The sequence below is a fragment of the Amblyomma maculatum genome, chromosome 4 (assembly GCF_055883805.1).
Source record: "Amblyomma maculatum isolate TAMU_Amacu chromosome 4, ASM5588380v1, whole genome shotgun sequence".
Classification (NCBI taxonomy): domain Eukaryota; kingdom Metazoa; phylum Arthropoda; class Arachnida; order Ixodida; family Ixodidae; genus Amblyomma; species Amblyomma maculatum.
The window spans coordinates 121,330,100-121,445,769 of NC_139347.1; the positions used below are offsets into that span (position 1 = coordinate 121,330,100).

At 46.1% G+C, this 115,670-nt stretch overlaps 1 protein-coding gene across 1 annotated transcript; it reads left to right on the forward strand.

Moving 5' to 3' along the window:
- The first annotated feature begins 31,002 nt into the window (after positions 1-31,002).
- LOC146192260 (sialin-like) lies at positions 31,003-101,100 on the forward strand. Its single transcript, XM_084602416.1, has 10 exons — positions 31,003-32,519; positions 44,085-44,374; positions 85,387-85,644; positions 86,504-86,678; positions 88,000-88,136; positions 88,962-89,156; positions 90,872-91,004; positions 93,074-93,229; positions 99,544-99,629; positions 100,069-101,100. Exons 1-10 carry the CDS (start codon positions 32,477-32,479, stop codon positions 100,282-100,284), a joined length of 1,689 nt encoding a protein of 562 aa, XP_084458542.1. The 5' UTR covers positions 31,003-32,476; the 3' UTR covers positions 100,285-101,100.
- Positions 101,101-115,670: the final 14,570 nt, after the last annotated feature.

Consider the following 115,670-nt stretch of genomic DNA (forward strand, 5'->3'; position numbering starts at 1 on the left):
TTTGTGCCCGCTAGGTGGCGTCGCCTAGGAAAGACGGCGGAACATCGAGCTCCGGAATTTACCGTCTTTTTTCCAGACCATCAACCCTGGGACCTCCATCGCCCAACTCACGTCATTAGCAAGTACCTGGGATCATTCTGACTCCTCATGTGCTGAATTTGATAGCTTTTTGGCTAAGAACTGACCATATATAGGTTCCGATGATGCCCGAGGCTCGCTAAACCTTGCCACGGATATCGATTGTGTTACCATGGCAACGGCACCGCCGCCGTCACGTGCCGTCGATGAATTTCCTGGAGAAACACGTGCCCACGCTGCCGAAGCACGCGCCAATGCCTCAGACGCCAGAGAAGAACGCGCTCATACCTCTGAAGATTTCGATGCGTCTGACTGGATTACCCCAAAGAGGAAAGGCAAACAAAAGATTCCGGCGACACATTTCTCAACGTTGAAAACTGTCGTAATCAGGGCACCAAGTACGCTCAATATCTCCCAGGTTAAACCCTACGAAATTCTTCAAGAAATTTCCTCAGCAGCACGCTTGGCGCCACATGAGCGACAGGCTCTGACTCTACAAATCAAATACCACCAGAATGTCATCCTTCTGAAGACCTCCAACGAATTGACCGCCCGAAAGGTAGCAGCACTTTCCTCGTTATCCATCCGAGCCAAAACTCATAACATCCAATCTTACATGACGGCCCCGGCGGCATCGTGCCGGGCCGTAATTCATGGAATCGAGAAAGGTCTTTCAGAAGCCGAACTTTTAGAAAGCATTGAATCGTGGCATGCGACGATCCTGTCCGCTCGTATGATGGGACAGACCGAGTCCGTATTAATAACTTTTGAAGGCACCCATGTACCTCGACAAATTCTGTTCCGCCGCGTCTTGTACAGATGCAAGCCTGAAAGACCAAATGCTTTGAAGTGCAGCAGGTGCCGTGAATATGGTCATCGGCTGCTAAACTGCCCTCACCCTCCGATATATCAACGCTGCCCCACCTGCTCAGCCCAGCTCAGCCAACAAGATGAACCACATCTTTGCTCCGCCTATTGCTTCCACTGCGGTGGAACCTACCCAACTTTTGACCTCACCTGCCCTGTACAGAAACAACAAGACCAAAAGAGCCACAAGGCTGCATATGACCGAAGGAAGAGTCTCAGGGAACAGCTGGAACCTTCTGTCCAAGAACAGAAAAAGCCATCTAATTCCCAGCGTCCCACTACAAAGCGACTATTGACTACGCGACAAACAATGTCTGGTCACCCTGGCAAGAAGAATAAGCCACCCCATCATCCTCCGACTCGCGAGGACTTCCCCCTCTGTCACAGGCAAATCAAGAGACGGCACCACCCCCTCGGACCAATGTCTGGCATCAAGAAGTTCAAGAACTGCCAGCTGTCCCACGTCCGCTTCTCAAGCCAGCTACGCTCCCACCACCGGGTAAGCCGAGCCCGCCACTTCCCATTTCCCCTCCCAAACCTTTCTCTTATACATCTTCCGATTCCACACCGGTTATCACATCTGAGAATTATATGCGCCACATAAAAGATCGAAATGACCCTATTATCTGGTACCTTGCAGAAGAAATTTCCGCCATTCGCCAAGCATTCGAACTCATGCATACCCTCCTTAACAATCTCTTGCAGGATGACGAACGCATGGATTTCCTAAATCATTCTCTTAAACGGCCCCGTCCATCTACATCCCCTGAAGCAACTGCTGCATCCTCTTCTGTCCCTCCCGAGAAGCGCGCTAACGTAGCTTAAGAATGGCAGGGAACAATCACATACACTTTGTACAGTGGAATAGCAGAAACCTGCGTACCAATCGAACACTCTTTATCCAATGGCTCCTGACTTTACCCTCGCAGCCCCACGTCAGTCTCATTCAAGAATCGCGTGCTCGTAAAAGTATTCCGGGCTACCGTGCCCTGCATGCAGCGCATGACAGCGACTGTGCCCCATTAGTGAGCACTTATATTCGTCGGGACATCCGATTTGAGGCCATTGAAGTCCCCAGTGGTCTTGAACGTCACCTTATTGCATTTACACTGTATTCTGATCACTTATCTCGCCCTTTATCCATTCTAAATTTTTATAATCCTCCTACAGAGTACACGCTTTTCAAACCGCTAATGCACTTTACTTCAAGATTGTTTCGAGACTCCTACTTCTTGATAGGTGGGGATTTTAATGCCCCGCACGTTATCTGGGGTTACCCACACACCTTCCGACCTGGCCGTATACTCAACGACGCATTAAACGGAGCTCAATTAACTGTTTATAACACCCCAAACTCCATTACCGCGAAGGTTACAGGAACCAACAATCCACCATGCCAGACCTCACAGTGGGCCGCGGACTGCGAGAGGTCACCTGGCAAGTTACAGATGAAAAATTGCTCAGCGACCATTACATTATTAACATCACTGTCCTTAGCCGTACCCGTCCGCGTAAACGTAAAATTCCTTTCGCACTATACGCGACACCTCTCATACTACTGGCAGTCTTCAGAGCTGGACAAAAGCACTCAAACATGCTCAGAAACAAGCTACGCAGGAGAGTTCCACTTCAGCCCCGTCAGATAATCCGGACCCTTACCTTGTACGCATCTGGAAGAGGCGGAAACGACTCTTGCGCACTCTTCGCACTCAGCCCAACAATGCTCGCCTCTCCGACCGAGTCACCGAATTTACGCGACAGGTTAAAGAACACTGCGTTACACTTGACACCAATCAATGGAACAAAATTTGTAACACCATTAACGGCACACTAAATCAAAAAAGAACCTGGCATTTACTCAGAGAACTACTCGGGCCTCAACCGGCGCCTGTTCCCACTCTCGAGAAGCACTATTCTCAACTAGGCGCGGATGCCTTAACAGCCCACCACCGCGATCTCTACATTCCTCCTCCCCTACCCAGCCTTTATACTCCGTACACTGGTGCTTCCAATGTAGAACTCGATCAGCCGTTTACCCTCTGGGATCTCGACTGGGCGCTAGAACAGCTAAAGCGGAAGTCAGTCCCAGGTGAAGACCAGATTACATACTCACTCATTCGAAATCTCTCTGACAAGGACAAATAACATTTTCTGAGCATTATAAACTTACATTGGGAAGAAAGCACACTCCCAGCATCTTGGAAACAATCACTTATAATTCTACTTCCAAAGCCAGGCAAAAAAACTGCGCTTCGAAACCTCCGCCCAGTTTCTTTAACATCATGCCTGGGAAAAACCATGGAGCGGATGGTGCTCAATCGGCTCGAGACTCATCTTGAATCCGTAGAATTCTTTCCCCCTCAACAAATTGGCTTCCGAAAAGGTGTGTCTACTCAGGACCTATTTTTTCTCCTCATGCACGAATTTGATCCTCCGCCCACTTCCCAGATCCAAGCCATAGTGGCCCTTGATGTGCGAAAAGCCTTTGATAACCTTGCCCACGATCCTCTATTAAACATCCTTGCCTCTACTGGCTGTGGTCCAAAGATGTATGGCTACCTCACAGCATTTCTCCGCGACCGTACGGCCAAGTTCCGTCTCCCCGATTCGATATCTGATCCTTTCCCCCTCACACGTGGTACTCCTCAGAGCGCTATTCTGTCACCCACCCTTTTTAACCTTGGAATGGCTCCTCTATCTCGTATTTTAGCGTCTATCCCAAACCTAAAACACACATTCTATGCAGACGACCTTACTCTTTGGTGCACTTCTGGGTCTCCTGGAGCAGTAGAGGAGACCCTACAGCAAGGTATCGATGCAGTCGTTAGTTACCTTGATAAAGTAGGGCTATCTCCCGCAACTGAAAAATCGAATTGCTGCTGATTGCAAAAACTCGCTATCAACGCCAACATAACCAGCTGATCAATCTCACAATGGCAGGTCACCCCATCCCTCGTGTATCATCCTGCCGGATCCTCGGACTTCATATCCATGAGTCAACCAATCAGGCCAATGTATCTACAATCGTTAAAGTTTGAAATCAGCTTACGCATCTAGCTCACCGCATAGTCAATAAGCATGCCGGGCTACGCGAGGGTCAAGTCAGGCAGCTTGTCCACGCATTAGCACTTAGCAAAATGTTATATACGATTCCTTACCTTACACTAACTTGTCGCCAAAGACATCAGATTGAGGATGTGCTTCACATATTGTACAAGGCCGCCCTTAACGTCCCTGTACATACGTCCACGGAGCGCCTATACTCTACGGGGCTGTTCTTGCCCCTGGGAGACCTCATACAACAACATCGCGACCGGCAAATGGCACGTCTTTCTAGCACCAAACAAGGACATTTGATACTACAGCAGGTTGCACTCAAACCTATAGCGTCCCTATAATTACCCTTCCTTCTTCGCTCCCGGATAACCTCAGAATAATCCCCATTCCAGAAAACGTTGCACCCGACACTAACACAGGCAGACGTTCCGCTCGCGTTTCCAACCATGTTCACCCAACAGATTCCACGATCATCTACACAGATGCATCACGAACTAACGTCGGAGCGGCTGCTTACTTAATTCAGAGCTGTAGCGATGTAGTGACGCATACCCTCGGTCCTTACATAGATCTTCCTCCTACAGCGACTCTCGAGACCCTACCAATAGTTACCAGTATTCAAGACCTCGCACAAGCACCCCCTAACCCTTCAGGATATACCATATACACTGATTCAATACAAGCTATACGCGCCATTCACACGGGTCGCATTCCTGAAGAACTACACGATGATCTACACAGAGCTCTTACCAAACTACGTCCCCACACTGTAACACTGAGGTGGATTCCTGGTCACGCTGGAATCCCAGACAATGAGGTAGTGCATCGCCTTGCCCGCGAACTTCAACACCGGGCGCCTGGGATTCCCTGGCCTTATCCACCAACGTGGGACACTACTCTTCACTACAAAAAAGAAATCAACGTTCACTACGACAACATTAGAGAAACTCTCCGTACACTTCCTCTTCCTGATAAATCTCTCACTACCACGCAAATCCGCATTCTTAGGCGCATACAACTAAATACACTGCTTACTCCTGCCCGATCTTTTCTACAGAATCATATATTCCCCTGCATGCCCGAATTGCCCAGAACACTATGCAAACTTGGAGCACTGCATCTTTTCATGCCCTGTCGCCCTCCAACTCATCACTTTCCACACCCTCCTCCCCCAACGTGGCGGGCTTGGTTAGCCTCTGACCAGCTGCAAGATCAGTTGGCCTTGGTGACCCTGGCCCAGGACATTCTTAACGCTTAATGTAATGCGTTAAATAAAGTTTATTTCCTCCTCCTCCCTATGGTATTTGTTGAGATGGGATGGTAAACTATGTTTTAATGACTGAAGTTTGTATTCAGTGCGGAAATTGGGAACTAACCAGTGAGGAAGGTTTCTAATGCATACATCCGTTATCCGGGGTTGTAATGATGCAACAAGCTTAATAAAATTGACAGATTCTGCATAAGAGAAGTAGAGTTGGTTTAACAATTTAAATTCATAACTGTGTGATTCGGATAATGTCATACTTCGGAAATATGTCTTTTGTAGTTATGTATACGCCAACGTTCGCAACATAGCGCAAGACTTTTTTTTTTTTTGAAGCACGTTGATTTTATTAATATTGCGTTTTGTTGTTGTGCTCCAAACAAGAGTACAGTAGTTTACGTGAGTTGCAAATAGAGCATGATATAACTGCAGTTTAACTTGTTCTGGAAGTATATTTCTGCAGCAGGACAGGGTGCCTGCTACCACTGAGAGCTTTTTGCACATATTGTTAATGTGGTGATCCCAGCTTAGATGACAGTTTAGTGTAATGCCCAAAACCTTGTGCTCATCTATTATTGTGATGCGATCATTAATAAAGCTGATTGAATTTTGAAGTGTGAATGTTTTATTGCGGGGCCTAAACAGTAAACATTTCGTCTTTGTAGGATTAATTACAATGCGGTTTGACTGGGACCACCATGCAAGTTTATTAAGAGTTTCGTTGCACTGAATAACCAAGTCATTTGGATCTTTACCGGCAAAGAGGAGGCTACTATCATCAGCATATATAAACCAGTTAGCTGACTTGGTAATGTGTACTATATCATTTATGTATAAGTTGAATAATAGTGGGCCGAGGATACTACCCTGCGGTACTCCACAATGTAGAGGCAATAAAGATGACTTAATATTATTTATACGGACGCATTGGGCTCTGTCTTTCAGATATGACGCAATTAAATTGAGGGGCTGTCCCCTTATTCCGTATTGTGATAGCTTACCTGTCAAAATACTATGATTAACGGAGTCAAATGCTTTGCTGAAATCGATGAACAGACCTAGAGTAAAAAGAGCAGCATCTATATTTTGAACTATCTGTTCTGTTAGCGAAAGCAGGGCTATTTCCGTCGATCGTCCCTTCCTAAACCCATACTGGCAGTCAGTTATTATATCATTTTTCTCTAAGAATGTATTAAGTCTATGAAAAATAGCCTTTTCCAGTCCTTTAAAAAAAATCGAGATGATAGATATTGGCAGATAATTATTCACGACATATACATCACCCCCTTTTGTGCACCGCAGTAATTCTAGCCTTTTTCATCGCATTTGGAAAAATTCCCAGTTCAAGATCCAAGTTAAAAATGTGGGCTAAAACAGGAGCAATGCATTCTATTACAAATTTGACTGGTCTTAGTTGTATATTATTAAGATCTAGCGCTTTAGAATTTTTCATGTTAAAGAAAGTGTGGTAGACCTGCTCGGTGTCAGTCGGTTCAAGAAACAAACTTTGTGAGATACTGTAGTTCAGGGTGTTCATTCTTGGAGGGCCTAAATTACTTGCTGAGACAATGTTAGCAAAGTGCCGGTTGAAGTGATCCGCAAGTTGAACACCAGGCAGCTCTACGCCATCATTAATTACTGTTTGTGGTGATGCGGTCTTCCTTCTTCGGCCAAGAATTTCATTGACAATATTCCATACGGCAGGTGGGTTATTAGCGATAGTTTCAGCGAAGAGATTTTGTAGTACAAACGTTTTGCCTGTTTTAGTGTTGCATGTAGTTTATTCCGCACAGTCTTAAATTCCTTGAGCTTTTCCTCGCATCGCGAACGAAGAAAAGCGTGACAAAGGCTGTTCTTTTCTTTGATACGCTTGGCATGTTCTGAGGTCACCCAAGGTTTCCTAGTTTTCCGCGATCGTCTTGCTTTCTTAAAATGGAAATGTTTATTGTAGATAAGAAGAAAGGCTTCAAGAAATGCCGAGTAGGCTGAGTTAGCATCACTGAGTTCCAATATAGATTTCCAGTCATGCGCAGTAATTTCATGTTTGAAAGATTCTAACGCACTTTCGGAAATATGTTGGTAAGTAAATTCCTGGGACAAGTGCTTTTTGCTAGGGCCTGGAAAAGTCATGAAGACAGGGCAGTGATCGCTTATGTCGGATGAAATAGTACCCGCACTGAGGATATCTGTATTTAGATTAGTGATAAGAAGATCAAGCGTTGATGAGGTGAAAGGAGTAATACGTGTTGAAGTGGCAATAACATTTTTGTAACCGGCTGAAAGCAGCCTAGCATCAAAATCATAACTGTTATTTTCGTCCATGATGTCAATATTAAAATCACCACCACAAGTGAAAACAAAACTATCTACACGGCTGCGAACATTCACTGAGAAGGCCCTACACCCCAACACCCTCTATTAAACATCCTTGCCTCTACTGGCTGTGGTCCAAAGGTGTATGGCTACCTCACAGCATTTCTCCGCGACCGTATGGCCAAGTTCCGTCTTCCCGATTCGATATCTGATCCTTTCCCCCTCACACGTGGTACTCCTCAGAGCGCTATTCTGTCACCCACCCTTTTTAACCTTAGAATGGCTCCTCTATCTCGTATTTTAGCGTCTATCCCAAACCTAAAACACACATTCTATGCAGACGACCTTACTCTTTGGTGCACTTCTGGGTATCCTGGAGCAGTAGAGGAGACCCTACAGCAAGGTATCGATGCAGTCGTTAGTTACCTTGATAAAGTAGGGCTATCTCCCGCAACTGAAAAATCCGAATTGCTGCTGATTGCAAAAACTCGGCATCAACGCCAACATAACCAGCTGATCAATCTCACAATGGCAGGTCACCCCATCCCTCGTGTATCATCCTGCCGGATCCTCGGACTTCGTATCCATGAGTCAACCAATCAGGCCAATGTATCTACAACCGTTAAAGTTTGCAATCAGCTTACGCATCTAGTTCGCCGCATAGTCAATAAGCACGCCGGGCTAAGCGAGGGTCAAGTCAGGCAGCTTGTCCACGCATTAGCACTTAGCAAAATTTTATATACGATTCCTTACCTTACACTAACTTGTCGCCAAAGACATCAGATTGAGGATGTGCTTCACATATTGTACAAGGGCGCCCTGAACGTTCCTGTACATACGTCCACGGAGCGCCTATACTCTACGGGGCTGTTCTTGCCCCTGGGAGACCTCATACAACAACATCGCGACCGGCAAATGGCACGTCTTTCTAGCCCCAAACAAGGACATTGGATACTACAGCAGGTTGCACTCAAACCTATAGACCTCCCTATAATTACCCTTCCTTCTTCGCTCCCGGATAACCTCAGAATAATCCCCATTCCAAAAAACGTTGCACCCGACACTATCACAGGCAGACGTTCCGTTCGCGTTTCCAACCATGTTCACCCAACAGATTCCACGATCATCTACACAGATGCATCACGAACTAACGTCGGAGCGGCTGCTTACTCAATTCAGAGCTGTAGCGATGTAGTGACGCATACCCTCGGTCCTTACATAGATCCTCCTCCTACAGCGGCTCTCGAGACCCTACCAATAGTTACCAGTATTCAAGACCTCGCACATGCACCCCCTAACCCTTCAGGATATACCATATACACTGATTCAATACAAGCTATACGCGCCATTCACACGGGTCGCATTCCTGAAGAACTACACGATGATCTACACAGAGCTCTTACCAAACTACGTCCCCACACTGTAACACTGAGGTGGATTCCTGGTCACGCTGGAATCCCAGGCAATGAGGTAGTGCATCGCCTCGCCCGCGAACTTCAACACCGGGCGCCTGGGATTCCCTGGCCTTATCCACCAACGTGGGACACTACTCTTCACTGCAAAAAAGAAATCAACGTTCACTACGACAACATTAGAGAAACTCTCCGTACACTTCCTCTTCCTGATAAATCTCTCACTACCATGCAAATCCGCATTCTTAGACGCATACAACTAATACACTGCTTACTCCTGCCCGATCTTTTCTACAGAATCATATATTCCCCTGCATGCCCGAATTGCCCAGAACACTATGCAAACTTTGGGCATTGCATCTTTTCATGCCCTGTCGCCCTCCAATCTCCTCACTTTCCACACCCTCTTCCCCAACGTGGCGGGCTTAGTTAGCCTCTGACCAGCTGCAAGATCAGTTGGCCTTGGTGACCCTGGCCCAGGACATTCTTAACGCTTAATGTAATGCGTTAAATAAAGTTGTTTCCTCCTCCTCCTCCGCATGCAGGGTCACATCTATCATTTTGCCGAACCGCAGCCACGGACGTAGAGTACCTGGCGGAAAACTCGTCTGACGGCGACCCACGAACCATGCCCCTGAAGGATATTATCAATGTGATCACCCCTCCGCTCCCTGCCCACCTATCAAGCTACATGCTACGCGCAGAAAGACCCAGTTGGCAGTGCATAACCGCCCACTTCCTCGATGCACGTCTAGTCTCCCTGATGGAGAGGTTCGCAAGAGGCATCTTACCAATCAGACGGCGCGCCTTTGTCCCTGCGACGTCGGGAAATTATTGACCTGTGTCCCTTCTGCTTGGCCCGAGAGACAGCGGAGCACATCTTTCTTGACTGCCTAATTCCCGCAGCACTCCTAGAGCGTCTGAGAGATATGTTCGGCCTCCCCGGGATCCCATACCCCACCGTGCGCTACTTGAACCCGCTTCCAAAGGAAGGGCGCAAGCAGTTTGTCTTGAAACTGGTAGAGGTCAACTATCAGGTGTGGTTGGCCCGCTGCAAAGCGGCCTACTCGAACTAGACTCCGAGCCTCCATGAAGTGAAGGCCAAAATTAGAAAAGAACTATGGTTCCACTTAGAGAGAGAGAGAGACGCCACTTGGGGGAAAGAAGTGTTTTGAAGAATGAGGACACCCCCAAGGTGGTCTTCATAAAGAAAACGAAAAATTAGAAGTGAGATATTAGAAGACTTGCTCGAGTCAGGCTTCGACCCACCGGGGTGGTGTAGACGTGGTGTATGTGCACTGCGACGCCGCCCCGGTGGGAACAGGCCGGATTGCATGAGCCCCTTGGCTGGGAAAAGCCCGCTCCCCGAAACAAAAAAAAAAAAAACCATTCCTTATGGTGCGGGAGGCCTTGCCTGGGGTAGCCGTAGGATGATGATGGTCGCAGGTTGAGGTTTGTACCCTCACAGGAGGATCGCACCTAGTGCATCCTTCCTTCCATCTGACAAGGCAAGGTGGTGTCGTCTTCCATTCGAGACACTTCACCTTTCTTGCTTTCGCAATCTCCTAGGCTTAACTACAGCTAAGCCACTGTGAATTTCTTTTCGGCTACTAATGACATCCGCACGGGACCTCGAGTCAAGACGACGCGCAAAAAGCAGCAAATAGCCAGGGAATCAGCTGTTTCCTTGCAAGTCACCATGTGCACGCTTTGACATTGTCAGCGTGCCCTCGTGACAACGTAAGGCAGGTTTAATAGCAAAACTAAGAACTCTTCTAGTTTTGCCTGATGTTATTGTGTTTTAAGAATAGTTCCTTGCAAAGGTAAAACTTTGTTCATTTTATTTATTGCGTATTCATTGCGCCGTTTCACAAAACGTTAGCAGACGTTTTTTTGTCGAGCTCGGTCACGGTCGTGGCAACGATGTAGCAACAGCCTTGACCACGAAACGGGCGCTTCAGGGGCGCAGCCATGCTACTAGTCACTGGTAATTGGACAATTTCGTAGTCCGCCATGGTTGACGTCTCAAGGCCACGTCAATTTGACGTCACGCTCTAAAACCTGAGGGCGAAATTGAGAGTGTTATATAAATCACCGCCCCCCCCCTCCACACACACACACACATACACCGCCCCTAACTCTTTTACTGGTCTCACTTGCGCCCCCCTCCCCCCTCTCCTTAACTTTATTGGGCTTACTTGCGCTCGCAAAAGGACTGAGCAACAACTCGGCGGAGGCGATATCAGCGAATGTGCTCGTCGCTCGTCGAACAAAGAATGCTCATCGCACCAATCAACGCTCAATTAAAAGGCGGCGAAGAAACATCTAGATAAAGCCGCCAACAGTGACTAGCGCAACCTAGAACATTGCAGAAACATACGCGAGTAGCTGGAATCTTCGAGGTACAGGTGCAGTCAAAAGTAAATGGAAGGTCGGACAGCGTGGCAAACTGTGTCGCAGCGCTTTCTAACGCCGGCTCCCGTAAATGATTAGCTCGGTCGCCAGGAAGCAGCGCGCACTATCAGCAGATCTTTATCTGCAGCGTAACGGTAGTCACTTTCGGCGGCTCGAAGGGAGGATTGTTGCTTTTCGCATGCGACGCCACGGATTTTTCTGGTGCTACCTGCGACGTGTTTGAGGACAGATTCGCGCTGTTTGAAAACAGTTGGCAGCTCGCGCGTGCGGCCTCGGGCATACAAGGCAGCGACCACTGCCAAGAACTGTTTAGATATGTTTTTGCAGTGTGCGGCGTGTCGCAGGGCGTTTTTCCTTCTTGGTTTTAGGTTTCATGGCTTCTCCAGTGTCCCTTCATGAAATGAGAACCAGCAATAAACAGCGCTCGCTTTTGTTGCTGCGTTCATTTAGTTGCGCATATAACTTAGCATATGTGAGAACGAATACGCACAAAATAATCGAAAGGACACGATGTTGGTTTAGTCTGTGTGTTCTATGTTACAGATGACGAGGTAAAATACGCGAAATGCATGTATTGCTACCTGGCCAGGTAGTAACGTACGCTCAGCACGTCGAACGTAACAAGGGGATTCTTTATTTTTCTTCATAGTAAGAATTTCGTTGACTTACTTTCACAAGAACAAAAAATGCAAGGTGCAAAAGTAAACGCGGTTTAGAAACAAACAGTCGTGGCAGGACTCGCTGCCAGGCTGGTCCATGGCCTCACGTGCAAGCTGCCAACTTTTTCAAACGGCGCGAATTGCACTTCGAACACGCCGCAGGTAGCGCCAGAAATATCCGTGGTGTCGCATGTGAAAAGCAACAAGCATCCGTTCCAGCCGCCGAAAGTAACCACCGTTACGCTGCAGATAAAGGTCTGCTGATACCGCGCGCTTCTTCCTGGCGACTGAGCTAATCAGTTACGAGAGCCGGCGTTAGAAAGCGCTGCGACACGGTTTGGCACGCTGTCCGACCTTCCATTTACTTTTCACTGCACCTGTTACATCTTGGCACATCTTGCTTGACAAAGAAAATAATAAACAAGAGCTAATCCATGATACGACTGACATATACACCGACGCATCGATTACAAGCGAATTCACATCTATGGCCTGGGTATGCGATGACAACCCTTCCCTTTCAGGCGCTTATGCCTGCCATCTACCTCAAGGTACCCCTCTTCACGCTGAACTCCTCGCGATTTGGGGAGCCTTGTCTGGAGTGCCTTGCACCGGAACTGTGTCAATACGTATTCTTACTGATTCCTTTGAAGCTTACAAGGAAATCGCTACTCCTGGTTCACAAGATGCAACAGCTACGGCTATACAGCGCCTCCTTAAACGCCACCAACTCGCGACCAGAACTGTCGCTATTCACTGGACCCCAGGTCACTCGGACGAATCAGGGGGCAATGCGGCGGCACACGCCGCGGCTGCCTTGGCAGGTGGGATGTCCACATTTACTTCCCCACCCCCCTTGCTTCATCCTTATTCGACCTTGGGCGGGCAACTCACCCCTTCTCTTGCCCTTATGCACTATACTCGGACCAGTCTTCGTAGCCTGAGTCAGCATCGCATGCAGGTGGCCACACCAGACCCACCTTTTACGAGAAGAACCCACCTCACCAGAAGTCAAGAAGTATTTTTGAATAAGCTCATCGCCCATGCGGCTTACACGCCACGTATTATGGCCCGCTGGCGTCAGTATACGGAGAAAATGATTACGTGCCAACACTGTACGACTCTAACCTGCGGCGGCATATCTCATTTACTTTGGGATTGCCCTGCTTTTTCTACTGGACCCCCCGAGATCGAACCCTACCGCCTGAACTACCGTTCCATTCTAGAAACTGATGCTAACACACAGATAATATCTGCCAAGTATGGCTCGCTTACTGGCCTGGTTAGAGCAATGTGATTCGAGTGACGACCTAAACAATGAAGATTATGTCTACTCCCCTTTATCCCCATCCATGGCCATGAGCCTTCCCATTCAATAAAGGACATTCAATCAATCAAACTAGCGTCTCGCGACAACGAGCATGAATTAACAAATACAGGATTGATCTGTGCGCTAGTTGTTGTTGTTGTGGCTGTAGGAAGAAAGAAAAGAAAATGCACGGGCCTGCTACTGGCTCTGTAGCTGAGCCACCTCCGCTGCCTCGTGCGGACAGAAGAGAAAATAGACAAGGAAGAAAAAAAGAATAAGAGGGAGAGAAAGACGCGCGCCGCAACAACAGCCGTCGTCCGCCACCATCTAAGCTGTGGCGGGTGCAATGACGGCCTACAACAGATAAATATCAGTGGCTGGCTAGCCCCCGCCGCAAGCGGCGTTGACCAACCGTCCCAGCCCCGTAGGGCCAGGAACTGCCACCCTTCACCATGTGCGCTAGGTCCCGCCGGGGTGGTGCAGTGGTAAGACGCCCGACTACTGTGCTGGAGTTCCCGGGTTCGAGGCTTCGTTTCGATGGAGGCGAAACGAAGTGGCGTCCGTGCTGTGCGATGTCAGCGCACGTTAAAGATCCCCAGGTGGTCGAAATTACTCCGCAGCCCTCCACTACGGCTCCGCTTTCTCTCTTTCCAGTTTCACTCCCACTTTCCTCCCTTCCCTTACGGCGCGGTTTAGGTGTCCACAGAGCAAGTGTAACAGATACTGCGCCTTTCCCTTCCTTTGAACCAATTATTATTATTAATTATTACCTTGGTTGGTTGGTTGGTTGGTTGGTTTGTGGAGTTTAACATCCCAAACTTACTCAGGCTATGAGAGATGCCGTAGTGGAGGACTCCGGAAATTTCGACCACCTGGGGTTCTGTGACGTGCACTGACATCGCACAGCACACGGGCGCCTTGCTTTTCGCCTCCACCGAAAAGCGGCCGCCGAAGCCGGGATTCGATCCCGCGTCCTTGGGAACTGAAGTCGAGCGCCATCACCGGTGCGCCACCCCGGCGGGTGTTTTTTTTTTTTTTTTATTATCTGTGCGCTAGAATCACTGATAAGGCCGCTTGCCGGGAGCTCTCAAAAAAGAAAAATAAAGATTAGAATGGTTCGCGGCATTACTCACCTCTTAAAAGGCACTGCCTCGATTCTTACAAAATACACGTAAAGGTAAAGAAAATACCAGGAATATAATAACTAGGGCTTAGCGCGCGTAATAAGGTTTCAAGTGCACAGCATCGCACCCGGCGCCATTGGGATGTTGTCGTGCCGTCGGGGATGACATCGTAGTCAAGCTGTGTGATGTGTCGAAGGACTCTATGTTTGGAAGTACCGCCGCAAGGGCTTTTCACTCACTCCGCGGAATCGTATCGGTGTCCAAACCCACGCTTGGCCTCCCGGGCTGTACTGTGTGCCGTGTCGTCGCAAGTTGTATCGTCGGGCCTCGGTGCATTGCTGGTCTTTAATGCGCAGCCAGGCGAGTCGTCGGAGTTCTTTTGCACGCTACAGGTCTGCACGAATGATGTCTCAAGGTCACATCTTAGCAACGTCAATTTGACGTCACGCGCACAATTTTGTAACTTAAATTGTGAGCGGTACGTCATTCGGCCCCTAGTGCCGAACTCTGAGCCTCAGGCGGCACAGCGGAGGTGGGCCTAGCTGTGACCTCATACCCCGCGACTCGCGCGCCTTCCCACGCTCGCTCTACTAGCAATTGCACTCTGTCACGTTACTAGGTGTAGGCGTGCACTAAAATGTGAATCATACAGCATCTTTCTTCCCCAAAAACCAACTTAAGAAAATAAAAAAACGCGCAGTGAAAATGCGTTCGAAAAGGCGCTATTGCGAAGCTTGAGCGTCCCCCTATTTCAAACCGTCAAACCGTGCACCGTTGATAAACCATGCAAACTCATTCTGAACAGAGTTTGCGCTCGTAAGACCAGGTTCATGCTATGCTTCAATGCTCGCTGATGGAGTTCATTTCAAGCAGGGTTTCATTCCGAACGCATTAAGCCTGTTCGAAGTAATTTCTAGCAGTGGTAGGAAGGGTGGCTGGTCCTGGCCCTGATGGGGCTGGGACAGGTAGGTCACCACCGCTTGCGGCGGGGGCTAGCCTGCCCCTGAATTTTTATCTTTTGTAGGCCGTCATTGCACCCGCCGGCTGTTGTTGCGGAGCGCGTCTTTCTCTCCTTCTTCTTTTTTTTTCTGGTCTATTTTCTCTTCTGTCCTCACGAGGCAGCGGAGGTGGCTCAGCTACAGAGCCCGTAGCAGGCCCGTGCATTTTCGTTCCCTTCAGCAACAACAACAACAATAAACGCTGATAATTTTTTCTGGTATGGTTAAATTTATTATGCGCCCATCAAGTAACGCATGGAGTCGCAATGCGATCATGGCAGAGTGGCTGCAGTGGCTCAAGGGCTCATACCAGACATTCGGCGGCACACAATCTTTTGTACAGTGCATGTCCGAAAATGAGAACATTTCTGCGAATGAACTAGAGCCCAATAATACCCACTGTTTTCATTGCTCAGCTTTGAGTTTTATGCAGCGATTGCTTCGAGTTCCGACTGCAGACTAGCCTGCCGGAAGTTGATGGACGATAGCGTACCGCATGTCCACAAAACAAGACTGTGCGCCTGCGAATGCACTGTATTGTCGCGCATGCGCAGAAGACAAGATTGTGCGCCGGCGAATGTTGCGTATGGCTACATTGGCCCAGTGCCTTACTGGTATTCCAAGGAGAACCCCTTCTAGAGATGCAGCTGCCGCTGCAAAGAATAGGTATCATATGCGTCAAATATAGTCCACATTTCAATAGAAACACGTGACTGACTAAATGGAACAGGCTTAGTACATTAGCCAAAAGAGACCCTCGTCACGTTTGCAAGTGATAGCTTATTCAGCTCGTTCGGTCAAAAAGCCGTCAGTGCCGTAGTCGGCACTGCGTGTCGGAAAACAATGCTCGAGAACATTGCAGAATCTGCACTGTTCTCGAGAAATGCTTAAACCTGAGCGTTGCTATGTTGTGCACGTGATGTGTGAGCGGGATTCCGCGAGTGACAGATACTGCGCCTTTTATTTCCTGTATACAAATTATAGAACACCAGTAAATTTTTATTCGTTCAACGCAACGCTGGTTGTGATGACAAGAGGCACGCGATGTAGAGTGTGCAGCAGCAACGCTCAGGTTTTCGCATTTCTTCACTGCTAGAGAAAGAGCGCTGTAGCAGATGATAGACCAGGAAGAGGACACACACACATGCGCTCACTAACAACTTTATTTTGGAGAACCGCCGATCCGCGCCTTATATACATACACAAAGACAAAGTGCGCATGTGCATGGTTATCAGAGCTCGAGGAGCTCCCACGTGTACCTCCACTGGTTTGTGTAGGTGCGGTAGGTGGGATTCTCTGGTTAGTTGTGCTTTGCTGCACATTGAGAACAGTTCAGATTTGTGAGGAGAGCCAGATAGTCCTATATCTAGGGCGTAGTTTTCAACTATATACGCCGCTTCCTGCAGCGTATGCGATATATATTGGCGCTGGAGCCTCCATCGGTCCAGATTGTGATATCGTCTGCATAGATGCTATTTCATTGCAAAACAGAAAAGCACCGGGGAGAAGACAGATCCCTGGGCCGTTCCTCTGCCCCCGGTACTGATGGGCTAGGACCAAAGTCCCACGCAGCTAACTTCAGTTTTCCTGCAGGTGAGGAAACCTTTGACATAGTTGAAGCACTTCCTTTCCACTACAGCCGAGTTGAGGCCTTCTAGAACGGCTCTGTGCTCAACATTATCAAACGCCTTAGTGAGATCAAGTCCCAGGATGGCTCCATATGATGCATCGTCCTTGGGAGCGTCCATGATGTCGTGCTTTAATCTGAGCAGGACATCCTGTGCGCTTAATCCCGGCCTGTACCCTACAATCTCCACTGGCCAGAGTTCCTTGGTTTCCATATGCCTTGAGATTCTGAGTTGCACCACTTTTTCCATGAGCTTCACCAGACAATAGGTGAGAGATATGGGCCTCAAGTTGGATAGTTCAAGTTTCTAACTCGGTTTAGGAATAAGGACCAATCTGGAGATACTCCACTTCTCTGGGATTTCGGCCCCCTCCCAAATTTTATTCATTACTTCGCAAATATAGTGTAAAAAGTCTTCGTCCAGATTTTTAAGCATAGTATTTGTGATATTGTGAGGGCCTTGAGCATATCTCTTTTTGAGATCCTGCAGGACCACCCTAATTTCTGCCAATTCAATTGAAATCCTTTCTAGCCATTCCCAAATTTCAAATTTCCCACCACTGGAAGTTAGGCATATATCTTCAGAATTCGAGTACTTCGTGACCTCATTTGGACGTCGCTATTACTCCTCCCGGCTATTTCGAGGTCTGGTTCGCCTGATTGACGCTAATTACTTGCGTAATTAACCCAAATGCACCACATGTTTTCCCAGCGAGATTTTTTGATCCTCTATCTAATGCAACCATTCTTTTTCTTATAACTCGTTTCGTTCTAACGTAATCATAATGACAAGCTCTGATGACTCGAAACTGTCGACATAGTCACACGATCCTTACGCATTAATAGCCCCGCTATTAAGGTGCAACGGTTAGGGCACTCGACTACTCTGCCGAAGGATGTGGGATCGCATCCAGGCCGCAGCGGCCGCTTTTCGATGAAGGCGAAACGCAAGGCGTCCGAGGTACTGTGCGATGTCAGCGCATGTTAAAGAACCCCTGGTGGTCAAAATTCCAGAGCCCTATATTATGGCGTTTCTAAGCATGAGTCGTTTTGGACCCCGTAAACGAACCTGAAACGAAAACGAAACCTTGCGCATTAATAATATATGGCTGTATAAAAATTACCGTATCATGGCAATTTGTGGTTGTAGTAGCTGACGACCGATTGCTCTGGGATAGACGATGACAAGTGAATAAAATAACTGTAGTTTTTCAATTAAAAAAATAAAAATGAGGAATTTGAAAAGTTGGTTACACGCTGTCAAAATGCTGAGAATGAAAAGATAATGCTTAATGATGGTAATTGAGACATTTTAGTGTGTAGTAATGCTCGGAATATAGCCAGCCCTTATACATAGCATTCATTGATTACGAAAAAGCATTTGACTCAGTTAAAACCTCGGCGGTGATGCAGGCATTGCGAAATCAAGGGGTAGACGAGCCGTTCGTGAAAGTGCTGGACAATATATATATATATATATAGTGGCTGCACAGCAATCATAGTTCTGCGTAAAGAAAACAACAAAATTCCCATAAAGAAAGGTGTTAGGCAAGGAGACACGATCTCCCCAGTACTATTCACAGCTTGCTTAGAGGAAGTATTCAGAGACTTGGAATGGGAGCAGTTAGGGATAAGGGTAGATGGAGAATACCTCAGTGATCTGCGATTTGCTGATGACATTGCCTTGCTAGGTAACTCGGGGGATGAACTGCAAATAATGATTGATGACCTAGACAAGAAAAGTAGAATGGTAGGCTTGAAAATCAATATGCAGAAGACTCAGGTAATGTTCAACAGCCTCGGGAAGGAACGGCAGTTTACATTAGGTAGCGAAGTACTGGAAGTAGTAGGCGAATATGTCTACTTAAAACAGGAAGTAACCGCAGATCCGGACCATGAAAAGAAAATAACAAGAAGAATAAGATTGGGATGGAGCGCATTTGGCAAGCACTCGCAGATTATGACTAGCAGCGCACCGGTATCGCTCAAGAGGAAAGTATACAACAGTTGCATCTATTACCTGTACTCACCTATGGGGCTGAAATGTGGAGGCTAACCAAGAGGGTTCTACTTAAGTTGAGGACAACGATGTAAGGTAAGCGTTGTGGCCGCATGAAAGTAAAACCTAAGGTATGTACCTCAACTGTTTCCGGGTGCGAAAGAACGAGGAAGAAAACCCCCGTCTGCTCTCTTGAACAAACGCGTCGGGCGTCTGTCGAAAGTTATCATATCGGTATCGACGTGAAACTGCCCCCTAATATTTGGCGAGCAAAATAAAAATGATAAAGGAATAACCTCCAGTATAAAGGGTTAATAAGCAAGATATATTTGGGTGTTATGGCGAATAAACAACTACGATTATCATAATAAGAGCACAGTATCGTCATATTAATTTAAGAATAATAACATAATATCATAATACGAATAAAATTGGGATGGAGTGCATTTGGCAAGCACTCGCAGATTATGACTAGCAGCATACCGGTATCGCTCAAGAGGAAAGTATACATCAGTTGCATCTTGCCTGTACTCACCTATGGGGCTGAAACGTGGAGGCTAACCAAGAGAGTTCTACTTAAGTTGAGGACAACCCAGAGGGCTATGGAACGAAAAATGATAGGGGTAACATTAAGAGATAGGAAGCGTGCAGAGTGGGTCAGAGAAATAACTCAAGTTACTGACATTCTAGTGGAAATTAAGAAGAAATGGGCATGGGCAGGACATATGTAGTGCGAAGAAAAGATGGCCGATGGTCGCTTAGGGTAACAAACTGGATTCCAAGGGAAGGAAAGCGTAGCAGGGGGCGGCAGAAAGTTAAGTGGGCGGATGAGGTTAAGAAGTTCGCAGGGGTCAAGTGGATGCAGCTAGCACAGAACCGGGTTAAGTGGAGAAATATGGGAGAGGCCTTGGCCGTGCAGTGGGTATATAGTCAGGCTGATGATGATGATGATGAAGTCAAATAATATCTTGGAATCATTGAAAAAGTAAACAAATTAAAGAAGACGGTTCGGGGTGTCAGAATGAAACAAATTCTTGAAGACGTTGCTTAAAAAAATTAGGAAGTGTAATTATTCAAATATATATTCGAAATAATTAAAAATGATAAATTGAGAAATAGGATAAAAGGTGTCTGGAATCTCAGAATGAAAGTCCAATGCTTGATTGTGCTAATTACGAAAATCTAGAGTTTGTAATTGATAAATTATTTGAATATTGAAAAAGAAAAGAAAAATGTGTTCAAAGGTGTTTGCCACTCTTTTGCCAATGTTTGCAGAGGCTGAGTGTCGGCGTTTAAAAAGTAAAAAAGTGATAATTGGAAAAATAAAGCATCATCCGGGCGTGCGAAACGCTATTGTGTCACGCCCCAAACAGCAGAGGTTATGTGTCCCCCTAATATTTGTACTTCGGGGCGTGTTTACGTCGCCTTTTCGTTTATTATTGCCGACTGGGCTAGTGCAGCCACGGTTGTTCGCTTTATGAGACAGAGTACCAATAGCGCTAACGCATATATTGACGGTAGCTGTACCGCTGCTCGTAATAAGGGGGTGTTCGTTTTAACTGGCGCCGTCATAATTAGGCTCGATGTATACGAAGATTTATAATAGTACGCGCATTTCTCAATCACCCCTTATGACATTAGTGCGGTGTATGACGCGTAGTCTTTAAGAAAGCTCGTATGGTCATTTGGTTCACTGAAGCCGAAGGGCGCTCTGATTCTTTAGGCAGTTACATTAGTAAGCGTTGTAGTGTATGGATAGTAAGCCAGGATAGTCTGCAATTTCGAAGACAATAATGTCTTTCTTTCTGGCTAAGATAATGTTGGCCTTCTTCCAAGCCTGTGGTGCTCTCGTGGTATTGAAGGATTCCGTGTGCACAGAGGACAGTGTTTCAAGCATCCCCTCGCCCGTCCGTCCAACGGATCTGCCATTATCCGGTCCTCCTCACCTACTTCTCCCCTTTGCATTCCTTCTGCGGTGTTGTGTTTTTTTCTTCTTTTGTTACCTGCGCAGTGTTCCATTTCTCTGCACTACCACCTCTCCCACTATTGCCCTAATATGTTCGCTTTCTGTATATACCTGGTAGAACTTTCCGGAGAGATTAACTAATGCGTTTTCATAGTGACATTGCTCTATTTGTTTCCTAGGGCGTGCATATCTGATTTTTACCTATGCCTGGATTTTTCCTGGCCGCTTTCGGAAACCTTTAGCGCTTTAAAGCGTGCTCATTTTGACCACAATCTTTATCTTGTTTACCTTTGAGATATTGGTCAACTTTGATAACTGCCAATTTTATTCGGTCTGTTGGGTTGCAGGGTTTCATGTTTTAATTAACATTTCCTACTCGGCTACTCCTTCTCCGAAATTACCTTATCGTCATCCTGTATATCTATCCTACTTCTTGCATGTACTGCACATTCCGCAATAATATCTGTGAGATTATCATACATTGTTTGAACGCTAAGGTCGTCAGCTTCGTTTAAGGACGAATATCTGGGCTGCAGCAAGATTCTGAATTCTTCTGCTCTTCCTGTTACCGCTCCAACTTTTTAGTTGGCTTCTTCCCACCTATTTTTTTCTATCCATCAACACGTCTCAGGTAATTGGGTACCTAACCTATGTATGGCCACTGTATTTTAACAGATGAGTGTACAAAACCAGCGCAATACTAGGTTGAGTGAATAATCAGTTGTCTAGTTTTTCTTTAGTCTCTCCATTCGGGCTTTCCGCTGCCATGTTCATCCATCATAGCCGTATACTGAATATTGCTAGGTGTTCATTCATAAGCTTTCTAAGCTTGCTCAAAGTGGCTGGATGTAGGTGCGTAGTCGTGCGCCGCCTTCATTATAAAAACAATAACTACCAGCCTACTTGTTATATACCCTAAACGTACAGACGCTGACAGAAGTAAACAGAGCGCGCTTATCTGTTCAAATTACAATCCCGTCTTTTACATTTGAAATCAGAAAACATGGTTTATTTAAGGTGCATTGGTGTCTAGTACAGGTTTGCACATATAACGACTGCCAGTTTAAGTTATGCAACGCGTGAAAACTTTTAGAAAGAAATGGCGTGCTCCATTTACTTTTCTCTGTACCGGCACCCATGCAACATTTCAGCCATCATTTTTTTTAAAGACTATTCGCGACTGAAATGGCCTCCCGACTGAAGTGGCTGCCAGCCATCACCAGCCCTTAACTATTCAAGTCCGCCATTCACAAAGCTAATTCACAAATGTAAACTATTTGGCGACGATTTTAAATAATTTTTGTTATTCTTGCCGCCATGCTAGTCTCACCCCTCATGTAATCTCTCGCAATGGATATTTAGGAATAATAAATAAGTAAACACTTCTTATTCCTCGGGAGATGAACTGCAAATAATGATTGATGACCTAGACAGGAAAAGTAGAAAGGTAGGCTTGAAAATCAATATGCAGAAGACTAAGGTAATGTTCAACAGCCTCGGGAAGGAACAGGAGTTTACATTAGGTAGCGAAATACTGGAAGTAGTAGGCGAATATATCTACTTAGGACAGGTAGTAACCGCAGATCCGGACCATGAAAAGGAAATAACAAGAAGAATAAGATTGGGATGGAGCGCATTTGGCAAGCACTCGCAGATTATGACTAGCAGCTTACCGGTATCGCTCAAGAGGAAAGTATACAACAGTTGCATCTTGCCTGTACTCACCTATGGGGCTGAAACGTGGAGGCTAACCAAGAGAGTTCTACTTAAGTTGAGGACAACCCAGAGGGCTATGGAACGAAAAATGGTAGGGGTAACATTAAGAGATAGAAAGCGTGCAGAGTGGGTCAGAGAAATAACTCAAGTTAACGACATTCTAGTGGAAATTAAGAAGAAGAAATGGACATGGGCAGGACATGTAGTGCGAAGAGAGGATAACCGATGGTCGCTGAGGGTAACAAACTGGATTCCAAGGGAAGGAAAGCGTAGCAGGGGGCGGCAGAAAGTTAGGTGGGCGGATGAGATTAAGAAGTTCGCAGGGGTCAAGTGGATGCAGCTAGCACAGAACCGGGTTAAGTGGAGAGATATGGGAGAGGCCTTCGCCCTGCAGTGGGTATAATCAGGCTGATGATGATGATGATGATGAAACACTTCATTGCAGTTCCTCTATATTTCCTGTCATATGATTATTGACCAGGTGCCTTGAACCTAGCTCTGGTGTGTCTTCTAAACCATGGTAGCATAGTACATGCCGTCTCTTTAAAGCTGTATGCGCCTCCTGTGTCTTCCTAACCTCACTGAGCCATGTGACGCTAAATTTAACGTCCCGAAAGTTCCTCGAACGGCATTGGTAGACTGGGTTCAGGTTTTGTTTCAGTGCCGGACCGGCCGGCACCAAAGAGGTCCTCTTGCTCACAGGGCAGATAAAGCAGATATTCTACCTCTGCACCATTGCTCTACCTCTTGAAATGCGGTGTGTCGAGTTTAACGCACTTAAGGAGGCACGCGGAATATGATCTTGATTTTTACAGCGCTGAAGAAACACCACAGGTGTTTCTTCAGCGCTATAAAAATAAATATGATGTACCAACTAACCCGTCGAAAAGTCCTTCCTCGGGATATGAGGGTCACAGTATAGTAAAAGGCTCTGGAATAATTGTGCCCATCTCGAACCCTTTCACGCCGCAGTCCTAACACACACACCATGGCCAGGACTGAACTTACTCCGACAGGCTTCACAGATCGTTGACTAAACTGCGATACCCGATCAACGGATGAGAAGCAGAAGGAACCAATATGACGGTCACCTCAGATCAGTATTTTGCGGGTGACTTTCTCTTGAAAAAGAAAAGTATACGTCCTGGTCCTGCTTGTCGAGCTTTAACAACGCATGTATGCAAATTTAGTAATGCGGCGCGATGGCTCTATCCGGTTTCGCATCAAGAAATTCAGCAAAGTGGGTGGAATTGCGTAGAATTATGAAAAGTGCAGGGTTAAGTTGCGTTTTTTATCCAGTTAGTCCTACCACTGTGCGACATACGTACGCGCCAATGAAAACCGTTCGAAGAGATTGTTTTACAAATATCGCAGTACGCCTGAGGTTGGCATGACGTCTACAGCAGCTCATATAGCCGCTGCATGCATGGCGTACGGAAGACAGAGTTAGCACGCTTAGTATTCTTCACTTTACCAAAACAAAAGGAGGGCAAAAATGATCAGATAACTTTCGGCTTTATCCCAACAAATGCCAAGGCCACTCAGTCATTTTTTAGCCTGTAATCAGGGGCCTTGCGATGCGATCAGTGACAATGTAGTGATCAAACTGAAGAATGGCTTGTATCGGAATACTGGATAACTGAAGAAATTCACAAGCTACACCTGATCTGGCCTATGTCTTCGGATATTAATATAATGAGGGGCAAGCTGTCAACTTAAACATCCACCTCGCCAGCGGTGACACACTGGTTGGGGCGCTTCGACTACCAAGTCCAGTTCTTTTTCCTGTTTTTTTTTTTTTTTTTTTTTTTTTTTTTTGCCATGGCGATGGTTTTTAATCGCAACATGCCCAACACTCTGTGGCGTAAACTACGAAAGCAGACACACCCTCAACTCGTCCGCCCCGAAAAAAAAAAACTGCGAAAAGAGAACCGCAGGCCTGAGATAGCTATCACGCAACTCTGTATCGGATACTACCGCTGTAACGCGTCGCTAGGTGGCAAACGAATATCTCACTGTCCTTATCGCGGAACATTGTTCGTGATAATGGCGCCCGCTCTTTCTTTCTTTTTTTTTTTTTTTTTGCCTGCCTATACTGCAGAGAGTGGTCGGCGGGACAGAATGTTTTCACCGGTTCCTGTTTTCATCCACTTTGTCACAGTCGCGGTATTGTCTGCAATTGCTCAGGTGTAAGGGAATGTAACGCAGACGACCTTGCCCCGACTGCTCCCTCGCAGGAAACATTCACGTGCGACAGAGCCAAGGACGCGGCGGCAGCGCAGGAAACCCAGAGTCCACGGACAATGCGTTCTCGTTTCACTCGCCCAACAGCAACACACGAGTAGCTTTTCGCTCTGTGGCAAATCTTATAAGGAGTCTTTGAGTGCACTTTTGTTTATCGTTAAACGTACGCTTGATGAATGGCGCTGGCACGTGATGCCATGCAAGCTATCCTCAATTATGATCGACTTAAATTGGGTGCATCGTCACACGGTGATAATGTAGAATAAGAATCTGTGTCGCAACCGTGCCTCCTGAATCAGGTAACTGTGCATTGATCCTTGTTCAAGGAGTGACGAGATTTGTTTTTTTAAACACTTAGCCTTCTCTACAGCAACCAACTCGGATTACACGGTTCTACCGAATGTTGTTCGCCTACCAAATGTTGCGCGTTAAATACTTGATGCCCGTAAGCAAAGAAACCCGTTGGAAGCATAGTGCTAATAAAATTCTAAAACAATTAAAAAAAAACAACCTCGGATTAACAAAAGTTTTTGGGAGATCGCTGCATCCGAATGAAACGAAGATAAATGAAAACAAAATTCTGTTATTTTGGGTTTAGGTAGGATTCAAACACTTTAAGTTCAGATCGCGCGACTGACAGTCTGACAGGCGACGCAAGCTCCTTGGTTCTAGCTGTCCAAAGGTGCATGTAGTTAAGGTTCTTTGTTCCTTCACATGGTGCACTGTAATATAGACAAATGCTCCGCTGAGCTTGCTCAGTGGTTAGGGCGCTCGACTGCTGTGCCCAGTGATGCGGGATCGAATCCCGGCCTCGGCGGCCGCATTTCATTAGAGACGAAAAGTTACGCTACACATAACAGGAAGCTAACAGTCACGACACGAAGGAAACATGCGGGAATGTTTTGTTAGTGATGATTGATTTGGCTTAGTTTAGAGTGTTTAACGTTCCGAAGTGATTCAGGCTACAAAGGATGCCGCAGTGAAGGCTCCGAAAATTTCGGCCGCCTGGTGACTTTTTTTGTTTTTGAAGACGCAGGTACATCGCACAGTACACGGGCGTCTTGGTTTCCCCCTCCATGAAAAACCAACTGGCGGGATTCAATACCGCGTACTCATGTTCAGCAGTCCAGCACGGTAATCACTCAGCTCCCGCGGCGCGCTAAAATGAAACTCTAATAATGAAGATAATTGATTAGAAAGTAAAAGAAACAATCACACGCCGGCGGTAGGATCCGAACACACGACCTCCGAATTTTTCTTTCCAATTAAAAATGGTTATAATTGAATTATTATTTCACATTGATCAACGCAAAAAAAAAATACAATCTCTTATGTTTGCCATGGTGTCTGGCTGTGGGCTCCCGTCTTATATATTTAACTATTGTCACTCAGTAGGTGTGCAGTATTTCCAAACTGCAACATTTTCGTCTTAAGCAGTTGCTTCCTGCAAATGGTGATCACCGTGCAGTTTCAATAGCTTGAATATTCGGTTTTATCTTCTGATAATTGCACCGGTTTGTATGAATGAACGTGTTTAGTACCGTACTAGCACATCCTATCTTTCCTTTCTCTTTTCGCTGTCTCTGTTATCATATCACCAGCCACTTGTTTTTGCTTCCTCAACCGCGTCTGGCCATTCAGAAACGCTCGAAAGTGCTCCGACTCGGACAGTGAACTCAATCTGAAACAATACACACTGAACACCGTTAAGTCGATACGGCTGCCACGCGTCTACCTTGCCTGTACAGCTGCGATGGTTCGTTTCGCTGAGTATTATAAGTTAGTATTTATGCAGTCTAAGACTCCTCCGAAAAATATTTTCCTTTTGTTGAACTGATATTCATATTGCTTAAACAAGGCTTTTTGGTTAACTGCGTGATAGTGCATCGCTGTGTAACTGAATAAACATCAGCAGGACTCAAGTTTAACGAAACCTTCAACTGAAACTTTGCTGCCCTAAACATAATCTCATCCGGAAGAAAACAGAAAAAAAAAAACATTCAAAAAGTTAACCTCCTGAATACCTGCCTTATCAGTTAGACAATACTTATTTCGAGCAACGTTTTGTTTTCCCCACGAAATGCATATGTGAGGCAAAAATCTTATGTGCATTCTTTACCGCATTAGTGCCGTGTAATTGTAGTGCCCTTAGTCGCGCCGATACTCTCGGAATAGCCAGTAAGTTCAAGACAATTCACTCGATAATTTTTAAACTGAGGTTCACATTCCGAATTCAGTATAAGAAAACAAAAGCGCGATATAAAATAACGAGAGGGATTATTCTACAACTGCTGGCTGTAAATTAATTTCGTATAGCAGACTATCTGAACTGAGGAATGGCATAACGTTGGCTCATAAAATTTAGGTGTGAAACCGAAAAAGCCTGTACCACGTCAAATGGCAACAACTCCGAAGAGTGTGGTGTCATTTGCTGTTGATGACGAATGGTCAATGGCGCTAAATGATCGCTGAAAGACATGTTCATGGTCCATTTCATCGCAATCAGATGATGGCAATGCATGCTTATAGACGTAGTATCGTGGAAAAAAGTTTCCAGGACGCAATAACAGGAATCGAAGTCGATAGCTGTGTTGTTAGGCGGTGTCTGGAGACCAGACGTAGTTGTCTGAAAGGCGGACTCTTATATTGTGACATCAGCCAGTGCAATCAATAGATCGTCAAAGAATGTGGCGCTCATGCGCCAAATTTGCTTTCCCCACATCCTGGAAACGTTTGTCACCAAGAGTATACGTGCATGCTGCATGCCTCGAGGAGACAAGCGGTTGCTCCAGCCGCCTTTCAGGATTCCTCCTTCTCCAAAAACATTGCAAGCAGCAGGCGCCCGTGCTTGACGTCACGTAGGCAGGGCCAAGGGCTACAGTTGTGACGTCAATCAGTGACTCATTATCTGAAGCTGCAGGCTGCAGATTTGAAGGTTTGCAAAGTGAAACCGACTAGCCACTTTTTCTTATACCGCTGAACACTTATCAGAGTCGCCGAAGACGCCTCGGTATCACTTGCACAACCCTGGTGAAAGGCCCACAAAGTGACCCGATGAGCTAGACCCCCGCATCTCTGCTCGAAATAGTTGGGGAATATTAAATTTTTCAAGAGGGTTCAGTGCCTCGCAACACAGCCCAAGTCAACGAAACAAAAATCCTGGTCCTTTAATTTCCTGCGGACAATTGTTGTATGCCACACGTCGGTAAAGATTACGAATATTACCAAATTGCGGAATTCAGCTTCCAGAAGCGACACTTTGGCAATAATGCACTGCTCGCCATTAATTTATAGTATCTCGCATTCTTTTAACGTCCGCTGGTTTTTCAAAACAGATGCGTGTCTTCACATTTCTCCAAGAACGAAACGCAACGCCGGACTGCAAAGCCGTTAAGTCACATCACCCGGTTAGAACGTTGCGTAAAAGCATCGTACAACTGGAGGATGTTGATATATTGAAACCAGCACTGCTGGCCCCATATCAAGCCGGCATGGAGGGCTGTAGGTAATTTCGACCGCCGAGGTTTGTTTGAGTCAAAATATGCAGCCGCTTGCGCATTTCACCACCATCTTAATGCAGCCACCTGAGTCGGAATCATGCCCACAATTTGAGCACTACATGACGAACGCCAAGGCGGAGGCAAGAAAAATTTACCGTTGAAAAGCGCCGGAAAGAGCATTGACATAAGACATCGAACTCACAAGCCGTTCTGGTTCACTTCCTTTCTCATTATCCGAATCAATTTTCGCGGTACGAGCCACGGTACGAGCCACGGTACGAGCCACGGTACGAATTCAACAAGCATTCATGTTTATGGTTAATATTTCGAGTGGAATGAACCATTGAAACGTTTTCCTCTGAGAAAAAACAACTCTTCCTACCTTTAATTCGCACAAGCACGAAGATGGTAGCGCCCATTTGAAGGTGCCGCGTATACTGTGCCGCAGCCGAAAGATACAAATAGGCAAATTTTCTGCTCGCACGCACGTAAATAGTACGCCTACCTTTTTCCTTCTTTTTTTTCTTTTTTGCCACCCCAGTGTCATGAGTCCCGCGGCCTCCGATATTGCTTTTAAAAAGAACGAAACGTGACAGTTTCTCGGTAAAGGGTGCTGGGGAACATTATGAAATTCAGGATAGCTAATGTTAGATATTTTAATACCGTAACTTGAACGCTGAACGCATATTACAGTGAATTCATGTGGAGATATTATCGGCCGAAGAGGAGTTAACTTTACTGTTTGTTGTGCCGATCGATATTTTCGTTTTATTTATATCGAACCGCAATGAAATTTGCAGCTGCCATCGGCTATAAACGTCCAAAGCGTATAGCAATCATGATTCAAACAATTCCTTAAGCAAATTAACGTTTCGCAGATTATCAAAAAACGAAAAAACTTACAGCTGTCACTGGGATCAGTGAAATCAATGAGATAACAGTTAAAAAGTTCGCAATGTCTCTATGCTGTTATTGTATCTGTGGAAACAGCCTTGTATTAGCTCAAATCCACTTCATTTCAGAAGGAGGCATATTTCATCTACATTCTTCCTACCAAAATAAGTACAATTCACTTTTCTGGCTGAGGCTGTGCCACAATCTGATATAAAAATGGGAACACCCATTGCCCACTTTATTGCTCGACAATCGCACTTCAAGTGACCTTCGGTGCTTTCATGCCATCATCTCGGATGAAATTTCAACCACATTATATCAGCATAAAATAAAACTGACCAGTCTGCCGCTGAAATATTAGCTGCTGAAAAGATATTGATTTTTTAAATATACTTGTACCGAGAAATTATTCAAAGGATGTTTACTGAAGATGTGATTGGAGAGTTGAGATTGAAAGAAATAAACTTTAACTCCAACTCCAACTCCAAACTGATATTCGCGATGCGTTGTGTGCAGTGCGTAACTATACAAGCCATCGCGACGGCGCGGGGACGCGCTACATGCTCTTGGCCTCCTCCTGAGCTGCGTGCGCCTGCAGGAATGTAGCACAAAATGCGACATCATCGGCGCTGTCGCCACAGTCATCAATGGCCTTATACTAAACCCATCTGCAGTATATGACCTGATCCCTGTGACCGCAATCGGGAACGCAATCTCTCACCAGAACATGTTCGACCCCTCTACTGTAACGATACAGCAACTTTTCTTATACGAATACAGCAATTAAAGTTTGTCGCTGTAGAAACCTATATGCTGTATTGTACGGTGTATGATTATTGGTGCATGACGCGTCGCCTAGTCGGTGTCGTGTACTTACATTTCCTTTTTTTTTTTTTACACAGCGCGGTTGTTCAAACTTAACAGAAAATAAATAGGTCACATCGTGAAGTTGTTTACAGACTGCAATACTAAACATGGCTCCCATTTTGTTTTCTTTATTTTCTCTCGACAGCGATAAGCGCGTTCTGAAAGCGCGTGAGGCAATGCTTGTTCGGCGAAAGTTCACATGCAAATTGACAACGCCGCTCAGACAGTAGCAAACGCGTGCATGCCGCAGCTCGAGTGACCAGAGACTAGACAAAAGCAATCGAGAGAAGATTAGGACGTGAGGGGAGTAGGGTTGAGATAGCGGCGCACACACGAAGAGTGCGATATCGCGCATTGCCGGCGCTCACTTAGCGCGGCACAAACAACAGCTTTCGCATCTTCCGGTGCTTCGGTTTCACCACTGCCAATCCCGATCAGCGCTGGCCTCACTGCCAGCCAGCTTCGGCCGGCTGACCGGACGTCGGCAGACCACTGACGCACGTGACGAAAAACAAGGTTATCCTTATCGAATGAAAACAAGAAATCACTGCGCGCCTCGTCTCAATAGGCGCAGCTCTGCATGCTGCCCAGCGAACCGCCGCTATCTATATCATCGTGGGCGCCCTGACAGACGGCCAGAAGAAGCCAGGAGCTCGGAGACTGCGGCTCGTTCCATATGCTGAGGAGTGCGATTGCGTGTAACTGTACCGAATATTATGCATTCATTAGCGCGAGAAAGTTTCGCTTAGCCCTGCAAATAGGCGTGTGTCTGCAGAATAGTTTTGGGTGATTCTGTGGGAGTTTAATGCATGGTAGCGGCCAGTGTCCATTGCAAATTTCTTGCTGAGGTGAGTGCACCGTAGTTTTCCGGCCAACTTGCCGAAAATATTCATAGTGAACTTAGCGACGAGGGGATAGTTCCCAGTCCCATTTCGGGATTATTTTTGCCGTATTCCTACCACCCTTGCTCGAGAGACCTTTGAGAGCCAGCGGCTAGTGGTTTACCAGTGAGCGTGAGCTCTCCACTTTTCCTGTCGCATTCTTGCGTAGTCAAGCTAACACCGACGCAGCATGTCACGGGGTTAGAGAGAAACCGTAGCATGTAAATATTGCGAAGGGCTTCCTTTCAGAGAAACTGGCAACATTGCATTGCGGAAGTGGATGCAAAAGCACTAGACCTGCATCCAGCGGAGCGAGTGCTATCTGTTGGACAAGGCCTGCATCGTAAAGGGGAGCTGCTTCTGAGGAAGCAGAATCTAGCTGCGCAAGACGGTTCGCTCGCTCTCCAAGCCGGCGCCATTGGTAGCCGCCATTACGGGGGACTCGAGTGAAGACGAGTGCAACGGCGCGGGTACCGGACAGGATCCTCGTAGGGCACCTCATGACACTGGCGAAAATCGTGAGAGGACTCGCAAGCGAGAAACTGCGGGATAGTCTCGGTCAGAAAGGCTCACTAACTGAGTCTATTTGAATCTCATCCAGAACGGCGCTTCGTAGACTAAGCTGCGTCGAAGACCATTCCCATCGGGCGCCCCTGGTCTCTTTGAAGACGTGCTCCACTAGCGAGAATCTCGCTTAGGATTCGGGCACCGGGACCATCTAGAGATACGGCCCACACAAGACGTCACTCTAGGTGACTGCCTTGGCTCTACGAGCTCACTGAACGTGCTCAGTACCGGGTATCTCAACGGTCAGCTCCGGACTTGACTGGGAGAGCCTATTTTCATTCTAGAACACCATCAACACCCACGGCCTACGTCCAAAAGATCAAAACATCCGTTTTCTATCCTTCTAGCCATATTCGTCCCACTTCGGAGGTCGTTTCGCTTATTTCTGCGTTTACTACACGTGCTTTTCTGTGCCATCTCTGAAGGACGTTTTTAGGATAGTCAGTTCAAAGATTGGTTAAATCGCATGTATTGAACTGTGGTCACTGTTCGTGCTGCGTATGGCTCTGTCGTTCATTGACTCAACTTAACTTAAAAGACAGGTGTGAGCGTAGGACTCTTCGTAAGAGCCAGTCTCTGAACTGTCGGGCACAGCCGACGTTCCCAACGTGCTGACGGACTTGTGTTCTGCGAAAGGCGGTCGTCATTCCCAGTGGGTCTAAGAGACACTCGTGCAGAAGGAATTTAGTGCCAGTCAAGACAACCGACCACAGCCAACATGGAAAAGAGGCCCATCCTGCCCCGGAGTGGCAATTCACTGAGTAAGTGCTGCACATTTTTCTAAGTTGCTAGTTTATTCTTCGTTTGTAGCATCTTGACTAGCGCAATCATGGGAATACAGATTATACAGACGCTGTCAGGTCCATCTTCCCTCATCCTTGCCGGTTTTCGCTGCAATCAGGATGCTTCAAATGAACATGACAGATACATATTTTGGTCCGATTGTTTCCGGAATTGATAATTTACCCCGCAATCCGTGACGGCTACTGGCTTGCACCTATAAATGCAATTCGCTTTGCAGGAATCATTTGGTCAATGATAACTAATTACTCACGAGAAAAATAGCAATGAAAATGTACTTGCGCCCTATTTAAATTACGAACAAGCATGAAATGCATCGCCAAACAGGCGGAGTGCATTGTAAAAATGTTCTAGATATTGATCGCCGCGGACTGAGTTTTGGATCGAGCTCGAGACAAGATGATGGTTACTTTTTGTTTGTGTTCTTTTTTTTTTTTTTGTTCGGACAAACGATTCGAAATTGTAGGCTTTTAGTTTCGGCGTAGGTTTCCTAGCGAATTGAAAATAAAAAGGTATTTCACCTGGGTTTGTTGCGAACGGGATCCTCGGGGGGAGGGGGGGGGGGGGGAACAGAGGCAAAAGTCATGGTGTGTCTTTCTTCCCATTTGTAGCTAAAAGGAAAATTGTAAGTTCTCACGTCAGTCCCTTTCGCCAAGAGAGGCTTAAATACTTCGCACTGACACTCGAGGTATGCCCGTTAAAGATTAATTCAATTCATTCAGGCTGCCAGAGTGACACTTGTGGAACCGTTCCGTTTCCTACAAAATACCTATACATTCGGAGTAGTTTGTTGTATCAGTATTTAATTTACAGTGGATGGTCTACGCTTGAACTAGAACCGAAACCATCAAAGATTGATTTTTTCCGTGTTACTCCGAAAAAACTAATGCAACGAAGAAATGGGCACATCCAGGTACTAGATAGCGATCATATTCGTGTTCTTTTTTCACGTCTCTTTTTTCGCGCTATTTTTTTTTTTTTTTTTCAAATATAATGAGTTGCAGATCACTGATACGCCTATAGCCGCGATTAAAATAAGATAAACTGTGCTTCGGTTTTTAAACTCTTCCCTAGCATTGCGCAATGTAAGTTTAAAGGTTAGCAGTCTTTATGTACAATTGTAAAATTAAATTTGGCCTCCATTTGCACCTATATTCTATTATTTTTGCTAGGTAAGACCATGAGAAGATTTTTACGGCCGAAGCGTGGACCGCGATCTTCTCTCTGCTATTGTGCATTGATGCAGTAGATGTTGGTTAGGTACCACTGCCGTCCATAGCGCTGCACTAGAGGGAGAAAGGTCTCTGAGTGAGAAGTTTACCTGGATTTGGAGGAGGGGCCCAGTCGAAAAAAACTACAGAACTGTGTCAAAAATACGACAAAATACCCTGTAGTTCTGTCGTAATCATCAGACTTTTCTGTAGTTCTGTAGTATAGTTTTGTTGTCTGTAGTTCTGTAGCACTTTTCTGTTGTAACTACAGAAATTTCTGATGTTACGACAATGTTTTGTTGTCACAACAGGTTTCCCGTCAAAAACCGCACAGAAATTCTGTCGCAACATTAGAAAATTTTCTCTACTTTTTTCCGACTGGGCGGTTGATGTCGACTGCGGTTCAAGCCATTACAGTTGTCAATGGGCAGTAGGCGTCCATATTTATGACGAATACTTCGAATTTCAGTTACGAACTAGCGATGTATATGCATGCCTGAAGATAATAGACAGGATTACCTATTTAAGGAAACGTCTGGCACTCTCATTGCTCTTGTGCTTCAGATACACAGTCACTTATTTTTGTATTTATTTATTTCTTGCTCAAGGACACACATGGGGCATTAAATGAAGGGCGGACTTTAAAACGGGCAGGGTCATGATGTAGCACATCTTTAGTTGGCGTATTGGTCACCTCCCTGGCGGTCTGGGTGAATGAAGTAGGCAGAGACTGATGCGCGAATTTTATGCGCTTGATACGGCATGAATGAGGTCAGAATAAGAGGTCACATTCCGCTTGGATACAAAACACAAAAAATGGTTTGCACGACAAGCACGACTTAGCCTCAGGTATTGTTGCGGTTTGAAAGAAGATGCTGACGAGGTAGCCCTTAATCGCACTGCTGCGCATGAATCTAAGGTACGAAAGTCACATTTTTCGCTTGCGCTTCTTTTTGGTTATGCGGTTGGAGTTTAGCTTCTTGCATGCAAACGGCATCTTAAAACAGATCACGCGCAAATATGCTTCCCTTCCTAGAAGTAAAGATTTTGTCCGCAGAGTTTCTCAGAGAACCGCAGTATCTGGCTGAAGGTATATTGTTGCACGTTAACGCAGCCGGTAATGAAGCACTGCCTTCGTTTATAGTCAATTGTCAACAAGGTGAGCCCTCTGGTTTAATTAAAGCTTTTCTCTGAGCTCTTGTTTTGTGTGTCCTTCAGCCAGGGTAGGTGTTTCTTGCAGGATGTAAATGAAAGAGCACTGGAAATGCGTTAAAGGGGAGCTTCAGCTCGAAATCCGAGCCAATAGAGATTTAGTTTAGAGGGATTTGCGGTGATTGAGTAATTAGCAAAAAAGCGGATCAAAAATGCGCATGCGCTGAACGCTAACAGCAAAATAGCGCTGGCGCATGCACGCAATTTTGGGAAGTTAGCGCGCGTCTTTTGCGCATTTAGCATGAAAACATGGTGGCCTCCTTGGATCGGGCAGCTGTCTGCTTCAGACGAACAAAGAGTCGTTGCAGTTTCGGTTCGTACATTTACGGTCAACTACTGGTACTGTCGTCTTTCGCTTTCACTAATCTTGCTTCGACGACGATGTGCAGTGTGTAAAGAAGCTTTGCTGTAGAGATTCGGTCTGTATTATGATGCTCCTAGGCCTAATGAGGTAACCTAAGACGATGCAACCGCTCTGAACGCAGGGAATTGGTTTCCAACCTGGTTTCGGCGCTTACTGTATACTACTACTAATTTTGGCTGCTATATAATTATAATTTACGAGAAACTATTGAGCTGGCTATGAAGTTTGCATTGCATTTTTTAAATGTTAAAAGTCTAACTTCAAAGGGGCATGCAAGCGGGGTTCTTGTAGCATACGTCCATCACTCCTCAGAGCAGAAGAGAGCAGACGAGAAGCGTCATAATCAAAATGTCCAGAGCCAGAGTTGGAGCATGGTGTAACAGAAATATGCATGTACGTTTTAACTGCTCCGACGACGTCGCACTGCTGCGAGAAGTGCGGAACCTGAATTTGTTTGGAGCATCCGAACAGCCGGTAATTAACAACGGGGGTTAGCACATGGTCGGTTTTCGCATGGTATGATCTTTGATTCGAAGCGTACACAACAGTAAAACAAAAAAAAAAAGGCTTTTTTTTTTTTCAGGAATTGTGGTAATTCTCTGCTGCGAATTCCTCCTTCAGCCAAATGGGATTGTTGGAATCACTAAAAAGGGGCAGAAAACTACCAACAATGTAGCTGATACGTTTGAGACGTGCCGTTGGACATCACTGAAGAATGCAGACTTAAGATAGGTTCCAAAATCGCACCAGCGGTTGGGATACGCATGCCGTCTTAGGGCAATACAAAGCGCCTGTCGGCCAGGGACCTTAACGCCTTTGGCGCGGGTGATAGCATCTGGCATGGCAAGCCAGTTCTAAAGTCGCTCAAACTTCTCTTTTCGAACCGGAACTGCAATCTGAATAGCGCAGAGTCCACAGCAGATATATCCAGTTTACAATTATTCGAGCGGCCGCGGCGTATAGTCGGCTCACTTCTGCTTTCCAAGGAAATTTCCAAATTTTTCGGCGGCTTCAAACAAGTCAGCACTAGCGAGCACGAGAGCAAGGGCTCCTAGATACAGTTCTTCGTACTCCAACGTCAACAGATGTCATAAATCATTCTAGACGCTTGACGGTATAGTTGAAAGGCGCCTGAAGAATGTGTAGTTCAGAAGCCTGGAAGGGCACGCCGTCTGTGCATTGGAAGCAGAAATGCGAAAAGTTTAGAAGCAGATGAACGCTGAAGAATGTCAGTGGCGCCTGTAGAAGCAGACGAATGTATGCTTCTAAAGCAGACGGCGTGCACTTCTAGGTTCGTCTGCTCCCACAGGCGCCACAGACGTTCGTCTGCTTCTAAACGTTTCGCTTTGCTCGCGACTTCGAAGTCAGATTGTACCGGCTCCCTGCGACTCAATCTACGCCTTGTTTCATTTCACACTTTGCTTACCAAGCGACGCTGGCAAGCACCTTGAATATATCCGCAATCGCTGATATACCTCATGCAAAATAGTTTGTGTACCGTTTGCTAAACGCTATACTGAAACTCGCTTTGAAAGTGAGTCTTTTGCGACACGCTAACTTTACTTACGCTAGCACCGCTATTTACGCTAACGCTAAACTAAAGCTTTCTAATAATGTTTTGTCAAGGGTGTTTCTCTACGCCTGGCAAGTGCGACCATCACTAGCGGGGGTTTGAATACGCTTTTGTTCCTGAAGAAGAAAAGCCAGGGATCGGGAGGGAGCAGGGTGGGGGAGAAATACGCAGGGCAAGGAGGGAAAGACAGTTTCATTCGGCATGAATTTCTGATTCCGGAACCGGTGATCCCGCGGCTTGAAAAATATATAAATAAATGAATTATTGAAAATAAAGAAAAACGTCATGGGATCACCGGTTCCATGAATCAGAAATTCGTGCCGAAGAAAAGTCTCACTCATTGCCCTGCTTCTTTTTCCTCTACCCACCTCCTTCCCCTTCCCGGGCTTTTCTTCTTCGGGAGCAAAACCGTATTTAAACATCCGCCAGTCACGATCGTGCTTGCCAGGCGAAAACAAGTCCCCCAGAGAGCACAAAACATCGGCCCAATATAGGTACTGTGCTGACAATGGCCGGCCCAGCATATGACCAGTAGATTGCCAACACAGCCCGATATTGGGCCGATGGCTTGTGCTTCTTGGGCGAAAAGTTGGCTCGAATTGCGAACTGAGGCTTCCCTCAACTCTTGTTCACTGCTCTTTCATATTGAGCAACCATCTTACTTCTCCCGTTCTACTCTGCATGCCATTAAAAAAAAAATCCAATTTTGTTTCTCACTCTATCCTCTTCACGGTAGTGCACGGTATGCATTGGGGACGATAAACAAGTTATCATGAGTGCATATCACTGCTTCCGCGTGCGCTTCGCACAGCCCAATCTTGCTTTCAAACTCAGTGAAAAACGACTAATTGGTAAAGTTAAAAACAGATTTGGAAGTTATTGGGAAGTGCTTGAAGGCGGTTGAATTTCATTTGATTTCAGGTTGTTTTAAAGGTGTCGAACCGGCCACCTCTGATAGGAGAGCATGATTGTACGGTCTCTAACGCAACAAAAACAACAACATGAACAGAATGTTATCTGGAGTTTAACCTGGTTAGACGGATGCTATCCTTCGCGAAAACTGTCTGAATTGTCCGCGCCAGGACGCGGGGACTAAGACTTCACGATCTGGCGGGCCAATCAGGAGCAAGGCACAGAAGACAAAAACAAATAAAACATGAAACTTTATTTTTCTTTGTAAAAACTACAAGTGTGGATTAGCCGCCAAAAGCTACTGCTACCACTCGCTCGACAGGGTGATTGTCCCGACTCGTATAACGGCAGTAGGGGTAAAATTTGGAAAATGTAATTGCCAAAATAACAAAATATCATAAATATAGCGTCACAAGAAGGAGAAATGACTTTGGCACGATTATATCAATACACAGAAAATCATCACTCGAAGCGCCACATCTCGGCTCACATTTCTCAGTGTCACAATATATAGATTGGTAATCGACAGAATCGTGGGCGTAATTATTGTGGAGAACTGGCAGAATATAGTTTAATGATGAACGGCTTATTTGTTTCCCACATCCAAGTTGCTTGGCTCTGGGTCCTACGGGAGCTTTCTCGAAAAGAGCAATACATTGTGAGCGAAAGCGATTAAAGCGTTTCGTTGTTAGCTCCTCAACTTGCTCCAGGTAATCCGAGTGTGCTTCAGGACGGAAGCGGGAAAGAAGCGCGTTATCAGTGTTCCGTGTGAAATGTAGCTCGCCATGGAAGGTTAAGCGTGCGCGATTCACCAGCACGGCGACCGCGCGGCGGCGAAAAGTGGCCTCTTCGGGCGCAAATTCGGGGCCGGGCAGGCACCTCCCAGCGGCGTCGTGTCCGAGGACGAACAGTCGCAATTAGAAAAATGGCCCTCCTTCTGGCGCGATTCCTCGTTCCTGGTGCGTCGTGCTTCGAGAACGACCGGACCAGGGCCGGCCGGGAATGTGGGTCGTCTAGCCTCCTCCCCAAGAGAAGGGCCCCAGGAGCGTTCAGCGACGGTCGCCGGGGCCCCGTTGACCCCGGCCATTACGACGCACCCATTCACTGCTGCGCCTTCTAGGGGGACCGGAGAGACAAAGGCTTCGAAAGAGGAAGCGGCGTCGAGAGGCAGCTCTCTCCTTTATGGTGTCGTTTTTGGACGCCCTCTATACTACTTCGACGCTCGCCATGTATAATGTAATGTCCATTGCCTTTCAGCGAGTTCGGGAAGTCAGCCGGTCGGGTATTCAGAACAATCCCCTTAACGTCTGTCTGCACCGTCGAAGGCGGGCATTGAGATGGCTGTTCGGAACTTCCCTCGAAACGGTGACACGTTCCGTTGTCTCGGCAGTGCTATCTCCGACAGTTGGAATGTTGGGCTTAGAATGGTGCCTCTTGGCGCCCCTCGCAATGTGGACGATACCTATTCACCGTATGAACCCTTTTGCTATAGTGGACGATAAATAAATTAATCCTCAGCACACTCCGCACGTCGCATGTTCCTGGACATACAAAGCTTGCCGCAGTCCATGCAAGTAATGTGTTTCTTGTCTGATAAGCAAGAAAATTGGTTGCTAGGCAGGGCTCATCGATCCGAGGCTTTGACGGTCGACGGCTTTACGTTGGAATTCCAATAGTGCCGACGCTGCTAGTGGAAGGCGTTGCCTGGCTATCAGTGTATAGCGGTGTCCCAATTGTAAGTGCACCCTCATTCGTTTTGATGCGAGAAATCTGGTTTAGAAGTATGAACCTTACGTTTTGGTTTTACATTTTCCCTCTCATTCGCCGCCTTTCTATGGCGTTTTTGAACGTGGTTTGGTTTCGCTGCTGCGAGTAATTGCCATGTATGTAAATTTGTATAGGGTGTAAGTTGGTTGTTGTGCAATTTTCTCGGAACTGACAAGGATTTAGACAAACAAAAGTTAATGCCGGTGGGCATTTATATATTATCCCTAAAATACAGAGGAGGGTGGGTGGAGGAGGGGTTATTATGTAGAAAAAGGCAGGCGAGGCTTTATAAGCAAGCAGCGTTCCGCCGACAGGGTGCGAAATCCCTTCAACGTCCTTTTCTCTCGGGCGCCACATAAAAACACCAGGCTGCGTTACTCCCCTTTCAAAAAAATTAGCTGAGGCTGAGCATGAGAAATAGCCGGTACAAGCGCATATTGCACATTATCGCGTGAAATACGGCTTCACGCGGACAACGTGCATGATCGATCTCGGAGCGTGGTTGCCGATGCGAGGGCTGCACAACATTAAACCAAGAAGGTAAAACATTACAAGTCATTTCTTTTTTGCTTATAGCGAATGCCTGTAGTCGTGGTTAATAAACATAAATGTTTCTACTCTAACACAGACTTTAATAGCGCGGTGTATCCAGATTATTTCGAGAAAGAGGTACACAAGGGTCCAACAATTTAATAATGTAAGCATAACTTGGCAAAATTGTATTGAAATTTTAAGCTTGATCGCAAACTGAATTGAACTGCGTTCACTGAGATGACTACGTTTCAAAGCAATACCTTTGATTACGACTATTCTGAAACGAATTCACCCAAACGATTTTCTGAAGCTTCACTCCACCCTAATCCCCAAATGTAATGAAAAATTGTGATATTGCGCAAATATCAATAATAATTTCCGCGTACCATTAAACACTGATCTGAGCCCCGCCGCGGTGGCGCCGTGGAGTTGAGAGCAGCTGTTTTCCGCTGAGGTGGTCCACCGTAGCGCATGCACACCCCGTCATGCTGACTGCGACAACCAAGCGGTGTAGTGACGATGGTTACTAGTCGCGGAAAGCGAAAACAAGGCCGCAGCGAAGCATACCGTATAAGGCTCATGGCCCACTCTAAAGAGCGAGCTGGTTTGGTCGATACAGGAAAATTGCAGCACTAAGGCAAAACCGCGTTCAGATCGACCTCAGTTCATGTCCAGTGCATTTGCATTCTATTTTCAAGTTTTACAACATCTGCAGGTGTAGTGTGCGGCGCGCCTTTTTAGTGTCCACCGCAACCTGTCTAAAGTGCGTCTCGGTTTTAAGCGTTCGTCCAAGCCGTTTGCCGAAAGGATTTCGTTTTGTTAGGCACAAGGATACTACGACTGCCACCTTGAGTGCTGTGTTCCTTCCGACTGATCTTGGTCGGATCTTTTAAACTATGCTTCATCCTTTCGTTGGGCTTTTGATACTTTACCTACAACTGGAGTGAACAGTAACGACAAATTTTGCCCTAGTAACATTTTTATTATTCGCTCTATTTTCGGTCAGACAGCCATCTGTTGACGTCATATGTCGAATTGTATATTCGCCAGTCCTTAGTCGCGGAGGTTCCAGCCCCCGTTCCTCAGGCCTGCGTGCCAGGAGCGGGGAGTAGGGGGCCTCCTAAATCGGTGGAAAATAAAGTTTTAATCAATCAATCAATCAATCAATCAATCAATCAATCAATCAATCAATCAATCAATCAATCAATCAATCAATCAATCAATCATGTAGAGCAGAGTGCGTTGCTCGCGATCCCTGCTCGGCCCGTTGACAAAAAGCGTGGACTATGGCAACGAAGTTTTTCAATGCTCAAGTTCCTTACGTGCTTCTTTTTCTGTTAAACAACGGTAATTTTCTGCCATACAGTCCGAACCGGGTGTGTAGTTTGAATGATTGAGTTTTCGGTGAAACAAAACATTTTTCTTTTTCATTTTTGCTACGGAATTGGATAGCCGTAGTCTCGCTCTGAAAGGTACACGAAAAATGCCACTAAAGTGCGCCCTCTAAACGCGTCCATCCTTCAGGCAGCCCGTCGATACCCGTATCCACAGTTCTGTTTCAGTGGCCTTCCAACAGAGGCGTGCCGTTTCAATCGGCTTCCATAATGAAAGTTAGTACTCAAGTGTATTTTCGAAGCACGTTTTAGAACAGTGCAAAACCTGTAAAGGCAAAACGCGGTGAATCGCAAACTGGCAACTCCGCTCAGTGCCTACTTAAATGATTATGAGGCACATGGAGAATTTTACGAGCAGATTGACAGCAATGGCCGAAGTTCTGGATTCGTAACAATTTCTTTCTGATATTTGTTCTGCATCTACAATGAGCGAATAAGGTTGCGACAAAAAAAAAAAAAAAACCAAAGACAAGCACTTGTGAAAATTAATCGCTAAGCTATAAGAATGCTGAGCGGGGATCTCCTGATTTATTTATTGTTATTGCAAAGTTATCAATACATAAAAGGGCCATTTTTTTTAATATACACCAGCTTCACCAGTGAAGCAAACATTCATGGTAGGTATAGCAGATTTCCTACACTATAGTGTAGCTGGTGTAGGTTAAACAAATGGCCCTAATATATTACCCTCTAAATTGCTTCCTCAGAAAATATCCGAAATTTCTCGGTACGAAAAAGAGATCACAGTAGCCTTCCTCGCATGCCGGACTACGGTTTACACTGTCTCCCTGTCCTTTTACAACCGTTTAGAATGCTGTGCTCTATTGTTTACTTAAAGGTGAGGGGGAAAATTCAGGGTGCACTTCAGTCTGTTTAGGTGCAGTAATGCGAAAGCATTGCGACTCCTCTCACTCCGCCTGGTGGATTCCTACGACACTATAACAAACCGCGGCCGCACTCGGCCAGAGGGCCTATGTGTAATAGCGTATTTACATAGTGTGGTGAACGAATAGCGGATGTCACGAAACACGAGGAAGAGAACAAAGAAGTGCCGCTGCGCTGCTCGAGCTTGCTGGTTTGTGCCTAGACGGACTGTTCCTCTGCTGTTCGCCATGCAGCTTACTGAGGGCTATATTCCCTGTTGAACCCTCAGTAAAACCTATTTCACTTGGTGGAGGTGCGGGGTAGGATAAATGAAGGATCAGCGCAGATGGAAATCATGGAGACGACGATGCTCGGTGCGCAACACAGCAGTTAACTGGGGAAGTTGTTGGAAGGGAAAATGTTTACCTCATTTACTGCAGAGCAAGATAGAGTGTGTTGCAGGCGATAATATAGTGCTCTCAAACCTCTGTCCAGAAATATTGCCCGCGCCTCTCATGAGCCAAGAAATGCTTTCGGATAAAAACTTGATCCACGATGGAACCGAGCCGGCTTCCAAATGTCGGGACTTTTCAAAATCAGAAGTTTTGGTTGGAGATGTGTGACTGTTTACTCTAGTTATCAAATACTAGCAGGCAGGAAGTTTCGTCGAAATGTTTAGCGCAATAAATGTGCGTGCTTTTTTACGAACTGTGGCTGCCGACGCGAAGTTCTTTCCGCGTTTATTCCCTCTGAAAACGCACGTCGTGAGGGACACGCCCCCGCTACGCGCGTGAAGACTGCATGCGCTGATTCCGGCAGAACCAGCGATGACTCTGCGCACGGTCACGGGCCCGCTCTAATTGACGCGCCACGCGTGCAGATTGCGGCAAAACGGGTGTGCGGATCTCAGGAGCGTCCCTCTTCTTTCAAACAGAATGGTGGCAGGTGCCACCATGCAACACATTTAGTTTTATTGCGAAAGCAATACTGCTCGCAGTTTGAGCCTTCAGCGTGGAACGGCGGTGACCACCATTGACCTTTCACCTTTATACGACCCCCGTAGACGACCCCAAGCTGGCAGGAGCTGCCAACTTGGGTCTCTCGTTTCACATGGGACGCTTATGTTAGAATCAGCCTGCCAGGACCTTGGCATTTCGTTACCCCTCTAGGCCACTAAAGCACATTCATACGGCTTGGTTCAAGCGGGGTTTTATGTGCGGGCTAGGAAAGAAGAAGAATTAGGAGAATGCTCGGTCACCCGCAGATATTGCTTTCACTCAATATTCTGTTCAGAAGCGTTGAAACCTTCTAATTTTTTCTTTTAATTGCTCGAAATTATCTATAAAACTTATTAAGGCAGATGTTTGGGCTGGCTCATTCACTTACATCAGCAAGATCTGGCAGCAGTAAGGTTCTTCCCAAAAGCAAAAGGCATCGTTTTTGGCCCAGTATATCTTTATCAATAAGTCTCCACCAATGCTAAGCGACGAGGGCAACTTTACCTGCAAGCTTATGCCCACCTTCATTTTACAACACACCTTGCATTTGCCTTGTGAGTCCCAGAAGTGAGCATGGTGTCCCTGCGGCTATTTGGCGTTTGCAATCGAGAACGCTGTAAACTTGCAGTGCTTTCTTCTTTCTTGCGTTTCTTGGGGATCGCAGAAATCTGAATGACTCCTTCTCTTTCGTCGCAGTGCCCTGCCGCTTCGTGTTGACGGCGTTCCTCTTTAGCGGCTTGCTGCTGGCGTACGCACTGCGCTTCTCGCTTAGCGTCGCCTTGGTCGCTATGGTAAACCAGACGGCGTCGGTGCCTGAACAAGGGCCGCTTTTCATCGCCCCGTCAGACCTTAGCCGCAGCCTCGGAAACGACACCGCGCACTCCCCGGAAGCAACTAACTCCAGCCATCCGGCACCGCCGCAACTCGGAGGTTTTGGCGGCCACGGCCAGTGTCCTCTGCCCATACAGCACCGAGACGCTCCCAAGGTGAGTGCATGGACGACTTCTGCCGCAATAGCTGAATGGATGAAGCTTTGCAAATAATCTGATTCTGTTCTTTGTTCGGAACGCCCCAAGTTGTTGCATCTCAGAAAAAAAAAAAAAAAGAACGCACACCAGCGGAAGCCAAAAGTTTTCTTACTTGCCTCATGAATAGCATTAGCAGGAAGTGTGGGCAGAAAATGCAAATGGGAAGTGATAGTACCCACCACGGTGCCTCATTCGTTAAGACGCTCTGCTCCTCAACTGGAGTACCGGGTTCGAACCCGACTGCTGGCTGCTGCATTTCGATGGAGGCGAAATTGAGAGGCGTTCAATGCTGGCGACGTCCGTTAAAGTTAAATTGGTTCACAGGAAGGGAAAGGCGCGGTAACTGTCACACTTGCTCTGTGGACACCCGAACCGCGCCGTAAGGGAAGGGAGGAAGGTGGGAGTGAAAGTGGAAAGAGAGAAAGGGGAGCTGTAGTGGAGGGCTACGGAGTAATTTCGACCACCTGGGGATCTTTAACGTGCGCTGACATCGCACAGCACACGGACGCCACTTCGTTTCGCCTCCATCGAAACGCAGCCGCCGAGGTCGGGTTCGAACCCGGGAACTCCGGCACAGTGGTCGGGCGTCTTACCACTGCGCCACCCTGGCGGGGCAAGACGTCCGTGCACCTTAAAGGCTTTCAGGTGGCCTAAATTACTCCGTAGCCCCTACTACGGCTCCTCTTCCTCTCACTTTCACACTCGCCTTCCTCTGAAAGTTAAGTTAAATAAATTGGTTCACAGGAAGGGAAAGGCGCAGTAACTGTCACACTTGATCTGTGGACACCCGAACCGCGCCGTAAGGGAAGGGAGGAAGGTGGGAATGAAAGTGGAAAATGAGAAAGAGGAGCCGTAGTGGAGGGCTACGGAGTAATTTCGACCACCTGGGGATCTTTAACGTGCGCTGACATCGCACAGCACACGGACGCCACTTCGTTTCGCCTCCATCGAAACGCAGCCGCCGCGGTCGGGTTCGAACCCGGGAGCTCCGGCACAGTAGTCGGGCGTCTTACCACTGCACCACCCCGGCGGGGCTCCTCTGAACGCAGATTTCGTTTTTAGTGCGTAAGCATTGTATAGCTATATAGACGGGTTTCGCGCGGGCATGACATTGTCGGCACTGTAATAGACGAACCAGTTGGTATATCGCACAAAATGTTACCATAGGATAGGGCGTCGCGGAAAGGTGTGCACGTCACCAATTGGTTGATGTGGTTTAATTAGGACATTATTAGAGCCAACAACAATATTAATTTGTTCAAAGAAAGTGAAAGGCCACAAGGTCTCACACTTACTCAGTGGACACCTTAACCGCGCCGTAAAGCAAGGGAGTGAAAGGGACAGGAGTGAAAGCGGCAAGAGTGAGAGCGCTGCCGTAGTGGAGGGTTCCGGAGTCAGTTGGATCAACTGGGGATCTTTCACGTGCATTGACACGACTCACATCAGATGCTTTTCACATGCACTAATTAGGGGGAAAATGTGTCAGCCAATCGTCGGTGGTACAAGAGCTTACCTATCCGAATCAAGGACGGTTTTGATAGCTCCCGTGTGCATGGCACGACCATGGTTGTGCCGCAATTGTTTTTAACCTGTGCTTTGACTCGCTGCTTTATATTGCTCCTGTTTTTAGCAATAAACAATTTGGTTGTTAGTCAGCGCAGTTGTCCGTCTCGTCTTCCTACTCGTCCCGTCCGTTAGCGCTGTTTCTTCGTTCCGTTCAACATGAACCAACCAGCCTGACAAAGCCCTCTTCTTGGGCAGAAGTATGCACGCTCTGAAGTGGAATGTCTCATGGTCTGACAGCGCAGAAAATCCGTGCAACACGGAAAGCGCAGCGCTGTTTAGCCTTTCGTGCACGGTAGACTCTGCCGGTGCTTTTTTGCGTGTTTGCCGCGTTGTCCTGTCTTTTCGCACTGCTTAACTGCGGATCAGTACCACCTTAGCTCTGTTGCATCACCCTAAATTATCGGAATGCTTGCAACACCATAATTGCGAATTTCTTTCCTCGCATTTAGCGAATACTTCTAAAGAGTTGATTTGCCTGAACATACGCAAATGAAAGGCGTCACCAGCTGCCAAATGCCATTGAGCACACGAGAATGGCAGGCAAATTTCGAGCACGAAGAGTTTTGTGCATAAATGTCTCAGTGGTGGCAGTCGTTACTGTATATGTATACGGCATGCATGTATGCTTGTGTGGTAGTATATTATCTACGGCGCAGTGGTAGCTGAGTGGTAGGATGGGGGTTAATTATATTTCGAATTCTATTTTACGCTTATTTTCTTACACCGCTATTGCCTTGAGTCATGAACTTGCACTGATAGATGTGAGAACTGAATAAAATGCGTGAAAGGATTGTATCAGAGGGACATTCCTTTAATTGCACGCATCTAATTCTTACGAACAAACAAAAAGTGCTAGGCACGGTTGCTTCAAAAGAAAAAAGGCAAACAGAAGATGGGTTCGTATTACCCTCTCTTTACACTTTATTACACTATTAGGAATTGGTATCTTATAGCACAGGATCGCGAAAAAATTGTGTGGACGAAAAAACGCAGAACGAGGCAACATAGCAGTGAGTGCGAACAGAAAAGTTTTCGTGCAACTGTCCTCGCAAAACTCGTGAGTGTCGCTGAGCATTGCTTAGAATAAGAACATTCCACCTCTCCTTTGCCATTAGTGGAAACTGCCAATACATTTTGCCAATCGTCACGCTATTTGCGATGTGCGACAGAGAATTTACTTTGAATGTTTATTTTTATTTCTAATTTTTTTGTGTTGGCTCCGAATAAAACATTGATGCCCGTGTTGAAGAGTGGGAGGCCATGCGCTCAAGCACTTTTTCCCAGTCAGCTAAAGCCTCACACGCGATTTACGAATTGGCTGGTGGTGCCGCGCTAATAAAGCCCACAGAAGAGCGAGACGCAGGAAAAAAAACAAAACGAGGCGTCGTACCGTGCAGACCAAATAACAAATGCGCCCGTGGGTGACTGCGCAAGGAAAACGAGGAAATAATGTTTGCACGAACGCTACTTTGTGCTTTCCATTGTGGTTTAACCTGTTTTGCGTAGTCGGTTGTTAGGTATGCAAAACCTGCACATGCCAAAACGTGTGCCAAAAGTAGTTAGCACAATCCCCACGAGGACGTGTCACATCTGTTCCTGCACAGCATTATGACGTGGGGACGTTAATTTAAAGTATTTAGATTTAAAAGAAAAATATTTTAAATGTAACAGGAAGGAAGCGGACTCACTTTAATACAGCCATTGTGAATGCGCGCGAATTCTCCAGCGCTCTCAATGCTTGTAGCTCTCACTACACCGCCATAAACTAGCTTCGAAGAAACCTTGGACTACTTGCCTATAATGACGTTATTATGTGCTTGCTGGGGCTGTTATGTATGCTTTTCGCGCTTTAGAGGTGTTTCGCACCAGTGGGTCGTGAAGCTTCACGGGATTCTAATAGCGCTTCAAAATGCTAGCATCTTGGGTCGGCCGAGTGCATTACTCGACACCAACGCAAGGCTGACGAAGCCGCAAATGGGTATAAACATCAGACATTGTCTCTTAGCGGAATATACTTTGTATCGGAAGAGCACCGAAATGAGCCTAAGCTATCTTAGCGAAATGAACGCATCACTATGTTCTACGTTATGCGTTAAATACGCTTCGACTCCGGCCCTTAATGAAAAATATCGGCTCATACTACAGGAGCCGGTACAGCGCTATGAAATGAAAGCTGAATAGTGTGGCGACACATCGTTAGCGCTGCCTTCTGTTGGCTGCTCTTGAGGGTATTCGTTCACGTACGTGCAATTTGATACTTGTTGAATCCCTAACCAGTTGACTACCGTCACAATCTCCTATCGGAAAGTAGTTGCCAGAGTTGTCAGCTCCTTTCAACTCAGCTATAGAATGGTGTGGTCGCGTTACAGAGGCTACAGTAGTCGCGCGACGCGATGCAACCCGTCGGCCTAACAGGGCCAGGCCACGTCAGCTCCCACTGCTGGAGTCGCACTCGTGATTTGTTGCTTACAACGTCTACGCCGAAGTTTAGGAGAACAGGGCTATTAACGACATGCACGCACGCGCACGCACGCACGCACGCACCTTTCGCTTGATTTAGTGTATATTTTTATAATTAGCCTATATTTTTATTTTTTTCATGTCTTGAGAATGTGTGCCTTCACGGCTGTTGAAGCCCAGCACCAGACCAGAAGTTCAACTCTGGAAGAATCACTTAACATACACGGAAAAGGACATGCTTGCCATACGTGCTAAATGTATTCACTGTGCAGGATCACGCAGCGCTAAGCGCAGTCAATTTTGAGCGCTTGGGCGCGCTTGGATGCGCGGAGAACAGAACACTCGCGGAGAAAAGGAAAAGGTGCTCGGTGAGCCAGCATAGAGGATGAAACCACCCAAAGCGTGTCGCAATCGCTCATTCTTACTACTCCAACATAAAAAATTCAGAGAGCACTGTGGAATCTACACTGAAGAACTGCGAAAGACGTTGCTGGTGCACACGGCGCATCACGTTTGCTTTAATTATCATTATCAACTAAATACATCGTCATTATCATAGCTACTGTCATCAATGCCATTATCACTAACTGCAGCATCAGTTTCATTGTCACTATTATCCCAAAGACTGCGTGAGAAAGCTTTAAAATGAGGTGGCAAAAATTTGCCCACGTTTGCTCGTGCAACGGTTTGACACATGTTTCTCGTGGCCAAAGTGTGTACTTACTTCAGGCTAGGCGAGAATGCATGCGCAAAAATGACACAGGGTTTTCGCTGTCTTTGTGGGGGGGGGGGGGGGGGGTCAACCTGGGAGCGAACGAGCCGCACAAACTTGTTTCGGCCGCTAAACACTGGCTGTCGTGGCCTCGTTCATTTGCTTTTGGGGCAGATTGTGTCGCGTTTTTTTTTCTTTTCAAGAGACTAGAATGACGTACTCTTAAGTACAGTGCAATAAGTCAGGCTCTGTGAACACCTACCTGATTTTGTCATCTCATAGAACAGCGTTAAAGGACTTGACTAAGGGGTTACCTCCGTGAAGTGGTTGACGCCTTCAATATACTAAGGGTGCACTTTTGATGGGAGTATCTGTGTACTATTTCCAGAAAGCAGCTCTAAAGGGATCTTCTTGATAGCATGTTGCCAACGCCTATCTATCGCTCGAGATATTTTGTGGACGCCGCTAATAACGTTTCGAAAAGAGTTAAAATGATGTCTGTTCGAACCTCTGTCAAATCATTCTTTTTTCAGCTTCATAGCTCCCCGTCAAACCTTGGCTCCAAGATAAAATAATTTTTGTTCATTGGATAGTAAACTGTCTTCTTTGTCGGAAGCCAGAAACAGCCGATTGTGCTTTTCTCGATGTTTGCAATGCCGTTTTTTGCTGAGAAATCCTAAAGCGTACTTTAAAGAAAGAACTGCCCATAAAGCCATATGAAATCCGTTTACTGCCCGTGGATGACAATAGGAGCATGCCATATGACATGTTTATGGCCTGGAGATTACAAGCCATGTGGAAAACGCGTATGGATGTACACCACGCTGACGTTGATATTCGACCTGTAGGAGTTAACTTTATTGAGATTCTCATATATGTTCGAGAAGTTTTCAAGCCTCAAAAAGAGCCACCATCATAGTGTTCTGTGTTAGACGAGTTGGCTAATCTCAAGCGCTTTTAGTAAAGGAACAAGAGCCAAAGTGTGCTTGTTGTTTTTAGAATGTCTGTTTATGCTGCAATAAAGAAAAAAAGCTCGCGATAGACAAGGAGAAATATGTTGTGCGTTTCATGATCCGGGGCGTGGCGCGAGTGGCGCGGGTAGCGTTTCACGATGCTCTCCGCTACAAAGGTTCAATCGGCCTCAGGCCGAGGTACTGTTCAGGTTAACGCCAGCAGTAATGATTACCGTGTTGTCCTTCCCCGTTTCCCAACTGGTAAGCTTGTCGTCGATTCTGTTTTTCTGCATGCTGACCTCGCCGGTCGCCCCTACCGTGCCCAAGACTTCAGAGACGTCCTTCGGAACGTGGTGGATTTGGAAGAAATAAGCTCCATCGGACAATTTCAAATGTCGCATGTCTAGATGGTTACATGTAAATCGGCGCACTCTAAAGCAAAACTAGTCTCATGTGGAGATTTATTGGTTAAGAACCGTCGCTGTGTTGTTGTGTATCCAGAACCGAAGGAGATAAAGGCGAAACTTATCTGGCTGCCTGAACGCTTGGATGACTCCTTTATTTGTGAAGCTCTACAAGCTTATGGCAAAGTCACCTCGATTTCGAGGGAAAACTGGAAAGTTGCCGATATGGAACAGATGAAGACGCTCAGCCGAGATGTGACTCTGACTCTTGCCGTGGGGGTTAGCCTTGGTGACGTTCCACATCAGCTAACTGTGTGTGGAGTGCAGAGCCTCGTTTTGATACCTGGCCGACCACCTCTCTGTCTCCGCTGCAACCGTGTAGGACACATTCGTCGGCACTGCCGTACGCCGCGTTGCGAAGATTGCCGGCGTTTCGGCCACACAGCGGAGGAGTGTGTGGTTACATACGCGGACAAGCTTCGGCACCGAGTCCGGCCTGCTGACGAAGCATTACGGGAGCACATCATGGACGCGTCTGAGATAATTGATGAGTCTGGCGACCTTCCTGTTGGCGTTGTGGCCGAGTCCTCAAGTGCTACTCCACAGGATACTGAGGAACAAAATACTGCTCATGCGTCCGAGGGTAATGAGAACAACTCAGCATCTCAGGCCTTGGACGAGATGTCGTGTCAAGCTTCGAACAAGAAGCCAACCGCAGAAGATCCACCAATCGTTCCCGAGCACCCAGCGAATGTCACCGCGGATATTGTGACCCCTGTGGCCGTTGCTGTGCAACAACGTCCAGACCAGGGCCAAGTTCCTGTGGCTGACGGGCTCGCGGCTGCCGACGAGCCAGTCTTGAAACGCCGTGCATCATGTGCCTCCGAGTCCAGTGAGGAGGACGATCAAGCTGGCAACAAGCATCGTCGTCGCGGTCGAGCGTCGAGCACAAAGGGAAGTGCCGGCTTTCGCGGTCGAGGAGGCCTGGCGGTGGTTCGGAGGCGGCTTCGCCGTCTTCCGAGAGGCAAATGGAATTGTAGGCAAAACTGTGTGCTGTCACCGTGGCGGTCTCTGAAGAGATAGTGCTTGCAACTCTCAATGTACGGGGTCTTAGGTCTCGCCAGAGACAGATGCAACTTCGCCGACTTTTGCACAGCAGGCGTCTAGATATTGTGCCAGTCCAAGAGACGAAGATAGAGAGAGAGGAGGAAACCGAGAGGGCGCTACAGCCCTTTTTGGCAGATTTTAATGTCATTGTTGCGCATGCTGTGGGCTTGTCGGCAGGTTGTTTTCTGTTTCTGCGAAAGACGCTGCCTTGTGCTGGCCTAACTTATAATATCGACGCCGAGGGTCGGTTGATATGTTGCGATCTTCTACTCTTTAGGAAGCCATGGCGGATAATTAATGTTTATGCTTTTAATACTTTGACACAGCGCATAAGTTTTTTTGAACACATAGCCAGCTTACTTGACTGTGACCGACATCTTGTGCTAATGGGTGACTTCAACTGTGTTTGCAACCCCATAGATCGTTCTAGTCCAGACGCAAGCAGTGACAGGAGTGGGGAACTTTTGTTCCGTGTTACAGAAGATGCAGGACTGGTTGATACAGGGGCGTCCTGCCGTGCTTTTAGATCATTCACCCACGTTCAGGGGCATTCTCACGTTCGTCTAGACCGGATCTATGCATCTTGTACATTAGTTTCCCGCTGGCTTGTTTGCGAAACTATACCGGTTTCGTTTTCTGATCATAGCATGGTAGTAGCCCGGCTCGGTGGCAATGACTATTCAAAGTTTAGGCCGCAGTGAAAACTTTGGAAGTTAAACTCATCGCTGGTAAATGACCAAGAATTTATCATTCGTGTGCGCTCACAGCTCCAATCATGTTTTTCCAGAAATCTACCATTGTTTGCCGCTTGGGAAATGTTCAAGCAGGAAGTACGTGCGATTGCAATTGAACTTGGCTCAATTAAATCTTTCTACAGGAAACATCAGGAGGAGACACTCAACAAAAACTTGTGTAGCCTGTATGAGCTAGAATGTGAATCCCCTAGAGCATATACGGACGAAATTGCTAGTGTCAAAAGTGAGTTACAAAGGCATGATGCGGAACGATACAGGGGTGCCTTAATTCGATCTCGTGTCAAGCGTGCTTTGCACTGCGAACGGCCGACGCGGCAAGCTTTGCTTGACGAACGCCATCATGCGACTGCAAAGCTGATTCCGGGAATTATGCGTAATGGCACATTGGTTACGAGTACGAATGAGGTTACGTCCGCATTCGTGGATTATTACTCGATGTTGTTTAGTGCCACTCCTCCGGTAAGAAATTCTAACATCTCGCGTTTCACATCCCTGGCGACCCCTTTATCAGAAGATGATTTTTCTGTAATCAGTAGCTCGTTCACACAGCAAGAGGTAGAAGTGGCAATTGATCAGTTACCTCTCTCAAATACGCCTGGTCCTGATGGCATTTCCTCTGAATTTTACAAAGCTTTTAAAACTGTTCTTGCTCCTATCCTGCTAGATGTCTTCGCGATAAGTTTTGATCTAGAAGCCCGAATTCCCGAGACTTTTACAAAATGCCACACAGTCCTAATTCCAAAGAGTACTGATGAAGAAAAATTACGCTCAGTGGAAGGCTATAGACCAATCACACTGGCAAATGTAGATTACAAGATTTTCGCCAAAATTTTATCAAATCGCCTACAGTTCGCAATGTCGGTTCTCATTGGCCCTCACCAGACGTGCGGCTTGAGGGGCCGAGCCATACAAAGTAATGTACATATTGCGCGCACAGTCCTCGAATCGTGCTCCTGCTCTCATGATCAGGTTGCTTTACTGCAGGTCGACCTCGCAAAAGCATTTGATCGAGTTCGTCATTCTTTCCTGTTTTCTCTTCTGGAACGAGCGAACGTTGTTTCTGTAGTACTGACGGGGGTGCAACTTTGCTATAGAAATTGTTCGACTCGCCTAATTGTAAATGGCCACCTATCAAGCCCCATACCAATCAACTCTTCTGTGAAGCAAGGCTATCCGATGTCTCCACTGCTTTTTGCTCTTTACTTGGAACCACTTTGTCAGAGTGTTTTACATAACAGTAGTATCCATGGCTTCCCTCTCCTTGGAAATGAGGTTAAAGTGCTTGCATATGCGGATGATCTTGCGTTTTTCTGCACTGACAAACCAAGCATAGAAAAAGTTATATCCAGCATAGAAGAATTTGGTGTTGTTTCTGGTGCTCAGATGAATCACTCCAAGAGTTCCGGCCTTTGGTTTGGTTCGTGGGGCTCAACACCACCCCTATATGCAGGAATTGAATGGTCATGTGTGCCCCCTAAATATCTAGGCGTTCCACTGCATGCATTTAATCAAGTTCAAATTACTGGAAAGAGCGCGTTCCAGTAGTCCAGCGTTATGCTAATACATTTGTCCCCTATCGGCTTTCAATATTCGGTCGGGCTCAGGCCTGCAACATGTTTTTGGCGACAAAACTTTATTATGGGCTTCAGGTCCTCCACTGTGCTAGACATTACATTCAGCGTTTTCACCGAATATTTGCGACGTTTATTTGGTCATCCAATTTTGAACCGATTCGGCGTGATAACCTATTCAGACCTGTTTGTGCAGGGGGGCTCGGCTTAGTAAATCTGTATGTAAGGCAGTTAGTTACCCGTTTCTTCTTTTTCCGTGATTGTTCACATCCGATTATTAGAGCATTCCTACAAGTTAATTTCATGAATCTGCTTCCCGACTTAGTGGTTTCTTCAGATTTTACTGATCGCCCGCAGTTACTAGGATTTATGCAGGACGTTTATGCTTCGGTGCGTTTTTTGACAGTACGATTCTCGAATGAGTACTTATATTCTGTTTCGCGCAAGATACTATACAAGGATTTGGTAGCAATGCTTTTTCCGCCACCACTGTATCGTTCTTTATACTTTGGCTTTAAGGGTCACGATGTGTTAAAAAGGGTGCGCAAAATGCAGATTTCTCCTTGCACGAAAACATTTTTCTTTAAACTACACACCGAAGCTCTACCTGTTAAAACATGGCTCCATAGAAAAAATATTTTTGTATCTTCTGTAAACTGTCGTCTGTGTGATGTGCCCAAAACAATTGAGCACTGTTTCATTAATTGCAAAGACGCAATTCCTTTTTGGGATGTGCTGCAAAGAACTCTAAAGAAAGACTTTGTTCTAAATTCGTACAGTGTGCGGTATCTTGCTGTTACACAATCTGATTACGAACCATATGACAAGTTTTTTTCTTATTGGACTTCATAGCTTGTGGAAGACATGCATGTTCGAGGCTAACGCTGGACCTGTTGTTCCACCTAGACTCCATTTTAGCAGAATGATGCTGCAACTGAAGGACACTTATGATGAAAATGACTCAACCTGATTGGTTTCCGCGGGTGACACGGTGCTTATCTTTGCCTGCCTTTTAAAAAGTTGTGTCTTCTGTTGTGCATCTCAGCAATGGCTGAAGGAATTGTAAATAGTCTGTGTACATAACCCTTTCTGTGTAATAAATACCATGTCAGAAAAAAAAAAATCCGGGGCGTGGCGCAGCGGTTAAGGCGCTCGGCTTGGATCCAAGGAATGGTGGTTCGATTCCCGGTGGAGATATGATTTATTTATTTATTCACTATCTTCCTCACGATAGACAAGGAGAGCTATGATGTTAGTTTTGCGATATGTGTGCTTTGTTGACCGGCAATAAAGCGCTCAATTGGGGATGCAAGGGATAGAGGTTCGATTTCCGGTAGTGCAGGATTTATTTATTTATTTAGAATCCTCGTCATGGAAGAAAAGAATTATGATGTGCATTTCACGATCTCGGCCGTCATGGCCGATGACGTCATAAAATGATTACGTCACAATCTTGCGGTATTCCGCGAAATTTCCCGATGAAGTGTGACACTTCTCGCGGCCGGACAAGCAGGGTCATGGCCGCGAGTATGAGCCATTAGAGGCGTTCGTCTTAAAATGCTGTCTTTAACCCCAATGAAGGAATCCATTCAAGGACGCACAGTACTAGTGCTTAATTGCCTTCTCCCTCTATGCTTTTTTTTTTCGCGTCTTTGGTTTCTTTCTCCTGCTGAAACACTTCTTGCGTCACTTAGTAAAACATCAATTACTGTGAAATTTTAGTTATTCTAGAAAATGTGCCCTCATTTCTCTTCCTCTCCACCGCCTATTGAGTTCTTTTATTTCAGTAACAGACCTCTCGGAGCCTGACCACAATACTAATGCCATACACGCTGCAAAACATTTTCGAAGCCATGTTTTCTTTATCTCTTATGCGTGGAAACACTTTTTATCGGTCCCCGTGCGGAAACTAATGAGGAGCAATAGATCAGACAGAATTGAGGTATTGAAAACACATGCGTTGTCACGAAGAAGTCTCGGGAAGAGCAGATGTATATTCTTTTTTTTTTTTTCGCCGCGGCGTTCGCATTTCTATGGAGTCGAAAAGCTTGGCGACCCTGTGCTGATGTGCGATGTAAGAGCACGTCAAAGAATCCAAGGTGATTGATATTTTCTGAGCCCTCCATTACAGTGTATCTCATCACCGGAGTCGATTTGGGATATTAAACCTCCCAAACCAAAGCAATCCTTATTGTTTTTTAAGCTATTTTAAGCTCGTAAGATTGCAAAGCTGGCGGACTCCACAGTGAGCAGAAACCTACCAATGTTTCGCCATTGCACATGTCGATACGAAGGCAGCGTCGCTCTCTATCATATTTTGTATAAGACATTGTATGGAACGAGTGAGAAACGTATAAAACTACTTTTTAAAATGAGAGCCACTGCGTTTAACAAGAGCGGCCGTTATGTATACTGATATGTGGCCTCGGCACTTTATCACAGAACATAGTTTATCTTGTCGTCGGCGAACTTCGGAATAAGGTATGAAATGTGTTTAAGCTCTTATACCAAGCACATTCCTGCGAACATATGTAAGGTGCCGCTTTCTTTTCTTTAGACATGCTATATGCAATATCAACTAGCCTCAGCTTGGAAATCAACACCTTCCATTTTCTTTGCATTCTTTTGTCTTTTATATCGAAGTGTCCGTTTTTGTACGTTGTCTACTCGGTTTGGTTTGGTTTTATGGGGCTTAACGTCCCAAAGCTACTCAGGATATAAGACACCTTAGTGAAGGGCTCCGGAAATTTTGACCACCAGGGCTCGTATTCCGAGTTTGCGTCGTTATCGAAGTGTCGCTATCTTACGGGACCTCGAGTCATCCGATTGGTGGAAACGCCGGAACCGAGTGTTGGCACTACGGAACCGGAAGAGTTGGCAAAATAGTGTTCCGGCATTGCCCGCAATCAGATGACTCTAGGTCACTTTAGATAGCGACACTTCGATAACGACGCAAACTCGGAATACGGGCCCTGGAGTTTTTTAACGTGTACTGATATTGAACAACACACGGGTGCCTTGATTTTCCCCTCCATTAAAAAGCGGCCACTGTGGTCTAGATTCGATGCCGCATCATCGGGCATCATAGTCAAGCACCTTAACCACTGAGCCACCGCGGCGGGGCAGTTTTCCATTTGGCTTTCTGGCGTCGGTATTGCTTTTCAGTGGCATCTTTGGCTTTTAAACGCGAGTGTGAATCGACCCGACTATTATTGCCGAGCGGACCTCCTTTGGTAATTGTTGCGCATTTCTTCTTTATTTTCAGTTGTTCAACTTTGTTGCATTCTTTGTAATTTTCACTTTTATTTTCCTTTTACGATGGCATTAACTTCTTTTTATTTCGTTTTCATTCATGTTTAAATGCTTCTGATTAACTCCTAGACCGCAAGCTACGTGGTGACAGGTTACATTGTGATTTCTGCGATTTTTATCCTGCTGCCTCCGATCTATGTTGGTGTCTCGCTAACGTCACTCCAAACGAAATGCACACGTTCGAATTGACTCTTTAGAATGTGACCTTCGAATTGTCTTGAGGTAAGTCCCTCCGGGAGAATAGAGAAGTCACGTCTGAACGCGCATTCAGAAAGGGCGCTCCAGCAAAACAAGGCTTATGTAGGAGCCCTTCGCAGGCTCCAGAAACGATGCCACGGTTTACAAGATACTTTCGCGAGCTGCCTTTTCCTTCTTCCCTCGTGAAAAACACGCAGCGCCATCCGAAGCGCACGCCTATTTCGAGGGCATTCCTTTGTTGCCGTTGCTCCGATCACTGTGCGCGTGTAGCTGCAGCAGAACAAAGCGCGCGTCCGAATGGGTTGCGTGCGGATGAGAATAAAATGCAAGAACACGCATGAAGGGGAGGCGAAGCCTAAGGGGCGGCGAGGGGGCGTTTGCAGGCATGGGTTCTTTTGAACGCGTGAGGCGAAATGCGCCCAGCACATCGAAGGCTACTTTCATTTATTCTTTATCTTTACGGAGGAGCACTACGCAGGCGCATCAGAGGCCCACGAAAGGCTTTAGAGCGTGAAGAAAAAGGGAACCTTGAGAAGCGGTGGGCAGTGAGCCAGCGCGCAGATCTGGGGGAATGTTTTAGGTGCTTACAGTGTGTTCTTAAAGAGGAAAAAAGAGGAGGTCAGCTCTGCCTGCGTATATTGGAGGCCACGAGAAGATGAAAAACGAAGAGAACAGCAGCGCGGAGAAACACCAAAGTAGGCTGCTTTCGTCCAGCTTTGCGCTTAGAATCTAGCAGCCCCAGAAACAGCGAGGTATAATCCGGCAAGCCGACGGCTCCAGTTTGCACGATTACGGTAACTGGCGTGACGTACTTGTTTAGCTGTCATTTAGCGATATAGGACGTATCGTCCCGCCCCTCCCGCAAACAACCTCATATATTATATCCTTATCACTCACCCCTATCTAACCTAACCCTTCATCGATCAAAGAAATAGTGCTTGCAACCTCAGCAAACAGTTTCGACAACTTTCGCGAGAATGGCAACACAGCGGGATGGGCTGGCTGGTCGTAGTGGTCCACGCAGAAAACGCGGCCGGTACCTGGCCGATCTACTAACGTCAACTGCAGAAAGCATCCCTAACGCCACAAGCTAGCGGCGATCAAAGTTTCCAGCTTACAATGTCGTCGTCATTAAGTAGTGCCGGTAGCGAGACCAAAATTCGCGACACCATTACACCGACATGATGTTCTGATAAAGTTCTGAAAGTGTTCTGATAAGAGATACATACTTGGTTACGTAGTCTAGACCTCTTGTCGAAGATTCCCCCTTTGGAATAAGGGTAGACGAGGGGAACACTTGAACTATTGCTGTGACATCGTCGGGAGAACGAAAAGTGCGCAGTTTCCTTTTTTCCGGCCTCCACTCGAGGGAAACTGGGCACAGTGTGGCGCTCCAGCCGGTAACATCCACGAATGACTCATCTGCCGCTACGCAGCCGCCCACAGATGGCGCGTATACGTATGCGTATAGACGAAGTAGCAAAATGACGAACGAGCACTGCCTTCCGGCGTGGGATTTCTCGTTCACCTCGGCAGTCAAATAACGTGCTACTCTGCAGGCTAGCGTCGCAGTCGGCAGGGAGTAAAATGTTTTGAAGCTGGCGACAACCTCTAGCAGAGCATTGCTCAGTCTATACCCTTCGAAGGGTAGCTATAACAAGAGGCGAGACAGAGCTCCGGCTATCTGTGCGACTAAAGCAGCGATCACGAACTCTCACGGCAGGCAGCACGTTCAGTGGCAAGTGACAAGAGCCACCGCATATTGTAGTAGCAAGCTTTTCTCGGTCGTCACCCTTGGCGATGTTATCGGGTCAAGGAAAGATCTCTGACTTTATTCTCTAGCTGAGCAGGTTTTGTTTGAGGCGGGTGCACAAACATACGGCGTGCACTGATGTCGTATCTTCCTCCATCACCGCAAAGCAATCGGTCCTGGGTGAAGTACTGCATTTACAGTGCAGGCATATCTTTTGCGCTGATGCCATGTCTTTCAGTCAAGTGTATTGTCTAGACAGTTCTCCATGCTTGCATTTTCTCACCGACTCCTGAGATAATATACATGAAGGAGTGCTGCATATGTCTACATCATATGCACGCTGCGTACAAGTTCCTTCCGTTTGCGCGGTTGCAATTCTGAAAAAAAAAAAACAAAAAACAAAAAACGTATAGTAGCGTTAGGGCCCCATGTCGCCGTGGTTGTGACGCGAAAATCAACACGGTTACACGCGCGCGATTTTTTATCAAAACTGTGAAGAAACCGTTTTTACAGCGTTCATGGTGGTGTCACATCATTTCGCATCACACGCTGGGAGAATTTACTTTTCCTTAATAACGTTTTTCATTCAATCATTCGCTACCTATTTAGTATCCGTCTGCTTGACAAATTCAGGGCTAAGTTATAGTGAGGATTTGAAAATACTACATACGTGCCTCCGCTTGTAAGCCATTAATTGCAAAGATTACGTGTCACTCGAGAAGTGAGACAGATACTGATCCTTCATTTTCTCAAAAACTTCAGCAAAGCAAGTAAAAAGAAAACATGAAATTAAAAGCGGTTTGGAGTCTATGTCGCGTATACTCTAAGATGGGAAGCTTCAGCGTCCAATCTTTGTACTATATCCCTTGCTAATTGATGTAAAGAAATCACAGTTACTTCTCGGGAATGGTTCTCTGCTAGTGCAGCATTGCTTGTGTTTAGGCAAATGACTCAGCTGTTCGTTTGTTCCCATGCGCTATACCGAGTTTACAACAATTTATTGCTGTGTCATTTTCATAACTGCCTCCTCCTATATCTGTTTGCTACGCTGTTCCCGCCCGCTTGTTTGTTTGCTCCCTTGTTGGGCTTTATCTTTCTTCTTCGTTCCTTGTCTCTCTGTTGCCTTGCTTTGTCTCGTTCAAAGGAGTGTTTATTCTTCTGTCTAACAGCGCTTTATGTCGCCGTTATTGTTTTAACAGGAGGGCGTCCATTTCTTGTTTCATTCTGTATCTTTCTTCTTGTCCTGCACATGTATCGATGAATTTCTGTTGATTATTTTTCGTTTCGTTCCTGCTGATAACATCTGCAAAGAGTGGACAGCGCCTCTTGAACATACTTGCTCGAAGTTCTCCTAAACAAGGCTCAGCAGGCGAAGAAAACGGTGAGAACAATAGGGTTGCTCGCAGGTTAAGAATGGGTCAGCCGTGCGGAGGTACTCAAGGAATCCACAAAGTACCAACGAAGTCCATTTTGTTTTTCTTTCTGCAAAGCAGTTCGCGAAAACTCCTCACCGCAGCGTTTGCAAACTTACGGAAGCGCGCAGGCTGTATTATGTTGCTCCATGCGAGGCTCGTCGTGCAACATTGGATAGTCCCCTCCATCGTTTTTGGCGGCTTATAGATCCCTATATATGTACCAAGTATACAGAACGGTTTGCAGTCTGGCGTATTCTATTTTGGTCGGTCCAAATTTAGTTGGGCCTTTCTTATCGGCCGCCCACATCGCGTTACCGATATCCGATGGTCGTACATTGAAGGCGCATAGGAACTCCAGAGTAGGAGATGGCCTAGTGAGATGGTAGGACTTCCCGCGAGGGCAGAGTAAGCCGCATCGTTCGCCATGTTTTGGTGTTCCCGTCAGTATAGACGCGGAAAAGAATGGCCGGAAAAGCGACGATAAAGGCGATGTAAGAGGGCTCTCCGCGAATGCGTTTCCTGTCGTAAAGAGGGTCACCTCAGATCCCGTCGCACGTAAATGAGATTACGTTATTATAATGTAATTCAAAGGACGAAAAATGAATGGTACGAAAATCGCCCTTGAAGAAAGAATTTAAGTGGGACATCTATGCTCCAGGAACACCTGGCTGAAGAATAGGGAATTACTGGGCAAAAATATGCTTAATCGGGAAAAGGAAATGGGCATTTTATTTCTGGGATATTTAAAATTGTACGAAATAAAGTGATAATATAAAGCCGGCCTTGCCGCAGTTTTGTAAACGTGATGTTTTAAACAATTGATGGCGGATCGGTAGCATTGAGCGTTTCCTGTTTTCCTGAAGCTTCTGGTGGTGATAAGGGCTCCACAGTTCTTAACACGAAATTCTGCCTTCATTCTCAGCAAGGCCACATAAACATCGTCAGGGAACTGCGGCAAACCTGAGGTTAAACCCGGAGCATATAACATAAGGCTAAAATTTTCCGCGTCACTGTTTCTGTGTTCCGCGACTTCGTCTTCTTTCGGTGTATGTTTTTTTTTTTTTCCTTACTTTGTAATGTTCCGCAGCATGGCCGACGCCGGGGATGTTCAATAGAGCACGCATTAGTCGAGAAGTGTGTAGATTTTTCCAGCTTATTAACTGGGATTTTTGCCAAAACATCGTTTTAAATTTTGTGGACTGTTTTAATGTTTATTAAAATATTTAATTTAGGGTAGCATTCTCTTCGGCGAATGTTCTTTCGGCGCCGGTGTCAGAAGTAAGCAAACGAGTGCTAACAGGATAATTAACTAATCCCACGTTGTTTATTTATTTATTCAGGTTACCCCTAAAGGCCCTCCAAAGGAGGGTATTGCATGGGGGGGGGGGGGGATACAATTGTAAAAAAAAACACGATGCAATTAGCAACAATAACAATAAGAACCATTAAATATAACATCAAAAGAGCAAACAAAAACAACACTAAATATTCTACACATTTCCGGCACAGCGAAGTAGCTCGTTGAATTTTTTTATGTTAGTTTCTGTTGCGATGTGCGATGGCAAGTTATTCCATTCAATGATAGTGCGAGGTATGAATGAATTGGCATAAGATGATAAATGACACTTTGCGCGTTTAACTTTGAAGGCATGATCAAGTCGTGGAAAAATGTCATCAGGTGACTGAAACAAATCACTGCGCAGTAGTGGATGGTGATAAAGCTTATGGAAACGTGTTAACCGAGCGTGTTTACGACGACATAAGTCTTTCAGTTCAGCACGTTGTTTTAATGCTGTGACGCTACTGAAAGGTGAGTAGTCTGAAAAAATAAAACGCACAGCACAGTTCTGCAAGGATTCGATGTTGGTGATAACATAGACTTGATCAGGGTCCCAAATAGCCGCAGCATATTCAATTTTAGGGCGTATTAGAGCGATATAAGCAAGTTTTTTAACATGAATAGGAGCGTGTTTAAGAGTACGTTTAAGAAGACCAAGTGAGCGGTTAGCAGCAGCTAGGGAGAGGTCGATATGGTGATGCCATGTTAGATCAAACTGAAGGTGCACGCCAAGGTATTTGTAAGTGTTAGTTCAACAGCATTGTCAGTGAGCATGTAAGTGGTTGAAATGCGAGCGGTACGACGGGGTGAAAGATATCTGTTTAGTTTTAGAGACGTTTAAAGTCATTAACCAGAATGAGAACCATGAGCTTACTGCGTTCAGGTCAGATTGTAGGAATTGGCGGTCACTCATTAATATTGTTACGGTAAATTACGCAGTCATCTGCGAAAAGACGAACCCTAGATGTTACACAGGCAGGTAAATCATTAATATAGATTAGATTATATGACTTTTTACCTCCCTAATTTGGTTCGTCGTTTACTGAGAGGTTTTGTAACAGACGCTAAGTAATATCCAGTAAGCCCTCGCGGACATGTGAAACAAGCCTATCGGCGTGACTAGCGTTCTCTCGCTCCGACCGCGTGGTTTTGACTTTATCCGTGTGCGTCGCCGAAATCCCTTGCACTGCACGGAAATGTTATTTGAGCGATCTATAAACGGATATGAATATTACTTATCATTTCCTACAAATCTCTCAACAATATGGCGCTAACTATTCCTCAGTCAGCCTGATAGTTAAGGTTTAAGTTGTATTCTATAACCAAACCCATCGTTGTTTTTGCTGTGCTGAAGAAAGTCGTTTTCCAGCTCATACCTATTTTGGAAATTGCAAACAGTCTTAGGTGAAACACGCTGTGTAGGCTCAAATAAAGATTAGAAAGTGGCCTGCATTCTGGAACATCGCCGAGGCTGGAGCTGGACGAACGGACGAGCGGCCAAATATCACTGGTCCGAGGCATGTTGGGCGGGCTGTTAACCTGAAAGTGAAGCGTCTAATGGTGGAGGCTAAGCTTTGAAAGCAGCTATGGAGGCTATGCATGCTGCCTCGATCTGAAGAACATGTAGAACCGGGCGAAAGCGGCTGTCCCCGCCGCATCCAAAGCATACGACACCTAACCGATTGCGGGCTACCATGTGCACAATCTATGAGGCGCCCGGTAATGTTTGCAAGCCGTTCCTGCTGGAATAGACTATCTGAACTATAGGAAAAAGTACCGCGTAGTGGCTGACTGCACCGTTGCACACATATACCTCTGAACAACACTGAGGGGACACTTGAGCTCTACCTGTGCATGCGCCCCGCCGCGGAGGTGCAGTGTTTAGGGCACTCGACTGCTTTGCCCAAGGATGCTACGGCGGCCGCTCTTCGATTGTGGTGAAGAGCAAGGCGCCCGTGTGCTGTGCGATGCCAGTGTACGTTGAAGAACCTTGTGTCGTAAAAATTTCCGGAGCCATCCACTATGGTGTCTCTCATAGCCTGAGTCGCTTTGGAACGTTAAAGGGCCCTGAAATGCCACTTTCGGCGAAATTCTAATGCAAGAAATCCATAGAGGGGGTCTTCGTGGGTATTCGAGCCAATTTATGAGTATTGGACACTGCCAAGTTACGCCACCGGGTCGGGGCGTGGTGGGGCGCCTTCGTGACATGATTTCTTTTTTTTTTTTTTCTTGCTCGCCGGCGTGGGTTGAGTTGATGGGGGAGAAGAGGCTCATCATTTCCGATCGTCAATATGTTCGGTGCTAATAAAGCTAGCTTAAACATTCTGCACTGCAGATATTATTGCTGGGATACCTAAAAATTGTTCGTGCGCTTTTCGTAATTACAGTAAATAGCTTTTCATGGGACCTTTTAAACACCATAAACCAAAGCAAACCCAAGCTGTACATGTAAGGATATGACGCGACAGCATTAATGATTAAATCCAGTTTGCCGGATGCCCTCGCCAATCCTGGTACTTATACGTGCGTTTTGCTGCTTGTATGCCACTAATATTTTATGTTTGACCTCTTTTATCCCACATACTACTTATCATACAGTAATAAGCTGTCATATTTCATAAAAGACCACTCGATGCACACATAACGCCCCGTTTAGCAAATCCATACGAATGTTCCTGCGCCGGCTACGGGTAGCATATGTATGATTCTGAATTCAACGGTCCAGATAGGATTACATTCTCTTAACCTTCCCGTAATAATCGAAAAAATTTGGCAGGTCTAGCCAAATCAGGCGATTTTTCGCTGACAGCGCTGACACCGACGAAGCTGATGTCGGATTTTCTGGTGAACGTGCCCTTAAACACTATCACATTGACAATGACATTGTCAAGCAACAAATTGGTGCTGTTCACGTAACACATGCTACGTGAGCTGCGCTGTACGCTCTGTCTTTTATATTGTCACGCGCTGCGCAGCGACTGTTGTGAACGAAGTGAAAGTAACTGGTAGTTAAAAGAGGAGGCTGAAAAAGTGCGAATGACATTGGCTTGGCTACCTGTTCTGCCTTGAGTTCATCCCCTACGATCTGTGAACGAACCCATCCAATACGTAAAAGTATTTGGTGGAGATCGGCTGGGTATGTAGCCCTGGATCCGCTCTCCATTCGTCGCGGCCGTCGCTTAGCTGCATTGCTACCTCTTCAGTCCGAAACCATTGTTATTTAAACTCGCGAAGCTCAGGCACTATCTTCCAAACAACCCAGGTCTTGACCACCCCATCGGGAACCCCGCACATTCACAGGGGAATCTGATGACGACGTTGAAGACGGGCTCACCCATTACGAGTCAGCAAGTAAAATCGTTGAGATCTAATTGTTCAGCTCGATAATGTTATGTTCTTTCTCGCCGGGACCGCCCTCCTGTTGTTTGAAAATCACGAGAACACACTGCTTGAACCCGGTTTGTGGACGAAATCACCAAGTAAGTGCTTCGGTAGAACTTCGGCCAAGAAAAAAAGAGCCTAAGAGACCCTTGCCCAAAGAGCTCAGGTTCCCGGTGAGACAGGCCGACATCGCATCGAGTCACCTTGGGTTCTCCCCTACATTGCACACAGGTCACCAGCGCTTTTACTTGCCGAAACTATATAAAACCACTCTAAACAATACGCCTCCAGCTGTGACCGATGTCAGCGCCTCAAGTCTGCGCCACTCGTCCTGCAGGTCATCTTCAACCAGTAAAGCCACCATCGGTGACTTTTGAAAAAGTTGGTATCGTCTGCTTGGCCCATTTCCTAAGTCTTAAAAAGGACGAAACTGGATTGTAGTCTGTGTGGATTATTTGACAGGCTATGTGGAGGCTGCTGCGCTTGCATCCGCCAAGGCAAGTGATGTATCGTCGTCTATGCTGCACTCGATTGTTCTTCGTCATGGGGCTCTCCGCGTTATCATCAGCGACTGCGGATGATTGTTTACTGCTGACATCTAGAAGTACTTCCGGCTGTGCTGCTCCAACTACCGTCCCTCCACGCCCTTTCAACTACAGACCAACGGTCTGACTGAGCACACAAACTGCCTCCTCACCAACCATCCTTATATGTCCATCCATGTATGTCGCATCGGACCACCGGAACTGGGACACCTTGTTGCCACTCGGGACATACGCGTATAACACTGAGAGGCATGAAATCACCCGGTATTCCCTGTTCTGTATATATGAACGTCAGGATGCCCCGCACGTTTTTAGTTACCATGTTCCCCTTCTCTCCTCACGACGACCCTTCTGTCTATCAGATGGTATGTCGTGCAAAGGAAGCTGGGCGCTTGGCCCACTTGCGCACAATGTCTTCACAGCTCCGCTCCAAAGAACGCTATGGCAAGCGCTACGTTGAGGCCATATATGCGCCTTGGAGGTTTCGTGTGGCTTTGGGCACCGTTACGCAAAAGAAGCTTATACCAGTTTTTGTTTAAGTACACTGGCCCCTTCGTCGTGGTCACTAGGTTAAACGACGTGAACGATGTGATCGCCAGTGTTACCGCCCACAATCCCCACTCCAGTACCACCCAAGTAGCCCATGTGACTCGTGTTAAGCGTTGTATTCGTCGTCCAAACTGACTTGCTCGAGGACGAGCCGCAAAGGGGGAAATTGTCAGGCACTGCGCAGCGACTGATGTTAACGAAGTGAAAGTGACTGTAGTTAGATGAGGAGGTTGACAAGGTGTGAAGGACGTTGGCTTGGCTACCTGTTCTGCCTCGAGTTCATCCCCTATAATCTGTGAAGAAACCCATCTTGTCCGTAACAATATATATTTGATTTGCGTTGCAACTAATATGAGACTTTGAGACGTGCATTCGCAACCTGTCCTTCACTTATCATTGTAGCAGCAGTGATGGAAGCACAACACTTGAACAAACCGCTTGGAGCAGCACATGGCCACTACAGCCCAAGGACCCGGAACCTTTGTTCGCGCAACAACATGGTGTTGTTACGAAACTGGGGCCGCGGATAGCCACCATCCGGACCGCGTTTGCCAACAATCATTCATGACAAGAGAGCGAGGCAAAGGGAAGGTATGAAATACAGCTAAAAAAGCTAAAAAAACAATAGTCGTTTCTGTGTTCGCACTTGTCCTACGCCAGGCACACCCGGTGTGTATTTGCTGCGAATCATTTCCTGTGCGATACGGGAGACTGTACCATTATGGACATCGTACGGAAGAGGGAGGGGCGGGATGGTATTGTTTTTCGACGCTGCTATGTTTGCATTACACACAAACGAACGTGTGTGCATGTTACGAGTAAACACTCTTCGCCTGGTAACAAGGCAGACGAGCGGCGGTGGCACTTATCTTGGATAAACACTGCTCGCCCCACACGTGAACTATCCTAACTGGAAGTCTCTAGGTTGAACACGTGTGGGCATATTATTCCGTATTCGTTTTTTTGCCGGTGAGAACACAGCCAGTCATCACAATATCCGCCCTGTGCGAGCGAGCCGCGGCAACCGTGTGGACCCGCCGCGAGCCGGTTCGAGCCGGCCATGCCGCTCACCAGCAGCGTTGTTCGCCGTTTGCTGCGGAACCGGCCGACAGCGCCGATTTCTTTTGTTGAATGCCGGTGTCGTAAACATTACGCACCTCTTCTCTGCAAATACCCGCATGGTCCAACCCTGCACTTAGAACGTAAACAGCTCTTCAAAACTACTTACAAGGAAACGACACAAGTATATTTTTGCTTCTGGTCGGAGCCTTCAATCACGTCAATTACAGTGTCCGTTTCTGAATGTATGAAATTGTTTTTCTTTGTATTACTAGGGCTGGTTTTCCAAAATCATGCGATCTAATTAATGTGCACTCATCCTATCACAAAAAATTGCTTGCTGGTCATGCTATATATGAGAACATATTAAGAGATGGTAAGAGCGCGCGGATGCCGTTTGAGGCGGTGATGTGGTGATCGCCTAGACTTGGTGTGTGTGCGATATACTTTGATTTAATTTTACTTCTGTCATGTTGCAGTGTTCCCAGTTCGAGCAAGATTATGAATAGTTTCAAAAGATGGCTGCATTTGCGTCTTGAAAACGTGAAGCGGAATGCTGCCTTTTCTGGCACGTTGACGGATAGCCGTTAATTAGAACGAAAGTTCACAATAAATAAATCAATCAATTAATCAATCTTTATTTTTAAAGCACGCAGGGCCTTCGTACTGCGTCAAAAATAAGCAAAATGCAGAGAAAAAGTTTACACACATAGACAGAGGACAAGACAAGAACTACATAGAACAAAAGGAGGAATTTACATTTAGAGGAGTCTCGCAGCGAACTAAAGCAATGGGGAGCTTGTTTTGATGGAAAAAAACTCAGAAGAGAAAAAGAGCAAGTTTTTGACTATGATAACAAGAAATATACAAACAATCATCAATCATTTCAAATGTCAACAAAGGAGAAGTCCCCAAGTATACAGGCTAGATATCTGTCAAAAACTATCATTGAAAGCAGCATAAACAATCAGATATGAATAAACTTGTAATAACGAATCTTGTTCGCCACCACCAACGCATTGCACACGAAAACTGCCCGACGGTCTAAGCCAGGGTTGCATTGCGTTACCGTGCCGACGAAGACAAACGATAAAATACAACAATCAAACAAAGAAAAATAAATGTAACCGGAAATGGAGAAGAAAGCAATAACATAGGGTTATCCTACACAAAACAAAATTAATCGAACCACTAAATGTGACATTGACAGAAAGGTATAAGGATTAGTGTAACAACACTCTTTCAGTCATTCTTTCAAAGTTCTTTTTGAGATGGTGTTGATAAAGATCTCATCCGGCAACTTAATAAAAAATATCTGAAACATGCACCTCGCCTGGCCGTGCCGTATCTTGTAGTTGAGCGAGGAACCACATAACGCGAATTTCTTCTAAGTTTTCTCGTGGTGGTATTTTCAAGTTTTTAATGTGAAATTCCAGAATTGCTTCACACCCCGCCGGGGTGGCGCTGTGGTTAGGGGGCTAGACGACTGTGCTCAAGGATGCGGGATCGAAACCTGGCCTCGGCGGTCGCCTTTCAGTGGAGGCGAAAAGCTAAGCGCCCGTGTGCTGTGCGATGCCAGTGCACGTTAAAGAGCCCCAACTGATCTAAATTTCTGGAGCCCTTCACTACGGCGTCTCTCATAGCCTGAGTCGCTTTAGGACGTTAAACCTCATAAACCAAACCAAACTGAAAATGCTTTAAAACGACAGTTCCGATGAAAAAGGATTGTGAATTTGGACGACGAAGTTCACAGACGCTATTTGCAGTTTTACTGTTGAGGTATTTAGGCAACATATTTTAGAATATTTTTCATAGTGCAGTTGACCCTGCTTCTCCAATGATTCGTATAAGAGCCGGAGGCAACTATGCCGTATTCCAACACACTCTAACCCAAAGAGTGGACAATCATTTTCTTTACAGACAGGGGAACAGTACTCTTAAACAACAACCGTGTTAAACAACAACTAGGCTATTGATTTCGGTTTTTGAACAAATAATCGAAACTTGAAAATGACAAGATAGGTCACTATCGAAAAATACGCCAAGATATTTAACACAATCTATATACGAAATAGGCGCACATTTTTGTGTATCACAGTCCGACTTATGCAAGTAGAGAGGCAAGTTAGTTACTGTAGTTTTTAGTGGAGACCGAAAGCAGACAAATTGTAAGTGTTTTCATTTTTCTTTTCATTGACATTTGCTAACAATCCAGGTCTGCATTATTAGCAAACCAAAGTACTGCATTGTTCATGTCATTTTGCAACATTTCAGTGGCCATCTTGTAAGAAACATGTTGTATCACTGCCACAGTATCGTCGCCTCGAACATTCGAAATTTTTCAAATGAAACTAATTAAAGAAGACATTAAATAACTTAGGCGATACGATTGACCCCTGAGGATGATCCGCACTCAGAGACAACTTTGAACTGATAACACCTTAATGATCTGTAGGGACTACTTGAACACAATTGCTCAAATAATTTCCAGAATGTTGTAAAAAGGCCCACGGAATCCCAAATATACAGCTTGCTTAATAAGATGTGATGGTTCAGCGTGTCAGTCACTGTCGATATATCTAAGGAAAGTGCATACGCGAAAAGATCCTGGTCGAAGATCGTGTATCATTCATCTGAAAATTCCTCAAGCAGTGCAACTGTACCACAACCAGAAACAAAGCCAAACTGGCAATCAATCAGGCTCGAACATTTCTTCAGAAAAGAAGATATAGGGCAGAAAATGAACTGTTTAAAAGCCATAAGTACTGGGAAGATATGTATTGGTGCGTAGTTTCAATTTTATGTTTCTTCCATGATTTATGTTAAGGCAGAACAACTGCAGAGAGGTTTAGTCGCCCCCGAGAAACCCATTGACTATATGACGGATAATAATTCCTTCTCACGAAGCGTAATGAAATTACAGCATGTCCGGGGGGCTTGTTATGACGGAAGCTGCGAAGAATTTCTTCCAGTTCAAACCTCGAAAATCTCGGCAGAAAAGCTGACGTGAATATGAATTGAGTTAACTCTAACCTAGTGTTTGTGGAAGGAGGAATGGTTCTCGAAATGCTCTTGCCAAGTGATCGTTTAAGGCATCTGCCACAGCTTTGGGAGGCTGTGGAAGAGAGTCTGAAAACGACCGTTTACTGGAGCATGATTTACTAAACAGCATGCTTTGGTTGCATTATTTGATAACTGTTGGTGGTTATGAGAAAAGTAGTCGCGTCTGGCGCCACGCAGAAGAGCAATAACTTTATTTCGTGCCGTCTTTTATTATTCTAATCTCAGTGCTTGGTTACTCGAATTCCTTTTGCAACGTTTACACAAGGTACCTCTATAAAAATTGCAGTAAGAATATTATTACTCATCCAGAAGTAATTGCTTCTCATCTGTTTAGGTACCAACCGAGTGCGAAGTGCTTAATTTTTTTTTTTCAATTTCATACAAAACCTTTCATACACTTTGGCCGACAATTCTCCACTAGTGAAGGGGGTTGTTAAGCGTGTCGAGCTGTGATTGATCTGCTATAGAAACAAGGCATTTGCGCTTGCTAATTGCAAGTCCAACTTGTGCGTTCGAGACGCATGTGGTAGTAACAGATGGCATGATACAAGTAGTGGTCGACCAACCTCTTGTAACATATAGGACATAACTTAACGAACAGTTTTGAGCTCTGAACAAAAATGCATTATTAACTAATTCCACTTACGTAGGAATTGTACATTCCACCAATTGTACATTCCAAACCATAAGCAGACAGCGTGGATGCTTTTTGAGGGCACAAAATGTTGATATTAAGGTTCCCGATCAAACAAGATTGGTTCAATAAGCTCCAGTGCCGCAAAATTACCTTAAGCTCTACAACAAACCTTGAATGGCCTCACGAGGGCGGCCGACAGAGTGAGAATGGATACACAGAAAAAGGCCGCTTACAACTAACCACAAGACATTCCGCATGCCCAAAGGAAGGAGCATAGAGAAATGAGCAGCGCAATAGCTTGGTATTACTTTTCGCGGGTCAAAGTTTGTCGTAATGGGCGTCTCGCTAAATCGATCTCATTCAGGCTTAGCACAGCATACAAACGAAAGCCTTTGGGAAATTTTGGTTTCGGCTGTACTTTGAGGCTCTTGGGTCCTATCCAAAATGCACTCTTACCAACTAGATTAATATGGTCTATCTTACTCTTTAAGCGGTAGCAGAGAAGGGCAAGGGTGTTAGCAAATGAAATGACTTAAAAATATTGTTGCCTTCGCACATTGCAATCAACTGGTTCATTAGGATGGCGATAAATAAATAGACGCAAATAACAATGACAATTTCGGGCGCAGATGTTGGCGGTGAATAAAGCCACTGATTCCAGATATATGCGGCGCCTGTGCCAGTACTTAATATCTAACGAGGATGGGCTCGGGGGGCGTAAAGAGCTTCCCGTAAAGAGCTGCCCAGTACTATGTTCAAAATACGACAATATAATGTGTACTTTTGTCGTAACAATCAACTTTTCGGTTGCTGTAGAGAGCATTTTAGTAGTTCTGTAGTTTTCGCCGCACTACGTATGGTAGTCTGTAGTTTTGCTGCACTGATCCGTGTTATGTACCAAACATTCTGTTGTTTCTATAGATATCTCGCCAGCCACATTAGGTCACGTTGGGTGGCTCAATCATCTTGTCTAGCGTTCCTGCCATCTGCAATCCCACACTTGAACGCGCGTCAAGGAATGCCACGCGACAGGAGCGATGGTGTACCGTCCAAACGCATACTTGTCGGAGAAAGTGTGACAGATACTGTGCCTTTCCTTTCCTGTAAGCCAATTATAAATACATGTAGCACTGCAACGAACGCCGATAAAAGGCTTGGCAGCGGAATCTCAAGGCGCCAGCACCACTTACCTAGGCTATTCTGGTTGGTTGGTTGGTTTGTGGGGTTTAACGTCCCAAAGCAACTCAGGCTATGAGAGACGCCGTAGTGGAGGACTCCGGAAATTTCGACCACCTGGGGTTCTTTAACGTGCACTGACATCGCACAGCACACGGGCGCCTTGCTTTTCGCCTCCATCGAAAAGTGGCCGCCGAGGCCGGGATTCGATCCCGCATCCTTGGGAACAGTAGTCGAGCGCCGTAACCACTGCGCCACCCCGGCGGGGTCTAGGCTATTCTAGAGCATTGTACCTAGGCTAAAGTGAGCTAGCTGGCTCACTTTAGCGGTGGCGCGTGCCTAGCAGTTCGGCTGCAAGCCGACAGATGGCACCGATGGAAGCGGACCTAGGTACCGCCGCGGCGAACATAATCTGGACGCTCCCGCCGGCGCAGTGTCAACACCTGAGTATATTCTTGCACTGTGTATTAGGTTCACGGTCAAAATTGTGCATAAATTTTGTTGGCAGCAGAAGAATTTCTACAACTCTTTTCGACTGGGTCAGAAGTGCGCCTAATATTTCCTTCCTTTCTCGAAACGCTCTATGCCAAAGCGTGAGCAGGCACAGGGTGAGCATGGGCAGCTCTTTTTGGCGGCCTCCGCCATGAAACCGGTGCCACTGACGGCCAGGACAGCGCAAGCGAAACACAACCACGCGCTCGCAGCTTCCCAGGTCGCCGACGCATGAGGAAAAAACAGCGCGCTCTCGATCGCTCGCCGGAAAGGAAACATTTCCTTCCTCGTATACGAGAGGAACACTGCTACGATGCGAGCCGCACGGACCGGAAGCTGCCCCCACGGCCACGCTCTCTTTTCTCTTTTGTGCCCGACAACGCCGTTAAATATTCAACAGCGCGCTACCAGTGAACACAAACAAACAACAACAAGACAAAGAATAACGTGCGTGCCAATATTAATGCAGCTATTTGAAAAAGAAACAATGCCCCTGCGACCTCCGTCCACCAGCGTCCCAAAAATGGTTGGCCTGCTCTAAATGCGTCCGGTCTTCATGTATGTGCCCGGATGGTGGATCTATGCAGTCGCGCCTCTCCAGACTATACGAAGAAAGACAGGCTGGAGCTCAGTGACCGCCAGTGGAAGGGAGAACTGCTCAGAACTTCTGACTGGCGTTGCAGGAAAACCGCGCTAACCCGGGTCGACTACGTAGAACGTCGTGCTACCGGATGGCGGAGCTTTCAGCGGCCTCGTAGTGCTGCAATGAACGGCGTTGCTTAGTTTACGGGGGCGTTGAGGGGCTATTCCTTGTGCTATTTATATACGCATATCCTGGCTGGTACAGCCTCTCAAAGTGTGCCTATCTTCGACAGGCCTCACTTTTTTTTTGCTAGGACTTCAGGATTCATAGTTTTTCTCTTCGCGGGAATAGTTCTGGTTTTGTCTGCAACAAGTACGGATTTTGAAAGCCGGAATGATGCGCCAAGAATGCATTCGTACAGACTATGGCAGGAGACAGAATACCGCCACTCGTATCTTGTTCACTACTTTATCCGTGATCTCGACAGAGCTGAGCCTATTAAAGGTTCACTAAGCGCTCTGCGAAAACATTGTTTCCGCTTCTATTTTGTTTTGCGCGTTTTCGTGAATGAATATTCTTAATTGCAGACAATGTAGTCGTAAAATAACGCCGCAGCAATAAAACTACGGCCCACACTCTGACTGGTTACACTTGACTGGTTACACTTGACTGGTTACACTTGACTGGTTAAACTTGACTGGTTAAACTTGACCGGTTAAACTTGACTGGTTAAACTTGGCTAAACATGACTGGTTAAACTTGGTTTGCTTAAGTGAAGACGTGCAGTGGTTAGCTAAGAACTTGCAGTCAGCACCTGTCCCGTTCGTCTTTCTGTGTGGTTCGTCAAACATTTAGCGCTGTATTTCGTTTGGTTAAACACAACGCACACTCTGATCTTGCCAGACAAAACTTCGTCACTCTGCGGTGGCCACTGAAAAATCATCTAATCTGTAAAGACACACAAAGTCGTGTTTATTTGTTAGTAGTGGTGTTTTCGGATACGATGCAATTGCTTTTTTATTAAAAGTGCTACATATTTATGGTCCAGAAAGCTAGTGCTCGAAACAACAAACCCGATGACTTCCGAGCTATGTTCACAAGTTCACTTTGCGTATTAATCCCCCGACGGCACGACGGCAAGCCGCAGCTCGATTGCCTCAAACGAACGCCGCGCAATGACTCCTCCTACTACTCTCTGCGGTAATGAAAAAAAAGTAGGGACATTTTATCTGATTATAACCGCAAAATCTGCCGCACTGGACAATAATTCAAAGTTGATAAGAATGCCTAAACCGTGTAAATTGGATTGTCTCAATTAACAGACGCCCAAAAATTATCTTTCCTAAATTTTAAAACTCACTAGCACCACCTCGATCATTTCTTATAAAAATGCACATTGAATTTCAATTTCCCGCTTATTTAATACTTGCGCAATCTATAGAAGTTCAAAAACTACTCATATTATTGTGCTCTTTCGTTAAAAGGACAGAACACCGGAATTGAGGCGTCAAATTCTTTTCCGCACTATAGGAACATTGTTGTCTAAAGTGTTCAGTTTCATAGCAATTTTGGTAGAAGTACTGTAGAAAATCTTTGTCGAGTATTTTTTGATCAGTGCATTCATCCGTTATGTTGTCCGATGCTAAAAACCATGAGCAGTGACCGTGCACGAAGAAACCTGGTGGTCGACAAAGAAAGCGGACCGAAAATATATGTACATTTCACCCACCAGACACTAATTAGACATATTTAGTGTAGAGTACCATTCATTTCGGTTTCCACATTCAGGGTTGTTACGGCACAATAACGTACTCATTGGCGAAGGGTTTAGTGGGGTCTATCGTCAATCCATCCAAAACATTGAAAGCATTGTGGGCCATCTAGTGACAAAAACTGAAAGCATATCATTTACGATGCGAAGAGAGTGGTGGCTTCAATTAAGGGCGCATTGGTCAGAGGGCAAAAAAAGAAAAAAAAAACACAGCGTGCATTTATGAAAATCAGTGATACATTGCCAAGATATGCTCACGTGGGGTACTACGGTTATAGTAACAGCGTTTCTCCGCAAGCTGTCGCCTCAGTGGTTTTAATGCGGTTTTGAATAGCAATTAAACTTCTAAAGCCTCCTTTCTTTGATAGTGAAGTTCTCGATCTGATCTTTATGAGGCATGATCTTGTCATTTCTACCTTGCCGCTTCGTAACAATATCACAACATATTTCGGTCACTTCTCTGTCCCTTTAGGAAACGCTCTTTCTTATATAAGTTATTAGGAATCGGATTGCCTGGACGTCCAATCACTCATCTATATTAGAACAGCGAGAAGCCATCTGTCCACAAATGCTTTTAACTTCTGTTCATTTAGATTTTTTAGCAAATCCTGCACAGCTAATTCTTATGGAACCCTAAATAAAATTCATTTCATTTGTATTGAATTCAAAATGTTGAAAAAGTACTCGCGAATCAGTTATTGAAGGTATGAAACACTGCTGTAAAGTGGGAAAATAATTCCAAGCAGTCAGAAGTCTGCATCGGCATTACACTCAAAAGTATAATGCATCAGCATTATACCCAAAGAGAGGGTCAGAGCAGAGCAGTACTTTACAGTTGAACGTCTCGGTTTGTGAAAGTCACAGTTTTCTTACGTGGCACCTGTATTGATTTAGAAATCTTTAATCATCGACAACTCTCCACTATATCAACGTAGTATCAACATGAGCAGTATATGTATGATTACGGTGTTTAATGCTGGCGAATGTTTGAGCCTGTTTGTATAGTTTGGCGTCTTCACGACATTGTCACATTGCTCTTTGCAATCTTTGACAGAGTATGCTTGTTCTCGCAATTGGCGCTTCCAAAAATGAACCTTTTAACGTTTCATCGAAATTTACGCGTCCGTTTTCGGCTTCGTAAATGCATAATGTCGTATCAGCTCGTTGCGTATAAGTGACATTTCACAAAGCTTAGAAAGGCGTGAAGGAAAATTGTGTATTTTCTAATAAGAATGTGCATAAGGTTTGGCATTAACGATGTTTAAGCAGCAGCATATATTGATGTTGTCTAATTAATTTTCAAATTTAACGCGCTGGTTATTTGTAAAGCGAACGTAATAGAAATCGTCATATAGGAGATCAATTTGTTCCAGTTAAGTTCTGCGGCAACAAATCAATGGCTTCTTAATTTAAACACAATAGCCGTTTTTGTGAAGGACTCCAGTTTTAGTGAGAAGTGATGACATTGAGTGAATAGAATAACAGCACCTAAAAATGGTTGTCACTTGAGTAGGCAATTTATGGGCTGCCGTGAAATTCATTCCAGAACGGCTACACTGGCTGCACCATGAAATCACTGTACGTGACGCTGTGCGCGACGTTTCTTGGAAAAGGGGAAACACAGGTGTTCGGACTCATCTACTTCGAGAAAGTACTTTGAAAGTGACGTCTAGCGGAGCAATAGGGGACCTGTGTATGACCATCTTTGCCCCAATACGCCGCTTTTAATAAATGCGGAGGTCGCGCAACTAATGCGATACTGTTTGCGAATGCAAGGACATACCTTCCATTGGCACTATATTGAGCTAGCCGTGTTTGGAAACATGTGCGAAATATCTCGTTGATACGGCCAATGCACTCCAGTACATTTCTGAACACTACGGCTCAAAAAGCAAAGAAAAAAAAACATTTCGGGGGTTTTTAAGGTACGCCAAACAGAGCATACGCATAGGGCGTTGCTTTATGGTAGGGAAAAAGAAGGAAGATCAGTTTCTCAACAAGGCAAGCAAATATTAAAAGCGTTCTGAAAAACATTCGGCCTCAGCCGCTTGGCGCCAGCGTTCTGGCAAGATGCCTTATCCCCGTACGAGATGAAGATAGCATCGCTCGTTTAACTTCCAGTCCTTAAACTAGCAAAGTACTGTTAAAAAAGGCACGTACTTGCCGCGTTTAAAGCCGTTAAGCAGCCCCTTGGCTAACAGAGGTGCCATTGCACACAACTCCTGCCTAATAACCAGGAACGCTGACTGGGGCGTGAGCGCGGGTGTGTGAGGAAGTACACCGCGCCAATTAGTCGTTCTAAATAAGGCGCTGTGGCTGTAGTACCCCTTCGCCAACGTAGGCTCGCTTCTGAAATACGTGGCTGCACCAGGATCCTGCCGTTTTTGGAGTTGTGTGGGAAATAAAAAGAGAATGGAACTGCCTGTCTGCAAACGCTTACTTAGACACTTGGCACTGTTGCACGATTCCCATGTGCTCGTATGGACTCACTTCTTTCTTGTGGAAGAAATTAGTGCACTGAAACAGCGACGGGCACAAGGCTTTCGGCCTCGTGTTCAGCGTAAAGCATAAACAACTAGACAATCATACGTACTAACCATTATGTTGTAGTCAAATAACAGAGCCACTTATTTTCAGCAGGACCTGGGACGTGCTTGATGCGACCTTGTTTCGCTTCGAGTTTCACGCGCGAAGCATTCATAGGCATTGAAAACAAAATTTACATTAACCCGTACATTTCGTTAAGTTTGACGCTGTAAATATTCATTTCTGTAACGGTAGGCGCGTTAAAATTATCTGTTGCTTCAACATTTTTTAATGGCGAAACTTGTAATTCGAACCAATTTCAGGCTATCTGAAACTAACTGAAATGAAGCCACTATCTACTAGAAGCAACTTTTAGGCGCATATTACTTTTTTAGTAGTAGGAGAGGGGGCAGTTTTAGGTCAGACAGCTTTACTAAGCAGCTTTTCCGGAGCGACATCACCATTGTCTTGGAGCATTGGTACCGGGAACACCGTTGGTCGTCTCCAACGCAATGACGATCGTTCGTTTGGGAAGAGAGTACTAAAAGTCAGGCCCTCCTTATTCTTTACTGTTCTGTAAAATGCCCACACAGCTAACTCCAGGCGTTCCTGTAGAGTTCTCGTTATTTCGCTGTCCAGTATACCGAAAAAAAAAAAAAAACTCTGGGCTCTGTTATTTTATTACGCTCTGCAGTTTATGCTTCGGGACTTTTTCTGTGTATTTATGTATAGTAAGAGACAAGGCTCTTGAAAGCAGCGAAATGTCTGATCACTTGTAGTGCGTCGTCAAGGTAGTCCGAGGATCGAGCGGCTCGGCAGACATGTCTCGTGAACCGAGAGTGATCATGTTTCTCTTCCTCGGCGGAGTCCCAGAAGTGACCTGTGCCTACTATATGCGTGACCAAGCACTGAAATTTATTTATTTTTATTACACTGGCCCAGAACTGCGCGCTTTCTTTCTCTGGAGCGCATTTTACTGTAGCTCGGGTGTCACCTATCACAGAGGGCACGTCGTGTTAATTCGCGTTTACTGATTTATCTATTGACACAGAAAGCGAGCCAAAATTTCCGATCAATAAGGATCGGATTTGAGCTAAATGCGAAGCAGGTAACGAATATTGTGTGACAAACACTTCGGCGAACTTGATAAATACCCGGGATAAGCCACAGTCACATCAAAACATGTTTCTAATCATTCGTAAATATCGAAATAAACGGTGTTGGCCCAGAGTAAACTCCAGAAACTGCCTGCACGTTGAAGCCCTGACACATTTTGGAACTAGCGAATGTTGTTCAGTATGCCATGTTGTTCTAGTGCTATTCAGCTTCACAAAATCTGGAGCAGATGTACTCAGATTTTTTTGTTTCTGAAAGATACTTGAAGCAGCATTAAGCGGCTAATTTTTCATTGTTTCGAGAGTTTGAGAACTGTTTTCTAGCATTAAAGTAGTGAATAAGCCTTCCATTGTATAATTTCGGTAAATGAAGTGCACAGATTTTCTTTGAATACGCTCTAATTGCACGACACATAGCTGTAAAAATATGTGGGTTCTATATCGCTGCTGCATGTTCACGCTTCGACATTATGCATTAAGGCTGCGACCCCCTGACTAATCAGTGCATGCTTCAGTTTTATTTTAATTATCGATAGCTGCTTTAAAGCCGATAAATCGCTTCAAAATATGCGTAGAGCAGGCGAGTTTATTAGAGAGCGTTATTCCTAGATACATGTGCTTTTTGAATTATACAGTAGGGCTTTAAAGCCACTGGGCATGTTTTTTGTGTGTGATTTGCATGAGTATACCGCTTTCCTCTCGTTTAATTCCATCCCCAACATACACGACAGACAGTGTTGTTAAGATGCTTTACTGCACACTAATATGGTAATTTTCAGACGCTGTTTCTAAAACAAAACGCAGTCTACGATGGTTAATAGTTGGCTTTTAATACAACCTGATCAGGGCTAAGGAAAAACGTGATGTTCAGTTTTCTGCTACTGGATTACAAGTAACTGTAGCTCAAGTTCTTCCAGTTAACGGCTGGCACATTGAAGTCATGCAGTGATTGAATTCTTCCCGAGAGATGGTCATAGAATTTAAACAAGAACAAATCATGTGAGTTAGGAGGCCGGCTCAAGGCAAACTGAAAAAAAAGCAAACACAAATCGACAATTTCAATAAGCTTGTTCACCAATGTCGACAGCGACAACAGCATCATTACCACATCTGGTAATGATGGGGACTTGGCTACGGTGAGATCTTTTGTCAAATATATCTATTTTATAACCTGTAATACTCCGACTATGTTTCGGTTAGAACACAGGTGCGACCGTGCAGCAACAATAGGAAAGTTATAATCTTATCCATTTTATTTGCTACACTTAATGCCTTACAGGAAGGATCAAATCGACTTGGTGTGATTTTAATTGGTACCTTCGCGGCTGCGAACTTCCCATCTTTGTCACTTAAAGCCTGTATTGCGCTACCTCAAGCAAAGGAAACAACTGCTGCTGATTTATCTGAAGCTTATCATTGAAAATTTACACTTTTGTACTATCAATGTTATCTGTTCTTGCACTTTCCCAGATCAACTCAGGTCTCCAACCCACACTTGCTATCAATTCACCCATGCTGATCATCGCAGGCAGGGTGGAATGTGTAACCCTGCACGTGTTCGCTGATAATGCTAATCTATGCCAAGGCCAGCCGTTCCGTTCATTCTGCACGCGTCTTGGCTGTTTCCGGCCTGGTTATTTTGTTTATCTTAATCTGACTCCCAAACTCAAGGTTGTGCGACTGGTCGGGCGTTGCGATACCGCAGCTACGCCGGTATCAGTAGCCAGTCAGCCACCTTAAGGGAGCAATGAAGCGATGACTGTTGTTACCAATTTCCTGACGTAATACAATAGTATGCCCGTTTAAAACATCGTTAAAAATAACCTGAATAGCTGGTTGGTTGGTTTGTGGGGTTTAACGTCCCAAAGCGACTCAGTAACCTGAATAGCTAGTCATCACCTTAAAGTTTTATATTCTAGTGCATATATTTAGTTGAATTCTTCAAGAAGGTGGATTAAATACCTGCTAAATGTGCAAGTGTTTACTCCTTAGCATCCAGAGCGAAACCCGTTTAATAACAGTTTAAGGGGAGCTCAGTTTAACAAGACACACGAGGAAGGCGACACACAGACACACACGGGCGATGTGTGTGTCCCGTGTGTGTGTTTCCTTTGTAGTATACTAATATGGAATACCAGCTAGCCCGTGACATCGCTCCTGTTTAATAACATTCGATCATCACAAGTAAGAACGAATCTGCTTCAACTTTGACGTTCCCTGGAAATCTGTTCTGTTTCTATGTGTAGTCGCACGTCTGTGCTCAGGTGAATGACTCTTGTGATTAACTGCACGCTTAGTTGATCTTGTTAGATTCAACCTCTCATTACGGCTTCGCTTATTGCTTTTCCTCGTAGTCCGTCATGTCTCTGTATTTTCCTTCAAAGGGAGTCTTTCCAAATGGCGTTGTAATTCTTGAAACGCTGCATCCTTTGTTAAGAACAGGAAAGGGAAAGGACCAGAACGGCTAATCCATAAAGCTACTAAAGCGCCTGGCGCCATCTGCCGAAGCTGACTGCATCTCCTGTCTACGCAAGCAGCAGCCAGCTACACTCGCGCAGAGAGAGCAGCAGGTGGCAGGAATGAAAGATTAGTTCTAGAGTTGCGCGAATGTTTTCTCTGCGCCACTTGCAAAGCTATTCGTGGAACCACAATCTAATTCTAACTTCAAATGCTCTCTCACGGATACAGCGCCGGTACTTCGCATGTGGGTAATTCTCTGGGGCGACATGTGTAGGTGCTTCATCATGTTGCTGGCGTCCTGGTACTGGTGCTGCCACTAGCGGCAGGTGGTACGCGGCTGCGGTAACAGTGATCAAATGGACTCTAAGATAGCGTACACTGTGTTAACCACAACCAGATCACTGAAAGCATAATTGTGCATTTGCAAGATTAAGCAGTGGCGACGACGTCGGCGAAACGCACCGCAATAGCTGACGCCGCCTCGACTGTAGTAGAAATTGACAAAATATATGCTTTGAATAGAACATTCGACACAGTGTTTGTGTTCCGAAAAATGCTACAGTTTCGCTTTAGTGAGTATGAATTTAAACAAGACAAACCTGTTGCTTCTTATCTATTATCCAAATTGTCGGTTAAGAAAGTTAAAGTAAGCAAAGTATCAACCATTTTCGCCGATGCTCTAATCCTGGCTTCTGCCGTGCAAAGAAGCGGCTTTCCCACAAAGGTATGAACATAATTATGGGCCATCGCGTAGTCCTGCTCCGTACGGGAGCCTATACGTGACCTATATTGACGAACACACGCATTGCCAAGTAGTTAACTCCCCCTTCGAACGCATTCATACACTCTTACACCGCACTGTCAGACGCGATCAACACTATTTGGAGCTCTTATTTATTTAATTAGTTATATATTTAGAAGTGGAAGCAAGTGCCTAGTAAACAAAACTAGGCAAGTACCTATTTCTCCTGAAGAACGACAAACGTGCTACGAGTTCTAAACATAACCTCACGCCCCTTACAACTCGTCGATCAAGACATCATCATGCACAATCTTTAACCCTGTACCTAGCGAGTATTGATGCATTTAAGCATTCGTTTTACCCACGTGCTATTGAGGAATTGAACAAGCTGCCTTCTGATGTGATTTTGCCCATTGATTCTATTGACAAATTTTGGCGTCTTACCCACAGTTATGTTCAGTAGCTGTATATATTTTCTCTCAAAATGCTGAACATGTCTTATTCTAATTATGTTTCGTATTTCTGTTGCGGTTAAACAAGGTTCCACGATACTGTATTTATACGCCCCTCTTGCTACAGCCCACTGAGAGTCTGCAGTATTTGATAAATAAATTAAAAAGTAAACAAATTAATAAATGTTAACGCGGCTGCTCTCGTTTGGGCAGTGTTATCAGGTCTATTTCGAGCATCCCACAACGTCAAGATTGAACTTGACGTAACGAATAGACTTAAGCGAATAAAACGTACCTTGTTTTACGAATTAAAGGCCACCGCATGTCTGGAAAGAAGTGCCCCATAACGTAATCGATTTCGCTAAAGAAACCTTTCAGGATAAGAAGGTTTCAGGCTGGATTCGAACCCAAGACACACTGTGTTTGATCCAGAGACACCACTGACTAGGGCAAGTAGGGCACTCTTGTACCGCTTTGGAATAAACGAGGGTTTAGATGCATGTTTTGTGGTCTCTCACATCAGTGGTATATTCTGACAGTGTGTACTAATGAGCATATGCATAATTAGAGATAACTGCAGGAAGGTATTGCATGATGATCTAAAGGTGAGCTTAAGCATGTTTTTTTTTTTTTGTTACCACCATCCCTCATTCTCCTCAAAAAGTGGCGATAAAGGCTACACAGTACAAAAGGAAAGACTAATTTCATAAATCTCCTGCGACATTGTCTCAAATATAAACTGTGGTAAAGTCTTTGTTTTTCATTTCATTTATTTTAATTTATGTAATGCCCCGTTAGGTGTATTACATGTACCAGGGGGAGGGGGACGAAATACAAAATCTGTTTCATCCATGATGCGCGGCAACGCTTTGATGGGACATCAAGGGACACGTGATGACAATGATAGTAGATTTGTTTTGAAATGGTAATCTTAACACCTTGAAATTTGGGCTGACTTCACTATCCACAAGACTGCGAAGGGACTCGGTGGAGGAGGCGCTTAGCGTCACCTGTTTCCTGACCACATTTATGACGCCGTTAACAAACGATAACTTCCACGTCCCGTCTGTCGCGCTGTTGTTATGGATCACCGTGCACACCAACTCGCCCAATAACTGGTATTGTCAAACGATAACTGTTTGTGGCTCGACTGAGCACCTCCTGCCACATTTCTGGCCCTGATTATTTGCCGACGTGTGACTCTTGACTGGTCACTCACTGATCTCGCATAAGCAGGGACGAAAATGCTTTGAAAATGCAGAGGTCAACGAAGCGTGTTTCTTGGTTCTGCCGCTGGTTAGGAAGAAGACACTCCCGGTCATAACGTTTTTTTACTTTAGCCTCACCCACTGCGTGCGAAGTACCACCTACGAAGACCGGACATACAGATACCGGCTAAATTAGCGAAGGAGATATATAGTGGCCACACTAAAATGCCACAGTAAAAGTGGCCCATTCAAGTGCTTACGTTTCCTGCTGGCAGGACGTGGCCACTTTTCAGTGTGTGCCCTGTGTGCAGCCTCATCAACCTGCAATGAGCGCTGTCATGGGGGCAAGAGCGAAGCGATAGCTGTCACTTGACGCCGCTGGAGAGCGAAAAGCGGTTTTGAATTAATTATCCGCCTGCAAAAAATATCCACAAAACTTATGTGGGTCACTTAAGCTCCGTATTTAAGTGTATGACGTGAATGCGAGGCTACCAGCCCACATGTAAAGCCCCGCTCTAACCAATCCGTATTAATGTGTACCTGCATGGCATAGACGTAAGATGAATGCAAGGGCCTTGGCAGGCTGATTCTGATATCGCCCTCTAATATTCAAAGGAGAGGCCTGTGTTGGTACCTCCTGCCAAGCGTAACGTCAGGCAACCCTACGTCCAATCAGCGCGCTGCCATGTCAGCTACCAACTACCATGGGCCTAGCCAATGCTCGTGACTTCTCGCTCACAAGCCGACACAGGATTTTCTAGCGAAAGGGATCTTTAATGCTATCGTGTTAAAATAGCGGTCATGTACAGACTCTCCGGCGGACCCATGGACAGCTTTGCGACTGTCGGTCATACGCAAAGGCATCATGGGTTCTTTGCTTGGTGTGTAGTTTTTTTTTTATTTTTTTTTTCTTGAACCAACATGTTTGGTTCATGGCCCCTTTTCCCAAGCATTTCACCCCAGAAGAGCCGAGCACCAGGCCGGGGGAAATCTTGTACCCATTGGAAACCGGTGGGTACCCGGCGGTATTGGGGATCGAACCCCGTACCTCCCGAATGCGAGGCGGATGCTCTACCACAAGGCCACAAGGCACCGAAGCGGTGGCCTTGTGGTAGAGCATCCGCCTCGCATTCGGGAGGTGCCGGGTTCGATCCCTGGTGCCGCCGGTTACCCACCGGTTTTTAAATGGGTACAAGCTTTCCCCCGGCCTGGTGCTCGGCTCTTCTGGGGAGAAAGGCTTGGGAAAAGGGGTCACGGCCCAAATAGTTGCGCCGATGTGGCAGTGATTCGTTCCGCCATCGGACAACAATAAGTCCGCCTTGCGCGGCAACAGCCCATTATGTGGCCCTTTTAGCCCTGTGAGAACTTGACCTTTGCAGGTCATTAGTTGTTCGAAACTATAAGCCCCTAAGGAGCACATCAGGGTTAGCAGAGCCTCTTCCAAACGCACACCCCTGAGAGAGCCGGGCGCCAGGCCGGGGGACGCTTGTACCCATTTTACCGGTGGGTGTCCGGCGGTGGGTTTCGAACTGGCCACCTCCCGCAGTCGAGACAGGCGCCCAAACCACTCGGCCACGACTGGCCTTCAGCTTTGAGAGATCTCACGACTGGCTCTAGCATTCCTCTGTGTCACTCTAACGTTTCTTTTTGCGGGGTCTTTACGCAGCGCGCCGGCGAAGGCGAGTTCCTGTGGAGCCCGTGGACGCAGGGCGTGGTTCTGGGCGCCTTCTTCTATGGCTACGCAGCCACCCAGCTACCCGGAGGCTGGCTCGCCGCCCGAGCTGGAGGCAAGTGGCCATTCGGACTGGGCCTTCTGGGCACCACACTAGGGTCCCTCGCAACACCGGCAGCCGCCCGGGCTTTTCCCGAATCCTCCGGTGCCGGGGCCCTGGTCGCCGTCAGAGTGCTCGAGGGGCTCGGAGAGGTACGTCTTTTCATCGTAGCCCATTTTTACTGCTTTCTTCATTCATTCTACTAGCACGTATTCATTTGTGCATGACTTAGTACATGTTTTTAACTGGGTCACTGCGGAAGCTCGGGAAGTAAGTACAGCATTTTAAAAGTAAGGTAAATCAGTGCTGAACACGGCGCGTTGTGTGTTACAGTGTTTTGTGTGTCGTATTCTACTTTTCGTCCCGACTGCTGCTCTGGTTTACCTTTCTTTGAGACGCTGTTTTCTACATTTGGCAGATCAGGTGAACAGCAGCAAAGGATTGCACAGAGCGGTAAAGCTCAAAATGATTGCTGGGCAATGAGCTTTTTCTTCAATGTCTCACTTAGCTTTTTTGCCCTTAAAGTTTCCTCCAGTACTATAAAATGATGGCATATCTATCATCTGTTCACTTGTCAACCAGCGTGGCACATTGCGATTTCCCGAAGTCATGCGTGACGACACTGTATGCTCTCCAATCACTTGACGCTCTGTTACGCCGATGCCATAGCCGATTCTACAGACGCGGGCAACATGCCTTTATAAATAGTTAAATGGCGGTCTAATTAAAGTGTAGTTAGGCTTAAATGGCGGATGTACGAAGGGTAATCTGGAAAACAAGGTCAAGTTGACATACGGTTATGCCAACTTGATTATGCCAAATTATAGCCCGTGTGACAATTCCGTGTGGGGGGATCTCCGCTTCCCTGTTAAACCCTTCTCCCTGCTTATGCCCGTCCGCTTGGCGATCGCATTTTTGGTGGGGCAAATGTAATCGGTTACTTAGTGTGTATAGCTTGTACGAGACCACATGCTTACCATCTACACGGCGCCTGTTGCATGCTTGGTGCAGGGCGTCACGTACCCGGCCATGTTCAGCATGGTGGCCCAGTGGGCTCCGCCGCACGAGCGGGGCTCACTTCTTGCCGTGGCTTACGTAGGCGCCAACGTAGGCGCTATTCTGGCCATGCCGCTGACGGCCGCTTTGTGCGACTCCATGGGATGGGAAGCCGCCTTTTACGTCTTCGGTGAGTGACTCGCATACAGGCATTATGGGCATTGGTGATGTATAGGACCTCCCGGGCTTTTCGCAATAAAATCGAACAAATGCCCGCATATCACTGAATATGAACAGGTCATTATTGGTGCACTGAAAATAGTGGTTGGTACGTGAGGTAAAATAAAGTGGGGCTGTGAAGGACCACCCATTTACTCTAAAAACAAACACGGCCATTATTCAGTAGAAATCAACGCATTCGTAAGTACGCAGCTTGTTTATCAGCGGCCTGTACTGCGGTGGTGGCAGAACCGTGAAAATGCGCCTTCGGTTATAGATTGTTCACAAGCAAAGGCTCGCGTCATGATCGAAAGATACCGCGCAGCAGGGGAACTGGAAAAAGCGCCCTCGTAATAACATTTAGTGCCAGCAACAGCCCCTTCTGACTCACTATATATACACTTGGATCCGCCATGGCCAACAACACCGCGACATGCCAGCGCGGTTTACCGGTCTACTCCGAAAAGAATACTTAATATTACTTAATATTCTATGCTCATATTTCTACCAGAAAACTGCTCATTGTGCTTGTTGCTCCGAGCGGCCGTTAGTGTTAGCAACATTTCCACATAAGCACCTGCAGTTTCATTATCTGAAGTCTGCAGATGTTCAAGCGTGAATATTGAGTTATCTCATTCTTTTTTTTTTTTACTTTGACCTGTTCATGCTCCTTTTCATTCAAATTCCACGCAGTCAGAACTTTTCCGCGCTTCAGCGTGCAATCATGATGAACGTCCGCGTTTTGATATGGAGGGCGGAAAAATTGGCAGCTGACTATGCCACATAAAAACACATTAAGAAAACACCATCCAATTTAGATTCTTGATAATAAAAGTAACATTTGACGCTTTTTGCTATTTTATTGGTGTTTGTCGATTCATAATTGGTGTATGTTGTGTTTTATTTTTTGCTGAACTGTAGTTAATAAATTTCCCGTCACGAGACTAGAACCCGTCTCGTCTGTCCTGGAAATGATTTCTTGTTCACGCTTTTCAAGAGGATGTCGGTGTTGCGTAGGCGATGGGATGCGCGCCCGAAAACTGTCTTGACGCCCCATAAACTGCCTATGAAATGCTGCGGCCATGGTGAAATTGGTACTCGCATTTACTTCGTTGTCAACATTTTCTGGTTTGTGAATAAGCTTCGTTTTCAGCTTGATTGGCCGTTAGAACTCAGCAAGCCATCGGTAGAGGTCGCATTAGGTCATCAGTCCTCGATTAGTGTAAAACAATAGATTGATGCCCAACAAATCAGAGTGGTCTCGTCTCAGCCAGCATTCGCCGTACACGCAGGCATGGTGGGCTGCGTGTACTTCGTGCTCTATTCATGGCGCGTCAAGAGCACCCCCGAGCAAGATCCATGGATCAGCGACGCCGAGTGGGACTACATCTCCCGCGGACGGGCCGCCATGCCTCTGCCACCTCTGCAGGTGCGTCCTCCGGGCCGAATCTTGGGCAGTGTGCACAAGGGTTACCGGTTGGGTGAGCAGGTACTTGTAATACCCGACGCAATGTATGGGGCACGAACAAGAATCACGTTCTGAGATTTGTGTTTAAAGAGAAATTTATCGTAGCGTAGACGTATTTAGCTTAAAGGTAACCAACTGCCTATGCGCAGCAGCCAATCCTTTTCACAACTTTGCCAGTACGTACACGCAAAAGGGGCCCGGCAAATCTGCATACAACTACTCTTGTACGTCTCCGGTATGCTACATCTCTCTGATAACAAGTCTCGCAATGGATGACGAGCTGTTTCTCAGCACTATGGTTCTCTCGCATGTTCTTTCTTTGTACTTGTCGATTCCGCGTGCTGCACTGTACGCTACTCATTTCTGTGCACTAATAATCTATGGCAACACATTTTTAGGCTTTGAACATGCTACGGAGAACCTCCATGCATATTGAGGCGCCCCTGTGGGATGCATTGAGAGTTCTACGCAGTGGTTGCATATCTACTGCAGGCACGATTAAGGCTAACTATTGCCAGTTCTAGTCGTTAAACAAAGAAAATGTGCTAAAACGTAAAGCCTGTAGACAAAGAATTTTTGGAACTTCAAGAATTATTTAATCGGTTTTATGTAGACATCTTAAGATCTGTCCTTGTGAGCCGTGAAAGGTGCTGAATATGCTGATAAATTTACAATTCTCGAGCACCGCTTTCCATATGTTTAACTTATATGCCGATGCCATGACTTGCTCAGGAGAGGTTCCATATCCTGTTGCTTCAAGTGCTTGAACATTTTTGACCACTGCAGGCCAAGGCCGCTGAGGCTGCTGGCTTGGACTTGCTGGACAGCAAGGAGGCCTCCACTCCGTGGCTGCCCCTGCTGACGTCTGTGCCTCTGTGGGCGCTGACAGCATCCCGTTTTGCCTGCCTCTGGGGACAATTCACCGTGCTCACGAGTCTGCCCACGTACCTGGCCGCAGTGCTCCGCATGCCATTAGCTAAGGTGCGTACTCACAAGTACTCTGACAAACAGTGCACAACGATGTAGGAAGGCGGGCCGAAAAGCGATCGCAATGTTTTGCCATGTTTTAGTGCATCGCCACTGTAAATCCTGGAATTGCTCTGTGTACAGCATCTCGGAAAACGCTTTCTTGCTGAGGTGAAGAAGTTATTTTAAATAAACAAGACTACCTATTTAGTACGCCACCACTGACTATCTGGCTCGCCTCCCGGAACTTCGGCCTTCGAAATGTCCTCGACACCTTCGTATCATCTGTGCCACGTTGTGGTGCTTTTGAGCTTCGCAGACAACTATGGAGGCGTCGCGCGCTGGAATCAATGCCTTGGCTACGTTTCCTTGGCGCTCTCAGAGAGCCTTGGAAGAGTTAAACCGCAGCAAACCTTATAGAACCATGCTTAATCGAGCTTCCTCTCAGTGAACCAAGTTATGTATATGAGCTTAACTTAGCTTAGGAACACAACAAAACCAAGCATATCAAAGTCTTCGCTTCTAAAGCTGGGTTTAGCCGAGCCAGAGCAAAGCCATTTCATTCATGTTTGTTTCTTGAAGAGAAAGCCACAGAACTGCTACCTTACCGAGTACCAGGCGTAAATAATGTGATATGCTACTAAGCGGACACGGCATGGGGACAGCATTAAGGCATGGCCTGAGAAGAACAATCTACGACAGAGAGAGAGAGAGAGAGTGTGCTATCAATGTTCTGATTCCACATGGTGTTGCAAGTCATTCAAAGCCCACGGTATATGTGTTCTATTACTTCAGATAAAGAATATCGTTAGCTCAGCAACGGGAAGTGAGCTTAGCTTTTTTATGCGTGATATACACCTAAAAACGTTTCTAAAATTATGCTGACGGCAATTCTTGAAGTAGCCATCATCGCATCATCGAAAATAGCATTTACTTGAGAGTACAATAAATTTGAAGTGTTCAAAAAAGGTTTTCGATTTTTTGCTCTCATGCGTCACTGTCGGACGCCTTATGTATACCTGCCACTGCAAAATGCAAAATCACTTTTCTACTTCAGAGGCATACCTTCTAGAACGGACTGAAGTCATACCTCCTAGAACGGCATACAAATTTTGAGAGGCGCTTTAAATATTTGCTCTGATTTCTGTACTACAAGAAACACAAACTACCCGAACTTCGGGTCTTGTTGTAATCTCTTGTATGTGCGGATGTGTATGTAATAGACAATTCAGCGCCAGAAGTTTTCAGATGCATCTAACAAACTAGCAAGCACGAAAGTTCTACAGAGCGAGTGACGCCCATCCTTATCACAGCGTCAGTAGACGCATTCTAAACGCGCAAGTATGTGCAGGTGCGCCCTTTGAGGTACACAGTTAAACGAATATCTTCACTCACAGATCAGTAATGAGTCGCACTGCTTTCGGGCACCCCTCGGAATATTCTATGAATTGATATCTCGGAATGGGGTTTTCCACAATGCGAGACACCATGAAGGGCAGTGACAAGAGATATCTTCGATTTTACGTGATTGCTCATAAGGGGAAATCTCCAGAAAAATGCCTGGCATATAAAGTGGCATAGTAGTATGTAAGACGTCAGCGTATTGGTTTCCATACAGCCACTGTAACAGAGCAGGAGTGTGCACTCCAGGTTGAGATGCATGTGCAAGATGTCATCATACACGTCACTGCAATTGTGCTATGAAACCCTCTCCCTCGTTTGTGCGACAGAGTGGCCTCGTCAACGCGGCCATGTTCGGCGCCCAGAGCGCAGGCATGCTCGCCGGAGGACTGCTCAGTGACCGACTCCGTCGCAAGGGACACCTCTCCACTACGACCATCAGGAAACTCTTCCAGACCGCCGGTGAGCCTATCTTGGGCGCAGCCAAACTTTCTTTTATGTTGGGAACGCTGCGAAACGATATACGATCACGTGAAATGAAACGCAGCGCTCCTGTACTTCTTTCTTCATGCAGTTCTGCTTTTCTGCAAATATTTTAGATTAAAACTATAGAGCAACACGCAAAAAAAAAAAAAAGACATTCTATTTAAGTGTCAAGAATAGCCAATACTAAAGTCCCTCAATACTCGTAATTGTCACGAAACTCCCACCGAATTCCGGGGACAAAACTTCCGCGAGGGGTGCCACCGCCGATGGAGGGGCCGCGAGCGGCGGGCTGCCCCGGCTGCGTTTGGTACGGCTACGCTTAGTGACCCTGCTTTCACGTTCATGTAATTATTTTGAATTTTTATTAGTGTGTGCAAACGCGAAATTTAAAATGAGGTCTCCGCTCCATATCTGCAATTGTAATCTGCTTACGTAAGAAGCTGGAAAATCAGGAAATAACAAATGGGCCTCGAAAGGCTGGGCGCGTCTGGCGAAAACGCACAAAGCACGAATATTAAAGGCGTCTCCCTCTCTCCAACCAGGCAGGAGTATTGGAAGAGGAGAATGAGGAGCTCAACTTTATGGGTCATGTGGTGGGGGTTATGTGAACTACTAGCGTTTAGGCCAGAATCCTGGCCATGTGTTTAGCAGAGCTACGCGCAGATTTGAAGCTGTTTGAAGCCTTCGCTTTGGAAATATTTTTTTTCTTCCAAATTATTCAGGGGATGATTTAGCTTTGGTTTGATTTGTGGGGTTTAACGTCCCAAAGCGACTCAGACTATGAGAGACGCCGTAGTGGAGGACTCCGGAAATTTCGACCACCTGGGGTTCTTTAACGTGCACTGACATCGCACAGCACACGGGCACCTTGCTTTTCGCCTTCACCGGAAAGCGGCCGTCGAGGCCGGGATTCGATCCCGCGTCCTTGGGAACAGTAGTCGAGTGCCGTAACCACTGCAGGGTGTGGAGCTAGCAAAACTATTATCTTTAACCATGACTGATAGTCGTGATGATAACTTATGACAGTTTGTCATATGCAACATAGCATTACTCAGCACTTCAATAAGTAGCGTACTGTAAGGAGTGGAGTTAAAAGCGTTATGTGTAATCATGACTTTTAACCATGGCTCGTGACTCGCTTTTCTTAACAGATATTTACTAAAATCTGCGACTGGTGTAAGGCAATCGTACTCGCTAAAAGCTATCCGGTGATATATGCAGATGTAGATTAAAGTGCAGTTGTTAATTATAATGAATGTATGAATAAAACTAGCAATCAGCACAAAGCTCAATTTTATTCACAATTAACTTTTAACGTCACCTAATTAGGATCTGCAAATTATCAAATGCAATTATACCAGCGTCAGCTATTTGATGATATACGAACATTTTGTATCATGACTTTCATTCTTATTCTCAATTAACTAATTAAATACTATAAAGTTCGGACTTAAAATAACTTTATTGCAATTATACTCTACATAATCTATCCACTGATATAACACTTGTGTCTATTATACTCAACATAAAACGCAGTTACTATGGATGATTTCTGTGCGCACATTCTGGCATTCTGAACAAGTAATAAAAATAAATGCGCCAGCGAATGATACTTCCCAGTAAGACCTGCCCTCCTACTTTAATTACAACGCTGTGATCTTCTCCAGAAAACACGTAAGGTGTCTAATTAGATAATGCGGCCAATTCTCATTTTACCTCAGGCCGCATATGCGAAGCTAGGCCCATTATGGCGGCCCGCCAAGCTTTACGGCCGTTTTTGGCCAATATAGGCAACACTGGCACGAGATATCACCGCCTTATGTCGGGCGCCGTGGCGCAACGTTTATTGTCCCTAGATTAACCATGCAGAAGTTAATTGAGCACTTTTCCTGAAATGGCATAACATTGGGGCTGTGGTGTTTAAGTCGCTCACCGCACGTGATTCGGCCTCTCTGTGTAAGAGCAAAACCTTGTCTTCGCCGGCACAAGGTCTATCTCGGTGTCACTACACAAGCCTCCGCTAATCGGCGTGCTTTGTCCTTCAGCCCTGACCGGTTCAGGATTCCTGTTGGCGCTGGTGCCATCGGCCGGTTGCAACCAAGCGCTGGTCGCGTGGCTGCTGGTGCTCGCCATGGGAGTCTATGGCCTGGCCGCGGGTGGAGCCACGCCTGCACTCGTCGACATGGCACCCGCACACGCTGGTACGTAGCTCTCTTCATTCCATGTTCTTCCAATCTATTTAACAGTCCTTATGGGACATCAGCCGAATTGATGCGAAAAAAGTGCAATACCCAATTTATTGTAGCCGCAGCTCTACTAGTTACCACACAACAACACCAACGCAAAAAAATTTAACAGGGCAGAGGAACACAAAATGACAGGACGGGCGCTGTCCTGGCATTTCGTTTTGTGTTTCTTTGCCCACGCTTTTCTTTTTTTACGCTGACCTTTTTATGTGCTAAGTATGAACCAACTGGCCCAAGCAGCTATTTTTATCTACTAGTTACTTTTCTCAAGGTCAGGTTTTCTGCAATCCAAGGGCGCCTGAGCCATAGTTTTAAAATGGCAATGCAGCTTGGCCGTCGCAAACAATTACACCACGCTACCAAAATAAGACCATCCGAAGTGACTACACTACAGTTGCATAACAACAACGGAGGCTTCGCGGCGCTGTTCAAGTGCGGCAGTTCAGACCTATACGTTCGTTTCGCTGTTTATATCCGTCTGGCGGGCATTGATGTTCGGTCCCTTGTATCATCATTTGTATAAAATCATGGGCCAGCCGTCTGTCGCAGAAGTACCGGTGTTTTATCAAACGACTCTGCGCGTCACGGAGCACAAAACTGCTACTTGAATGGAAGCCTAGCCACCGTGTGGAATTTACATAGGAAACCTTTGCCGTCGCAAATCATGCCTCCGAGGATCTTCACATGCCCGTTGCGGCCGAACCGTTGTCGCAGGACGTCCCGGATAATCTCAAGAGGTTTTGCACTGTACACATTCCTATATAAAATTGGCTCGCAGTGTTTTTTTTTTCGAATATAACGAAGCAGTATACCGGATATAGACCTTTTTAGTTTCGATGCCTGGGTGCAGCCATCGTAGTTTGATGGTGGCGCCCCGTATGAGCCAAACTGGGAAAGTCCACTCCGGCTCCTCTTGACGCCATCTTGGGCTGCGCTGTTCGTGTTGATGCTGCGGTGCACTAGTGTAAAAGTGCTGTTTTGCGGTGCTCGTGAAAGCTATCCGACACCTTGGTGCTATTTGTGCTTTGTTTGAGCGTATACCATCCGTTTGGCATGGCTGCAGCTTTTGGAAACAGCACTAGCGGCCGGAGTGACTGCGAAGGACTGCGCTTCACTTCCGCAGTGAGGGTGTATCCGTTGTATCTTTCACGATACATGTATTTTCAATTATATTTTATAATCGCAATCGTAACTGCACATACAAACACACAGCGAATGAACCGTACGGGCAGCTACCGAACGCGGAATGCAGATATTACGAAAGATGCTTTCCAGTTATCGCCGCATTGATTTGACGTGAAGTGCGACCCATTTCGATATACGATTGATCTGTCGTGCTTCAACAATGTATACTTTCAAGTTAAACCACGGTTCAAGACCAGCACATAAAAGAAGTAATGTCTAAAGTACCATCCATTGGCGATTTTATGCAGCACCATGTTCATCCTGCAGCGCAACAACATCGTATATCCCCGTCCTGTACATCTTAGCAGCATCGTTTGCACGACGTATTGTTGAGCAAAACGTTGAAAAACTTGCACTCTCAGCTGCACCATGAACGAAGACGACAAATTCGCAGAACGTACAGCAACGCTTACGAAAGCGCCGCCGCCCGCCGGCGCGACGGACTACGGCACTCTCGTCAAGCGCTACACCCTAGTCGTCGCTAGCCCTAAATTGTTTCGCATCGAAGGCACATCCGACGGCGCTTTGTAATTGCTCAGCGCTAGAGTAAATGGTCTCTCATAGAACTGCCTTACTGCCGATCCCATAGTATCAGTAAAAGAAAGATGTAAATATCGGTGACGCCTTAGCAGCGGAGCCAGTGTGCAGACAATGACCAACGCCGCACCAGCGGCAAGGTGTTGCGTAATTTATTTGTTTTGTAATTATCAATAACACGGTATGAATCAGAAATCCGCAAGAAAGGTTTTTTTTTTTTTTGGCTTTTGGCTTATTGCTTAAATGAACAGATTTTAGCACGCTGTTCTTGCGCTGGCGGAAGAGATCCACCGTATCGTTGGCGCGGAGGGCTTGGGGGAGGCATGGCCTGCCCGGCGTGCGTGGTTACTAAGGCGTAGGAAGTGAAATGGGCATCATATTCGTGAGTCCGTCATTGGTACTAAATCTATCTGGCTTACATAAAATGTTCATAGGCGAAATTAATCAGGATAGACTGAAAAGCGGCGAAGCAGAAACATATGACAGCCTAACTCGGACTGTCGATGCATGCTTCCCGCATACGCTCTCGGCAATCATCTTGCGATTTTTTTTATTGTTTGTGCATTCCAGGATCACGCATTGCTGCCCAGAATACATTACCGCTAAAATGGGCGTTAATAAAGGTATATAAGTCTCTCAAACTACAATATACCGAGGTGCAGGGCCGCTCTGCAATGCATGAAGCCTGCGAATGCACAGCTCACTCGGTACTGGCAACGATGGGCCGGCGCAAAGAATCTGGTTAGAGAGTATTTTCCTCCTCTCCTGCTTGCTCTCGGTAAAACGGTCTATAACGGAGATGGATATACACCGTGTCATCCGGATATAGCTACGGTATGCCACATTAGTGCAGAATCCATTCCCTAGATGGAGGTACATTTATTACAACGGATGACATTGGCTAGGGTGTACATTTTGAAGCACGCAATACACGCTTTGTTACAGCATTTCTAAATCAGTTTATGCAACGAGAAAAAGCAACGTAGATGTTTAGAGTTAGCTCTCGATAATCGATTCCTGCCTCTGCGGGGGCTCATGTTTTCCCGATCTGCAGTCTATTCCGACCTGGTTCTGATCATATTCCATTTCTATTCGGCATCGTGGCTTTGATTTCTTTCTACGGAGCCATTCCTTCTCCCACTTTCCACATCTCCGCTCACAAGTGAGTGGAGAATTTGACACTTTCATCCTGTCACGGTTAGCAGGTGTAGGAGCCGGCTTCACACCATTCATGAAATGGAATCATATTTGCTTGCACTTCTAAAGACACAAGGGACATTAAAAAGAACACATATGAGCAGGATCTGTCATGTTCATATGTGTTCTTTCTAATGTTCTAAAATCGCTCGAGAAACACTGAACACGGACTAAACGAGCAAACATTCAAGACCAACACTCACGGTAGGCCTCCAAAACCTTTCATCACCGGTGAAACGCAACAATTGTATTTCTCAAATCTATTATGCCGGCTCAGTCAACAACGTATTGGATATGGGATATACAGAAGATGCCTCAGCCGATCCGTGACCAGGGACTTTCAGTAGCCTTTGCTGAATCACGTGACTTCCACCACGCTTTGTCGTGCAGCTCGGATAGGGAGCGCTTCCATAAGCTTTCCTTGATCCATGCTTCATACACTGTAAGCAAAAAAAAAAAAAAAATCTCAATAGGGAGTACATTGCTTATCCTCTAGTCCAGACCCCAAAAAAGGGTTATTTGAACTCTATGTTAGAAGGTTGTTTTATTTACTTTCTATTTAAAGGATGTATTTGAAAGCAAAGGGGTCTAAATTTCCACACCTTTCTTACTGTATTGTTTTATGTGTGTTGAGAGTTTTTTTACAATGCTCTGGAAGTTTTTAGGAATAACATGGGCAACATTTAATGCTAATTTCGGGTTATTGAGCCTACTGGAGTGTTATTTTTACATAATTTTGGAGTTTTATGGTAAGCGTGGTGTGGAGCTTTACAGGCCAGCAGATGCAGCGTAGAGCTTTGCCTACACCATTATATGGTGCATGGGTCCTGTTTCAGTGCTTCATTGAAAAACATCCAGTGGTTTCACTGTTTGAAAGGAAAAGCATTACTTGCAGTGGGAAATATTTTATTGCTTCAAACATGTGAGCATGAATCAAAATGAAGTGTACAGAGTAATTAAATGTTTTTCTCCCCGCAACCAATTGTCTCGAGGCGACGACTCAGACCGTGATCAATCAAAAGATAGTTTATATCTTACCTCATATATATCAATACTGGCCACATTGAAGCCTACCTATTGCGCCAGAACTTAAAGCAGCAGATGAACGAATTTGCCCACTAAGGATGCACATAGCGCAGAAAGTTAAAAAGTTTAGGGCGGGGGAAAGAAAGATTGGAGCTGGAATATAGAAGATAACAGCATGGCACATGGAATGCCTGAAATCTGGCTGCCTTCTTGAAGCTAATTTTTTCTTCACTAAAACATTGTTTTTGTCTGCTCAGTTGTAAATCAGTGCTCGTAAAGCGAAATAACACTTTTCCAGCTAATTTGACCCTCAAGTTTTTTTTTAAATAATTTTAGAAGACATTCTTCTGCCGCATTGTCACACAAAGTTGATAGAAAATTAGAAACATTTGCATTCTTTTTTCAAGTAATTTATTATTGCTTCATCAGTTCTTTTACCTTCGAGTTGTGATTGCCATATCTTTACAAATCTTTGATGTGTAGCAAAATAGATGTATCTTTCATTATTCACTTTTGAACAGTAACATTGCAGCGCTTACAAGATAAGCGGATAGAACTCAAGTCTTCGGTGACCACCACACAGAATTCCTCTGTAACAGAAAGTACTAACTACATAAAAACTAGGAGGAGGAGGAGGAAGATGAGGAGGAAAGGCAGGGAGGTTAAACAGAAACACAAAGCATCATATCGAATCGAATTATGAGGAGAAAAATTTCGATGACTTGGGCTTGCTTGGTATAACCAAACTGATCTATTTTCCTCTTCAGCGGAGCAATGCACTTGCCGCGTAAAATAGCCTTTAGTTACCAAATGCAAGTTTTGTTGGCTGCGTCCTACATAACTGACTGCACCTAGAGAACGTTTTTTCCTTTATTGCGCTACTGTTTCAGTATTTGGCCCCATTACCATCATTTTATAACTGAAGTAAAAGTATGCAACTCCTTCATGTTTACTCTAATATTAATTGAATGGCGAGCTACCCTCGTTTTAACTCCGTATGGGTGGAGTGAACATTTCCACACATGGACTTAAAAGGGTGGCGTCAACCAACTATGCTCCCTTTCTGGTTGATACATTTTTTTTATTGTATGGACGCCACAAACGTCGGACTGTTTTCACCTTCATGGCACTTCGAGCTCTCTTACATTAAACCAAACGGAATCGTCCACTGTTGGGGTGAACGCACTAACGCGTGACCGCATTTTTTTTTTAATTTTCAATACGGACCATTCGGGCATACGTCGAAGTAAAGAGGCAAAGTTTCACAGAAGCAAACAGAGATGAAAGTTCGTGTTGAGTTTAATTTACAGTGTTTAACGCCTCGAGGCGACTCGTGCTATGGGAGACGCCGTAGTGGAAGGCTCTGAAAATGTTACCACGTGGGGCTCTTAAACATGCATTGACTCAAGCCGTACAGAGGAAGCCTTGCTTTCATCATCGTCTAAAGGTGGCCGCCACTTCCAGGATCGAACCCACATTATTGGGGTCAGCGGTCGAGTGCCCTAACCATTTAGCCACCGCGGCGGAACAGCTGGAGGTGGCCTCCGTTTCGTCGGCCACAGTTAGCTTCGATGAGCGGTTGCCGACAAATCCAATGTGTCTCAGAAAAGCGCTACCAGGCGCTCACGTGTTTCCTCTAGCAACGTACGATCCAGTAACGTGTGTGACGAAAGGGATTAGGCTATGCGGTCTGCTGTTCCTAGATACTTATAGCATACGAAAATATCAGTAAGGCAATGAGAACCCTGGCTCTCCCCTTTTGACATTCAGGTCCTTATGGGTGTCATAGGGGCTCCACTATGCTTTGCTTGATCACTCTTAGCAAAAACAGTGCTCACAAATTTTCCCATTAATGTCCTTGGCTTCTTGTACTTCTGCACATTTTTTATTGCTCACCTGCCAAAGGTCACTACACTTAGTCAAGTGTGCTGCTGCCGTTTCGTAGTATTCCTTCACAGATACTGTTCATCATCGAATAAATTTAAAGATGGCAATCAATACAGCGACTCAGACTCTTGGTCTTTCGCTCATTGTTGCTCCCTTTTTTAGGGAATGTATGTGATGATCGTGATCATTTTAAAACCTTGCGCCTCTTACCGTGCGCTCTTTTCTGCAGAGTGTGTTATAGTAGCGATGAATAGGGTAACTGCAGATACATACTACTTTCGCGCATGACAGAACATCCCGTGTTGTGTTAGGGACAGAAGGAGGCAAGCCATTAGGCATAGGCGCAGTATATTTTAGCACAGAGGATAACTTCCGCCATGAGTGCTTCTTACCATCTGAGTCATCCACCTTGTTCTTATCACTGTGTCTTTCCTCAGGCATCCTCTACGGCATCGCGGGTACTGTGTCCAACGCTTCCGGATTCCTGGCACCGCTAATTGTCGGCATGGTAACCTCACCAGCGGTGAGTACAGCTCCCGCTATGCTTATATTGTGTTCGTCACTTTTTCTTCTCAGAGAAGCATACACTTAGGCACCATTGATGTACGATGTTTTCCTAGCTGTGGCATGCATCGGTATAGCCAAAGTTCCTCCTCACAACGCCAAATTTTTTCCGGTATATGCGGTTTTCAATACTAGGTTGAAACTAATAAACCTAGTTAAATTGGTACTAGGAATCGTTAGCAACATGAATATGACGCAGGGTCTGAACTCGGGGAGGCTTTGTACCAGAACAAGGTTACTCTTCGTGCGTTACCCGAAGGCTGCATGCAGAGACAGGACGGCAAATCCGAACGGCTAGTGTGTTGGGGATGTGCTTTGTAGTTTAGGGGAGCTTATCAGAACAGATTCTTTACTTTTTCCAACATCCATATAACAGCTTGTGCACCGTCTCGATGCAGCCGAGCCTGGATAATTGGGCCACCGTTTTCTACCTTACGTGCGGCATCTACCTGCTGGGGGCCCTGGCTTTCTTGGCCTTCGGATCCGCTGAGGTGCAACCGTGGGCGCAGCCTCCGATACACGAAACGGTGGCCTCCCACATCGAGCACCAGGCAGACAACGCTCACCGCTTTGACCTCACCACCAGCTTCGCAGAGAGCTTTCACATGTTCTGATTGAGGAGCCGTGTCATGCACCGGTGCACGCGTGTCAAACCACGATAACCACTTGAACTCTTGCTCACGTATGGTGGACCTTTTTATGGATTTCATGGAAATTTATGGGGTGACCAGCGAATGCGTCGGCAAGCCGAGGTGGTCCACAAACACCCGATAGCCGTGCTTCCGTCGGCATCGTTTTCCATCTCTTGGCTGACGTTGGCATCCAGCTTGGAGAGATTTTCCCTACCACTGGCTATAAACCGTGTCCTTAATTTCCCTCGTTCGAGACTCTGGGGATATTTCTTTCTGCAGGTGCAAGAAAGAACGACCCGACATGGCTCGGACGACGAAAACACTTCGCGAACTTTTCTCAGTGCAGCGAAGTATACGCGACACTTGAGCTTATTTATAAGGATGTTCGAATCTCATCTCTGAACTGAGACATTGTAGCTTCGGGGTTGGGGATTACTGTGCGCGTTACGCATAAACACAAGAATGGACGTTTCAGGCCTCACGTAGTTCGCGCCTCTGCTTCGTGGTATAATGCACATAAGAGGCTCTCATAAGTCGTATTACTCTTCCCAGTCGTTTTATTTTCAACCATTATTTTGTTTACTACACAAGCACGCAGTTGTACTGTCCGCGTCCCTCTGCACTCTACTGCCTGGGTCACATCTTTATTGCTGTACTTCTATTTTACCTGCTCCCCCACAACTTTTAATAAAAATTATTTTCTGCGAGAAACATATTCGTTGTTGCTTGCCCGCGACTTTTTTCACTGGTCAACAAACCATCCTTCAATTAAAAAGCTTTCGATGCATAAAATATCTAACACGGTAGCTGTACTGCTTCTTTTGTGCTACATGAACAACTTCCCATTTGATATTACCAGATGTGTTAGCCTGTGTCGAGAAGAATTATATATGTGTGTGATATTTGCTGCAAACGACGTTGTTTCTACATATAGCTGCTCCGCAATGCATAGTATCTTACGCACCTGGTCACAACGCTGTCGTAGTAGAAAGGCCAAGCAAATAGCTGGCCAAACGAGATAAACAGATAGCCGTTTCTTCTCATGTTGTGACTCTCTGTTATTCAGCTACACACGTGCGACACGCCAGCGAAAGTTTGGTTAGAAAACGAAAACTTTTCTTTCGCGGAGATCACAAATATTTAATTATTAATTACAAAAGTCGAGAAACCTGAATGGATGCCAGTTTTGATCGAGCTGGCTAACCTAAAACGTGTATAAAACACAGTGCAGCCTTATTTTAGAGCGAAAGCACTATTTCACAAGGTCTGAATGTGCGTCAATTGACCGTGAGTGTGACAATGCCAAGGCAACGAGCAACAGCTCATGCGTAGTCAAGCGCCAACTGCACTGAGGGCCCAAAAGAGGTTGCACAAAGGAATGTGGGGCGGGGACCGCGGACGTCCCCACCGGACTTTAATAGGTATGTCGACGGACGGTGGCGAAAATCCGCTCCATTACGCCTCGGGAAAGGGGTGATTATCAGATACCCAGACAACATGAATATCTTACTCGTGTCGCTCGTGTGACATTGAGAGCGACTCGGCCCCGACGCGATGCGACTAAACGTTGATGAGACTGGCATCTTGCTGTGCACCATGGTTGCTTGCGTAGGCGCACAGCGCAATTGCCAAGACACGCCAGACCACACCAGGATGACGAGTGAACCGGGTCCTTCTACTGTCCTGGCTGAAGAAGCACGCCGTGTTTGGCGGGCTGAGTTGGAACGGGAGAGAAGACGCCGTAAACGTGAACACGTTGCCTGATGTTTGCATATCCTAGAGCGTAACCACTTCGAAATTTAGAGAAAAAAATATACCAACCAAAATCTAGACTGAATTAAACGTGACTTCGCACGTCTGACTTGGTTTATTCTTAGTTGAAACCTTGCTAATGTTTTACCACACGGTAATCAGCATCGTCAACAGGAAATAAGAAAAAAAAAAAAACAGCGATATGATTGCGCTCTCACGCCTGCACCAGGGAAGCTGATCTGTTTGTTCTTGCATGGGTTCGAAACCCAGTGGCCGTAATGTTTTTCGTTCTGTCTATTGAAAGTTCGTGGAAACACGCTCTGTCCATAAATCTTGTCCACGTCACTCGCAAGCCAATAAATGCTTTCGCTTTAAATTTGCAGCAGCCAAGGATATTTTGTTGCCTTAGTCAGGTAAAGCTCGCAGACATGTCACCAAAACAACATCAATCACCAAAATAATGAACTCCTGGACATAGAATGCCTGCATCATTCCCGTGTAACTAATGTTTCTGGCACAACATTATAAGAAAAAAAAAAAACATTTTTGCTTTGGATACGACTGCATGGAGAACTTCAGCACCGTTTTAAGGTGGGTAAGCTTTGTAGCTGTGGTTTCAGTGCCTTTTGCTATGAGAATAAAGTATATGCTAAGCCTTCATTATAGTTCGTCTGAAACGAAAAGGGGGAGGGGTGTTGACTAGGAAACCCGGTGCTTTCGGAAATAAAAGGAAAACCGGCGCCTTAGTTTGAAATTATTTATGTTGAAATTGGAAGCATATATGTCATGTCATTCTATGTGTAATTTTCTTGGTGTGGAAAAAAAAAAAACAATTGAAGTGCCAAAAAACAATATTGACAGATCGACAGAATACGAACCTTCTTACGAAAATGTTGGAACAGCTCCTATATGTGGTAAGATCTTGCGTTTACATGGCTCCCACGTTTGCGGTGCACGTAGCAGACGAACTGTCAGTCCTGCTCCGAAAGTGTGTTCCAACGTGGTTACGACGGCTCGCGTGCACATTCCATGTGACGCTTACAGTCCTCCTGCATCGAAAAAAATGCCAGTAATTGTCACACACGGAAGCTGCATGAACATTCGTCGTAAACAATCACCATTTAAGGTGGGCACATGCGCTGGTTTTTGCTGCTTGAGCCAAGGTACGCGAAAAAGGCGCAGTGACGAATATTGTTGGTGGATTCAGTTTCTCGTATTCTGGAATGAAATCTCGGACAGCGGTAACAGCCCTTCAGCGAATCTAGAAAGTCGCCTGTGGTTCAAGAACACTAAAGGGGAATTAAGAGGACGTTACCATACGTCTGCGGCGGGTCAACGGTGCTCCTAAATTTCTATGGAGGACGTATCTATGCACACCCCTTGATTTGAATCTCTTCTGGATATGTGGCCAGGACGTGGCGCTTCATAGTTTAACTATGGGGTCACCTGCGAACGTTTTGGACGAGGTACGTCCTGAACACGCAAGAAGGGCACTAATTAAAACTTCCCCAAAGCTGTACTTATGAATTGATATGTAATCTCGTCTTATATTGGCACTTGAAATGACTCCTTGTGGCATGCATTTTGTTTCCCGGGGTTGTCGCGGCCACCCTGATGATAGCCTTTTTTTCCTTGTAGACATGCTGGAAATCTACGCTTGCGTCAAAGGACGATAATTCAAGCTCGCCGCTTAGATCGGCAACCTGCCAGTTTAACTCGGTCACTGCACCGTACGCACACTGTCTTCACAGATGTCAACCTGAAAACAGACGCGACATGGATGAAGCTCGGACTACCTAGTATACTGGCTACACACTCGCATGTCGACTTTGTCAACAGGCACAGCGCACACTGCAAAAATGAAGCATCACCATGCACTTCACCCAGTTGCACAGCTGGCATAACCTTACCGTAAAAAAACGTTGGTTGTGGGTTAGCTCTGGTTAGCCCTAGTGGAATTGTGAAAGCAACGGCTGCATGGCTACGCTTGTGGTTGTAGCTTGTGGTTAAGCGTTTGGTCTAGCTCTATTGTATAGACAAGACAAACTGTTCAGGTAACGACTAAGCTTTTATTCTTTATACCAGTGGTGATGCTACGATGATCAGTGAAGTATTGGGACTTGGTTTCCACTCTGCTTACGACGTGCTCTGTATCTGCCGAAGCTCTCTGCAAAAAAAAGTCCAAACTTCCCCAATGTGTGCTAGTTTGAGGTTGGTGCTGGCTCGACTTGATTAGAAACCGCTCCTCTGCAACTTGAACGAAGACGGAGCTCTTGTCTTTATTAAAGTCTCCCGTCACGACAACCAACTCATTTTCGGTTCTACTATGCATTCCGGTAGCCAGAAGGTCCAACGCAGTTTCAACCCTGGACTGGGGAGATATATACACTTTGTTACTACGACCCACGTCTCGCACACAGTCAGAATTGGCGCGCATAGATTGCGCACCTCCACCAGTGACACGTAGCCGTTTGGACTCGTAGCTAGAAGGTTGGTTTTAATTGGGGGTTAACCAAGGAGCACCAGACAGCATGCCGAGAACACCGAGAGACGGTCGGCATCCAACTTCAGCTTCTTCGCACCGAACGACACGAGGCCAAGTCCGCTTCTTCACGTCGGTGCACGACACTCGCGATGAGCAGCCGCCCAGCGGCTGCTGTTGAAACCAAGCCTTTAACCAAGTCGTATGAACGTGTCTTAGTGGCCTATAGGGGTACGTGAATGCCAGGCTCCTGGCCGGCTGATTCTGACATAACCGTCCCATGTAAAACGAGACATCCAAGTTGGCAGCTCCTGCTATTTTCGGCTACGGCATACAAGCATACATGACGAGCTGAGCTGGCTGGCGTAGTGTTGCTTTCGCAAAAAAAAAGAATAAAAAAAAATCTCTAATGTGGTAACAATAAGGGTTGTAAATTCTTACTCATCGATTTCACGGACGCGCTGACGTCACTTACCATTACCTACACTTCGAGTCGGCCCACGGCGTCGTTCGACCCGTTTCTCGACCTCGGATCTCGAACTCTGGTTAACCCTAGTTGAATTACGATAGCAAGGACGAACGCTTATTTTGCCTGCTACATTATTCCCCTATCACGCACCATCAGTGTAAGGTGCTAAATTATTGCGGACACTTAAGCTCATTCTTTAAGAGTATGACGCGAGAGCGTAAGCTACCAGCCCACATACAAATGAAAAGGGTTCAATGCTGCCGAACTGAATGTGAAGCGAAGGCATTACCTTCTCTTCTACACATGGGAGTGATCACATATCAACGTACATATGAATCAGGTGGTTTGCACCTGCCACTTCACCTCGTGTGCAATACACAGACTGGCCCGCCTTTAGGGCAGCGGTGGAGACTTCGATCGTGGACCTCCAGTCACCATCTTAAATAGAGGGACTGATTAGTTTCTCTCTCAGTGAGAACACTCGCTATGTTAGTGTGCCGGTGTTAGTGTCCAGCATCGACGTGGAATTCGAGCGGCTTCGTGCTATCCGTCGGCGGGCTGAAAGGAAGTACAGAAGAACGAAATCCGCGCAAGATCTCGCACTTTCTCGCCGAGCTAAACGACAAGTTTTGCGCCACCTGTAGAGGTTAGGACGACAACGTTGGAGACAGTTCTGCTCATCACTGGATCCCCGTAAGCCCCTGTCGCGTATCTGGCATGTTGAGAGAAGCTTGCGCACACCTCCCCGAGAAAGGCACCCTTTTCGTTCTCTGGCCCTTTACCAACGCAGCAATGAAGTTGACGTAGCTGAAGATTTTTGTAAAGTGGTTGTGGGCACAAACCAGGCACAGCTACCAATTTCAGAGGTTTTTGCACCACCTTCGCCGAATGATCAATACGACGTGCCCTTTACAATAGCTGAATTAGACGCCGCTCTTGCTCCTTGTCGGCATTCATCTGCACCTGGTCCTGACGGGATTATTTATACTTATTCAACCTTATCAAACCTAGGCAAGGATGGTAGAACTGCACTACTTAATTATTTCAATGACATATGGGCTTCTAGTACTGTTCCTGAACACTGGAAAATTAGCCGCCTGGTTGCTCTTTTGAAGCCTGGAAAGCCTCCTCTCGAACTCACCTTATACCGGCCGGTTGCCCTAGCAAGCTGTGTTGGAAGAGTTACGGAGCGCATGGTGCTGACAAGACTTGAATGGTATCTAGAGAGTAATGATCTTTATCCGAATATGATGACTGGATTTCGCCGCGGACGCTCTTCCATTGACAGCGTAATCGACCTTGTGGCCACAGTAGAACACGAAAAGCGTCACCGTCGACTAGTAGCTGCTGCATTTTTAGATATAAAGGGAGCTTACGACAACGTCCTCCATGAAGCCATTATTGATGGACATGACGACGTGGGAATTGGTGGCCGGCTGTACTTATGCATTGTAAGCTATCTCAGCGGCCGCTCTGTTTACATGACTACGCCTGAAGGAGATACTACCCGCTTTCAGATCAGTCGTGGAGTTCCACAGGGAGGAGTTCTCAGCCCAACTTTATTTAACGTTGCGCTAATTGGCCTGGTGAGTGAACTGCCAACTAACATCCACATAAGTGCATATGCTGACGACATTTGCATCTGGGCCTCTGGCTCGACGCGTCCACAACTACGTGCGAGACTGCAACGAGCTGTGTCATTAACATCGATGTACTTACGGCGTCAAGGTTTATTTTTAGCGGCAGAAAAGTGTGCAGTGATCACGTTTAGGGGAAAATGTGTCAGCCGCTACCCGATTACCCTTCATGGAGTCGTAATACCACACGTCTCCCGGCACAGATTCTTGGGAGTAATTGTTGACCACCGACTATCTTGGTCGAAACATATTGCTATGGTGAAGAAAAGGCTAATTAATATCTGCCATGTACTTCGTTACATAGCTGGCATCAAATGGGGTCCAACTGAGCGCTCCTTAATACGGCTTTACGAGGCTCTGTTTGTTGGCTACATCCGGTACAGTCTCCCAGTACTCTCTAGTATGAGCATTTCCTGCTTGCGGACTTTAGAGAGCGTGCAAGCGCAGGCACTGAAAATATGCCTTGGACTGCCCAGATGCACCTCTAACAAAGGCACAATTGAAGAGGCACACGCTCGCCCAATGTCCATATACTTGTCACACGAACCACTTCGTGTATATTTACGAGCACTTACAAGACACCGTTTTCACCCACTCAGCAAGATTCTGGATGAGAGGCCGGACTGCAGTTTTACAAGTGCATTCTGCTGCCATCAGTCGCAAGTACCGACAGGATATGCCCTCCCATATCGTCTCACCCAACCACCATTGACGATGGATAAACTTTTGGTGCACCTTCGTGTTCCCGGAATACTAAAGAAATCAATGGTACCAATAAGTGGACTCAAACAACTTACTCTGGCACACATCTGGTCAGAATACCCAATTATATTCACGTATACACCGATGGATCTGTGCCAGCACAGGCATCCGCTGCGGCTGTGGTCATACCAGCTCAGAAAACGACTCTGTATTTCCTTTTGGGGCATACCTACATCAACCGCTGCCGAACTTGTAGCCATTCGGGAATCTATTCGCTATATATGTGGGGAACCACCTCAAAAATGGTGTATATTCACGGACTCGAAGACTGCATTACAAATTTTGGAAAACTTCTCACGCCACACTGCCTATCAGTCCCTGGCACTAAACATTATGGAGCTCATCTCATCTGCCCAGGTGCAAGGCCACATGATAATGTTTCAATGGATCCCTGCCCCCTGCGGCCTCCATGGGAATGAGCCGGCCGATGTTGAAGCGAAAAGCGCCCTCATCAATGGCTTCCAAACAGCTGTGCCGTTTTCAAGAGCGGATACGACGTGTCTTCTAAAGAGTTGTATGAATATTGCTACAGCAGCTTACTGGGCTCAACCAGACGCCCGACACATCCGTCTAAGAAGGCTCGATCGAACATTTAAATTTAATGTTCCGCGTGATATTCCGCGTCATCAGGCATGCTTGATACATAGACTTCGTTTAAACGTGGCTTTCACGCGCAAGTACTTACATTAATTTGGACAGATGGACTCACCGGAATGTTCAACTTTTGGCATTCCCAGAGACTGTGGACCATGTATTATTGGTGTGCCCAGAGTATGCGAACGAAAGAAATGTGCTAGCTGCTTCCTTGAAGCGTTTAGACAAGAGGTCTCTGTCGGAGGAACTGCTGCTGGGCGCTTGGCAGGACAAGGGGAAGGGCGTCCAGGCAGTGCGTGCTCTTTGCCGTTATTTGAGCGCCAGCGGACTTGATTCGCGCTTGTAAAGCAAGCTGCTGTGTCTGTATATATATTTCATATGCCTTCTCCCACAACGTCACTCATCATGACCTTCTTTCTTCTCTCCTTCCCCTTCCCCTGTGCAGAGTAGCAGGCCAGATTTGAATTATTCGGACCAACCTCTCTGCCTTTTCCTTTCAATAAATAGCCTTCTATTCTTCTTCGTCATTTTCTGCCTTGATATATGGCACACACCCACGAAGGGGGATTGGCCAGGGTTCAGTGCGGGCTGCCAAATGTCCTACACAAACTTAATTAGTGCATTAAAGTAATTGTCAATTAAAGAAAAACATAAAATTTAAGATCACAAAATTGATCGAAAGGAAAAAATACGAAGCAAAAATTTGGAAGTTTGTAAATTTGGAATACAATTAACAAGGGAATATGCCCGTAGCTCTGATGTAGTTATGTAAGTACTGACAAATTTGAGGCAACGCAAATCCTTTCGCTTTCGCACCGAAGGAGAGTAGAAGCCGGACCGACAGCGTATATCGAAAGCGTGAAATTGCAGTTTCTAAATGCACCCTGCTCTGATGTGAAAACCATCGGCAAGCGAGTAGGAAGTAATCGATATTTTCAATCTCACCGCAAGGTTTGTGGGGCTGATCCCGCAACTACATATATAAAGATTTAGGCGAGGAATCCTGCATCTCATGAGATTCATCGTTACCTCACACTGCCGTGATTTACATGAACGAACTTTCCATGAGTACATGAGATGCTGCTATTCGGCTGTAGATAGCAAGGGATCATTGCATGAAACGGCTAGGTATTGACAACGCTGAAAACGGGACAATCCAAAAATGGTGATATTAAGGATGATATTAGGGATAGTATAACCATGGTGACAGAAAATCCTAGAATTATGACACCCGTTTTCGACTTGCATATTTTGTTCTTCCAATGGTTTAATAAATATACAAATTTGGTGCATTAGTTATTAGATGGTTCATTGTTGCTCGAATTTTAGCATTTCGAATATTCTAGGAGCAGGCGCTTTGGTGCAAGGACCGCTCGTTCGGAAGCCTAAAGCGTGATATCTACGACGATTCATCACCGTACGAATTCACGCTATCTAATCAACATCTCTAAGACTCGTCTGAAGTAGTGTATGGGCCCTCCAATTCAAGGGCAGTTAGCCGAGCTTTTATAGACTTTTGAAAGTGCGACCACCTCTTCTTCTCTGTGTGACGGCTTACACTATGACCTACGTTTTAAAAACCGCTTGGAGAGATTCACTCGCACATAGTCGAGGCGCAAGTCCCCTGTATGCGCTTTTCTCTAAAACATGAGGTTGCTGCGAAGCATTGACATAAACAGGCGTAAAGGACGCCATCAGTTGGCTGTGTGCAGCTTCCTAAGTGACGTAGTCGATTTCACCAATACAGGTCGTTGGAGCGAACGCATTCATTCCCACACCGCCTTTGTCCATTTCGAACAGTCCGCTCAGGCGCACCCATCCTTCAAGAGCATGGTTTGGTTTGGTTTGGTTTGTGGGGTTTAACGTCCCAAAGCGACTCAGGCTATGAGAGACGCCGCAGTGGAGGACTCCGGAAATTTCGACCACCTGGGGTTCTTTAACGTGCGCTGACATCGCACAGCACACGGGCACCTTGTTTTTCGCCTCCATCGAAAAGCGGCCGCCGAGGCCGGGATTCGATCCCGCGTCCTTGGGCACAGTAGTCGAGCGCCGTAACCACTGCACCACCCCGGCGGGGCTCAAGGGCATGGTGCGGCGTTCATCGTGTATGTCGCGATTTGCTGCTTGGAGGCGCACCCATCGGTGGCGATTCAGTGTGCAGTCCATTGGCCTACATTAACCAACTGCACCACGTCCGAGATTGTGAAACACAGATCATAATTCTCTTTGTCTACCGTAAGAATGATACCAGCGATGACAGTGACGCAGTTATAATTGTAATGACAATAATGAAAGTACCAATGATAACCACGGTGTATTTAGTTGATAGTGATAATGAGAGAAAACGTGATGCACCGTGTACACCAGCAACGCTTAGGCTTTCCAATTTGCAATGCAGATTCCACAGCTCCCTCGCAATTTTTTCCGAAGGCATAAAAGCCACTCAGGTAGAAATGAAAGTAATATCACTATCGTGTACTCCATGTCAATGTACCGCCAATTTTTTCCTTTATGCACTCGATAGGAAGGATCGTCGGCAGCACAAAGGAACGGGCCCTTGCCTATAGGGACTATAGTGTCAAATGGCTAAGCGAGGCAATAAATTTCAAATTATGTTACAAACGGACGGAAAAAATTAAATGCACTTCATATTTCAATGCACAACTAAACAACTAAAGTTTAGGCGTTGATTTTGCGCTGATTTTGATTTAGTTAAAGAGCTGAACTCAGTATCCGAGGTATGGAGGTTCCATTGCCGGCGCAGACAAGATTTTTATTTTTCTGATGACGTTATTAAAATGATTGACAAGTGACACATCAGAGCAAAGATCCGAAGCACAGATCCAAAGACGGAAGAAGTAATCTGGCGAAATTGCAGACGGGCACTTTCCCAAACCCCCATTTCCTACAAAAATGACATCCGGAGGTGCACTCTTCCAAATGCAAAAACTGTGAAGGCGTAGCGACCCTAAATCGCGTGCTCTGGGCTTGCCAAGCGCTAAACGGGATACATGGAAATAAAGAATCATGGGAGTCTTTTCTTCACAGCCAAGAAGAAAAAGCCCCAAAACAAGTCATCCGTCAAGCCCAGGCCGCCTTTGGAAGCCAACTGATTCCGGCCGACGTCTAGGGGGGAGATAGACGGTGAAAGGGGGAGCTGCGTCTCACTCGGTCATCCATACTCTCTGACAGGTGCAAATAAAGTGCTTTCTCTCCCTCTCATCCCGCGCACATTTCGTGCACAACCCTCGCGCACGGGATTTCGTTCCATGAGCCTATAGAAAGGCTTTCGCTTTAATAAAGGAAGTGTCGGACGCTTCAGCGGCTTGTCCACAGGGAGCAATTTGTTTGAGCACATAAGCATAGGCACGAGGGGGTGAAGGGTATCTATTTCTGGCCCTACGGGGCTGGGACGGTAGGTCAATGCCGCTTGCGGCGGGGGCTAGCAGCCACCGAAATTTATCTGTTGTAGGCCGTCATTGCACCCGCCACTGCTACGGTGGTGGACGACGGCAGTTGTTGCGGCGCGCGTCTTTCTCTCCCTCTTCCTTTACTTTCTTCTCTATTTTCTTTTCTGTCCGCACGAGGGAGCGGAGGAGGCTCAGCTACAGAGCCAGTAGCAGGCCCGCGCATTTTCGCTTCCTTCTTCCTACAGCCACAACAACAATGTAAGCAAAATTAAATGTGACATATTTACGGAAACGTTCACTTGTCATAGCAGCAGCGGTAGAGGACATTGCGCGACAGCACTGCAACTGCAACGTGAAGTGGTAGACAGCCCAAGAAAGAGCAGATTGCTTTACTTATAATAATAATAATAATAATGATGATGATTGGTTAATAGTAAAAAAAGCGCATTATCTGTCAGATTCGATATGTGGATGCATGACCCGCGCTGTAAGGGAAGGGAGGAAGGTGTGAGTGAAAGCGGAAAGAGAGAAAGGGGGGCAATAGTGGAGGGCTGCGGAGTAATTTCGACCGGCACTGCGTTTCGACTGAGGTGAAGCGAAGAGAGCGTCCATGTGCTGTGCGATGTCAGTGCACATGAAAGGTTCTCAGGTGGTCGAAATTACTTCGGACCTCTCAACTACCGGCACCCCTTTCTCTATTTTCGCTTTCACTCCTAGCTTCCTCTCTTCTCTCACAGAGCGGTCAGGTGTCCACATAATAAGTCCGACACGTACACTGCTTCTTTCCTTTCCTGACAACCAATTATTATTATTATTATTATTATTATTAAAGATTGATTGATTGATTATTAGAAATAAGGCAATCTTTGCTCTCTTTGTCTTGCTCTCTCTTTACACACCATTGAATTTATTGTACGTTCTAAATGCTCACACATCATCTTGGGCTACGATTTGCTTTCCACACATTGTGCCATAATGTACTGCGCCCGCGTGGAAGTTGCCTTTTTTCCTCTTTGTGATATCACCTTCTGTCCCGTCCCTACCCGATCTGCAAAACTCCTTGTCGCTAATGACACTGACATCTAAATGGCTTCCCAGCGTGGCCGGCTGCGTACCAATTGGGTGCTGCGCCTCTGGATCGGCGTCTCGCGCCACATCGTTCTCCTCGTCGCTCATTGCTTGCCGTTTTCGCCTGTCTGGGTACAAATAAGCGAAGCGTGTTTCCATGCACATCCAAAACTGTATCCAGACAGTAGCACCCACGCCGGTGCGAAGAGAGGAGACTCACCCACTGAAGTGTAGCACTGCTGTCGCTTGTAAGTCGCTGCACCTCCTGTCGCCGCACTTTCGCGATGAGTTCCCGCTAGCCGTCCGACGTCTGGCACCGACCCTCTTTCTGCGGGAGGCAACGCCTTGCTTCTACTCGTTGGTGATCAGCGAGTCTTGGGCTCACCCTGCTGCTTCTTCCTGGCCGGCTTCACTGCTGCGTTGCTTGTCCGTCTTGAAGTCCCAACTGTGACCTCTCTTCTGGTCTCCTTTGCTGCAGCTTCTCGCTGCCTGCACCTCATCCGTCTTCTCCGCTGCCGTACTTTGTCTCTACTTGACCTGTAGAGGCAGCCTGTACGACTGCGCCAGTGAGGCTCGTTCGCACCATGGGTGCGCCGTCGGAGACGGTATGTGCTGCAGTGGAGGTTCCTTTGTTGGTTCCTTTCCTTTGTGCACCAGGGGTGCGCCGTCAGAGACGGTATGCCTTGTTGCAGCGGAAGTTCCTTGCAGCGATGTCTTGAATAACGGAGGTTCCCAGAAGAGTAACTGGATGTTGGTTTGGTTTGGTTTGTGGGGTTTAACGTCCCAAAACGACTCAGGCTATGAGAGACGCCGTAGTGGAGGACTCCGGAAATGTCGACCACTACAACATGAATTACAACAGAAATACAAGGTGGTACTGGCTAATAGGGAGACATTCCCACCTTGCCATAGCCGAAGATGCAGAGCTTCTAAACCTAGGCCAGGACGCCGTACTGGGCCATCGGGCTCGGTTTTACCCCCTGATGTCCAGCCCTAATTTCCACAACATCCAATCACCACAAACATCAGCCTGATATTGGTTGGTTCCGACTATTCTAGAACACTGTAGTTCCGACGTCCAGCTCCCCCTTCAATTTTATGAGAACTAAACCCTCTCTCCCATTGAAAAAAAAAAAAAGAAAAACTCCTAGGGCCACATCCTCCCTATTTAGCGGTACACGTGTCCGTTCCCCCGCCGTTGCAACGTTCAAGTCAATGGGTACCGTTGCTACAGAAAAAAATAAATAATAGAGTGGCCCGTGGTTCTGTCGCAACTCGACAGACCTCAGGAGAGAACCGCTTTTGTTAGTTCTCACCACCACATTCCATAGGGCGCTCACGTGAACGAGCGTCTCGCCTGCAACAGCGAGGCAAGATAGCGCGCTCAGCTCGGTATACAAAAAAAGAGGGAAAAAGAAAAGAGCCGTCAGTGGTCCTGTCACGGCTCGCCTGTCGTCACAAGTGCAGTGCTATGTTAGGCGCTCGCCTGTGACTGCGGGATTTAGACGGCGCGTGCAAGCTGGTGTTCGCCACGTCACTGACTGTCACTCAGCACGTAACACTCATCATCCTAAATGGCCTTGCGTGCTTCGCCAGGTGCCTCGCGGCGCCCTCCTGTCTGAACAACACCTGCGTCCACTCATGCTACAAGAACGAAGAGGAGCGGGGCAGGTAGCCACATACTTTCCTCGACTTTCCGTGCTAATCTGTTGTGCACGTCCGTCCCTTACACTCGATAAGTACTGAAACCTGTCTATAAATAATGCGAAAGCATTAATAGGCTATGTTAGTGAGACCAAACCGTGGACGCAAAATATGAACGCAGAAAACTGAATTTGGTTTGTAGTGTTTAGTGCACCAAAGCGATTCGAGGTATGAAAGACGCCTTAGTGAAGGGGTTCGGAAATTTCAGCCAGGGATTCTTTAACCTGCACTGACATTGCACAGCACACGGGCGACTTGCTTATCGCCTCCATTCAAAGCAGCAATCGAGCGACTTAACTACGGCCCACCACGGTGGGAGTAAAAAGTGAAACCACGACTGTGTATGCGAAGCTTAGTGGGGTGTAGTAGTATGTAGTAACAAGAAATAAGTGTAATATAGTATTATGTCATAATGAGAAACAATTGATTGTGGTGAAGTAGTATCGCATAACGAAACATTATTAGTGTGGACTAGTAGCATGTCGTAACGACAAGCCCTTTGTGTTGCATTATAGTATGTCGTAACGAGGAGCAATTAGTCTGGCATAGTAGAAATTATAGTCACAAGGAAATCGGCGATGAGGAAATCAGTGATATGAAAATTAGAGATAAGAAAATTAGTGATTAGAAATTTCTTGATACCGAAACTAATTATAAGGCAGTTAGTAGTAAGGATGCTTTCACATTTTCCTAATGACATTATAGTCTTGCGGAAATTCACGTTTTAGAACTGGTGCCTCATTTATAATAAAAAGCTACTATAGTTCTGAAGATTGCTTTCACGAAGTGCAAAAAGTTGTTCTTTACTACATTTGCTGTTGGGGGCAAAGTTTGCCTTAATATGCTAATACATTTTGTTGTATATTGCCGCGAACCATTAAAAAATTTATTAGTTCTTTTTTTAACACACGCGAGCATGCAACATTATCGCTTTGTGCACAGGACTATTTTGCACTCTTTGTTGATGCTCTTTGTCGCGAGACGCGGTGTTATCATTTTCTTTAAGATGCGCCGAGATATACCACAAATGGTTCCAGCCACGACCGTCTGTTTCTACACTGTTCTCGATGGTGCTAGTCACCTTTTGCGTTTTATCGAGGTGTTTCCGTGATGACTTTAAATTGAAGCGCTACAAGTGCACTGGGCACTCGTAGACCGACGACCGACTAGCACGCTTGCTGCCATTGCCCCCGCCGATGGCTTAGTTCTTTCGCGGGCGCAAGTAAGCCCAATAAAGAGTTAATTCAAGCACCACTCCACTCTCCTTATTTGTTTCCAACGGCATTGCCATCACTACTTGACACCTGGTGGAGGTCCTCAGCCCCATACAACATGACCATTCCCCTGAAGACGGAACTAGCCGGGCAGACACAGCCTATGATTTTAGTCCATCCCGTGGGAACCCGAGCTACCAAGGGGGACCGGATGATGGACTGGCTTGGCATTTTTGACGGTGTTGCATCCTTCAACGCTTGGAACGACTCAACGAA

Coding starts and splice junctions, on each gene's coding strand:
- LOC146192260 (XM_084602416.1), top strand. CDS start 32,477: ATGGAAAAGAGGCCCATCCTGCCCCGGAGTGGCAATTCACTGA. Junction 88,137..88,961: donor TGCCTCTGCCACCTCTGCAG/GTGCGTCCTCCG, acceptor TGACCACTGCAG/GCCAAGGCCGCTGAGGCTGC. Junction 89,157..90,871: donor TCCGCATGCCATTAGCTAAG/GTGCGTACTCAC, acceptor TTTGTGCGACAG/AGTGGCCTCGTCAACGCGGC.